Source organism: Seriola dumerili, unplaced genomic scaffold (assembly GCF_002260705.1).
Source record: "Seriola dumerili isolate Sdu_G_001 unplaced genomic scaffold, Sdu_1.0 BDQW01000149.1, whole genome shotgun sequence".
In the NCBI taxonomy this organism is placed as follows: domain Eukaryota; kingdom Metazoa; phylum Chordata; class Actinopteri; order Carangiformes; family Carangidae; genus Seriola; species Seriola dumerili.
Genome location: NW_019174404.1, coordinates 20097938 through 20241561, shown reverse-complemented (window position 1 = coordinate 20241561; position 143624 = coordinate 20097938). Strand labels below are relative to the sequence as shown.

General features: G+C 39.6%; 11 protein-coding genes across 16 annotated transcripts in view; 5 read left to right on the top strand and 6 right to left on the bottom strand.

Moving 5' to 3' along the window:
* LOC111225916 (interferon-inducible GTPase 5-like) overlaps positions 1 to 1847 on the bottom strand; it is a 2670-nt gene extending 823 nt beyond the window's left edge. Inside the window, exons 1-2 of one of the 2 annotated variants that reach the window (XM_022750963.1) lie at positions 1809 to 1847; positions 572 to 1134 (exon numbers count right to left, since the gene is read on the bottom strand). In XM_022750963.1, the coding sequence (XP_022606684.1) occupies positions 572 to 1127 (556 nt within the window). In that variant the 5' untranslated portion in view covers positions 1128 to 1134; positions 1809 to 1847. Of the gene's footprint in view, positions 1 to 571; positions 1334 to 1808 lie in introns of those variants that run through there. The other variant, XM_022750962.1, reaches the window with a different exon arrangement.
* A 4987-nt stretch (positions 1848 to 6834) lies between these two features.
* On the bottom strand, positions 6835 to 10783 carry LOC111226088 (interferon-inducible GTPase 5-like). Its single transcript, XM_022751180.1, is given in 4 exon segments — positions 6835 to 7447; positions 7640 to 7673; positions 8066 to 8640; positions 10711 to 10783. Coding segments are annotated over 3 exon segments (1215 nt in total). The 5' UTR covers positions 8634 to 8640; positions 10711 to 10783.
* Positions 10784 to 12907: 2124 nt separating this feature from the next.
* mocs1 (molybdenum cofactor synthesis 1) lies at positions 12908 to 28590 on the bottom strand. Of its 3 annotated transcripts, none has more exons than XM_022750684.1 (11): positions 28318 to 28587; positions 26938 to 27049; positions 25261 to 25428; positions 23444 to 23608; positions 21403 to 21464; positions 19300 to 19411; positions 18718 to 18830; positions 17362 to 17472; positions 17149 to 17269; positions 16408 to 16455; positions 12908 to 15517 (listed from the first exon to the last, which is right to left on the bottom strand). In XM_022750684.1, exons 1-11 carry the CDS (start codon positions 28513 to 28515, stop codon positions 14352 to 14354), a joined length of 2376 nt encoding a protein of 791 aa, XP_022606405.1. In that variant the 5' UTR covers positions 28516 to 28587; the 3' UTR covers positions 12908 to 14351. The 3 variants fall into 3 exon arrangements, with proteins under 3 accessions (XP_022606405.1, XP_022606406.1, XP_022606407.1); XM_022750685.1 differs by having other exon boundaries at positions 23444 to 23605; XM_022750686.1 differs by having other exon boundaries at positions 15428 to 15517; positions 16393 to 16455; positions 28318 to 28590.
* A 22812-nt stretch (positions 28591 to 51402) lies between these two features.
* On the bottom strand, positions 51403 to 52923 carry kcnf1 (potassium voltage-gated channel modifier subfamily F member 1). Its single transcript, XM_022750960.1, has one exon. It carries the CDS (start codon positions 52797 to 52799, stop codon positions 51480 to 51482), a length of 1320 nt encoding a protein of 439 aa, XP_022606681.1. The 5' UTR covers positions 52800 to 52923; the 3' UTR covers positions 51403 to 51479.
* Positions 52924 to 57493: 4570 nt separating this feature from the next.
* LOC111226086 (V-type proton ATPase subunit C 1-B-like) lies at positions 57494 to 66219 on the bottom strand. The gene is made up of 13 exons (XM_022751178.1): positions 66091 to 66219; positions 65526 to 65593; positions 64914 to 64999; positions 64462 to 64524; positions 64174 to 64268; positions 62756 to 62847; positions 62575 to 62670; positions 62407 to 62475; positions 59565 to 59657; positions 59387 to 59474; positions 59182 to 59279; positions 58946 to 59075; positions 57494 to 57583 (listed from the first exon to the last, which is right to left on the bottom strand). Exons 1-13 carry the CDS (start codon positions 66217 to 66219, stop codon positions 57494 to 57496), a joined length of 1197 nt encoding a protein of 398 aa, XP_022606899.1.
* A 966-nt stretch (positions 66220 to 67185) lies between these two features.
* Positions 67186 to 81039, top strand: nol10 (nucleolar protein 10). The gene is made up of 21 exons (XM_022750591.1): positions 67186 to 67330; positions 67714 to 67759; positions 67861 to 67959; positions 68105 to 68182; positions 68266 to 68303; positions 68813 to 68949; positions 69074 to 69139; positions 69288 to 69348; positions 69946 to 70031; positions 70328 to 70406; positions 71260 to 71409; positions 71593 to 71659; positions 72454 to 72506; positions 75773 to 75899; positions 77972 to 78051; positions 78214 to 78312; positions 78724 to 78816; positions 78921 to 79097; positions 79391 to 79704; positions 80015 to 80117; positions 80360 to 81039. Exons 1-21 carry the CDS (start codon positions 67265 to 67267, stop codon positions 80501 to 80503), a joined length of 2163 nt encoding a protein of 720 aa, XP_022606312.1. The 5' UTR covers positions 67186 to 67264; the 3' UTR covers positions 80504 to 81039.
* A 9991-nt stretch (positions 81040 to 91030) lies between these two features.
* odc1 (ornithine decarboxylase 1) lies at positions 91031 to 96539 on the top strand. Its single transcript, XM_022750707.1, has 11 exons — positions 91031 to 91147; positions 92131 to 92279; positions 92533 to 92667; positions 92976 to 93149; positions 93272 to 93444; positions 93545 to 93761; positions 93858 to 93941; positions 94141 to 94297; positions 94409 to 94524; positions 94634 to 94848; positions 94979 to 96539. Exons 3-11 carry the CDS (start codon positions 92569 to 92571, stop codon positions 95115 to 95117), a joined length of 1374 nt encoding a protein of 457 aa, XP_022606428.1. The 5' UTR covers positions 91031 to 91147; positions 92131 to 92279; positions 92533 to 92568; the 3' UTR covers positions 95118 to 96539.
* A 1844-nt stretch (positions 96540 to 98383) lies between these two features.
* On the bottom strand, positions 98384 to 103105 carry LOC111226082 (G-protein coupled receptor family C group 6 member A-like). Its single transcript, XM_022751175.1, has 6 exons — positions 102907 to 103105; positions 102496 to 102808; positions 101549 to 102361; positions 100638 to 100856; positions 100433 to 100550; positions 98384 to 99309 (listed from the first exon to the last, which is right to left on the bottom strand). Exons 1-6 carry the CDS (start codon positions 103074 to 103076, stop codon positions 98384 to 98386), a joined length of 2559 nt encoding a protein of 852 aa, XP_022606896.1. The 5' UTR covers positions 103077 to 103105.
* Positions 103106 to 104574: 1469 nt separating this feature from the next.
* On the top strand, positions 104575 to 122141 carry matn3 (matrilin 3). Its single transcript, XM_022750732.1, has 7 exons — positions 104575 to 104936; positions 107180 to 107801; positions 110132 to 110256; positions 117145 to 117264; positions 118179 to 118298; positions 120524 to 120625; positions 120920 to 122141. The coding sequence occupies exons 1-7, from the start codon at positions 104603 to 104605 to the stop codon at positions 120970 to 120972; spliced, it is 1476 nt and encodes a 491-aa protein (XP_022606453.1). The 5' UTR covers positions 104575 to 104602; the 3' UTR covers positions 120973 to 122141.
* Positions 122142 to 122573: 432 nt separating this feature from the next.
* wdr35 (WD repeat domain 35) lies at positions 122574 to 137647 on the top strand. 3 transcript variants are annotated; one of them, XM_022750345.1, is made up of 28 exons: positions 122574 to 123006; positions 123112 to 123229; positions 124102 to 124173; positions 124315 to 124407; positions 124487 to 124615; positions 124780 to 124913; positions 125530 to 125695; positions 125798 to 125943; positions 126280 to 126405; positions 127218 to 127403; positions 127617 to 127652; positions 127760 to 127820; positions 128851 to 128995; positions 129465 to 129534; positions 129758 to 129811; positions 129916 to 130025; positions 130160 to 130379; positions 130512 to 130592; positions 130734 to 130870; positions 131407 to 131610; positions 131803 to 131949; positions 132424 to 132556; positions 132719 to 132829; positions 133592 to 133756; positions 134104 to 134244; positions 134421 to 134577; positions 135788 to 136028; positions 136972 to 137647. In XM_022750345.1, the coding sequence occupies exons 1-28, from the start codon at positions 122983 to 122985 to the stop codon at positions 137120 to 137122; spliced, it is 3558 nt and encodes a 1185-aa protein (XP_022606066.1). In that variant the 5' UTR covers positions 122574 to 122982; the 3' UTR covers positions 137123 to 137647. The 3 variants fall into 3 exon arrangements, with proteins under 3 accessions (XP_022606066.1, XP_022606064.1, XP_022606065.1); XM_022750343.1 differs by lacking the exon at positions 127617 to 127652; XM_022750344.1 differs by lacking the exon at positions 127617 to 127652 and having other exon boundaries at positions 122973 to 123006; positions 123072 to 123229.
* A 2443-nt stretch (positions 137648 to 140090) lies between these two features.
* LOC111226080 (potassium voltage-gated channel subfamily S member 3-like) lies at positions 140091 to 141392 on the top strand. Its single transcript, XM_022751173.1, has one exon. It carries the CDS (start codon positions 140091 to 140093, stop codon positions 141390 to 141392), a length of 1302 nt encoding a protein of 433 aa, XP_022606894.1.
* The last annotated feature ends 2232 nt before the right edge of the window (positions 141393 to 143624 follow it).

Sequence of the window (143624 nt, the reverse complement as noted above, 5' to 3'; positions counted from 1 at the left end):
ATCAGGGAGTGAAATTTAAATAGAATTTCCTCATGTCAGGATATACTTCACAGTAAGGGTTACTGTCCAGGCAACACAAAGACAAGTGGATCATATGTACAGTAGACTAAATGGTTCAGATTGGAAAAGATGAGAGGTCACGCTTGCAGAGTGTCATTAGGAGGCTCAGTCAGTGCTCATATGACTTATTTTATTACCTGTTAACATTGTTAGCTCCTCCTCTCACCTTGGGCTGCCCAGTTCTTCCTCTAATCTCAGATTGTTTCAACTGATTAATTGTTAGAAGTGTGGGAGCATAAAACAAACCAGTCCTTCACAGGATAAAAAAATGTGATCCTAATCTAAAGAACCATTAGATCACGTTCTACCAGATTTATAACATAATTTCATATTTTGAATGTGGAATTGTATTTGAATGTAAGAGAGTACGATGTGTCAGGGTCAGATAGATACAGTCTGACTAAAGCTTCTATTCCTTAAGCGAATACACAAGATAGTGTTTAGTATCACAACAAGATTGGTTTGTTTTCAATAGCTGTAATCAGTAATCATTGTAAATGATTGTCCTTACCTTGAATGCAGTTTTCTCTGATTTGTGTCAGAGTTATTTCTGCGTTGAACTCCCTCTGACTTCTTTCTTCATTACGTAAGTCCTGGTCGATCTTTGAGCGAACAAAGTAGAACTTTTTCTCCATCCTCTGAATCTCCTGAGCGAGTTTCACATCATTTTCTCTGAAGCGATCAGCTGAGATGATGATGAAGAAGTCGAACCTCTCAAATCCAACATGCTGCAGGTACTTGTCAGCTGGAAAGCTGGTGGTTCCAATGCCAGGGAGATCCCACAACGTGACATTGGGATAGTTTGGATGGGGGTATGGTGTAACATCTGAGGTGGTTTCTACACAACCAGTAGGAGCGGCCTTCACATCTCTGTTGTCTATGCCTCTAAAGGCATTAACAAAGGTGGATTTACCAGAGCCAGACTCCCCTGTGATGCCAATATTTAATGGAATATTATTCTGCTGCTTCATATGCTCCTGGATCTTTGCAGCTGCTGAGGCAGGCCCGTAGGTTTGCAGCACAGCCCTAATTTCTTCTATTTGTTCATAATCAGGTGGGTCTACCATGGCACTCCTTGAAAAATAAAGAAACATAAAATCACTGTACTGTTTTCATTTTTGTACAGTAAATGCAGAATATATGTTAAGAGATTACAATTCAATACATGTTAAACGTGTGTATCTTTATAAAAGCTTGTGTAGTATATATGCTGTAAGCTACAGTGTGGCCTGCAATCAGTAAATGCTCCTCAGCCCTGGCAGCTGATGATTGGTTTGCAATACTCCTCTAATTTCCATTCTGGATATGAATCAGATGGCTCATCCATGCTGATTCTTTAAAAGAAGAAAAAGAAAAACATGCAATAATCATCGCATTGTTATTTTGGGGTTGAATATACAGTAGCAAATTATATGAACTTGCTTTGAAATGGTATTGTATGCTACAAAACCAGCAATCTTATATTCCATACAAGAAATCATGTGAGCTATAAAATCACTTCTAACAACAGATAAATAGTTTTGTTTCGACTGACACTGGTTAGTCCATCCTACTCATAGAACAGCCATGATCCTACTACATGTAGGATAATGCAAAGTGTGTTACCTACGACGAAACTACGGTATTAAGCACAGAAAAGTCGTAAACTGACGAGAAATTAAACCGATTTTACGTCGTTTTAATCTATATTGTAATATATAATTTTATAGTTTCAGCAGTCATAAACAATACATTGTAAGGCACATTACAGTTTTCTGTCTCGCTGTGCAGATCCGGAAATGTACAGAGTCCAAGCCGTTAGCCAGTGGCCAATAGAAACCTTCCGCTGTAAACGACAGAGATTCTAAACCAATCAGTGTCCGTCGTGTTGCCTCGTGCTCTGTGTCAGTAAAACAGCTGGTTTATAATACAACAACAAACGCGGAGAGGAGTATGATTGTTGAAAAGCTGCATATTTGACATCTTCACTTCTACATATTCACAGTGTCTGTTACCAGAACTCATGTCATGTAAATAGCATGTTTCGAAAGGCATGCCAACAAATTCCTTTGTTTTTGCCTCATAAAAGTGTTTATTTTAAAGAAATGGTTGGTGACATGTTCAAAGAATTCATATTTGTGACGAAGAAATCACTATATGCACACAAGTTGTATTTTTTTCAAAACTTACAAAGCCATTTTTCCTTTTAAAGGTGATCCAAGCATCAGGTTTATGATTTCTTTTCTATAGTGTAATTGATTAAACAATAGGATAAATGATGGATCAACATAATTGAAAAAAGTGGTTTATCTTCATTTTTTAGAGAAAAACCAATACAGTAACAAGAATGAACATTGGGTAACAGGAATTTGTGTCCACCTGTGTGTATGTGCATTTAGAGAAGGTAGTGAAGGATAGTGAAGGAGGTGGGGGGGGGGGATAGAAAGAGGGGATAGAGAGGTTGGCAGCCATCTCTCACTCCTTCCTCTGCAACATGCCATGGGTGGGTGTTTCTAGCTCCTGCTCAGTATGGATTCCCTCCATGTTCTTTTACAAAAGGTAAGAATAACAACACAGACAAGAAGCTGTAGATACTACATAAGTTCTCGGATCTCTGCATTGAGTACAAGTACCACAAATATATGTATAAATACTAGTGGATTAGCTCCCTGTAAGTATGGTATTCACATTGTAAAACTGATCTTAAATTTCAACAACTTTTTTCAACACAAATCTTAACTAAAACTTAAAAATCAAGCCAGTAGTATTTTTTGACCAATATACACACTTTTGGGCTCCCCATGGCCTTCAGAAGATCCACATGATACAACTTCCAAGTCAACATGTGACTTGCAGAATATTCCAAATTTTTCAAAGGGGGGGAACGTGTTACGGACTGAGTAACAAAATGGGGAAAGGACTAAAATGTGAATTTTAACTAATACACAGTGAAGCCTTTCAAAAAAAAAAAAAAACTGACAGTGGTTTCTTACATTCTGTAAATAGAGGTGGCAACAACGTTGGTAGTGGGCCCACTGAAGAAAGACGAGGTGCAGAACCTCACCTTGGATTTCAATGCAGAATACACATACTGTTTTGTAACAAATGTATCATGCAAACTACCAACATTAACTAACATGATTATTAATAATAGTATAGTGACACAGTGGTGATATGAATAATGATGATAAACATTACAGTTAATACCTGTGGTACCAGCGGAGGGCAGTCACTCATCATAATCGTCCACAGGTGCCAACAAAACACAGTGACACACTCACTAATCACTTTGTATTGAACACCTGTACACCTTCTTACTCATGCTATTGTCCAATCAGCCAATCATGTGGCAGCACGGCAGTGCATAACATCATGCAGATACAGGTCAGGAGCTTCAGTTAGATTCAGTTACATTTAATCACTGTTCAAGTGTATATTTCACTAAGGCTGTCATTTTAGTCATGATGTAAGAACAGCATATGTTCACTTGACAATCATCTGATGTCTGACACAGAGACTTGATATTTCATGTAATGAAATGACAAAAAAAGCCTTCATTTCAATCAGAAGAAAATAGATTATTCAGACAGTAACCATCACATCAACTGATTTAATCATTGTTTGGTTAAATGTGCAACTAGATTAGAAAACTATGATTTGTATACAGTGCTTGATAAATAATTACACTGCACTAAGAAAAAGGATTCAGAGGCTCACTGCACTGTACAGTAACAGCTTTAAATGTGTCATGTTTCCATTCATTTATATCACACTGAGGTATTTAAACCCAGGGCCCTTGTCAATACTTTCTGTGCATCCTCAGCAAGCATGTTGAGGGAACTACTGAGCATTCTGTAGGTGGAGGTAAAAGAGAGGACCATTGCTATTGGGATTCCAAGTATTGGAATGAATCTGGATCCTTCCTCTGCTTCCATTAATGCAGCTTCGCTTGCTGAGAATGATAATACCTTGATGACAAGCTCTCTAGTTATTTCTACTGCAGCCAGTGGTGATGTCATCACTGCTTTGAGATCAGCCAAAGGCACACGTGCAGTGTGAGCAAGATTCTGCAGTGACTCACTATGAAGACCAAAAGTAACTTGGTACCTTTTGATGGCTTTAAACAGAATGGTTTGATCAACAGCAACAGAGAGCCCAGGGACTGGTGCAGAACTTTATTTCTGACTGTAAAACCTCTTTCTTCTTGTTGATGATCCCACGGCTGATGTTGGGCAGGGCACACAGCAGAGCGTTCCTCTTGTGAGCAGGAAGCTGCCTTATGTTGTTGATTCTTTTTATAAAAACATCTAAAAACTCTCACACATCTCTTGGAGGCATCAGTAAAATGGCTAGGGGAGGGGGAGGTGATGGAATCTATAACTTTGAATATAATTCTAGGATTAGAATGTTTGCTAAAATTAGATCAGAAAAAAGGATGTTATTGCTTCTTTAACTGACTTCTGATAGTTCTCCATTGCATCTTTCCAGATTTCATAAAACACATGTAAACCTGTTTGTTTCCATTTTCCATTTGTTTTCAAGTCTCTCTTTAATTCTTGGGTGGATTCATTCAACCAGGGTTGAGGTTTTTATTTATAAACTGGTACTTTTACTGAAGTAAAGGATGTGAATACTTCCACCACTGTGAGTGACCCACTGAAATATATAAAACAGCTGTTAGTAGCTTCAGTGACAACAAGCAGGTGAACCTCACCTTTAACCTGCTGTTGGTTGAAAATTCTGTGTAAATCCCATCCAGACCTTCCTGTAACACATCCACACTGATATCCTCTCTCTGTGGATATTCTATAAAACACCAAAGATGACTGTGCAAAATATTAAAGGAACCCAGCAGGTTGTATTTCCTTGAAGCAGAGCTCAAGTTCTAAACTATATCCAAATTTAATACAGACCCAGAGTGTGCACTGTAGGTTGTACAACATAGAGAAGAAAGTCGAAATTATAATGAACAAAGTCAGTAACTTATAACCTGTGACTCAGTAAAGAAATCACAGAGGCTGTCTGTGATGCAGACGTCAGAGACAGTTTTTATTCTGAGAAGAACAGAACCATCAGAGGCACCAGTGTATATTTGGCCTAGAAACTTCCCTGCATCGCTGAGCTGTTTTCAGTTGCACTTGCTTTCCTTATTTTCTTCTTTCCCCACCCATGGACACACCTGTCCCAGTTTTATTTTAAGACCAGTCAACTACCATTTTCTCCAGCTCGTTGTCAGATTGTCTGTTTCCGTTCTTGCTTCCTGTTTTTGGATTATCTGGTTCTGGATTCCTGTGTTCCTGTTTCTGTTCCCCTGGTGTTTTTCATGTACCTGCTACCTGCATTTATTTCTGTGTTGTTTGTACCTGGTTACCTGCCCGCCACCTTGTCCACCCGTCTGAATATAAGCCTGCAAGCTACTTCATTAAACAAGCTTCCCTGTGTGTTTGAATTTGGGTCTCCTGACTGTGCTGTTATCAGTGATCCCGGACCTGTAGCAGTAGACTCTCTATTGATATTTCCATTCACTACAGTAAATGATGCCTGCATATATGGAGACTGTTAGATTCACCAACACAAGACTGATAAATTTGAGACAAGCCCTGTTTGGATGTTAAGGAGTATTAAACCACCAGAGGCTCTTTCAGCTGTAACAAATAGTGACTGCCAGATTTAAGTGTTGATTGAAGTTTGTATCAGGTTTTTTATGAGACTTTTTCTCATTTTTCTCTCTGAGATGTGACGACAGTCAACCCAGCCCAACCCACTATGGACGGTAAAATGAATTCATGAGAACAGTTATTCACTGGTTTAAAGTTTTTAAAGTTCACATTTATTTTCTAAATGTCATGATCATTTATCAACAGTATACAGTATCTTCTCTCAACAGTAACAAAGGAAGAGGAAATTCTGTGTGGTGTCTGACATAGTTGATCTTTAATGTAATGACAAAATAACAAATTTCAGCTCATTGCAATGAACAATTCATGTGATCATGTTGGAGGGCAGAAGTCCAGGTCTGGGCCAGAGTATGTGTCTGAACCTCTTCACCAACACTTAACTTACAACTAAAGTGCACACCTACTGGATTTCCAAAAAGTTCAAAGAATTCACTGGAGATGCTCAGAGTTCATGCAATAGAGTTTATTCTTTCACAAGAGATACACCCGAGCCAGCACCGGTAACCGTACTGAGAACAGCCTGCCTAAACATCATCTTATATAGTCAGTTACCCCTCCCTCTTAGATGGAGTCTCCACCTATTTCTCTGAAAAAGAACCAATCTTTATCCTAGAAACAATGGTGTCATGTTTTCCCTGGAGTTCTCCAAGCCAGTCATGTCAGGACATGGACTTCCAGATCATTTTTTATTTTTTTAAACTTTATGCTTTTCAGGTTACATCACTCTTTTCAGGTCAAATGTTTCAAACCTGCTCCAGCAAAGGCTGGCTCACATGCAGGTCTCTTCTTAGTTGTGGATATAGCTGATACATTGAGTTTTAACATTTATAATGCAGAGTATATTTTAATAATGCTGTGTTACATGTTAAATGAAAGTTTACTACAGCAATCATTCAAAACCCTTCATTTAAAGAAGATGAAAACACATTATTTAGACAGTAACCATCACATTATCTGACTTAATCATTGTTTGGTTAAATGTGCAACTAGATTAGAAAACTATGATTTGTATACAGAGCTTGATAAATAATTACACTGCACTCAGAAATAATTCAGAAGTTCACTGTATTGTACAATAACAGCTTTAAATGTGTCATGTTTCCCTTCATTTATGATATCACACTGTGGTATTTAAACCCAGGGCCCTTGTAAATACTTTCTGTGCATCCTCAGCAAGCATGTTGAGGGAAGTACTGAGCACTCTGTAGATGGAGGTAAAAGAGAGGCCCATTGCTATTGGGATTCCAATTATTGGAATGAATCTGGATCCTTCCTCTGCTGCCATAAATGCAGCTTCGCTTGCTGATAATAAAAATACCTTGATGACAAGATCTTGAGTTATTTCTACTGCAGCCAGTGGTGATGTCATCACTACTTTGAGATCAGCCAAAGGCACATCTGCACTAAAAGCAAGATTCTGCAGTGACTTGCTATCAAGACCAAAAGTAACTTGGTACCTTTTGATGGCTTTAATCAGAATGGTTAGATCAACAGCAACAGAGAGCCCAGGGACTAGTGCAAATGCTCCGAGTGCAGACAGAGAGGCGTAGTACTTTACAGTTGACTGTAAAATCTCTTTCTTCTTGTCGATGATCTCACGGCTGATATTGGTCATGGCGAGCAGCAGAGCGTTCCTCTTGTGAGCAGGAAGTTCTCTCTCTAGAGTCTCCTCTAACAGATGGAAATCATGCAGGTGGAGCTCAGAGCTGGACACCAGGAAGACTCAACACCTTGTTTCTGAAGACCTGTGTCACAAAGAGAATGGAGACGTTGATATCAGGGAGTGAAATTAAACTGAAATTACAAAAAACCTCTTGAGGTTCCACATGTCAGGATTTACTTCAGAGTGTCATTAGGAGGCTCAGTCAGTGCTCATATGACTTATTTTATTACCTGCTAACATTGTTAGCTCCTCCTCTCACCTTGGGCTGCCCAGTTCTTTTTGACTCTTCAGTACTTACAATGAAACAGTGTCTACTTGTGAACCTTGTTGAATGTAAGTTTTAGTCGTACGTGATTTTCCTCTCTAATCTCAGACTGTTTCATCTGACTAACTGTTAGTGACTTGGAATCATAAAACAAACCAGTGCTTCACAAGAAAAAAAATCTGATCCTAATCTTAAGAACCATTAGATCACGTTCTACCAGATTTATAACATAATTTCATATTTTGAATGTGGAATTGTATTTGAATGTAAGAGAGTACGATGTGTCAGGGTCAGATAGATACAGTCTGACTAAAGCTTCTATTCCTTAAGCGAATACACAAGATAGTGTTTAGTATCACAACAAGATTGGTTTGTTTTCAATAGCTGTAATCAGTAATCATTGTAAATGATTGTCCTTACCTTGAATGCAGTTTTCCCTGATCTGTGTCAGAGTCATTTCTGCATTGAAATCCCTCTTACTTCTTTCTGCATTACGTAAGTCCTGGTCGATCTTTGAGCGAACAAAGTAGAACTTTTTCTCCATCCTCTGAATCTCCTGAGCGAGTTTCACATCATTTTCTCTGAAGCGATCAGCTGAGATGATGATGAAGAAGTCGAACCTCTCAAATCCAACATGCTGCAGGTACTTGTCAGCTGGAAAGCTGGTGGTTCCAATGCCAGGGAGATCCCACAACGTGACATTGGGATAGTTTGGATGGGGGTATGGTGTAACATCTGAGGTGGTTTCTACACAACCAGTAGGAGCGGCCTTCACATCTCTGTTGTCTATGCCTCTAAAGGCATTAACAAAGGTGGATTTACCAGAGCCAGACTCCCCTGTGATGCCAATATTTAATGGAATATTATTCTGCTGCTTCATATGCTCCTGGATCTTTGCAGCTGCTGAGGTAGGCCTGTTGTTTTGCAGCTCTTCTCTAATTTCTTTCATTTCTTCCATTTCTGGATATGAATCAAATGGATCATCCATGCTGATCCTTGAAAAGAAGAGAAAAAACCACCGTATTGTTATTTTGGGGTTGAATGTACACTAGCAGAATATATGAACCTTCTTTGAAATGATATAATAATAATAATAATAATAATAATAATAATAATAATAATAATAATAATAATAATAATAATAATAATAACTTTGTTTACGTAGCAAAGGAAATAAAACCTGCTGGGTTCCTTTAATATTTTGCTCAGTCATCTTTGGTGTTTTATAGAATATCCACAGAGAGAGGATATCAGTGTGGATGTGTTACAGGAAGGTCTGGATGGGATTTACACAGAATTTTCAACCAACAGCAGGTTAAAGGTGAAGTTCACCTGCTTGTTGTCACTGAAGCTACTAACAGCTGTTTTATATATTTCAGTGGGTCACTCACAGTGGTGGAAGTATTCACATCCTTTACTTCAGTAAAAGTACCAGTTTATAAAAGTAAAAATACTTCACTACAAGTAAAAGTCATTCAAAATATTATTTGAGTGTTATCAATACGTTTTATCTGTTTTTTTATGCACGATGTTAATGTGAAAAGTAACCAGGGTAACTGTAGTTGTCAGATAAAAAGTCCCATATCTTCCTCTGATATGTAGTGGAGTAGAAGGATAAAGTAGCAGTAACTGGAAATTTGTAAGTAAAGTACAAGTACCTGAAAACTGTACTGAAGTAAAGTACAAGTACTTCTTTCCAACTCTGGTCCCTCACTGTGCAGTCTGTTTCAGCAGAGGAAAAGCATTTTGTGAGATTTAACTGAGGAGGGTGATAAACTTCCTCTGTTCACCTGGTTAGAATCAGTCCAATCAGCTTCTGTTGTTGAATCTGTTCATAAAAACATCTAAAAACTCTCACACATCTCTTGGAGACATCGGTAAGATGGCTAGGGGAGGGGGAGGTGACACAGTCTGTAACTTTGGATATAATTATTTGTTCTGTTATTCATCACATCTTTCCAGATTTCAGAAAACACATGTAAACCTGTTTGTTTCCATTTTCCATTTGTTTTCCAGTCTCTCTTTAATTCTTGGGTGGATTCATTTAACCAGGGTTGAGGTGTTGTGTTGTATTATATGCTACAAAACAAGGAATCTTATATTCTAGGGAAGAAATCATGTGTGTTATAAAATCACCTCTAACAATAGAGACACAGTGTATCAGATTCATTACAACATTGTAGAATAATCCTATTTTTCCTTCATGTTACGTTTCCACTGACACTGGTTATTCTCTTATTCCTCAGAGTGAACTGTCACAGATTAAACACTAAACTTTGCTGAATATTAGCAGCTGCTCACTCTTTTCTCCCTGATGTTGAAGTAGATGAAAGTGGAGGAGCAGATATAAACTATATAACTTTAAATGGAGACCAGGAGAAGAGACTGCAGATGTTTAAGTTGAATTCAATCCTTTCCACAGACCAGTCCAAACACCCTTTTGTGATGGAAACTCTAAAGCAAATAATGTTCTTTCTGTTTCCTCATGTGGAGGCCACAGTGATACCTGTAGGTGAGATGATTTTCATGTTTTAGTCTGTTTGTCTGTTGACTTTCCATTTCACAGTCTAACACAGCATTACCTGTGTGTTACTCATCAAAACATGAGCTCCAAGTACTGGAGGGAAATGGAGGGAGGTTTTTGCTGAGGATGTGTGGAAACTGATTCACAAGTTCACCATATTGTCTCAGTCATTAAGTTATCAAGTGTGATATTCTCTGGCCTGCAGTCTACTGCTACAGGTCCGGGATCGCTGATAACAGCACAGTCAGATGACCCAAATGCAAACACACAGGGAAGCCTGTTTAATGAAGTAGCTTGGAGGCTTATATTCAGACGGGTGGACAAGGTGGCGGGCAGGTATCCAGGTACAAACAACACAGAAATAAATGCAGGCAGCAGGTACATGAGAAACACAGAAACAAATCCAGGACCATGAGCAGAACAGTACAGGCAAACAGGAATCCAGAACCAGATAATGGCAATAACTGGAAATTCTGTGTAGTCTGGTTTAGCAGAACATATGTATTTGGTGCGATTTAGTTGTGGAGGATGATAAACTTACTCTGTTCTCCTGGTTAAAATCAGTCCAATCAGCAAGCGTCTTGTTCTGACCTGCAGCCTCCTCCTGAGATCTCCTTCAGCTCACTGATACACTCTGCTTCTCCTCACTAGTTGGGAAGGTTGAGGTCACTAAAACAGGGTCAGGTGGTGTTCCTGTCAAGCTGGTTCTTCCAGAATCAGATGCCAAACCTGGATGTGCAGAGTAATAGAAAACAATAGTCCATACTCTATAACCACAGGGCGAGGTCAATTTTAATGTACTTGTAGCTGTAGCAAAACGTCACTAATATTTCCAATCACAACCACAAATTATGCCTGGCTGTAAAATATTTCACAATCCATGTTTGTATCTCGTGGAGTATTTAAACACCAGAGTAACATGTTTCCATTCATTTATGATATCACACTGAGGTGTTTAAACACAGGGCCCTTGTAAATACTTTCTGTGCATCCTCAGCGAGCATGCTGAGGGAACTACTGAGCATTCTGTTGGGATTCCAAATAATGGTATGAGTCTGAATGCATCCTCTGCTTCTATTAATGCACCAGTGCTTGAGGGCAGGATGTTCATGACAAGCTCTTTAGTTATTTCTACTGCAGCCAGTGGTGATGTCATCACTCCTTTCGCATGTGGAGACGCCACACGTGCTGGACCAGTGGTCGCCACCACAGCCAGACAAACCTTTTTAGGGCTCAGACGACATCCCTGTGTATGGCTCTGCTGCATGAACTTTGTACTAATAAAGACTATTTCCTGTTATTGCTGGGTCTTTTCTTCATTTTAAATGATTTCCCTTACTGTACAGTCAGTGGCCAATAGAAACCTTCTGCTGTAAACAACAGAGATTCCTAACCAATCAGTGCCCATCATGTTGCCTCCTCTGTGTCAGTAAACCAGGTGGTTTACAAGAAACGCAGAGAGGAGGGGTATGATGATAATAAAATCACACACCTCCCCAAACATTTAGGAGAACAGAACCAGACAGTGGCTACACACGATGAAGAGCAGCACACTCTCCAGACTTAAACCCCATGGAGCTGGTTTGTGATGAAATGAACAGAAAGTGAAAGCAAAGCAACCTGCAAGTGCAACACAATCATGGGAACTTCTGAACATTAGATCCATTGTAGAAAGAAGCCACGAGTGTGTTCGGCTGCTGAACTTAACTTGCAACAATGATGTGACCTTTTGCATTTTTCACTTTTCATGGCATAGAAAACAGCAGCGCTTATTTCATTTCATTCCTTTTGTCCTCAGTGGTCAAGCGGTTGTCGTGGAGTTACTCCTCGGCAGGGATGTTGTCCTCAATGATGACTCTGCATGTTTCAAACTATAAAGTTCAGTTAATGAGACAGACTCAGACTACTTGACAGAGCAGGAAAGAAAATGATTAAGCCAGTTTCTTTTTAAAACTATATTTGTGACATCTGGTGCCTTTATTTAGCAAATTGTTTCTCCCAATTACAACTACATTTCCCATTAACCCTGTTTTATCTTGTATAAGAACAACACCCTACGTCCTTATTTGGCTGTGTTGTATTCCAGCAGATTTTCTAATGGTTAATAGACCAGAAACTAATATTCACATGTACTATATATATTACATATACACATTGGCAGAGAATGTTGTATGTAATCAATTTTCCTATTACCCAGGGACCTTTGCTTGCACTTCTTCACCACCCTTTATTCGTTTCTTCTTCTCCAGTCTCAGATTATCTTCATGCAGCCTGGGACATCATACAGGATGGAAGCATAACACTTGTCAGTCTTGTCATAGAAGTGAGTGTGTTGGTGTTCCCTTACAATGTGTTGCTGTGGGCTGAGGAGAGCATGGGCTCTTTGGTCGAAGGCAAACCTCTCTCCAAACCTGTGTGTACATTCTTGCTCCCATTAGAATAATGCCACTTGTTGCTTACAGGTCAGGGTGTGTGAACCTCTGCTGCATCTGAACAGCCCATCTGGTCTTTGATTAGTCCAAATTCCTTCAGAATGACTTCTGGGTCTGCACCATCTACTTGAGCTCAATCACACAGGCTCACCACGGAACATACTGCATGCTGTAACTGAGTGACACCACCTTGTGGAATCCCACTCAATACTCAACATTAAGTTGCAGTGTACAAGGTTAAACCATCACAGAGGAAAACTGTACAATATTTTGTTTTAAAATGGGAAAATAATTGCCAAACAAGCCTTCAGCGACTCACAGTTTGCATTTAATTCTTCCAAAAAAAAAGGGCAGTGCGATGAGGTGGATGCACATTGAACAACTGTTTGCAATAATACAAAAATAGCAATATTCCAGTTAGAACTGCTGGTCCACAGTGCAGACCAGAGAGGTTCATACTGACAGTTACACTGACAAAATGAATGTGACAAACAATACATGAACGCTGCATCAGCTGTCATTTCACCAGGCAGGTCAATCATATTAATTATTCATACAATTCATACAATTCATACAATTATACTCCACATTCTGAGCTAAGTTTAAATGAATGAACACAGTCAATTGAACAATCAAACAATCGAATTTGTCCCGGTGTGAGTGTTGAGTGAGGGGGCGGGGCTGTGGGGATAATATTTTATGATCTGTTGATTAAGTATCTCGATGACATCAGCTGGAAGGAATGCCAGGCTGCAGAATACAAAAATGAACTGGCATTATTATGTAAGAAACTGCCAATCAGATTTATTTATGCCATCTTATTCATTGGGGGCGTTGTTCCAGATCATTCCGACCCACTTTAACCTGTGCCAGCTCCATTTTAAATGGAATTCGTTGAGTTTATGGAGACTAAGATAAATACATTCAACAGTGTTGAGGCTGTCCTCAGTTTGTTCACTGAAAAACTTCCAGGGAGGCTTGAGAATGAAATACTTGAGTGCCCTCTAGAGACAAAAAGACACTACAACACTGCCTAAACCCTAAACGCTCCACTTGTTGCACCTATTGTATGTATTACAAGAAATAAACAATCTCGTGTGTGACACTGAGATTATTTGTGAAGCATTGCTAAATTAAAGCAAACATTAACACTGTTTGGATAACATGATTCATGTCTCCCTTGTCTCGCTCCCTGCCATAGCTAACATCTACAGAGCTTGGTGTGTCTTTCACCATCTTTTTGCCCTCCTGACATCTGGATGGAGGTCCCAGAGCATCCGTGTCAAGTCTGCCGGACTACGCAACATGTTCTTGCCCTAAGTCGTCAGGATCCTGAACGCTCAGGAAAAACGGAGGATCCCACAAACGCGAAACTAAACTATGGCTGACCATTGTTCATCTGCTTTAAGTGACTTTTAAAGTCTCATCTGTCGAATATGTTGCACTGTGGAGAACAATACATGTCAAGTGTGTACTATGGGAGTAACAATAAAGCACTTGAACTTGAACTCATATAGTGCAGGATAAGTGACACTCGAAGTAATTCAACTGGTAAAATGTCACTGGAGTTGGCAATCAAGCGAGCTGCAGGCAGAGGTTGGCAGGATGGGGGTAAAACCTATGTGTAGAATTTCTTATGAGACTACAACAACCTTCAAATGAACTGGATGGCATAAATTTTTGCTTGTAGAAAAATGTGACCATGCCAGTGAAAGTTGGGACAATCTTGATGCTTTCAGTGCATTCATTCTCAGTTTTCCTGTGTCGGATTCATTGGTAGGGGAGGTGGTGAAGGATGACGATGGAAGTCCCTCTTCCCTCCAGTCTTACTGATCAGTTTTACATCTGTGATGATGATGTCATGGCTCACTGCCTTGCACATGTCATAGACAGTCAGCGCTGCCACAGAAACGGCTGTCAAAGCCTCCATCTCAACTCCTGTCCTGCCCGTAGTGCTACAAGATGCTGTGATGAGGGCAGCGTTCTGCGGCTCATCCAAGTCAAAGGTGACAGAGATGCAGTCTAAGGGGAGCGGGTGGCAGAGAGGAATAAGGGTTGAGGTCTGCTTGGAAGCCATGATGCCGGACAACTGCGCCACCGCCAAGGCGTCACCCTTAGCCAGCTGGTTATCCCGAAGCAGCCGGAAAGCAGTGGGGCCCAAGACGACGGTGGCGCGGGCTGTGGCTGTTCGACGTGTGGGGACTTTACCCCCAACATCCACCATGGTGGCTCGGCCCTGGGCGTCTGTATGCGTCAGCTGGGCTTCGCTGGTTTCATCCAGGGGAGTGTTGGACACATTTGTGCCCGTCTTGGTCTGATCACTCACAGATGGTCTGAGTTTGATGCTGGGGTCTTCGCTGGAACTCTGATTGTGGCACAGTCTAACACTGTGGTGTTTCAGATTCATTTTGGCGTTCATTAGTGTGCAAAAAATAGGTGTTCCTGGGGTCCTGAGTAAGTGGCTCTTCAAGGCTTCAGGACCCCTGGCTTGTGCGTACCTGAGACAGTCTTCATTAATGTTGCTCATGTCATTTGTGCGTGTAGTAAAACTTGCAGTCTTAGTGTGACAACTGGTGAAAGTGAGACCACTACCAAATTCAGAGGAGTGAAGCGGTGCTACACTGTGGAGGTTGTCTGTCGCCTTAAGTTTTTCTTTGTTGATATGTGACCTAACATGGGCACCCCCACTCATTAAGGTTCTAGAGCAGCAAACATGGGCTGCCTGTGTTGAAGCAGTGCAATCTGGAAGGCACAATAACCCCTCTCTATGCAGGACCCTCCTGCTGCCTGAATGACACATGTGAGGAGCTGCTGTTGGAGAGAGGAATGTGTCGTCTGTAAGCTGGGAAACAATGGGGAAAGCCCTCTGGCTGTCTGGTGACACTGGCAGAGACGAAGGCCTCTGGGATGTGGTGCCTGTCGGAGGAAGAAGAAAATATCAGTCAAGGACATTGTTTAACAAAAACAAGAAACCTTCATATTTAGTTGAAGATGATTTCTTCACTGCTCAGGAAAAAAAAATAAAATTGTTGCTTCAAATGTGAATGCACCTTTAATCTGCATAATTAACCCATTATTCCCATTGGTCACAATGGTGAATGTCAAATTATTTTCAGTTATAAGGCTCTAAAAATGTCACTGAATGTTCTATCATTGCATTTCCAACAAATATTGAAATAATAAAGGGTCTCAATTAAATATGTGCAGTGTCACATGTTTAGCGTAAACTGTCACATGACCAGAGCTGTTTACTTCCTGGTTGCACCACGGGAAGAGGATGGCTGCGTCAAAGCTCCCACACAAAAGGTAAGTAAAGTTTGTTAACATACAGATGTTTGGTGCACATCATCTTTAAGGTGTCTAGTGTCAATGGAGGCATTTGCAATTACTCAACTATGTTCAGTGTGGTCATAGAATGAGTAAACATGTCGATGGCAACAATAGTAATAGTATAGTGCTCTTCCAGTCTTATCAACTACTCAAAGCACTTTACAATGAAAGCCACATTCAGCCAATGCTTTTTCCTCCACATATAGAGATTTTCTCACCCACCAGTCAAAACTGTGACCAACCATAAAACACACATTTTCACCTATTGTTCCATAAATATTTGAAGAGATAAAGACACATGGTATTTTCATATTTTGGAAAGATTTGGGAATAAATGGGTTAACTACAAATAGGCTGTGAATGTAGAAGAAATATGGTGCTACAGCCCATGATGATCAAACCATCATAATTAAATCACGACTGAGCAGTGAGAGAACTGAATGTGAGAGCTTTGTACGTACAGCCATGTCACCCACCAATGAGGATCATAGGCCTGTTCTTCATCTGGGAGATACTGAACATGCCTGAAGAAACAAAGAGAAAGAGATTACATTCCAGCAGAACATCAAACTCCTCAGTAATCTGCGGCCCTGTTCAGACCTGGTATTAACAACGGTCCCAGGTGATCTGATCACAGGTGGACAGCTCTGAGTACAAGTGTGAACGCACCCAAGACGCATTGAGGACGCATTTGAGATCCAGTCACTCAGACCACATTCAGAGGTGGTCTGGATCACATGTGGCCACATTCTTTTAGCAGTGTGAATACATGTGTGTCCTGGGCCACATTGAAGGACCAACTACTTTACTAGCCTCCACTGCCACAGTCTGATTAGCTCCGCCACAGTTTCATAATTAACCAAAAATATTTTACTACTTGAAATGGATAAAACCTTATTTCATTGTAGAGCTGTGTGCAGTGCATTGATGTGCTCAACCCCTTCATACCACACTCTCTTCCTCTGTCTCTCTCACACACACATACACACACACACGCACACGCACACTGACATGTTGGCCACAACGAATACCTGTTTATTTGCATATAAAGCGGGTGAGATCCAATCACTCGAGACGCATTTCAAAGTGACGAACTTAGAGCTGACCACTTATGATCGGATCAATGAAGACGCACGTTAACGCCAGGTCTGAACAGGGCCTGTGATTATACCCCACAAATGACGTTCTGTATATAAACTGACTTCACACAAATCTACCTGCATGTTGTTTCTTCTTCCTGCCCACGGCTGCTCCGATGATTTGCAGTAACTCTTCATCTGATGCCCCAGAGCGCAAGACATCTCTGAGGGACACTTCAGAGTTACCAAACAAACACACCTGAGAGAGGACAGAGAGGGATGAGTATAGATAAGACACTAAAAAGATGGTTACAAAAACAGACCTCATTAACCGCTCAACTGTAGCTTTACCTTGAGGCTGCCATCTGCAGTGATGCGTAAGCGGTTGCAGGAGCCACAGAAATGTTCAGACATGGAGGTGATGAAGCCCACCTGACCTTTGAAGCCTTGCACTTTAAATGTCTGTTACAAGAGAAGAGTGTCAAGCCATTATCCCTGTGAGCATTCAATGACAAAGAGTTTAACAAATAATTAAACCAATAATTCCATTGCTGCATGTGTGTGTCTGCTGATAGGATACCACAGTGTATTCTGAAAGCTGAGTTTGAATGACTTACATGTGATGAGAATGATTCTAAATAATGCAGACTAGCTTAACAAGAATGAGTGGTGCTAGCATCATCCTGATTTATTTTCCAGGAAAATTAGGAGTTCCAGCAGGAGAAAATGACTTGAGATGTATATACACAAATACAGGTCAGGAGCTTCACTAAACGGTCACATCTAACATCAGAATGGGGAAAAATATGATCTCAATGATTCTGACTGTGGCAAAACTGCTGATCTCCTGGGATTTTCACACACAAAAACAAAGAACATCCAGTGAGTGGTAGTTCTGCAGATGGAAACTCTTTGTGGATGAGAGAGGTGAGAGGAGAAGGGTCAGACTGGTTGGAACTGACAGAAAGGCTATGGTAACTCAGATAACCACTCTTTACAACTGTGGTGAGCAGAAAACCACCAGAATGAACAACAGGTCCAACCTTGAGGTGGAACAGCAGAAGATCACATTAGGTTCCACTTCCTGTCAAGAACAGATGTCTGAGGCTACAGTGGACACAGGCTCACAAACACTCAGTGGAAGACTGAATGCCTGGTCTGGTTAGAATTTGGTGTCAACAGCATGAATCCATGGACCAAACCTGCCTTGTGTCAACAGTCTACACCAGGGGTGGTGCTGGTGGAATGGTATAATGGTGTGGGGAATGTTTGTTGACTCACTTTGGACCCTTAATACCAATAAATCATGGTTGGAATGACACAGTCTGTCATTAATGTTGCTGCATCTCTTAATGGCTACAGTTCACCATCCTATAATGGCTACTTCCTGCATGATAATGCACCATGTCACAAAGATGAAGTCGCTGGTTTCATGAACGTGCGTTCAGTGAACTTCAGTGACCTCCCCAGTCACCAGATCTGACTCCAGTAGAACACGTTTGGGATGTGGTAGAACAGCATGACTGTGCTGCTGACAAATCAGAAATGATGTGATGCAGTCATGGCAACATGGAGCAGAGTCTCAAAGGAATGTTTCCAACACCTTGTGGACTCTATGCCACGAATTGTGGCTATTGTGAGAGCAAAGGGAGTCTCTACCCAGTATTAGCATGGTGTGGAGCGTATCGTGCAGTTGAGGACACTGACCTTAGCGGTGTCTGTGTGTCCAGTTTGAACCCTTTCCAGCTTGGGCCACTGCTGCCTGATACGGTCCAGCATCTCCTGGTAACTCACCATCTTCTTAAAGTTCCACTTGTTGCCTGCAGAGAGGAGAAGAGGCAGTGTGGGTCAGTGCATGGTGTAGCATGCCACAAGCCAACAAACTCACTTCTGCATCAGCAGCACATCAGTACTGTTTCTGCAAGCACAACTGAAGAGACCACATTGTCTTCACAGATGTGACCAAAGGACATATTAAAAGCATAACATTTGCATGAAACCAATACCATTTTATTGGTGTTACTAAATTCTTAAATAAGTTATCTGACCGCTGCATATTAAATATTCAAATGGATGATTTGAGTTTAAAATCTGTTGCAGCAGCAGTTGACATTGTAGACAGAATTACTCTACATATTTCATTGCAAAATTTCCATGTTTAAAATCCTTTGAATACCTAAACAATGAGTCAATAATGTGCTGTATGAAAATGGCCCAGTACTATAATCTGACTCTTTAGATACTTTTTCAGACATGTGTAATAAAAGACTGCAGGACGTGAGCACCTACCATCAAAGGGCATGTATTCGATGAAGCGCACCTCCAGTGGCTTCTTCTCTGTCAGCGCCACAAAATCTAGCAGCTCGTCCTCATTGAGGCCTCGCATGACCACACAGTTGACCTGCAGAGGGCAGCACACAACAATAAGCCACTAATTACAAAGCTGTACATCCATCTCCTCAGAAATCTGTTATATCTCAACTGTAAGGATTCAAGGCCAAATGCAAATGAAGCAGTTAGATGTTTTTGCATCTGGATGAAAAAAAATGACTTAAAGGAGACGCAGGTATCAATATTTAATTGTATAAAATAGTCTGAAGTAAAATGCACCTGATGGACTAATCCATTAGTAGTTGATGATGTCACATGGAGGAATAATGTTTCAGATTTTTTTTTAAAGTCTAAATGAAATCCCATGTTGTCTTAACTGACCTGGCTGAACTGACAGTTGTCATTAGAACAGGTTCTGGCAAATTAAAAAGCAGCCTATATCAGCAGTCTGAAGAGCTGTGTGCAATTTACTGCTGAGCCGTCGGTGACATCATGAGGGGGACCAAATTTCACTATTGGTTGTCGGTCAATCGTGCATTACCACCAAGTGGACGGGAGTCCCTATACACTCTTATTCATGAGCCCTCTCAGTCTCATTATGTTCCACTCAGGAGCGTCTGCTAAGTCAAGAGCGACACCTAGTGGTTTCAGTACACCGTTTCAGTCCAGTGTTTGGCTAAATATCAAACAGTATGAGTACTTTTACACTGATTACATTTAAATGATTTTACAAATTGGTTTTATTTTTTAACTTTTTACATTTAATCTCATGCAAGTCAGCATTAAGGTACTGAAAACTGCCTATTTAATGTTATCATATCATAAACTATGGTGCAAGACTTGTGTTCATGTTTGTAAGTTAGATATGAAGTAGACTTAGCAGGAAGCAGGCTGCTGTGTGGCCCAGTGTGATGTCTGCTCTGCCTACGACAGACTACGCATCTTTGAATTAATGCAAACCTAGGGAGCTCCATCATGAAACCAAGAAATATAAAATATAATATTCTCCTTTTCTATTCTCCTTTTCGGTTTTTCATTTTTTCTCAAAGGAGAAGTCGCAGAAGTGCAGTAACAGAAAAAAAAATGCAATTTACTTTGAGCTGGACTTTAAAAAGGGCCATGATGTGTAACTCCTTCAGGATGGTGCTGTGTTATCTTTGGGATTTGATAAAGAATGTGAAAGTTTAAAACAGCAGCAGACATCCTGCACTTGAGTTTTCTGCCACATGTGAACCGTCCCTGTATCAGTTTCTGTTATTTACGTTCTGTTGACACATTCGCTGCGCATACAGTTTAAAATGAGGGTCGCTCACTCAGATTAAACTTGACTCTGGACAAAAGGAGTAAGTACAGACGAGTACCGTTGAATTTATAACTGCAGCCAGTGGCATCAAGCTAACCAGCTTAACATCTTAGCAAACATGCTGTCATACCTTATCAGTAAGAAGAATTAGACCAACAAAATAGCTATGGTATGTTTCTTATCGTATCTTTGCATTCCAAAAGCAAGCAATCCAGCAGAAGAAACACATACAGGAATCACACACTTCTTATATTATTAAGTCTCAGGAGGGGAGTCTGGTTGTGTGAACCAGCTTAAATGTTAGTTTGTTCGTTAGTTTTTTTCCATGCACAGTGCAACAGAGCTGTGATAAGCAGTGAGTAATAACACACACTAAATCAGGAGGCAGCTTAGTGGCTCTTGTGTGTGGGCAAAGTCGGGACATGGATGAAATATATAGTTTACATTAAGAGGAAACCAATTCCTGTTTTTCCTCACTCTAATAATAAATACAAATATGATATTTAAGAAATGTCCAAGCAATAATTCATATTAAGAAGAGCTTCACTCTTGGCCGAGGCAATGGCCCTTACAACAATCATAAATACAGAGTGGGGGAAAATTTCACTGAAAACAGTTGTTGGGTCACATTTTTCAATTATGCTTCAGTTATCACAATACATTTGTTTTTCAGTACATAACTGATGATACTGTTGGGGAGGTTAACATATAGTAAACATTTCTGGGTAAAAGCAAAGCTGAAAAGATGAATGAAATACCTTCACAGGGTTGTAGCCCATTTCAATGGCCTTATCAATGCCCTCCATGACCTTGTGGAAACCTGGTAAAAAAAAAAAAAAAAAAGAAATGTTTAAGCCCCAAATGTAAGGTGGATATGGTGTGTGATTGGTGGAAAGTTTTAGTTGAACATGCACAGAGCCAGGGCAGTATGGTGGTTAGTACTGTTGCTTCACAGTAAAAGCCTTTCTGTGTGGAGTTTGCATGTTCTCCCTGTGCGTCCAGGCGCTCCAGTTTCCTCCCACAGTCTAAAGACGTGCAGGTCGGGTTGACTGGCGATTCTAAATTGCTCGTAGCTGTGAATGTCAGCGTGAATGTGGGTGAGTGTACCCCGCCTCTTGCCCAATGTCAGCTGGGATTGACTCCAGCCGCCCTGTGACCCTCAAGGGTGTAAGCAGGATAGCTAATGGATGGATGGATATATTGAGCCATATAACAGGCATACAACAATCTTGAGATAAGAGTAGGTTTCTGAAATGTGGGCTGTTTGAGCTTCACAGACCATCACAACATAAGCTCCGTTTTCTCTGTTCACTGCCTGCTCACATCTGAGTTAAGCCCAAACCACTGATATGTAAACAACTGCAACTAATCCCTCACTAGCAGCCAGAGCTTTTTTTTACAGCACACTGCCAATGTCAGACTCATCATTTGTTTTCATCTGCACAAAACCTACAAATCCAGGCAGACTCTCACTGGCTGGTAAGCTGCTCTGTGGGAGGTGAGGCTTATGTTTAGTCCTCAAGAATTCTTCTTAATAGCAATTAAATGCCACATATGTTGTACTTAAAATCATAAGCTTAGTGGAGGCAAAGAGACAAGATTTCATTCAGGCTATACCTACAGCAACTAATATCTGCTTAAGCTTTTACTGAAATCTTGTCTCTTGACACCTGACTGATCAGGTGTTGTGAAAGGGGCTGGCTCAGAAGTTGCCTTCTCTTTGTGCCAGTAACGCCATCACGCTTTTTTTTTTTTTTCCCTCCTTCATTTCCTAACCTCGGCCGGTCCATCTGTGCCTGCCTTCCACGAGCCAACCACCCAGCGCTCTGCCCTGCTGTTACCTCCAGACCAGTCCATGTGTGTTTAGAGCTTACAGGCTCCTTCTGTAACCTAATGGAACTGACCCATAATGGCCACATATACAGAGTGATTTAGGCTGTCAACACCGTGAGGTTTTGGACAGAGACAGAGAAACAGCAGAGCCAAACTAACACTTCTACACTATTTTCTAGAGATAAGAGCTATCAGGTGTAGCGAGCCCCGGTATAGAACGGGCCCTGGGGCTACATTAGTCAAGACCACGTTATCACCGACCTTAACGGTTCTGCTATCGGTACTGGAGCAGTTGCGTTTTTTTGGGTTTTTTTTTCTCCACTAAATAAACGTTATCTTGCACATTTATTTCACCAACTCCATCAAATATCCATCTATGTATGTATATTTTCGCTGTTCTCACAGAAGACGAGAGATGTGTCGCTCTCTCTCTCTCTCTCTCTCTGCCTGCTGTATGTGTGAGCGGAGGGCAGGGGGTGGGGCTGTTGTTCCAGTGACACACACACACACACACCAGACCCAAGCTCGTAGCCTACCTTTAGATAGATAACGATGTTGGAGAGAACCAAACGGTCCAAAGTGTGGCTCTACTTTACTAGAGTTGATGCAGACACAGTTTTTTTTTTCTTCCTCAAAAAGTATTGATAAGAGAACCGTTAAAGTACCAGATCGATAAGCAGTATCAGTAAGAGTAGTAGTACCTTTAAAATCTTAACGACACTCATCCCTAATCATGTGTCAAAGAAACTGCAGACTTAACACAAATTTTATAATTTCTGTACTACATTCAATATGAGCCACAGTAACAAACGATTGTCTTGTAGCAGAATTGTTTATCTCTGACACTTGTGTCCTTTTTTTAACCTCTGGGTTTTTTTAACATTACATCTACTGTTACATTGTAAGCATCAATCAACTTCTTTTATGTCTTGCAGCTAACATTATGGATCAGATACTTTTCCCTACCTTTTCGCCTGACAATAAACTCAAACTTGGCAGGAACCAGTGAATCCAGGCTGATGTTAATCAGGTCAAGGCCGGTATCTTTCAGCTTGGGCAGAAGCCTGGCCAAGTTCATGCCGTTGGTTGTTATCGCAATGGTTTTCAGGCCCTCCAACTTCCTCAGTTCTGCTGTAGAGGGAGAGCAAACATGGAAACAAGAAAGAAGAACCAGAGAGAGAGAAAGTAAAACACACAGAAAGAAAACTGTGGTTAAGATGTGTATAAAGCATTCCTGAGGAGCTGGTGGCACCAACTGTTCTTCAGTTCAAACTTAATCTAGTTACAGAGCTTAAAGCAAGGGAAATGTCCATGCCTGAAATTAGAGATACTTTGGTGGTATGAGATGCTAAAAACATAGCCTAGCAAGCCGTAAACTACAAGCCAAATGGATGACGGCTGTGGCAAATATCTGATGCCTGTTATATAATGTCCATGGCAGTTAAGGTATAGAGAGAGGGACAGTAAAAACGTAATGCATTTTTTCACAGCCCACTGCCGCACCAGTGCTGTGGGATTTCTCCCGGTGCTGATGGCCAGTCCGACTATGACAGACAGGTCCGTTGTCAACGTGCTGCCCACAGCTCTACAATGAAATAAGATTATATCAATTTGAAATAGTAAAAGAAATGAGATAAATCTATATGCGGCAAGTCAATATTGTGGCAGGCCACCGCGGAAAAATGTTACAGTGGAAACACTGGCTGATCAGACATTTGATCAAAATGTTGTTTCATACTGATATAAACGGGAAAGATTTTGAATTCCATCTCACAACAATAAAATATACAATACCTCAAAATCCAAAGCAGTACGCTGATAATGTCAGATTACATGACTTAACTTACTGAATACCACCAACTATGAAAGACATATATATATGTATACACATACAGATACATACCGTATACATGTATATATATGGATGGATATATATACAGATGGTTTCACCAAGAAAAGAAACGTATAAATGTATGTTTGTTGATATGTAAAAAACCTTTGTGAAACCAAACCATAACCTTTAACAAATGTCAGCCCATCTCTGAGACACATCATTAAATCAAAAATATATGTATGTTCTCCTCATTTATATACAAATGCAATACATCAAAATTTTGGACACTTGTTTCCACTTCAAATTATTTTCTTCTGTCAACTTCAGTGAGGGTCATGTGAGGTCGCAGGGATGGCCTGTCACATGACAGTGATAATTCATGATCTTTATGGGGTTGTTAGCAGCCTATGGTCCTCTTTCTACCAAAACATCACCCATTGGTCACACGACATTGCTTTGTTCATTCATGTCACGCTTTAATGTTGCTTCCTGAGGTATTGTCCTCAGAACGTGATCCTCAGTGGCCGAGGCTGCAACGGTTAACCTACAAATCAGGCTGTGAAATTAAAATGATATGATAATACGTCATAAGACTAAGCACAGAGCTGTGGTGTAAAAAAATGAGGGCATGCATGGAAAACTACCCCCCCCTTCTCTCCTCATGTCACTTAGAGAAGTTCCTGCTCCTGAATCATTCCTTTGAAAAGACTGTCACTACATCCACTTAGACATGTGATGACATGTGTTGAAACAACTCGACACAGAGTCAAAACAGCTTTCCATGTCCTCTGCAATCCTAAGGAGTAGTGTACACACCCAGTTTTCTTCAGAGGTGATTATGAACTAATATTAACTGTATAATTAATTCTGAACTAGCAGCGTACCAGACTCATTACAGCTTCACATACTTAATACTAGCTGAAATAACCAGCTTTTATATGTTTCTTACCAATGATATCCAGCACATCAGGTCTGATAAGGGGCTCTCCTCCAGTCAGGCGGATTTTGTCCACCCCCTCCTGCACGAAGAGGCGAGCCAGTTTGAGAACCTCAGAGGTGGACAGCAGCTGGCCCCGTGGCGTAAGCTTCACCCCCTCCTCTGGCATGCAGTATTGACCTGAAAATGGGAAGAGGAGTAAAATATTAACGAGGTATCAAAGATCTAATTTGCCACTCAACAGATGCCTTCATCACATATTGCCAAGATGGCACTTATTTTTCAGTGGGTGGGGTCCTGGTGGGAACTGAATTCTTAAAAAGGTGGATCAACATGATTTACCAGTAAAATGAGGAAAACTGTAAAATATTAAACCTGAGATGTAAACTTAAATGCCTCCTTTTGTAGTCACCATTTACCCTAATATTTTTTAATAATACAATTACCAAAAATAACACATCTCATTGGATCTCATTGAGTTATTTAACTTTATTTCATTTATATGTGAGCAGAACTGAAGAGATGGTTGTGCACTCTTGGTTTGTGGGGAATCATAGTCAAAAGGTTATACATGATGAACCAATCAATCCGGTCTGCTTCTACAAGTACCATGGCGTTCACTTCGGCAACACCTTTAGCTAGAAGGCTCATGTTGAAAGTTTGTGTTCTTATTTACAGCAATCTTGTTACAGCAGAGATTAAACCTCCTAAGCAGACAACAGGGTTTATGGGCTGGACCAGAGGATTTTGTGTTTAATTATACCAGGCTGTATTAAGGAGCATAGTCAGGTATGGCATGTCAGAATGGTGTGGCTCGTCCAGTACAGTGTGCCAAGACGGTTACACAAAGGACTGAACACCAGTCCCTCCAGTCAATATATGAGCAATCTATTCTCATGTAAGCACAGACAACATTGTCTGACTAATGTCATGAGCTCTTACCCTCTGGCAGACAATAAAGAGTACTCACTGGTTGCGCAATAAGTGTAATTTGTTGTCGTGATTTGCAACAGCGTGTGCTGCTCTCTTTATACATTGTTTGTTATTTAAGTGTTTGTTATATTTTTTATATCAATGTGGAGGTCACAAGTCCAAGACAAATTTCAAATCAAATCAGATCCTCTTTCTTTCCCATTGACATGTTATCAGGCATCATCAGTATGTGTTCCTTACTTTCAAGATGCTACTGCCATTAGTGATGAACCGGTTTATCTGACCCAGCACGAGTGGCTATATGGAGCCACCCCACACATTTTTGTGGACATTTTACTTTTCTTAAAATTCATGAAGAAAGTAAGCAAGTTTTTTTTTTTTTTTTAGTTAAACTAAATACTAATTAGCTTCTCCATGCAAATAACAAGCCTTGAGCAAAACACATAGAACTAAAAGCGGCCTTGACTTATCATTTTCAGGTAAAGACATTCAGTTTAGAAAACCTCTGCTCAAAACATCACTTTCCATATTCAGCTGCCTCCATCATGTCTTTCTACAGCTGACCCCGCCCTCTGCAAAGAAGGGAAAACTATGCCCCCATTATAATGAAATCTAACATTATCAGTAAGAGCTGTGGGGGTGATGGTTGTAGTCGCAGCAGCAGAAACATCATTACCAAATGTGGTGTCTTAAGGATTAGGGAGCATAAACTACAACAGCTAACAACACCTTTATTACGTCACAGTGGGAACTCACAGCGCAGGTTGCACTTCTCTGTCAGGGAGATGCGTAGGTAGCTGTGCCTCCGGCCAAAGTTGTCAGTCAAGAACGCTGAAAAGGGTAGTGTGTTGTCGTCTCTCAGCCTCTCCTGGGGATAAGCGCAACATGAAAATTACACTGTAGAACTGATCTGACAAATAGACATAGCTGAAAATGAGAGGACAGTAGCACTGCTGTGTCTAGTTTGGAATATGTTATTCATCAAACTCAAGATTTCCTCTGTTAACATACTGGCACATTTATTTTCTTATTCATGTCTTGCCAGAGAGTATTAGCACCTTAATCTCAGGCAGCAGGTTACAAAAACACTAGTGCTGTATTCTGGGTAAAAAGTATGAATCAGTCACACGGAGTGAGTTGTACATTACTTTGAACATGGCTCATGACCTTTGACTGTCAACAGTGGGCTGGATGTCAGATGTTATCAGCACAAAGGCAAGCACGTGACTCAGCGGTAGGTTCGACACATTAATGTTAATCACAGGAGCCAGCAGGACTCTTGAGTCATTATGCATCCTGCTTTTCATTTCTGTGTGTAAAACTAGAAACAGAATTGCAAGATGAATACTTTAAATCCATTGATCCTGTGTATAGGAATGAAAAAAAAAACACTTCAGCAACAGTCTTTACTTCTTAGAAAGGCCCTTAAAAATGCTTTAGAAGTATGTTCCTAGTTAATTCACCTTGTCAGTGATGATACCTGCCTGACTGACAAAGAACAATGATCTTCACATTGCAAAAGCTGTCTCTTATCGACCATGATGTAAGTTAATAACATCTTGAGGTGTAGTGGCGCTCAAATTATGCAAGAAAAGTGCCTTTGCATATAGTTTCAGAAAGAAATCAATAGATTAGTGTTTAATAAGGAAATCAAGTGAAGCTATAGACAAGTGAGTAATGAATCAAACACATGATAATATCTTTTCCTATGATTTAATCTCAGGAACCTCTCCATTTGCAAACTATTTACATAAGTAATGATTTAGGACTGAACCGGTGACAGTGGTGATAATAAAGATAATAAGGATTACAATTAAAACAGTAAATGTTTACATCCTATTAGGATCCTTCCTGAAGAATTAGCCAAATAAACTGGTGTGAATTTGAAATTTGCTGGTGCCCTCCTCCAAAACATACACCTACAGCACTGTTGTAATCATTTTCTTGTTGGTTTAATATAAAATCCCGAACAGAGTTTAACCTTTATTGGCCTGTAAACTGGACACGTTATACAACCTGTCACCTAACAGTCATTACAGTTAGCTGAGTCCTGTGTCTAGCCTGTGATTAGACATTCACAATGAAAACTTCACCACCATGTACAAGTTGTATGCAGTGTCATGGAGTCAGTATTACCTGTTTTGACCTGGACCTGGCAAAGTAGGGAGCAGCTAAAGTCGAGTCCCCAAGTTCAACTTCATTTTCCTTGTGCGTAGCACTGGACAACGGCCGCTGAACGTTCCCATTGACGCACAGTACGAAGAGTTTTCTGAAATTAATTAAACTGCTGTGTCTGTCAAACAAGCGGCAGAACGTGCCACCGACAGCAGCCATGATATTTTATTCTTCTGCCCCGAGGTCTTATCAAGTTTTCACCCTGCTTGGTGTGGACTCCTCTGCGGTAAACATGTCAGAATCCCAACGTATAGCGGAGTATCAGGGGCGGGGTTACGTCAGCCAATCGTGCCAACATACGTTAGTGCTGGTGCACGTCGGGTAGTGTAGTCCAGAGGATGGACACGCAGAAGAGTTGGGGGTTTTTACCCATATTTTTGACACAAAAACCCTTCATATGTGACTCCCTTTTCCTTTTATTTCAGTTGTACTTAAATGTTTTATATTCCTTATTAAATTGCTATAAATAATTCACACATACTGAATCCGTGGCTATCCATTGCCTCTGAAGTAATAGCCATGGGACAGCTGCCAGATTTGACTTTTCAGTATTCCAACCTTGCGCAGCACTGGAATTTCTAGTGTGCAGGTGAATGGCCCTTGCACACATGCAGTTGTTTGTGTCATCACGGTTTCTCCCCATCTCTCCAGAGCCAAAGTGTATCATCTTTTCAAGGACTTGGTGAAAGATCAGACTCTGGAGTCAGTAAATTGTCATGCTTTGGTTTGGTTGTTTTAGTTTTAGAGTGTATACCCCAGTAAGGCTCATACACACAGACTGTGCCATGAATTGTGGCTTCTTTGTGTTCCTCTGAATAATAAAAAGAATGTGCTTGTCCATTTAAAGAACAATGAAAGCAATAATAGAAATATATAAAAATATTGGTCCTATCTTCTTCCATACTGGCACTTCATCAACCCCAGTGGCTACACTTGGTGTGGGGCCCATCACACTACCAGGTAAAGGAAAGCCAAGTATTTCATTCATACATTTGGAGCAATATGACACATCACACAGTTTACACTGATCATTTCATCAAATTACAACACTGGTAAAGATGATGAAAAGCAGTTGAAAGTGGACCTAAAGATGTGGCTGAAAGGTGTGGAACATTTCCATTGTACCTTTTACTGAAAATATATCCAAGCTCAATAACAAACCTCCAAGCTCGATGTGATGACATGGTTTGAAATGACCTCATATGTGCATATACTGTTTTGTCAAACATACAGCAAAGATATATCTATCATTTTTTAAAGCATGTTTGACATATGGTAACTGACACAAATAAGAAAGTAACATCTCATGGTGGAGACAAGAAAGCTATTCCCGTACAGAAATTTAATATATGGCATATTGAGAGGGATGTTGCCATATATGTGATCTGTAAGGGGATATTTTATTATCACATATATACATCCTCTGGATGTCTACAATGCATATATATATACGTGTATATATACATATATATACCAAAAGCATGAGCCCTGTGAGAAATTAAACCAGCACATGCAGTACAGCAGTATGTATGTGTTCGTGCACACTGTCAAAATAATCTTAATCATCAGCTTAAAGCAGCTGTTTACGCAAACATCACATGTCTCCTAATTTGGTGTTTAATTTCTCATATTAAAACTAGTTCAAAACAAACAAACAAAATAAAACTGATACAAAGTCTGCTTTAGCTATAGGATACCTGTGTATATGCTCATTACCTCAATCGAGACAATTGTTGTGATGCTCACATGTACAGTGACGGGGAGGATACTGTTTGCATTGTGTGATGTATCCACTAGATGGCAGTACAATCTTGAATTTGTTTTTTGGAGTCTAAATCGAATAAAAAAAGGAAATTTTGTAATGGGAGTGATCTTCTGAAACAGCTCACAGCATATTCAACTTAATGTCTACGTAAAATGACTGAATGACACACTGTGGCTGCATGGAATCAACAACACAGTAGAAATGAGTTTCAAGGTGAATGTTCTAGATGTAAAATGCCTAAATGGCCTAAAGTATTTTCGGCAAACGCAACGGAGGCTCTGTCGTCTTTCACAGTTCCATGCTCCTATCCACCTACAGCCCAGGTCATATTTGTGAAAAGTAACAATTCTCTCCCAAAGCTATAAATAGGAAAACCAACTGTTTGATCTGCAGAGGGTTTCTGTTTCCTGATGAGGGGTATTGTATTCTAATCAACACGCCTCATTTAGACTAAAAAGCTGTTTATCTGTAGCATATATTTTTGCAGTGGCCCTGCTGAGTTCAGCCCTGCCAGTACATTTCTCTATTTCTACATTATGTACTCTTTATAAACCAACCTTATTTACATCTGAACCACAGTGTGACAATGTTGTGTTCAACACTCTGAGCTCCTAAAACCCAGTGCAGGAGTCTTCATGGTGTACCATGAAATAATAATCTGCCAAATAATTTGCACCACAAATAGATGCTCTGCAAAGTCCAGTTTTATTTCAATCATTCGCAGCGGGATGAGATAAGAAACAAAACTTGAGTATTCCGGCGTTCACACTGTCATGCCAATGATTTAGCTTTCTTTCAACAGTGAGGTGAACCGTGTTCTAACTGACTCAGTGCTCATGACAGTGAACCAATAGGTCATCAGAGGTGATTTTGTTCAGAAAACATTCAGGGGTTCTTGTCTTGATTCAGTGCACAGGACACAGAGGTCCAGCAGTGGGTGGCAGAAATCCCTCACAGGTCACAGGGCTCCACCTACGCTGAACAATGATCCAACAAGTAACCCGCATGCATCATCATCACATTATAACAGCTTTTTACATTTACAACACAAATTGATTTATTAACACGGCAAACATTTGCTGAGTTTGAATTCAGGTCAGCTCTTTGTCATTTCACAGTTGCAGCTAAAATAAGATGAGTGAGAGACGAGTTGAGATTGCCAAAATTGAGTCTATAGTTTACACTGAATTCCTTTTTGACAAACAGACAGAGCTGGGTAAATATATTCTCTTTGGGAGGTTAATCGCCCTTACTCTGAATGTTTGGGAAATTAAGTGAAGACCATGTTTATGTTGCTCAAACACACTGGGATTCCACCACCTCTAGGTGAAAACAGGCTCTCGCCACAGCTCCACTCTATCTACTAAGAGCCTTAATTCATTCTTTAATAAGACATATGGAATTGTAAATTATAAGAACATATTGAATTCTTGAACTTTTGCTGAAACATTATTTACATTTTTGCTTCACATTTCACATTGGTTGCAATGCTTTCTGAATTTGCCTCCTGTTGTAGCCTTACTTATCTACACAGGTGAGATTAGATCTGTGCTGTCCAACAACAGGAACTCTTTGTGCAGCAGGGCAAAAAAAAACTAAAAAGTGCTTATCCCACACAAACAATACAGAATACAAAAAAGGTTCCTAAGATAAAAGAGAAAAAACAGGATTAAGATATGGACAACAGGGAGAGGGACAGGGACAGGAAAGGATAAAGTGCTATGCTGTGAATGTCAGACAAAGAATGCTGTTGCTCTCCAAGGATTTTACTTTCCACCTTGACAGTGTCGCTCACTTGACTCCTGTTTTGCACATTCAAACTCCCCTGTGGTGGAAAGCAACTAAGTACATTTACTCAAGTACAATTTTTTGGTACTCAATATTTTTTTACTCTATTGCATTTATTTGACAGCTGTATTTCCTGGTTACTTTATATGACTTTTTTGGGGGGACTGGGTGGGTCATATGCTCTGACACAATTCTCCTCTGGGAGATTTGGGCGTTTACTGTAATACACCCCATTATTTCTTATGTTTTTATCGTGTATATTGTTGTTACCAACAATATAATAATGTCTTCGCCTGTCAGTATATAGATTTCAGCATACAGGCATTTGTTTTTAACATTGTTTAATAAAGTAGTTCCTAGTATTTAAACACTACTATCTTGTGTGTGTGGCAAACTCATATTTTTATTTCATTTGTGCAGGAGCTGGAGCTGGAGCGGGCAGTTTTATTTACATGGAGGCTCTGCAGTTTTATTTGTCATTGTCGAGGATATCTTACTGTATGTGGTTATAATCCATGTCCAATAATTCACCATGAGATCCTTTGTACAGTGGAGAGAAGCTATTTATCATCGTCAGAATGAATGGAGATCAACTCCAAAAAGATCTCGATTCAAGGCAGAAGCCCATCAGCTACATATATATTACTCGAAAGCTCTAATACGGTCTTTCATTAGCAGAGGAAATCAATTTAGAATTGCTTTGTTTCAATGTGGGCAAACTTGACATTGATTTTCATCGTCCACACTGCTTTGTAACTAACATTTTATCTTCTTTGTGTCGTTGCACAGGTCATTGATCGTAAAGGTTATTGACTACATAGTAATCGACCAGTTTTTGTTTCCCCGCTGCACAGCACAGCACAGCACATTCCGACAGCCCTCGCCATCAGTGATGGCTTATGCAAGTTTCTTTTGCCTTTCACCACTCTCCTTCTAGCACCTGAAATACATCCAGCTCCACGGACTGCTTCAGCTGGGCAGAAGAGCTTGAAATCGCAACCAGCCAAGACTCCTGTGAAACATGCTGATATTTTCAGCCAAAATTTACCTTGCTTTCACTTTTTTGTTTTTGCATGTTTTTTTTTTCATACCTCTTTCCTCATGAAAGTGGGCGCCCTGCATTCTTCAACTATATGTCTTATGGTCTCTGTATTTTTAGGAGTTGCCAGCCGTGCGAAAGCAGTGCTCAAGACAGCTGACGATATGAACTCATGCAATTGTCACCATGCCTTAGCAATCACATTTAAAATGCAGGTTTTACACACTGCATTTATAATGTGTGCATAAGTCTTTCTACAGAGCCCCTTGACAACTGCATCAGTGTATTTACTGGAGTCAACATATAATATAAAAGACTACAGTTGGATGTTTGAGGCTTAACTACAACCTGTTATTAACTTCATTTCACAATACGGCGACTATCACACAAAAGCTGTGAAATGTTAAAAGTCGTGTTATGATCTGAGAGCAATCATATCCAGCCTGGATTTGAACCTTGTCAAAACCATTAAACGTCTGACACATGGATGGTGTTGCTGTGTCTGTGAGGACGTGTGAGGATTACATTAGCACCAATGAACAAGTGTCACCCAAAGCTGGAACTGAAGAGCTTTGAAGTAGTACATCGCTCCCTCTTTTGATGTCCATATACGAACTAATCTTTAAATGCCACCTGTACACAAATGTTCATTTTATTCTACTATTATTTTGCTGCCAACCGGCCCCCACAAATTCCCTGCAGAGCCATGCCAACAGGCAAAAAGTGTTCAGTATATTCTGCAGGCCTGTTGAATGGTTGGAATGACAGTGGTAATTATCCCGTCATGACACAGCAATTAAACCGAGGTATTTAAAGCCAGCGCCGATTGGGTAAGAGATTCCTCAAATGATAGGCTCACATCCCACTCTTGTCCAGCAGTATTCTCTCCTCTTGTGTGTGGGCGTGATTTACTAGTGAAAAAGAAGGAACATGAATTAGCATACAGCTAACACCAAGTGTCATGCTGTAACAGCTAACCTCTGGAGTTGTTTTTCTGAGCACGGATTAAATATGTTCATCTCATTCTTCATTCTAAAACTTTTAATTCATTTTTTTGAATTGATTTTTTTCTGCTATCAACACGCCCACTTTTTAAAGATAATGTGTGTTATGTTTTGGCACTATACAAACAAAATTAAATCTATCCCTAACACCCCTCCCTTTCTCTCCACTCCCCATCCATTCCCCTATCTACCTATCTACCTCTACCCCCCCCCTCTTCCTCAATCCAATAAAAAAAAAAATCAATCACATCTCTGCATGTATCACCTATCTCTATCAATATACAGTATAAATACAACTATATGGCATGGTCTGTTATAAAGTAGAGGAACTGGTCCAGTATCATTGTTATCAAATATTGGTTTAATATTGATTATGATATTGATAATGATTGATTGTTTGAGTAATTTTTTGTGCAGAAATGCCCCAAAAAAATGTATTTGCATTTTACATATAAAACCAATAACTGAGAAAACAATTAAGGGATTTTGGATAATGACAAGGATCATTTTATGCAGCCTTCTTCACTTCTAAATAACTCATAATAGCTCATAATGAATGGAAATTACATTTACTGTGATTTGTGGAATGAAGGCATCACATGTTGTTGTGTGTTTATACTCTGAAGCTGTATCCATGCAGTGCAGAATTAAACTGCACTTTTAATGAGTAAATAAAATAAATCACTCAATCATGCGACAGAAAGTCACGTTTCAGTAGTTAACTGCAAAAATGTCAAAAGAAAAGTAATTTAGCTACATGAATAGCTTTGCACATATGGATGTACTTGAACTACCAACAAGTTACTGCAAAATGTAACAAAACTACTAGTTTAATTACCTGTTATTCACTGCTCTTCTACTAATAACTGAGTCACTTTGTTTCTTATCACAGATAAAGCTTCAACTTAGGGATTTGTTCTTTGGCAGCACTGCTCTGAAAATTCCCCATGACATTCATCCTCTACAGGTCAGGCTGATTTCCGCTGACTAGCAACAGGGTGCCGGTTAAAATCATTTCTGTGCGTCCTCAAGCAGGAACTCTTTGTGGTGTTGGCATCAATGAGCCTCACTCGGTAAGCAGGTGGTGCAGGTCTATGAGGCTATTTAGTCATTAGTCACCAGCATTTGTCACGCCATTTGGGATGCATGGAGCCTCCACGTATTTTTGCTAATATGGGGGAGGACGTTGGGCAATCTCCTGCTCCCTACTGACTGAAACCTTGCAGCTTTGTAGTTTCACTGCTTGTATCGCATATCAGTTATTTAACGGTGCAACAGCAGATAATAATGAATATTAATGATATTGCTGTCTAGCACTTTAAAAGACACAGTGTTACAGGGCAGTAGTTGTGTTAGAAGTAAAAAGCTCTTTCACTCAGTCAGGTTGAACTATTCTGCTCCAGCTGGACGTGAGGAGCAGCACAGCAGTTAGGTGCTTTTAGACTCTCAAGGTAAGCTCAGATCATGCTTTCATATTTTTTTCTCTTCGGGTCAAATGCTTGCAGATGGCACTATAAATGTATCCGTGTCTTGTTTCTTTTTCTTTGGCTTCACTTTCAGTGAACTTTAACCGAGGAATTCGTACAACCAAGACACATTAGGCAAATTCACTCACTGAAATAATCTCAATCGTTTTAATGAGAATTTTTTTTTGTGGTATGATTGTGGGAAGTTTAACCCTAACTTTGCAAATCTCTGGCATCTGTGGCAACAACTGGGACACAAAATATGGACTATTTGACTGAAATCTGAAAAAAAAAACACCTGCCAGTTTGCATAGGGTAAAAACGGGGAGAATGAAATCATTGCAGCTTCTTTCCTGTTTTATATTATCTGTCTTTTAAGCACAGAAAAAAAAGACTTGAAATGGGAACGAAGATGCTTGGACGGCATGTGACTGAGACTGTCATAATGGATGATGGATGGAGAGACCATCTGATATTTTTGAAATTATGGTGCTATTAGTCAGGCTGACTAATGGCAGCAGGGCTAACTCTGCACCCATTACATGTGCACAAAATGTCCTAAATTATCAGGTGTGGTGTTTTCTTTAACACTGGGAGCTATGACAATGGGCATTCACCTTTTGCCAGTAACACCAGGTAAAAAAGAGTTATGTGTTCTCATTTTGAAGAGACTAACATCCAACCTGCTTTACTTGTCTAACTATGTATGTGAGAGACAAGGAGGACTAAGAAAGGACGAAGGCAGAGTGTGCCATTATCTTAGAACAACGACACAGTGTACATGCCAAGGTCAATGGTACAGCAGCAGCTTCTGATATATGTAAGGAGAGATACTACAACCATAATCATGTGTGTAATTACATGATATCAATGCATGTTTAGATATTTGTTGCCTTGAAGGTGATTTTCATGTTTATGCATCTCAGTAGTGTCTCAGGAACGATGACTGCTCAGAGATAAAATCGTGTGTTGGTGTCTGCACTGCTACAGATTGGAAACCAGTCACACTCTATATATCTTAACCCTCAGTTTCTGTAAATTGAAAATCCACATATAGCTAACGGGCTATAATTAATGCCACATTAATGCCATATCATTGAGATGGTAATTACAAGCAACTGAATGGAAAACAGATCACATTAGCTTCCTACTTGTAATTCCAACTTTGAGATCATTTCTTTTGCTATAATATCTACCATTTGGTGGACAGACCTGTGGTATGACTGGTGGCAAAATGGATGCAAAGCCACCGTCATTGGCAGTTACACTGAAAAAAAAATCCAATATTAAATTCTTTTCTGTTAATTAAATAAGGGTTTGTTTGTACTGTTTTCACTTGTTAACAAACTGCTATAAATATGTAACACAATAAAAACCAACTTAGGTTATTTATATGGTGTGACTACAAGGTGGTTTTCCTTGTCTGCTGACCCTGTGTGTAGCAGCATTAAGGACATGCTACATAAAGTATGTCTAAAACTACTGTGCATTTCATCTTCCAAAGCACTATAGTGACGCATATTGTCTGCTCCCATTAAAATGCACTCTTTATTACCTGAAGAAAAGCAAAAGGTTATATGGTCAAACCAAGCAGCAACTGCTGGAACTGAAAAACTGCAATTCCTCAAATGAGCACTAACTCCAAAAGCGAGTTAATCCCCATGGACTCCCATGTTAAAATGTTCAACTTTACAGCAGAATAAACATGTTTACAGCCTCATGACAACTGAACAGAGGGTGAACTTTTATATAACTCTGTTTAAATTTTGTTAGGGCTTAAAGTCATGCATAATTGAGGGCGTGGCTGCTTTGAGTGACAGGTGGGTGCCGTCACAGTCTGCTAACTGTCTGCTCGGCGTCACCTCAGCTAATATGAGTCACTGAACGTGACCTCTCTGTGCTTGTGGCGTTGGTGCCTTTTGGAGGATTTATATGGAAATATCAGACTAATAATATGACTTACTGTGTGGCTAACAGAACAGAATGTGAGGAAGTCTGTGCTCCTGTTTTTCAAGGTGATTGAAATTCTAGTATTATTTTATTTATATGTTAGCACTAATTAGAAGGTGTCGGTGTCTGTGCTCATCATATCTGGCTTGTTAGCTTAGCCTGTTAACTAGCCAATTAGCCAGAAAATCTAATTAGCCTTGGGTTACCCTTCAAGCAAGAGGCCCAGCTGTGCTTGCTACAGTTATTAAACTGGCATGCACTGAAGTCTCGGCTCCACACACACCCCTTTAGATGGGTAAAACATAGAATAATAACAGTTGTAATAGTAAAAGAAGTCATAAAGAAGCTGCAGCAGATGACAAGAGACCATAATGTCTGGGTGCTGAAGTCCTGATGATTCTAGCAGCTAACTATTTCTGGCTTTTTGAGCTTCATGTGTTGCCAATTTGTCTAATGATAGTCTGTTTCTGCAGCTGATGCTTTTGACCTTTATGGTGGGCAAAATAAATCTTTCTTTAGGATTAATAGCTTCATGACTGCTGGCAGGATATTCATAGCTCTGCTAAACAGAATTAAAACAGGGATGTACACTAACCATAATCAATATCCTCCAGAGCTGGTTCTTTGACATCCAGTGTCACCTGGGGACAAGGCTTTGTCCTCTTTTGACTTCATGCTTTAGCTGAGGGATATGGGGACCCCCAGCACATGCGGTGCGTCTCTGAAGTTAATCCTCGAGCTGTTATCAATTCTCTGCCAGAGTGGGTGTTAGCCACGAGAGACAGCTCAGAAAACACTGGGACAAAAAGATGTTCAGAAACAAGAGGAGGGCAGCCACAAAATAACTTTGAACATCAAATGATAAAGAGGAACCTCTGTGGTTTGGGACAAAGGATTTTCCCCATGATGCAGTGCTGCAAATGCACATTGATTATATCCATTGATTCTATAATCACAGTAAATGGTTTCCCAGGCAGCGGAGAGGTTAATGTGTTCATGCCGAAGCACTGCGGTCATTAAACTTTAAGATTGTTTTCCTTGTCAAAGTAGATACGTTCTTTCAGCTTTTAAACACATTAACACTTATATCTTGAGTTTGAAAGCGCTGTAAGATCAAGGCAAACGCAGTCTCACAGTAAGAATTGCAAATTACATTTCCCAAGATGCACGACAGACAGAAAATATCTTGTAATACGTACCCATAAACTGATCCTAAACATATTTTTAATATATTTTTATGACTTTTATTACATAGCTGACTGTGGAGTGACGGTGCAGACAGTGGGCTGGATGATGTGTCAAGGCTGAAACCGATGATACACTTATTCCTTATGTGATTCCTTAAAGATCAAAGATTACATCTAGATTAGAGGCACAGGAAAAAAAGACCATAAAATGTTGTTTCAGCCACTACTATAGAATTTGATGTTTATATTCAGACCATTTAAACAACAGAGAGAAAAAGGAATCGACCACAACTGTTTTAATAGTGTAGTTTATTTGGTGAATTCATTGCCTTAAAACACAACAACATGCACAAAGATTGTATGGTGAAACACACCAGCATGTCCAGTATCTTAAGGTTAGGGGTGCACTGACTATTATTACTCTGAGCTTCAGCGGTTTTGCCTTCTTCCCTCTTTTACTTCTTTAAAGGAGCTATTATTAACTCCTGCAGAGGTGAAGCACTTTCTGGTTCTGAGAGATGAATGAAAAGGTAGTCAGCATATGAATAATTTAGGTTTGTCCTCTTCATTCATTGCTGAGCTCAACTTGGACAGATACCCACTTAACCCCACAGTTTCTTCTCCTTTGAGCTAAAATCTCTTCAGGAATTTGATTGTGAATTGTGAGATTATCATGACAAGTATCTTACAGAAACAGAGTGTTTGTTGCAGAATTATGAACATATTAATAAATTATAAGTAAAAACAGAAATCTGTAATAATACGAAGGGAATGAAAATGCTGTGGAAGACCTGAATTAGCCTCAGCAGTTCAGCATTGCAAACAGCTGTTGATGAAACCATCATTTGACATTTGCCTGCCGAATACCCTCTTCAAACTTTAACTTTCATAGAAATGCTTAGAATGCAATTATGGAAATTTTTAAGCAATTTCAGCTATTTCTTTAGCTTGAAATAGGGTTTTTTTTTTCTTTTTAAAACATGACTCAGGGCAATGGGTTCACTCTGCTGCAGTGCATTTAAAGTTAACTTTAGAAAAGCTTGTCAGAGTTTACAGAACAGTCATCTGTCAGTCATCCAGGGGCAATCCCTTAACAAAACATTAGGATTTGTACCTTGCAGCAAGAGAGTGAGACAGCACATCAAGATAAATAGTAGAAATAATTTATTTGTTCTATAGTATACACTGAACACTACCTAAAATTTCAAACCCACTGAAAATGAAGAGAAAACAAACCAAGAAAATATGCAATATAACTAAATCTAGTTTAGTCCCAAAAAAGGTGCTTAGACATCAGCCTAAGGAGTTTTCCCTCTGCAACCTGCTACTGCACTACTGTCTGCGTTAAGTTCATAACAGATTTAAAGGAGATTATTTTTGCTATTCCTACATAGCTAACATTAGCATTAACAGCTGTTTACTTGCAGTGTAGAAGAAATGTTGCAAGTTCAGCATCAAACTTTATTCCTTTATTCGCCAAGAGCTGTCTCCAGTGGTGGAAAGCAACACCAGTGTTAACTCTTCTACTGAAGTTAGCATGCTAATCAGCTAGCCCCAGCATCTCTTTCTGATAGCGACTCACTGTAGTGTCCAATCTGCCCTGACGAAGTAGCATTGCTCAGAGCACGTATCATAACCTCTTGTTTTGTAAACGCAATAATGGCAGATGCTTTTGTCGAGCGAGATTCACCACCACTGGCAAGAAACCACATTCATCGGCAGAGAAAACTTACAGATTGCCCTTTTCAGATAGTCAGTATTGGACTTACATTTGCCATGTAGCCTGAGAGATGACTCAGACAGGTAAACAGTGTTGGCAGACAGACACAAGTAGCCCTATATGGGAACTCAAACCCCAATCATCATAAAAGGAGCTTAGTTTTATATCACCAAAAAGTTTTTACACTTGGCTGAGAAGTGGGTGTTGATAAATAAACTAGAATCACCTCCCTGTGGTTGTCTGCCTCCTCCACTCAGACTGGTTTCAGATTACATCACTGTTTATCCAGAGTCATAACAAATATGAGCCATTTGTGTGAAATCATAATTTCTGTGTGAAGTGTTGAGTAATGGCTAAAAAGTGTTTTCTGAGATCACCGTGACCTTGACCTTTGACCTTTGACTTTTAGCCACCAAAGTCTAATCAGTTTGTCCTTGAGTCTAAGTGAATGTTTCTTCCGAATTAGAAGAAGTTCATTCAAATTGTTGTGGAGATATCACCTTCTCAAAGCCAAGAGTGTGTTTTGTGAGGTCACCACGCCCGTGACCTTTAAACCCAAAAATCTAATGAGTTCATCTTTGAGTCCAAGTGAATGTTTGTGCCAAATTTGAAGAAATTCCATCAAGGCGTTTCTGAAATATCGTGTCGACAAGAATGGGACATACATACGGACAGATGGAGAGACAGACAGCGTGAAAACAATATGCCTCCGGCTCTGGCTTCTGCTGGTGCGTACAATGTACAATGGAAGTACAATGGAAACATTGAGCCAAAGTCTCCATTAAAACTTCTGCTCCACTGAAGAGACTAATGGCAGCAGATGAAAACATCAGATCCGTGTGCAGTGATGAGGATTCTGTAACCAAATGAATACATGAAACAAACATTGTTTTCCATAATTCGAGGTTTGACTGGTGCTGTTTTAATTACATCATCTTGTGGTGCACCTCTCCTTCTGCGATGAATTAATGACGCATTAACTGGAAAATGAGTGCAAGCAGCTGTTCATCTCTGCAAACCATCTCCTGATATTCACATAATGGTTGTGGATAGAAACACGCGTTAATTAGCATTTTCTTTTGCCAGTTCTCTCAAAATTTGGCTAAAGATTGTGCTCCCATTTTGGATGGAAACCTACTTTGACTTGTCACAGCGGGAAAATCACAGGTGTTACTAATAATGTTAACGATGGCTCCATCCTGTTCAAATGTCTCAGGGAGTCGTGACATGCTGACAGCGAGCCATCACTCACATTACTGCCACTCTGAAACTGAAGCAACTAAATGGAATTCAGCCGTTACTAATTTTATTATTCACACCTGTGCTTCACCTGCTGTGAAATAGACCTATGTTGATTTGTGCCACACCAAGATAATCCAGCAAGGGTGAATTGTTTAATTTTATGGTTTTGGATTCTGTAATAATTTGGAAAACCATTTCCCTCTGTAAAATAATCTGAACTGCCTACATGGAGAGAAATGTGGGACAGCCTGAAAGCCAGAAGGCCTTGTATCCAAGAATGCCACATTGCATAGTGCAGCTGCAGCTATGGGTGAGTCAAACCTATTACCTCCCAGACCATGGAAACCCACTCAGGAGGGACAAACAGGAACATCATGTCAAATGTGCAATGTGCTCTAGAAGGCACATTAGGTGGAAGGTTTTCAAATTAGACTAATTTATGACCACATACCAATTAATTAAAGAAGATGATAATGAAAATATAAAAAAAATATACAGATAATTGTCATAATAAAATAGCATAATAATAAACGAAAGAACATTGATGTGACTTTCATCTTCATATGCTCTGTCTCTTACTATTTTGAGGATATGCACAGTAATGTTGGAGTCAGAATATGTTAATGAGAAATGTGAATATATAGCTGGTACATCTCAGTAAAAAAAAAAACTGCCTTCAAGCTAAGAACAAGCTTCCTTCCCAACCAGTTTTACTTTTAGTTGTTTGTCCCCAGGCGTTCAGAGCGCTGGAAACGCAGCTATATGGCCGAAAAGTACACCATGGACTATCCTATTCCCATCCTTCCCTTGGGCAAAGATTTCGCTTGCCTGCAGTGGCTCTGCAGCCGGTGACATTTTAAAGAGTAATTTGGAAAAAATGAATGTGAATAAGAAGCTAGCTCAACCATATGATTGACTTTCCCTCATGTCCTCAATGATATTTAGAAAGGCGTGCAGCCCAGAACAGTGGTACTATGAACACATTATCCTCAGCTGGGTTTTCTCAAGAATCACTAAGTTATGTTTTTGTTATAGCTGAAGGGGAACTAATTTCTTACATGATGATTAACAGGCTTGTTTGATTTGTTGAACTATGTTCAACAAAATGCAAAAAGTGATGAAAGCTCTCCAGCTTTCTGAGGATCATCAGTCAAAGCAATGATCACAATATGCAAACCAACAGGGAGGGGAAACATTTATCATGTTACATCTGCTGTATGGGAAGGACACAAATGATCGAGGATGTGTTACAGTATTAGAGCAGTCAAAGAATTCAGTTTTTAAAGCTTCACCAACATTGCAAAAACATATTCTTTCCTTTACCTCTAGATATATCTACTGTCATTTTATAATTTGTCCAGGCTTGGTCTCAAAAGTGGTAAGGACACAATAACCCCTCCATAATGAACAGGACTTTTTTTTGCCATCAACTGAATTATTTATTCATTTATTAACATATCTGTACATGAAAACTATAAAATCAGTATTTTTGCATCCAACATCAACATCTTTATATTCAATAGGCCTACCAGTGCTGCAGTTCCCCTTTTCCCCTTGATTTCACATTTCAAAATAGCTCCACCTTGACCAACTACAACAGTAAAATGCTGCTAATCCACTGATGCATCAGTATTAAAAATCTAGTAATGTAAGGCTGGTGACATAAGCTAACAGGTTTTCTTTTTAAATCAATGTAGCTGCTGGCTGGTTGCTTTACTACCCATTACTTATGTTCTGGCAGGAAGAGCAATATTTCCACAAGAAGTGAGCGTCCAGATAGCCCCCGCTTTTTCACCCAATCAAATGCTCAGCATGCCTCAATCGGTTGTCTTGGGGGACATAGCTTCTAGGAGGGTACATCAGAATGATCTAATATGACTTCACTCCAAACATAATGCAAACAAGTTCACTCAAATATTGGTAGGTAGAATTCTTTCCTCCAAAATGCTAGGGACATCTCCCTACAGCCCAGATGCAAACCTACGCCCTTGATTTGTCCAGATTTTGAGAAATTGGTTTGCCTCAACCCAACTATAATGAAGGTGGATGAAATTTAGTTTGTTGTCCATATAGTTGCTCTGGGAGAATAAGCAACAAACCAATTTGATTGTTATTGAATTATACATTTATATTGGTTCCTCAAACCTTGAATTGTTGCAATTTAATGCATCTGTTTTTTTTTTTTTTCTCCCCCACAGTGTTCAATAAATCAATAAGGTGTAAGGTCAGTATAATGTAAGGTATGAGGTCTTGTACAGTCTACCCTGTCTCACCTTCTGTTACAGTGTGTGTGCCAGATTAGAACATGCACATAGGTCAGTACATGTTCACACAACACACCAGACAGAACAACCTCTTCACCCCCTGCAAGCAGTGGCCTTTACAGAGAGAACATGCATTATTGACCAAGAGCCGCTTTGCAAAACTAAAATAGTGAGACCTAAAGAGTCTCCAGTGTTGCCATTTGAAAACACATTCTCTGAAAGAGGCGAGCTGCCCTAAAAACTGGGTGGAGTGACCAACTGTGAGCAAGTGGGGGCCTAGGAGAGGTACAAAGCAATCATTGAGCTGGCAGGGCTGAGTGCTCGCTATGCATCAGACCAGCAGACTGCAGAAAGAAATGTCTGAAAGGACACAGTCCTGCGGCTTTTACAGATAAATTTTCAAGATCAATAATTTAGCTAGTCAGAAGGACTGTTGAATGAACAGTAAAGACAGAAGTGGTTCTGTATTCCCAGTTAACTTGAGACCAAAACTTGACAACACTGATGTGAAGTTCACCCTGATACAAGCGCTTTTCAACTAACGCTGAGAGAGCTGAGCGGGCTGAGCGGGCTGACACTGATCAAAACGGTGCCATGGGCTTCACTTGAAAGTACGGGAAAGATGTCACAATAAAAGAGGTCCACTGTACCCGTATCAGACACTGAAAAATTAGACATTTCTGTGAAATTGTGCTTTCTGTGTCACAAGCCACAAAAGGCCCAACGGACACTAGCAGAAAAACATTAACAGCTTGAGTCACTTCACAAGTAATCCATCATTAGTGAGTCTCTGTTGCTTTGAATCACATCTAACATCTATAGCTGTCGTCCCCAGCGGCACCAGTGTGAAATGTTTTGGCACCGGATACAGAAGTTTGACTGACACAAATAAAAATCCAGGAGCTTGTAACATAGCAAATATCTTAAATCATACACCCTGAAAAAAAGTTCACCACGACAGCCATTTCCTCAAAATACTGACTTCTACAAATGGTTTTGACCATTAGTGGTTCTATGGAGCAACGGTTTAATGAGTGGGTGCCTGTTTTTATTATATATATATATATATATATTTATTGGGAAGGAAAGGGATTCAAGTTTAAACATATAGGCCTAACTTGTTTATTTACAAGAAAATTTATCAGGGTATTTTTAATTAATCAATTAAATTTTAAATTAAATAAATTTTTGTTTTAATTTGTATTAATCATTTCAAGAAATTGTTACTTTTTTCTTCAAGTTTTAAGGCTTATCAGAAGCCAAACACTGTGTGTTATATTTTACTCTGAGACAGAAATTTTTAAGTTTTTACAGTGATAATCATTTTACTCTTTTAGCAAAGATAAGGAAATAAAGAATTCATTCATTCATTCATTCATTCATTCTGGAAAAAAATTTCAAATGAATGAGAGGGCTACGTTTTTTAAACAGGGCTGAAGCACGCTTCCTTTAGCCCCTTTCAGATGGCAATTTTACATGGTCTAATGTCTGAATAAACTTCAGGTACTTTTACGATGGCATGATGTAAGGATGTCAGGATGGCAGTCATACTAGGTTGGATTTAGTAAGATTTCCATAACAGCTCCATCACAGCACAAGTCTTCATTAAATGCCTTCGGAGTGTTGAAGGGAATCTTCTAAGGTAAAATCAGTCTCCAAGAATGTTGACACACCCTCTGACTCTGAAAAAAAGTGACTCTTAAATGTACACGTGGCCAACATTTGGCATATCAGGCAAGAATTTAAATAAGACAATGTTGAACCTCCACTGAACACAGAGAAACCAAACTGATATCAACCTTCCATCTAACAGTAAGAGAGCAAACAAGCAGACCAACAAATGTCAAAGTAATCACATTACTGTAATGAGTTACAGAGTATTGAGTTACTGCACAAAACTGCTCTAAAAATTATTTCCATGTTGCAGTGTGATCAAGACAAAAGAGGGAAAAGAAACTTGAACAACCACAGTACGGTAACAGACCAGCTGCCTCCTTACTTTAAACTTTCATTCATATCAATTGCATAGAATAATAAATAAATGTCCAGCTAATGATTTACATATAGCATGTGCTGTAAAGCCTGAATGAAGCCACGAGGAACACTGATGTCAAGACATGTCTGACTGATAAAAATCCATCACATTAATAGATAGATACAGCCAGCAAATGTATTCCCTGTCTGAAATGAAGCAGATACAAGTATACATGCAAAGCAGGGGAGAAATCACTCACCACCACCCACCAGACATCCATAAACCATGTAAGCATTGCCTTTACAAGTGCACTTGTAAGTCACTTTGGATAAAAGCGTCTACAAAATGAGTAAATGTAAATGTAAAGGCAAATGTAAATGTAAAATGACTGATTTAGAAAGTAAAATTACTGACATGAATTTGAATGCAAATGTGAAATAGGTAATGCTCTCCGGTAGTAATCTATCTCGGTTCAATGCTGATATTTCACCAAGTGGATGGAATCTTATTACATATATGAACTTGATCTGATATCAATTCAACTCCCTTCTTATTTTCACTCAGCAACACCATAAAATATCTGTAATGACGTTGCTCTATTAAATCTACAATGAACTGCAGGGTGAATTCAATGTGGGAGTCCAGTCTGAAAGCAAAAGGATTTGTTGAGGCTGAATAATGAGAGTGAGACTGTTATTTAAAGACTGGAGCCATGACAACAGCAGACCACTGCTGGTTTGTGTTTTTTTAGACAGAATAAAAAGCGGAGGGGGATATGTTGGTGTAATGTTGTTGTGCATGACATCAAATAAAGATGTAAGGTTATGGTCTGCTTCCTGCACTGCTATTTGCTGCATTTTGAGTTACCAGACAATTCTGTCTGACAATGCTGTCTGGTAACTCAAAATGCACACGGCTAGATGTTCAAATCACATAACACTATATGGCACTAAGACTGCAGGCAGAAGGTCTGACATCTGGGAGTCTGCAAGTGGTCACATGCTTTTACTCATTTGAAAATCAAGAACTTTAGAACAACAAACTTTAATATTCTCTTTTTAACTGACTACTGACATTAGTTGTGATGAATTGCAAATGTGTGACAACAAAACAGGAGCATGTATTTTGCAGGTAGTAACTGGCCTATTACTTTGTTTAAACCTGCATCAACTGATCCTACTTGGGGGCAGCACAACACAACACTGACACATTAGCACTGTCTACAATCGTCATGGCTAATGTGTTAGCAAACAGTTGCCTATTTAAACATTCAGCAGATAAAGAACATTATTAATCATGTTTCTATCCATGTGATGAATGTAAGCCCAATATTCACTCCTCATTAATCTGCGATTTGATCTCCATAAACTCCAGGGGGAAATAACTGGTTGTGGAAACACTTGATTATGTTTCGTTACTAATGTCGTCTTTTGTTTGGAGCTGAACAGGTGAAGTAACTGCAGCACTGCAACTAAAAACAAGAAAGTAAAGTCAATGATGTAGGTTTGGGACAGATGGCTCAAAAAATATGGGCAATTATTCTTTGTGTCTCTTTTTCCATTCATATGCACAAGTGTGCACACATAGAGTCAAGTTTACTTGAACTGAATATGTGTTTGCTGACATAACCTGCCTGAAATTGGACTTGTATCATGGTGATTGTATCAATTTTAAACAGATATTTTACCATTTTTTAATTAATAGAAATCTTGATGTGATCATTTTTCAAGAAAATGTTACATGTATATAAATGTAGATGGTGTGATACTCTGCCTGTCGAACCAACTATCAGCTTTGAGCCATTTTTAAATCTCCGACGATAAAAGCCAGAGGTCAGCAGGTCTTCAGGTTAACATGAACTTAACCTTTAAAATGAGTCTTTATATTATATATGATTTGAAAACACCGCTCATATAAAAACTTACAGTCTTCAAAGTAAAATTTAAAGTTTATGATGAGGAAACTGTTTTTATCACAAGCAAAAACAGTTGGAACTGAGGAACAAATATATTCCATAAAATTTGGTTTCATCTGAGATCTCATAGTCATTGCCACTTGTTTGCTGCACACAACTAAAAAAAAAAGAAAGAAAAAGATGCAGAGTGTGTGAAACTTTACCTAAACCCTAACCTACCTATCCACACACCTACACTACTACATCACTATCACCAGTGGGAACTAATTAAAAATGACTAATCATCAGTTTCTAACCTTCCTTCAATCAAAAGCTATTTACTGTCAAATCCTCCTCCAGACACACATGTGCGCTCTGGGACTGTCAGGATCGTGGGAGACCTCTCCTGTGAAGCATCAAAGCACACAGAGGAAGCCAGGTATTGACATGGAGGCTCTTACGTCTTTGATGCATTTGTTTACAGGTTGCCATTGATCAAGCGTATCAGGAGAGAGCCACAGAAAGAAATGAATTCTTGTGTAGAGCATTAACATGTTCATACAACGACTGAGCTGAGATCAGTTTGACTGTTTCGCCTTTAAAGGTCATTACAGACTGTGGTCAGCAACATATAATTTCAAACTGTGTGTCCGTGCCATACAGTGAGAGTGAGACTGAGTCAACTGTAATGGTTGCTGATGCATAACATATGAAGTGCTATATTTGGTTGAAGTCAATGTCAGCTAATATCAGTCTCTCAACCCACCCCCCCCCCCCACACACACACACACACACACACACACTGACACACACACACAAATCTTTTATACTTCAATGTTGATAAACAATCATTTATTCCTTCTTCTTCTTTTTTTACCTTCAGAGTGCAGTAGTTTAACATTCAAAGTTTGAAGTGTAAAGTTGTACTTCACCACACACCCTCAAAATATGACAGCGCTAATACTTTACATATCACTGCTCCCTCAGCCAGTGAAGCTGACAGATCGTCATCTGAGACGGAGGATGAGGAGGTGGAGGCAGGACGAAGGAGTGAGAAGGAGACAGAGAGAAAACAGCGGGTGGGGTGGTGGCAGGGGAGGCAGTGTTTTTGAGTGTTCAGTGTGCGTGGGTGTGTATAACCTTACTTTGAAGTGTTTTCCCGCTGGGGCCGGCAGTTTCTCACAGAGCGCTGCCTTGGATCGTGTCACACATGATGCAAAAAACTTATACAGCGACATGCTGATGAAGATACACAGACTTATGATCCAAACACACACACACACACACACACACACACACATCTCACAGACTGAACAGTGCAATTCATTTAGATTGCAGAAAACACTGACCCAAGCCTGGACATTTCTCACCCAACAATTGCCTCAGTAGAATAAAATCTAGTTCTTCATTCTGACCAAAGGAGCATTTTCTATCGTCTTTGCTGTGTCGTTTCTATATAAAAAAAAAATGGCTGCAGTAAGAAAACATAAAACACTGAATCACTTTGGGAAGACAGCTCACTAACTCTTTTGGCATATTGTAACAAAAGATACGCAGCCTCTTGTGTCTTCAGCTTTGAATGATCCCAGCTCCCGAACTAAGAATCTTTGCAGATTTGAAAATACATTTTGTGAAAATGTGTCAGGACCTATAGAGGAGAAATGGCTGTATGGATATAAAAAAGACAGAGCTTCCTTGCGTTTTATTGAAATTTGCTCTACTTCATCATTGTTTGGCTAAAGACATGACTGCTGTGTGGAAAATGCAAAACCAACCATTTTTTTTCTTTCAATATATATTTTCTTTTCTTCTTATTATTAAAACTAAACTGGCCATTTGATAAAGAAATGAAAATAAGAAAATGCCCATTGTGGAAGCATAGCTATTAGCCAAACAAGAACTCAGTGAAATAGTTCATGTTTTATAAGTTGTAAGAGCTATGCATGTTTGCCATTGTCATTCATAGACAAAGACATGTACATATCTTTCTTATACTGTCAATGTTTTTTTTATGTTTGGAGTCAATTAGACCCCCAGAGAGTCGTAACTCCCTGTTAGATTACTTATGAAAAAGCTACAATTGCAGAAATCCAGATAGCTTATTGGGGATTTGGGAGGTACAATGTAAGACACATAGATACATATGGAGCAGAATGAAAATCCATCCAGGTTTAACAGCTTGACTCTCTGAAACCTTAAACAGAAGTAATGTGCAATTTTCTGTGACAGACTTCTAAAACATGTCATCGGTCCAAAAACATGTTGAAAAATAATAAATATGGGAAACATAAGGGAAAGCCATGAAGTATAATAAAACAATGATTAGTACATTTTCTTTACCTGTTATTGATGGACTGTGGTCTTCAGGAAGGCAAATGATCTCTCTCTCTCCCACACACACACACACACACACACCACACACACACACACACACACACCACACACACACACACACACACACAAACAGTTTAGTCTTGCTCACATGAATAACTTTTGTTGACCAAAACTATTGAAACAGAATATTTGTTCACATCACTGGAGGAGTGGAGGGAAATGAGGATACAGCTGCTGACACAGCTGTTCAGCAGCCACTCGTAGTTAAGGTCTGGCAGGGTTAGACGTCTCCAGGACTCAGGATGTATAGAGGAGCAGATTTTTAAAAATCATATCTTATCATAAAAGCAAAGCCCTGGCTTATTTTAAACCTTGATTTTTTTTTTAAATTTTTTTATAGTTCACGCCATCTCTCACTGTCGGCCCTGTGGTAATGAATAGTCATATCTAACCACTGTTGAGTGGGTCAGGCAGAAACACAGGGAACATCATTTTGATAGCTGTCGTCACACAAAATATTCCTCTACTCTGACGACTCTGATTAGACAGATGAATCTTTTAGTCACACACCTGTTTTGTGGGGGCTACATCTTCTGACTCAGTTTTAGTCATAATTTTAGCACAATTAAATTTCCCAATAACACACTATGATTCTATCATTCCACTTTGTATTTTTTATTACTCAAATCTGTCTTAAAACAACAGTCAAGTGGCCATATGAGCACTGAAACAGGTCCTGCTTGCTGCAGTCATTCCCTCTGCTCATACTGGCCATTAAAAGATTCCTTCCTTATCTTAAGAAGGCTAAATGATGGGAACTAAATTTACAGTTTCCGTTCCCTGGAGCAAACATGAGACTTCCACAGAGTTAATTAAATCAAGTGGTTATCTTTCAAAGTCTTTTCCGAGCAAAATTCCCTCTTTGTGTTCCTCTCCTTCCGCCACAGCTCAACAAGGAAACAGTGTCTGTGGAATCGCACAGAGAAAGTGTTGTGCTGAAAAGACAGCAGCTTTTGAAAAATGGTGAATCTATCTTTTAAATGAAATTGAATTTGTTTTGTAAATAAACGTCAGTTTCGATTTGTCTTCACTATCATTGATACATGGAACAATTCTCTAAGCACGTGGACAGGGTTTTATTTTTCATGCACATGTTTTAATTCTATAATAGCCTTCACAATGACGAGATAACTGGAGCAGAGGCAAAAGCAACACAGCACATATTCCCCAGTGAAGCAGCTGCAGAGTGAAGACAACAACTCTATTATGGCGCTATGTACAGGTGGAGCTCTCCCAGGGTGTTTGCAGGTCCAGCAGTCTTGAATTGAAGTCTTTAATAAATTACAATTTACTATTTTACAACTCAGCTTTAACTTTACAACTAAAAGTTTAATTATGGACAATTTACTTTTTTTGTCTCATTTACTTTCGATATGAAGTTGCTTTTATAATTCAGTCTGACCACGATAACAAGTTTTAGAAAGACAGTCTCCTCTTAATTCCTACTTTTCCTGCGCGCCTCCCTGCCAGACTTCAGCTCCATCAGCTCCACTTCGTGCTTTGCTGCAGTCTCCAGCACTTTCTGTTTGTTGTAGAACACAACAAAGTTGTTAATGATGGGGTGGATGGGCAAGGCGATGGCTATCACCCCGCACAGAAAGCTCACAGCTGCGTTACACTTGCCGAGCGTGGTTTTGGGGTAGATGTCTCCATAGCCCACCGTCGTCATGGTGATGATCGCCCACCAAAAAGACTGAGGGATGCTCCTGAAAAGGGTCTCTGGGTGGCTTTGCTCCATGGTGTAGGCCAGCGCTGAGAACACGAAGATCCCCACGCTCATGTACATGAGGAGCAGCCCCAGCTCTTTGAGGCTCCTCTTCAGCGCGTAGGTCAGGGTCTGCAGTCCGGAGGAGTGGCGCGCCAGCTTGAAAATACGCGCGATACGCATGATGCGGAGCGCCTGGACAGCCTGCTGGACGTTAGCCAGCTCCATCATGGATGTGGTACCGAGGTAGGTGAGGGACAGGACCACGTAGAAAGGCATGATGGCCATAAAGTCGATGACGTTCATGATGGAGAGCGCAAAGTGCAGCTTGTTCGGAGAGGAGGCGAGACGCAGCAGGTACTCCGTCGTGAACCACATCATACACGCGGTCTCGATGGCTTCTAAGGTCGGGTGCTCCACGAGTTTCCCCTCGGGGTCTGTCACCTGGAGCTCCGGGATGGTCCCAACGCACATCACCACCGCCGAGACCAGGATGGAGAGGAATGATGCGATGGCGATGATGCGCGCCGGCAGGGAGGAACCCGGCTTCTCCATCAGCCTCCACAGGAACCTCTGGCATCGCTGGGTGCGCGTGATGCACTGGTCCTCCCTCTGATCCTCCAAAATCACTTTCACTTTGTTTGCAATCTCTTCCAGCTCATCCTCTTTCTCACTTAAGTAACTTTTACAACATTCATCTAAAACACTTTGGTCTATTTTCCAGAACTCCATCTCCTTGATGAAACAAATGGGACAAATGCCGCGTTTGATGTGGATTTCATCAAAGTAGTAAACGTCGATGATGCACTTGAAGGCATCAGGGTCTCGGTCAAAGTAAAACTCTTTCCTGCCCGGATCAAAGTCGTCACAAAGCGACGAGATGACTTCATAATTCTGAGTTGAACAGTTCACCAACTCCGCCAGTCTGCTCTCCGGGTAGCGGTTCAAAACATCCCCGAAGAGCACCACTCGGACCCCGCCGATGTTCACAGCAATCTCCCCCTCGGCGCAGAAACCACTCCTGTATTTTGGCTTGGGAATTGTCCACATTTTACCAAATGTTTTTCTGAATCAGTATCAATCCGACAATGTAAAAGTAAAGCGCACTAACCACAATTATTGGCCATAATTTCGGCGCGTAAAATGTTTCCTCTTCGGACGATTTCAAGCACTGAATTGCACAGCTTGAGCGACCAGCTTTCCCTAACACTTCCCACCCCTCTCTCTCTCTCTCTCTGTCTCTCTCTCACCAGACATACACAGACAGACAGAGAGAGAGAGAGAGAGAGAGACTGCAACATACACTCTTTAATTACCTGAGTTTTGTATTTTACTGGAGTGTTGTTAAGATCCAAAGGAAATCTTCCAACGTTAAATATAACGGCAGTAAAAAATGTGAGACTGGTTGTTGTACAGGACTGAGATAGTGCACTCTCTGGGGATCACGTGACGCACAGCATTCAGTGATACAAAGACTTTACTGAAGTACAATTTTGAGGTACTTGTACTTTACTTGGGCATTTCTCTTTTCTGTTACTTTATGCTTCTTCTCCAATACATTTATCTGACAGCTGAAGTTACTGTTCAGTTTTCAGAGTAAGATTTTATACAATTTCACTCTTATTATGGGCTTGTGACCCATATATAAAAAGGCCAGGTTGGGAGCCATTGGAATAAACTTCTTACATTAAAAGAGGTTTGAGTTTTGCCCCAGTCTTTACATATTAGGTAAGCCTAAACCCATGGCCCATATTGTAAAACCCTTATCCAATTGGACTCAGACAAGTATAATGGTTGGTAAACAGATGATAATGAGAAAATGGAAAGATGCACAGGGTCCGGTATTTCAAGACTGGCTTACAGAGCTAGGCAAAGTAGCTGCTTTTGAAAGGATATCCAGTATAACAAATGATATGGATAAATATAATGGGAAATGGGGAATGTTTTTAAGACAATATTCTTTACAGGGTAGCTGAAATGTACCTGCACATACTGATCATTAGGGGCTGTTTTTGGGGGACTGGCATGGAAATGAAGGTGGAGGTAGACTGGGTGCAATACAGGGATCTGTTTCCTGGAAGATTACTTGTGGATAGTGAATTTTACATGGGACAATGAATAGACATGCAGCAGTGTTGTGGTTGTGATTAACATATCAAGCATGGACTAATTTTACCTGTCATGGACCGTTTGTGTATTTATTTTATTTTATTTTATTTTATTGTATTTTATTTTATTGTTTTTACTTTTATCTGTTATTGTCACAAAGAGATTGTGTATCTTATTTTTGCTTTATTCTCTGTTGGTCTTCAGTTTGATGCTGTAAAAAATTCAAAACTCAATAAAAGTTGAATCATAAAANATTGGCCATAATTTCGGCGCGTAAAATGTTTCCTCTTCGGACGATTTCAAGCACTGAATTGCACAGCTTGAGCGACCAGCTTTCCCTAACACTTCCCACCCCTCTCTCTCTCTCTCTCTCTCTCTCTCTGTCTCTCTCTCACCAGACATACACAGACAGACAGAGAGAGAGAGAGAGAGAGAGACTGCAACATACACTCTTTAATTACCTGAGTTTTGTATTTTACTGGAGTGTTGTTAAGATCCAAAGGAAATCTTCCAACGTTAAATATAACGGCAGTAAAAAATGTGAGACTGGTTGTTGTACAGGACTGAGATAGTGCACTCTCTGGGGATCACGTGACGCACAGCATTCAGTGATACAAAGACTTTACTGAAGTACAATTTTGAGGTACTTGTACTTTACTTGGGCATTTCTCTTTTCTGTTACTTTATGCTTCTTCTCCAATACATTTATCTGACAGCTGAAGTTACTGTTCAGTTTTCAGAGTAAGATTTTATACAATTTCACTCTTATTATGGGCTTGTGACCCATATATAAAAAGGCCAGGTTGGGAGCCATTGGAATAAACTTCTTACATTAAAAGAGGTTTGAGTTTTGCCCCAGTCTTTACATATTAGGTAAGCCTAAACCCATGGCCCATATTGTAAAACCCTTATCCAATTGAACTCAGACAAGTATAATGGTTGGTAAACAGATGATAATGAGAAAATGGAAAGATGCACAGGGTCCGGTATTTCAAGACTGGCTTACAGAGCTAGGCAAAGTAGCTTTTGAAAGGATATCCAGTATAACAAATGATATGGATAAATATAATGGGAAATGGGGAATGTTTTTAAGACAATATTCTTTACAGGGTAGCTGAAATGTACCTGCACATACTGATCATTAGGGGCTGTTTTTGGGGGACTGGCATGGAAATGAAGGTGGAGGTAGACTGGGTGCAATACAGGGATCTGTTTCCTGGAAGATTACTTGTGGATAGTGAATTTTACATGGGACAATGAATAGACATGCAGCAGTGTTGTGGTTGTGATTAACATATCAAGCATGGACTAATTTTACCTGTCATGGACCGTTTGTGTATTTATTTTATTTTATTTTATTTTATTGTATTTTATTTTATTGTTTTTACTTTTATCTGTTATTGTCACAAAGAGATTGTGTATCTTATTTTTGCTTTATTCTCTGTTGGTCTTCAGTTTGATGCTGTAAAAAATTCAAAACTCAATAAAAGTTGAATCATAAAAAAAAAAAAAAAAAAAAAAAAAAGAGGAGCTCAGATAGCATAATTAATCCAGCCCATTGGCCACATGCAAAATTTCTGTTAGTGCAGTATACACCCAGTTCCACAGCCCAAATCTGGCCTATATACAGCATGAGTGTCAGATGCTACTTCCACATCTGGACGAGTTGTGGTGCACACACAGAAAATCTTCAAGCTGTCAGTCAATACCAGACGATAACAGCTGGAATCTGCCCACATGTGGAAGTATGAGCAAGACTCGGGCTGAGGACCAAGGTATATGTTGGACCAGAAGCATCATTTTGCTACTGATTAAGCATTGCACTCCTTTAACATTGTTGCACTTCCTTGTCAGAACTTATATTACCCAAAATGCAACTCCACTCCTAAAAGTTTGATTTGAGTCTCAGGTGTGTTATAGTAGTTTGAGCTTGTAATATAACCTCAAGCTGCTTGCCTCAAGTACAGACAAGAAGCGGTAAAAACATTTTTCTAACAACTTTCTAACTACACACCGTTTTTTCATTTTCAAACTCTAACCCAGCCAACACTGACTCAAGTGACATCACTTAAGGACATCTTTCAGATTTTACACTCGTGCTGAAGCCACAAAAGGCTTTATAATACTATTCAACAGTTTTTCACTTTAACTTTGATGTGTAAAATTGATTGAGTTCCCCTTTAAAACTAGTTCCACCTTGACCAGCTAGACTGGGCCAGGCCAGCTATTGACAATAGCAATGTGATTTATGCATTAAAGCATCAGTATCAACAATTTAATAATGTAATATATAATTATGTATCAGTCCGATAAGGGCATTTTTCAGCATGACTACTTTAACTTTAAGTACATTTTGCTGATAATAGCAACTTCTACTTGAAGTTATAATCCTTAAATTTTCAGTACTGGCTGATTTGGTGATGCCTGTGGTCACTGGGGGTAATAGCGAGTACAGGAGTCAGAACCCACTAACAATGAAAAACCACAGATATAGACTGAATGTTACATTGAATGGCTGTTTTCCTCCAGACGATATTATCAAAAATTCTCTGTGATCTGGTGAAAATCTTAAGGATTATAACTGAGTAGGATTTTGATTGCAGTATTATTTTCATTTAAAGGAGCAATTTGTAAGTTTTGCTATTGCTACCTACCCAATGTTAGCATTAACAGATGTTTATTTACTTGCCAGGAGCTTCAGCCGTCATTACATTTACAATACAAGAGGTTATAATACCTCCTATTTCTTCAGTGCTGACGGACGCTTCATTGACTCGGTATTGGAAAGTGACGAGACAGGCTGACAGGGCCGGAGTTAGCCGGTTAGCATGCTAACATCAGTACAAGAAAAGAAGTAATAGAAGCAAAACAAGAGGGTTGATTTCTATTGCTGGAAACAACTCTTGGTGAGTAAATGAATAAGGTTTGATGCTGAACATGCAACGTTTCTTCTAGACTGGTTAGTAAACAGCTAATGCTAATGTTGGCTATGTAGCAATAGCAAAACTTACAAATAGCTCCTTTAAGTCAAAGAGTAGGCTGCTGCTGATACCATCACATTTAAAAACATTTTGATCAAATAAGTTAAAAGTGTTGTGTAGGGAATTGCTATATTTACATAGGCCCTACAGAATATACTGGTAATGTGGTGAAAAATGCACTTCGCTGTTTGGCTGAATAATGTACAACTGTGCACGGAGAAATCCACTTTTTTATTCTGTAATGGCTTTAGATTTCTAGGAAGAACGTGCTCACTTAAAATGCTTGAAGCTGTACACTGACATCAACATTTACTGTACACATTCGCTCAAAAGAAAACATTGAACAACATTTTTTGATGTTAAACATATTTAAATGATTCAACAATTCCAGAAAGTGTAGTCCATGAGAACCCAAACCCAGCCACTGGTAACCTGACAGGATTATTTACACCCCCGTCTGAAGCAGCCAGTTCCGTCTGTCTCATGAGAAATTTTTAAAAGGCAGTCAAGGATATATTCTTCACTAGATTTGCTTTATTTTAGTGCTGAGGGTCTTTATGCTCCTGGCTCTCAGTGACTGCTTTGCAAGCTATAGCATGAAGTGACAGGGCCCTCATTGCTTGGCCATTGTGTGGCTCCTCTCCCTGCTGACTGCTAGCTGATCTCCAGCACGTTGGTGTTGATGTGGAAGCAGATATAGGAGAAGTATTCCTGCTGACAAAGTCCTGGGATGTCACAGCTGACCTGCTTGGCAGAGGGACACACAGAAAACAGCATCACACTTTCCTTGGACCAGTTAAAACCCATCATTGTGCTGCAGGAGTGTCCGTGCACCATGCAAATTCAGTTCATTTCACAGGCATTTCTGTGTTGTATGTTATGCACCATAATTGTCGTGCCCTTATTTGCATGCAGTGAATGTGCGTGCAGCACAGAAGCCCACAGTTTCACTTTTTCTCACTGCAGTCTGGCGATGCCGTGGATAAATTTGCATGAGACAGATGTCATTTCAAGTAGGCTGGACAACAGATGGTTGACAGTGCTCGTGTCCTCTCTACCACCAACATGAAATCTGGACGAACACTTAACTTTCTGCTGTCATTGGTCTTATGAAAATGGAAAAGCAGCGTCAAATTAAATGATTCACCACAATCAGTTTCTGAATAAATTGAATCTCAGTTGTTTCTTGCCTGGGTATCAAATGTGAGCAATATGTTAATGAAAAAAAGCTTTAATGAACTGGCTAATAGCAGCGGTGGGAGATGTATTCATACCCTTTAATCAAATTTTTTTTATATTAACAATAGATCAAACTACTGTGTATGGGAAAGGGGTTGCTTGTAGTGATAAACCCACAGATTATTATCACTGTGTTGTGTGTCTATTTCTGCAGTTTTTCCTCTGCACAAAAAATCAGTTAATTTAGGTTTAAATAAAAGTAATAATTACAAAATTAAAAAATGGTCCATTACATGTAAAAGTCATAAACTATATATTTTTTAAAAATTACTTAAATCTAAATTACAAGATTTTGTGATGACTTGGGAAAAGCAGAAACAAGCTGTAAACTGAAATAGCACAAAATGCCATAATAAGTAAAGTACAAGCACTTTAAAATTGCACTTAAAGGTCGCATATTTTACACTTTTCCTGTGTTTTATTTGAGATATTGATCCATAACACCATCTCAATGTACTTTTACATACAAGGATACCCTACAAGGATAAGCGGTACAGATGATGGATGGATGGATGTTTTCATTCTGTCATTATGGATTATAAAGTGTAGCTTGATTGCCAAAAATGGCATTTTTATCCATTGGCTGAATACTTTCTGAAGCCCTTTCTGTAGGTCACATACACCAGTTTCAGACTTTAAGATATGGACGAAAGCTACAGATATACAAGTAAGTAGACCTTAAGTTGAAACTGTTTTATCACACGTACTGATCCCAAGGTCAAGAGTAAACATCCATGCTCAAGTATTTGTATGTTTGTGTCTTTCTGCCTTTTTGTCTGTGGCTGTGCTTTCGATGAAATATGAATGTAAGAATGGCATAATTACGAGCAACAATGGAAGCAGTGAAGGTTGAGTGAGGCCTTTTACATCTGTCTTGCTGGCAGTGGCAGTGGGGTCCAGATGCATGAACAGTGAGTCGAGTTCTTCTCTGACTTTCTTTGAGCGCTTTCTGTCAGTTTCCAGCAGAAGAGCCTGATAGTTCACAGGTAATCCATACCTGGCAGGGGATATCATCATGAGTCCACTTACACATGAATCACATGCCATTTTTCATTAACGTTAAGAGTAAATGAGAGAAAATCATTAACGTTATCAGCACTGACCTGAGAACTGATTCCACAAACACCCTCAACGCTTTCAAGTGAATCCAGGCAATAAACACCTCACTGAAATGAACCTTCAGCCAACACACAAAGATCCCCTGTGGAGGAGGCATGCACATTTATAATATAATACACTACAACACACACACACAAACACACACACGCACAAAAAAAACTCCATAGAGACTATGCATGTTTGACGCACATATTGTTCCTTCTTGTGAACACTGAGCTGCTTCATCTCCTGCTGCTTCTTCTCCTCCAGATCAAAGCCGTACTCACGCACAGTGAACCTGTGTGGATCATAGGCTACACTGGTAACTGACACGGACAACACAACTTTCACTTGATGGGAGTATTTTCAGGCAATCCATCCTGCTTACTTGCTCTCCTGGGCTTTGGCTTTGAATTCACACACAGCTCTTTTGAAAAGCGTGACTGAGAAAACTCCAGCCTCTCCATCCTCATACAGCTTCCTGATGGTCACACGAAATAATGACAGAAAATTACAGCAAAGCAAGGCAACATGCAACAGCAGGTCAAACTGGAAGACAACATAAGAAAATTAAGTGAACGATTGTGCCAATGCAAGCTAGGTGATGTTGATGTACTGTAAAAGTGAAGCCTGTCATGCATTGTGAACTTGAATGATTTTCTGTTGTATATAATAAAGTGAAGGATCATCATATTGACATTAGTAATTCATGTTTTTGTTGCTTCTGTTTTTAGCTATGCTCGTTAGCTGACATTTATGTCCACCTCAGGATTAACTGTAATAACTTTGGTGATCCACAGATTTTTACCTCTAGTACCATCATCAGATCAATTTAATTTTTGTATTACAACTGAATGATCATCAATCATTGTAGACATGAGTTTTCCATTCGACATTAAAATCAAATCAGAAGTTATTGCGTTTCCATATTGTCCAGTAGAGGGCAGCATACACCTGCCAATGTTAAATGCAAAGCATTGTTTTCAATAGTTCAATAGTTTTTATGAGGAGGTGCTAGGCATCTTTTACTTTTGTTGAGATGGAGACACATCATCAATGTCAAAATGAAAAACAATAAACTGTCCATCATAACTTGGGGGCGTGGCTTATCATCACTGACACAAGCTACAAGCCACAAGCTAACACGAGTTTACTTTACAGCTTCCTGTGGGCTAGTCTGTCCTCTGCTGGACAACACTGACATGCAATACACGTTGTAATTTTATTGATTTTAGTTTTAATGTTGCATGGAATATTCACAATGACAAACAGTTAATTCAGTTATTAAAGACAAAGCTCAATAATTGTCCTTTATTAATTATAACACTGTAAATGCATACATAAAAGCGAAATATATATGAATTGTAGTTTACCTCATTTATTTGTTTGAATTTGTTTTAATTTAGTTTTTTTTTTTATTTTTAAATCTTATATATTTAAAGGTGCTACACACCTGTACAGGTGCAAACAGTTATGTTGAACTTAATGGAGCTGGAAATAACACAAAGTCACCAAACTTAGTGTAAGAATCCTAGGGTGCAGTCCAAAAGTCAAAAACATCTCCTTACCTAACCACTTTTCCTTGATCTCGATGGAAAACGTCATGAGGTCAAGGAAAGATGTGAAGGAGAATTCATAAGGACTTAGGACAAGACAACAGCGGTGTGGAGAGAATCTGACTGCACTTACTCTGGGCTGTTTTTTCCCCGCTTTATTTATAAGACATGGAAGATAAATACTGTGACGAACTCAATGCGTATAATTCAAGTGTCCAAATCAGAGTCATACCTACTAAGAAAGGATGCTTTCAATTTATAAATCAGGTGCATTTAACCACCAATTACTCATAGGAGGTAACAACCAAATAGAGCCTTTTTTATACATTTGTTAAGTAAAGGAAATTAACTTTTAGTGCACTCTCAATGTGGGGGATTTAGTGAAATGACATTTACGTACAGCATATAGCATTTGTTAAGATGATGATATTGTTAACTAGAAATTCAATATGCTTGTTCTTCATGATGACTCCAAACTGGACAGATTTGAGAGAGAGGAAATTTATATTTATGGATTTGGAGCTCAGCCCATCAAACCATGATTCCCATCAGTTCTGGATCATGTCAGAAGCTTAAAACAGGTGCTCTGTAGTTTCTACATGTTTATGTAGGTCTGCCGTGGTGAAACTATAATGGCTCATCATTTTAAATATTGCTGCTGCAAGGAACTGTGGGACCCCATTAGCAACTTTCCTATTGTAAAGGGAACTCCAGTGTTTCCTATGCTAAAGAAGATAAGATAGGAAGCATTGACGCTGCTTCCCTTATCATTCAGAGAATTCGACCAGCTCTCATCATGGCTGCCACTTACATACTTCCGGATCATTTCACTTAGGAACCCTCCAAAGAAAAGAGAGTTTCCGAGCACAGCCCTAATTGTAAGTGATCTAACTTTAACAGGTGAGAGAAGGAGATCAATCAAGCACTATCTGCACATGCTCACACAGTCCTGAGAGGAGGTCTAATCAGAAAACCACTGTCAGAATTTAATATTTAACTTTTATGGCTATAGTCTAAGGATGAATGAAATTTTACAGAAACCATGATGGCATTACATTTTTCAATCAATCAATCAATAGTTGAATGATTTTGTCTCTAAAAGTAACTTAGATTTCTGTGAAACAACATAGATTGAAACATCCTTTAAGCTGCAGTTAGTAACTGTCAACAGTTCCTCTAACGGTTTATTGATGACCTGTCCACACTAGCATTTTGCATGTTGGCTTTTTTTTAAATGCTGTGAATACAAATGATTAATACTTGAGTTAGCTCTACACTGATAGGATATTCTGTATGACCATTGTTTAATTTAATTTAATTAGTCTTGGCACATTCATACACGTACTTTAAAGGCCATGTACACCCACACTGGTGTTCTCAATTACCCTGCCTAATTTGTCCTCTAGTCATGGGGAAAATGGGTGTAGTTAGGATTTGTGTGATGTCATTTACTGATGTCTTTTTCATCATGGAAGACATTTTGACATTTCATAGTAGGAAAAGCACGGGTGTAAGTAATAAGACTCGCCACACAGACTCTTACTTTCTGCTGGTAATGCAACACCTGTGGTTACTTAGCCTGAGAACAGGTACTCAGAGCTTTGCCAGTGCACTTGTACCTGGATCAAGTGGAATGGCTTGTCTCATGAGTAAGAGTGTATAAAGACGGCTCACCTGCTTGACCGCGGAACCACAAACTCTGACAAAGATTCATAGGTCCTCTCCCACTGCAGGTAGCTCCCTCTGTCACCAAAAACATGAGCACACATGAAGACTATCACAGGAATACTGTGTAGATACTGTATACACACACACAAGCTCATGTTACTGAGTGCCACTGACCTGGTCACCACTACCAGTAGAGTGGTGAGGTACTCTGAGACCACCAGGTCTTCTTTTCTCACAATGTCATTCAGACTGCGAGTTTGCATATTCCCACTGGAAAGACAGACAGTGCAGTTTATCATTTACATAGTTAATATAATGATGTATTTTGACTTAATATGCAACTGATGTTACTCACTCTAGTTTGTGCTCAAGGCTTTGCAAGCTAGTTTTTACACTGTTGTACGCTGCAGCTCGAGATTTCAATTCTGTCTCCACCTGGGAAACTTCCTGACACACATGCAGGGAACAGCACATGTAAGAATCAGGACTATGTGAGAACCAGAAAACTAGTATGAGAACTTGGACTGAAGAACTCATACACTGAATAACCAACAGTGAGTAATCATGTGTAATGCTGCTTGCATACACCTATAAATATTTCTAGCAAAACTATTTCAATTTCACACTGATTCAATTTCCTCATATTTAAGCTGGTTGGGTATTAAAGGGGCATTCTACTGATTTTACATGTAAAAGTTTAATAGTCCTGGTTAGTCCTACTCTGCCTGTGATAACAGTTCTCCATAGTCAACTACTACATGATGACATCATCAGGGTTACTCTCAGCTTGGGCCTGGAGACTACAAATTTGTAGTAGAAATCCAATGTTACAAACTAGCGGTATAAAGTTAGAAAGATGTGGGTGTTGCATTATGGGACATGTGGAAACCAATGTTTTTGGACTAAAACTAAGATTAGTATCCCTGTGTTCATTTTTAATTCATCTCTTGTTATATGCGGTGCCGAGTGTAAAGTTTTGCATACTGAAATGAACAACAACATTTCACCACATTTAGCTCCAAATAATGTTAAAGTTTAAATCTAAATCTAAATGTTAAATGTTAAATATTAAATCTAGATTCAAATCCTAATGTTAAATGTAAAGTGGCAGATGTCAGTCACTTATAACAACAATTTGAACCTGATTTAACATTTAGATTTAACATTACATCATTTTTTATGACAAAGTTCACAAATATTGTTGTAAATTTGGTAAAAAATAATTAAAAAAAAAACTAAAAACAACCCATTTTGTTATATGCTAAATATGTGAAATATGTGAACATACCTCGCACCGAAATGTGATTTGGGATGTTAATGCTGTCTATGACTGTTAGCTGGTGGGAAGCTGGCAGAGCAATACATTTGGAGATGAATTTGGATTTCAGTGGCCAAAAACGTACTTTTACATTTCTAAACAATGTGATTAAGGTCTAATTTGTCCATTTAACCCTTATCCTCCTCCTCCTCCTGATTTAACAACGTGGGTGAGGGAGGTCGAGGTAGAAGTGCAAAGTCCTTCTGCTCCGTATCTCTCTACAGCTCCATATCAGGTGGCATTTGCTAAGCTATGCCAACTTTTAAGAGGTCCAATCACATTTGAAGAATTTTATTTAAATCTTTGTGGTAACTAAACCATTTCACTAACTAATATGTCACATTACTGAGGCTAAATACACTATGATTTTCACTGTTTCTCTTGTGTCTCCGACCCTTGTGAAAGACCATATCTACATGTCACTTATTATTATCCCCATTTTCATTAGTTTATACCTTGTTGATGATATCTGCCAGGCTAGAGAGAGGCAGAGCTGTGGGATACTTGGCTTTGTCCCATTGAAACTTTGTCACATAGCTCATCAGGTCCACTGAGAAACACACACAGTCGTAAGTCATAACCTAACTAGAAACCATAAATTGCACAGTTATAAAACCACACCACCACACAGTGGAACAGGAGTGTCATTCAGAAAACAAGAGAGTAAAAGTGCACACTTTGTATAAGGAGTCACACGTCAACACACTCCAGCTCAAAGAGCAAATTGCCAGCAGATAAAATACCCCTCAGAGACTTGAGGTAAGCTGTCAGGGGCGACAGGGCGGCTCTCTGATTCATGCCGTGGTCTGATGAGGGAAAGTGATCAGAGGCAGCGGTTAGCCTGGTTTGTGTTGGGCAGCTGTTGTCCTGTCCTACTGTCTCTAAGCAGGAGGCTATTACAAGGTAAATGAGTGAGTGTAGGCCGTGTTCTCTGTGTGTGTGTGTATGTGTGTGTGTTCTCTGTGTGTGTGTGTGTGTGTAAGTGGATGTTTGTGTGTGTAAGTGGATGTTTGTGTGTATGCATATGGAGCCTGGTTTAAGTAGCTCTTAGTCTCATTTGCAATGTGCATGTACCCTGAGGCTTCTATGCACTTACTTAATGAGTTTCTATACAATGTAATTAACACCCTCAGCATGTGTGTGTGTGTGTGTGTGTGTGTGTGTGTGTGTGTGTGTGTGTGTGTGTGTGACTCACCTCCATTGGCTAAGGTGTTTTCCAGCACTTTGTCAGTAGACTGCTCCATCACCTCCCTCATACACTGATATGTTTTCTTGATCACACTGACCAGGCAACAGGAAAAATACCACTATTACAAAGTACTTATGTTTTTTATACAATTTTAATATTTTACAGCTTTCATTTCTGGAAATCTCTTTCCCCCAAATTCTGAGATACAAAATAAACTATTAATGTAGAAAACTTAAACAAGAAAACTTAAGATAGGAAACAATAACTCAAACTAATTCAAGCTATTTGGACTAAATTGAAAGAAATCTGGTTTGATCTCCCTAGGCCACATTGTGGTGTTGTAAATAGGCTGTAACATCCCCACTTACAGGATAACAGCTAAGATGCACCAACAATGAATTTAAAATTCGGGGGGAAAACTAACCGTCAGCTGCCCCTGACCATCAATTAATCATGGAGCAGACTGCACACAAGCTCAGAATTACTAGTCCTTATTAAGGACAAAGATGTACATTAAGGTACAAACATGCAATGACCACTGAGACAAAATGTTCCAAGTGCATTAACACAGCACAGGCAACATGCTCAGTTTGGGTCATCCTTCTTGCACCTTTTTACCTTTCAGTGAGTGTGTCGAGCTTGGAGAGATCATCTGACATACTAAGCAGACTGTCCAGTATTCCCACCTGAGGTCAGAGCATAGACAACACAGTTAGTGCTCCGCATGTATAACCGCTTGTGAGCTTACTGGCTTTTAAGATTCAGCCTGAAGGTGTCCACATATCACATTCAATATAAGGGTTTTCAAGTTTGAAGTCTTGGTAGAGTTGAAAAACAGCTCTTAAAATGCGATTTCTGGGAGTCAAGGTCAACATTGATCACGCTGAGTGAAATGGGTCAGATGGAAATTTTGCCTCAAACTGTAGAGAGCAACCTGAGCCTTTATCCCTTCAACAGAGAAGGACACCAAACACCATCATCCTCCTCAGCTACACTCTACTCTACTGGTATAAATAAACACAGAACAGAACTAAAATACACTGATCAGAGCTACAACAAGAAAAAATTATTATTATTATTATTATCTTGCTCTTTGTCATAGTATATCATATCAGATCCTTATTTAGGCTACTCTGTATAACCTATTTGGCTCGTCACTGGGACAGATGATAAACAGCCTCACCTTGAGATCTGGAATGGAGAACTTGCAGCAGGAGGCCAGGTTGGTTTTAGAAAGGGTGCGCTTGAGTTTCTCTACACTGTTTGAACTGGTCTTATCCAGCGGGACAGAAATCAGCCACAAGTCTGTCATGACTCCCAGTGTTTCACATAGAGACCTCCAGTCAAAACCCTCCCCACAACAACAGGCTTTGGCACCTAATAGACTGAGACCCAAACAAACATACACTAAGATTAACTTATCAAGGGCATGTGTAGTCTTTCATGTTAAGATGACTAAAATTACATTTCATAATTTTACACCTGTTTGTTATCTTATTTCTATTTCCACGAAGTTATTGAGTGTGCTGTGATGATATTAACATTTTCAGGGGTTGTGGCTACATACAGTTTAGTAAAAGTAACTATAAAAAGTGAAAACGAATAACCAAAGCAGGGATTCTTACCGTCAGGTCATCCTCATGTCGGTCCTGTGTCGGTCTCACTGTGAGAGTTGGAGGCTGAGCGGCAGCTTCACCTGAGACTGACTGACAGCCCACTGCCCTCCGGGATCACAACAAGCCGTTACATCACTCCAGGTGATTTGAGCAAGTACAGGTGCTCGAAAAATGATTGAATTTCTCTCTGCCTGGTTTACATTTTTCTATATTTTTGAACACGTATCCGTTAATACATGTGAAAAAAATGAAAACCTTAGCAGCTGTAGCCCACATACAACAGTGATCTTACAATTTAATTTAACAAAAAATTTATGTTATCGGCTTTATGCACGTGCGAATAAATTGATATTTTGTTTGAAATTCATAACAACGACAGAAACATGTCTAGCAGGCTATAGTTAACGTTACTTTTAATTTGTTAATTTAGCGGTAGCCAGCTAACTCACTTGACCCAACATTAAAGGTAAAAGCTATGATATTTATGTGTAACATGAAAATACGTTTTTGTAACGTTTCATTAATTTTATCAAGTTAATTATTTGTTTAATTGTTTAAACTCTAAGAACTTCGTAGAGGAAGGGCACTGTGTTCACTCAGTGTGGTTTCTAGTCGGACCTATTTCGGAAAACTTACCCTCACTTCCTGTTTTTGCTCCGAGGCAACAACGTGGATTCCGTGTGGTTCACCAGTGTGTAATATTAGTGTTATGTGTGACCGGTGTCTTGTTCACTTTCTACAATGCAGATATCTAGTGTGAATGATGTGAAGATTTACAATTTAAGCCATGGAAAGTCTCTTCCAGAGGTAAGAAGCGGGACTCGCTCCTAACGCTAAGTTATATTCCTTTAGCCATGAAGTTACTGCTTACCTCGAATTTACCAAGCTAGCTAGCTAACACAACGAACATGTCAACAGACGACTGACAAGAGCAGTCCTCACATTGTGTATTTAGAAAATGTCAGTGCTTAATTGTGCTTAACTTTATTTCATGTAATTAAAGGAACACGTCTTTACAGTAGAACATCATCCTCAGTGTAGTCTTCATCCCCCGTTAAGCCCCACGCATTTCAGTGGATGCTGTACCACTAATATAAATTGACCTAAACTAAAATAAAGCACACACCTCTAAGATATGGCAGCACTTACCTATATAGCAAATCCTAATCACCTCTACTTCATTAATGCAGTGGCTGTCAGATCGGAAGAAAAGACAGCTTCAAAAGAAAGATGCTGGTGAGTTTACAGCTGCAGATTCAGCATTACAGCCTGATTATTTTCCTCCAAAATGCTGCAAATCTGTATTTTGACTTCTGTTTGTCATTATTCTTTTCTAGACATCCAGCGTAGGATTGAGCTCATTCAGGACTTTGAGATGCCCACAGTGTGCACCTCCATCAAAGTGTCGAGAGATGGGCAGTTCATCCTGGCAGCAGGTAAGATGAACTGTGTATATTGTGTCAGCAAACCCTCCTTATGAGTGAGACTGACTTCAGTTGTCAGAACACAACAGGCCTCCAAGATTATTGAGTTGGTCGTTTCATTTCATTAATTTTTGACTTTTCAATAAATTAATTTAAGGCACATACAAGCCCAGGATTCGCTGTTACGACACCTATCAGCTGTCCCTGAAGTTTGAGCGCTGCCTGGATTCAGATGGTAAGTCAGTAGACACACCCACATGTACCTTTGCCTCCACGTCATAGAATGAATTTGACAAGTTTCTTTTTTCTCTCTCAAAGTTGTGGCCTTTGACATCCTGTCTGAAGACTACTCTAAGGTGAGACATTGGGGGACTGTTGCCCCAACATTTTACTAATGCTGTTGCTGTGTTGTTACGTATGTAACCACCTCTTAATATAGCAATTGTTATGTACATCATTAACTATGACCTCAGTGCTAAAACATATGTAAAATCATAATTGTAGGCATAGTAAAAATAGACTTCATGGCATCACAGACTCTACAGATGTACTAATAAAGTGTATATTGATCTTGGTAGGTTCCCAGCCCCAATCATATTCACTCCCACAGGGAAAGCAGCCACTACTTGGTTCAAACTGTATCACTAATGTACCGCAGCAGATGTCAACAAGTATTGTTTAGACAAAACCACCAGATTTGTCCACATATCTTTCAAAATTATTATTATTACTCTCTCTTTAATTTACTTATTATTCCCATAATGATAATGTAATTCAGTGTGTGTGTCTGTGAAACCCAACTCCATGAAATGATTGATGTTATTCAGCATTTTTGACTAAACCATGTGTTTGTCTGTGTGTGCAGTTGGTGTTTCTGCACTGTGACCGCTATGTAGAGTTCCACTCTCAGCATGGACACTACTACAAGACACGTATTCCAAAGTTTGGACGAGACTTTTCTTACCACTACCCCTCCTGTGATCTCTATTTTGTGGGAACAAGGTGAGAGTATGATTGAATGATAGATGTTAATGTATTCTGTCACTCTGTCACTGTTTTGGATTTGTCTGTGCGTGTCTCATGGTCAAGCTGCTTGAGTGACACTGCAGTTGTTTTTTGTTTTCAGTTCAGAGGTGTTCAGACTGAATCTGGAACAAGGGCGCTTCCTCAGCTCACTCCAGACTGATGCTGTGTAAGTATCACAGTGGTTAACTCTAAATTCAGCCAGGTGAAAATATTAAAATTGTTGTACCACTGAAGTCTATGATGCAGACATTAGCGGGCTCTCATTTCTCTCAGCTGATGTTCATGATGCCTCTTTTTCTTAACTTCTCAACCAGGGAGAACAATGTGTGTGACATCAACCCCGTCCATCATTTGTTTGCCACAGGAACCTCTGAGGTAACTGCCATAGCAGGCTGTGTGTGAAATGAGGCAGCAGTTATTAGCAGACTCAAGTGAAACAGTGACTTTGTTTAGCTGTTTGTTACTAATTGAATTTTAGAATATACCGAGACTAAAAAAGTCAATATATTTATCAGAACAAACGTCTGTAATAAGGACAGAAATGTACTTGGTGAAAATGTTAGAAGTTATTTTTGCATCGTGCAGTATCAGGTTTCTTTGTGTTACATGTGCTTAAAGCAATTTCACAGTTTTATACATTATACAGCATTTTTCATTTTTGGATTCCTCTGATGGGTTTCTCTCCCTCCTCTATCATCTCCTTGAAATTGTTTGGTATAAAGCATCACACACCAGCTGGGCTGATAAAAATAAGTGTGTTACATTATTTCTGGGTGTAATAGTCCAAGTTTTTCAAACGGTTACCTCTCACTTACATTAGGAGCTGCCAACATGAGAACCCACTGCAGATTTTAACTGGTCATAAATTCAGTCCCAATTAGTTTTAGAAAGTCTTGAGTTGCCTTTGTAAAAGCCACAAAAGCCTTCCTGTATTTAACCGACTGACCGGCATTTCCTCCATTCGGTCACCAGGGGAGGGTGGAATGCTGGGACCCTCGTGTCCGGAACAGAGTGGGCATGCTGGACTGCGCCCTGAGCAGCCTCCCTGAAGGAACAGAGTAAGTACCAAGCTGTCACACCGATGTCAAATGATTTCAGTTGATCTCAGCCTAATGATGCGTACACAGCCACATGGCACTTTTCTCCTCTGCTGCATAGAAAACATCATACCAACCATCATTATGGTACAATGTAGAAATATGCAGCTTTATTTGATCACAGTGAGTTTATTCTCCTGTCACAACAGCGCTACAGTGTGTCTGTCATCATTACTTATTTTTGCCATGTGTCTCACTTTGCCTTTTACCCCCTATGAATAATTCTGTTGATATTCTTCATGTGTTTTTGTCGACAGAGTTCAAGGTTTGCCCTCAGTCAGTGCGCTGAAATTTAATGGCTCCCTCACCATGGCAGTAGGCACCAGCACAGGACAGGTGAGGTTTCAGACCCTTGTGTAAGTAGCAAATACACATGCGTCCATCGGAGCACCCATGGGTGTGTTGGTCTTAAAATGAGGTGTGGTCAGACGCATCAGGCTCAGCCCTTCTTTGCCCCTCAGTGCACACAGAGCTGCTACCTGTGTCAGGACTGCAGTCACTGGTCAGTAACAATATGTGTTCAACTGCCTGCAAATAGAGTCTAACCCTGTGTGAAACAGTGTGCCATTGACATTGCAATACGCCCGGGTGCAAGCGCGCCTGGCTCTTAAAGGGAATGGGAATGGCACTGTTACGCCCAAAACTCTCCCATGAATAATTAAGAGATTAAGTACAACCCTTTGGAACCATGTGCCTGATGCAGCGATTTTAAAATAGCAAAACTGACATGGACACACCCTAAATGCATTTTCACCATGCGCTGTAGAACATGCGCCTTGGGTTGTTCAAATAGAGCCCACAATATTTTCATGATGGCTGTCTGCTGCAGCTGGACATCAGTCCTGTTTGCATCAAACTGTGGTTAGAAACTCTGTAACATTAGTCTATGGCTACATGTTTTACTTCATCCCTGTTTGTTGTTGTTGTTGTTGTTGTAAACTCTCTGCTGCCCTTATGGTGTGAAATTACACATCCTCTTCCTGTGATTAGTCAACTCACAATGACTTGGCCGATGTCCGGCAGGCTCTTCTAGAAAGTTACGCTCTTCTCAAAAAGAGCTCAGTTTTGTTTTTGTTGATTTATATTTATATTTTATTTATTTTCATTCCTTTGGTGGAAGCTAGTGTTCCAGATTTGAATAGATTTCTAAATTTCAGTGGTGTTATCCACCCTTTGCTTTGTGTTGAAGGTGCTGCTGTATGACCTGCGCTCCAGCCAGCCACTCCTGGTTAAGGACCACTTCTACAACCTGCCAATCAAGTCACTCAACTTCCACGATCAGCTGGACCTGGTTGTGTCTGCTGACTCCAAGATTATAAAAATCTGGAACAAAGACAGCGTAAGACCTGACTAACCTGACCTGTGCTGCATGTGATCGATGAAGTATTAAGTGTTGTAGAGTGGTAACTTGTCCGAGACCTGTGCTTCTTCATTGTGTGGACGTTAAAACATTTTTTGTGTAAATATATGACAGGACTGGACTAGCCATTGATCTCTTATCTATTCTGTGTATTCCCCACAGGGCAAAGTGTTTTCCTCCATACAGCCTCAGACCAACATTAATGATGTGTGCATCTACCCTCATTCAGGTGAGACTGACTTCTCCAACAAACCTACAAAATAAGATAGATAAGATAGAGAAATCCCAGTGTCACAGAAGGTCAAGAACAGACGCTTAGAAAAGTAACTTAAAAACACTTTTAATAAAACTAAAATACTATGTAAAGAATGAACCTCTATTATTTACAAATGAAGAACGGAAAACCAAAAACTACATACCAACACCAATAGCAACTATAAAGTGGGATTTTGTACAAAACTTGGTCACATATTAGATCAAAAATTCACCATTGCTACAACCTGTATCATTCGTGCAGCTCTCTTCCACCTCCAGGTGGCGCCATCTTACTGTAGACTTTGTTTGACTTTGCAGTTTGATCTTGTCTGTCATTTCATGCCTGTCAGTTTACACAAGATGCAAAACTAAAGGTGCCATTGGAGTCATTGTTGAAATAATTATTTAGTTTTGGATGTATCAGTTTTTTTTTTTTTTTTGCTTTTAAGTTTGTTTTAATGAGGTTTCATCCTTGTAGATGTCATAGAGTAATGAATTAAAGACCCACCCCCATTTTTTATTTCCTTTACTACCTTTCAGCATTTAAACAGTTTTCTAAATCCCTTCTCATTTTTAGGGCAGAAATGAATTCTTCCTCTTCCAAATTCAAATCTTATCCAGCAGTTTTCACTGTTTTATATATGTATTTCATTTTTCAAGTGTAGTAGGACCTTCAAATATACATGACTGGAATTAAACTCGGTGTTTACACGGCAGATGGCCTCAGTTGATATCCGCCCTTTTTCCCCACCACAAACTTTTTGACAGGTATGCTCTTCACTGCCAATGAAGATCCCAAGATGAACACATTCTACATACCGGTGAGTACACAGCTGTTAACATTCCTTAACTGTGTGTAAACCGTGACAGGTCACACTCACAGCCTCGATGACTCAAGTGGTTGTTTAAGGACACTTGTAGGAGTAACAAAAGCAGCAGTGTGTGTGGGGCATTTATTTTCTCTGTCTTTAATCTGATGACTAAAGCTTGTTGTCATCAGCAACTTGTCCTGTGACTCTATTATGATTTTTACAAAGTGTGTTATTCCAGAGAATGTGTGTGTGTTTGTACAGTAAACTAGACTTTGATTTGAGTAAATGGGTAAATTCCAGACATGGTGGACATGGATGTGCTAAACTTTGGCCCCTCTGTCCTGCATTGGAGATAAGGATTAGATAAATGCATCACTTACACTTACACTTACATGTTGGACCCACAGCTGAAACGACAGTTTTGATCATCGAGTTAATTACATGAGTCATTTTCAAGCAAAAGTGCAGAACATTCACCAGTTCCAGCCTCTCAATTATGAGGCTCCGCTGATTTTCTTTATCTCAAGTGAGCATTAATTCAATATCTTGATATTGATGTCAAGATGATTTTGATGATATCAAGATTGATATCTAGATTTTGGACTGTTGGTCAGGCATAGCAAAAATTTTGAAGACGTTGCCCTGGCGTTTAGGAAATTGTGAACATTGACATTTAATTGACAACACAGTGAAGCGAGGAATTGAGAAAATGATTGGCAGATTAATCAGTAATGAAGATGAAAATGAATTGTTAATGACAATAATCGTTAGTTGCAGTTCTACCTGGATTGGTGGATTAGAGCCATTGTGTTACTGGCAAACTCGGGTTCATTACTTTCCAAAGCGTGCGTAAACATGTTGCTTTATTTTAATGAAATTTACGGCCTTGAGGTCTAAACTCTATTTAATGGTTTTCCATGAAATACTGAGGTAATAATAGTTGTGTGTTGAACTGATAATCAGTACTGACATGAAACTAAACAATGACAAGGTGCTGGATACTGCTGACTTTGGGCTCAGTGTGTGACGCCATGTGACATCATCATCTGTGTGGACATAGTACAGATTCCACAGAACAGACAGAAATGCTGAGTTTAAATCCATAAGACTTCCATTCATCCAATAGAGTGAAAGGTCATGGTGTATGAGTGGATCTTTGATCTGCCCTACTTTGAACTAGTTAACCCCGACTTAGCTTTGTGTTTTCTATATCCACATATGGGCGGGGTAAAGACAAACAAGATTTGAAGATAATAGATAACGACATAAAAGAAAATTTGACAAACATTACACTGACGAAGAATATGTGATTATAGTGAAAACTGATGTAAATAATCATTTCTGCCAGATTTCTTTCCATTTCCTCAACACCAGCAGACAAGGTGTGAAGAAATAATTCTTGAAATTGAATTTTTACTCATTCTGAGACGTTGTGACTACACTTCATCTCCAGATGATTCAAATGTAAAAGATGGGAGATAAAATACCGTGTTTGTTCTGGTCAACAATGTAGTCTTTAGTTCAGTCAAAACTAATATGAGGCTTCAACAGTCTGAGTTTGACTAATCAGGTGCCTTTCTTTCAAAGTCTTTGTAGTTTGTCCTTCTGGACAGTGTTTCCTCGTTGAGACATGAAAGACGGATAGTTGTTGATGCATCTACGTTTGCTGCTGGGATAAAACATTCTCTCAATCAGTAAAACATGCAAACAACTGCCAGGATGAAGAAAACCGTTCAATGTGTCCGACTTTGACGACTGAAGCCTCATAACAGCTGAACGTTAGAACATATTTTTGCACAGGGATAGTGGATTTTGTCTCAGTAGAGAAGCTGGAATTGGGGACTGTTTTGAATTTAGCTTAAACCAGAGGTGACAAAGTCCACAGCTCCATTACTTGAGTCATCGATAGATACTCCTGGTTAAATATTACTCCAATATAAGTGAAAGTTGTTCAGTCTAAATTTTACTTGAGTACTGCAGTACTTGATTTTGATAATACTTCTGTTATTCAAAAATACATATTTTATGTCAACACATTGTTGTATAGTTCTCCATTTACAGAACTTAATGACTCTGAAGCAACCTACTGACTGACTGTAGACCTTGTAGAATAAAAAGCTTGTAAAATATGCTACAAAGCTGATAGAAATAGCCATTAAAAACATAATTGAATCAAAAAAAGCACAGCAGTGCTCGGCTTCAGAATTTTTTTTTTTTTTAAGATATATTTGTGGTTTAAGAACCAAAACCAAAAGCCATCTTGATGTAGCTTTGCATCTCCTCTCTCAGAGTTTTTCACAGTATTACCAAAGAACCTAGACCTGCTTCGACATGGAAATCTCACTTTATACAACAGGGGACCTTTAACACGCCCCACCCCTCACAAAACAGCAGTGATGAAGTTTGGTCGTGGTAAACACAGCAAACATTTAAGACGATACACATACATACATAGCCGTCGTCAGGACACTGCCGGGTTCTGATCAAAAATGCATCAGCGCAACATGACTGTCACTGTATAGGAGCTGGCTATGATTGTTTTTCTCCTGTGATGAACACACCGTATGGCCTATCACATTTTCAAAATAAAATAAAATTCATTCAGCAAGAGTACTTCATAGAAATGTAGTGAAGTCTAAAGTACAGCATTTGTCTTTTAGATGTAGTGGAGTAAAAGCCATACATTTCCAAAAGAAATAATACTCAAGTAAAGTACAGATATTTGAAAATATACTTAAGTGCAGTACTCAAAGTGCAGTAAATGTCATTTGTTACTGTCCACCCCTAAAAGATTAATCAATTCTCCAAATGCTATATTGTTTAATTTTCTGTTGATCACTCCAAATGAGACAGTGAAAGGGACAGAACTGAGATTCCTGGTTTAGTGATATTATATGACCTTGTTAAACACAGGCAAGTGTCAAAATGAGAGTTTGGAGCACACAGCAGTGACGGTGTCAGGAGAGTGGAATGAAACTGCTTCTTATCGCTGTGAGAACATTAAATGTGTCTTCTCAGTCAAAAGTGAACACCTTACTCATGTTACGAAGCAGTGGTACTTTGCTGCTGATGCTTTTGTATTATTAGCATTGGGTGAACTGTCAGCACAATTCAACAAAGAAGAGCTCAGTAATTTCTGACTGTAAGTGAAACATAACCTTGGACAGTTGGTTTATTTTTGTTTCAACAAATGCATGTTAGGTTTCATACTTACTCAGAGATCTAAATCTGAACTAGGTATGTGTGCGTGTGCATGTGGGTGTCTGTGTGTTTAGGCTCTGGGCCCTGCACCTCGTTGGTGCTCCTTCCTTGACAACCTGACAGAGGAGCTGGAGGAGAGCCCAGAGAGCACAGTGTACGATGACTACAAGTTTGTCACCCGGAAGGACCTGGAAAACCTGGGTGAGACTTCACTGCCTTCATTTTCTCAAGTCTAACTGCGTATGCAAAAAAAAAAGAGTTGCACAAGCAATTATACAGTATTGTTTTTTTCCTTTTTCAAAAGCAATGCATGCAGTTCAAAAGCACAGAGGGCTGAAGAGATCACTGTAGAAAGAGGAAGTTTAATCCCAGCGCTGCAAGTTAAACAAAAGTGTGAATCAGTCTGAGCACTTTGCCGTCTTGGGGGTTAGTGCAGCAGGCTAGACTGAGATCTAAGTAGAGACCCAGGGAATGATTGAGAGGTTTAGGTAAGAACAGTAGTGTGTGGGGGTGGGAGGAAGGAGGGTCGGGGGAGTGGACACTGGAAGGGTTGAATGAACATTGGAATGCAGGCTCAGCAGTAAAGAGATCAAATGACAAGAAGCAGAAAGGTGGTTGGCTAATGTGGAATAAATGGAGAGGAGGGGGCAGGCAGAGGAACAGCGGTGTTGATTTACAGGAGCCGTGTAGTGTGGCCCCGTTATGTAACCTTGGGGCGGCCTGAGCAGAGTGATGGCAGATCCTGGGAAGAGCAACGTACTCCACATCTACATGCACTGACATGCTCACAGGCTTCGACACAAGAAATAGTTACCAATGATCACTGCAACCCCTTCATGCTGCTGTTCCAGTTCACACGTGGGAGGGAGGAGATTCTCAGGAAAGAGAGTTTAGTCAGAATGGACTGCTCATGTGGCGCATTTTCTCTGAATTACTTTTCATTGACTATAATCCTGGTCCGTTACACAAATTCATTAAGACATGGAGTCATGAAACAGTTTTTTCACTTCCATTTTGGGAGAGTTGATTGCATGACAACACACAGGGAAAAACAAAATGTCTGCAGTTCATTCATTAATGTCAGAATTGAATGAGAAAAATCTTCATTTGTTAACTCTAATCTACACACTAACCGTCAGAGGTTTTACAACACCCCCATTTTTCTGAAATTTTTTTGAAATTACAGCAGCTCAAGTCCAGTGAATAACCTTAAATGTTAGAGGTAAACTGGACAAGATTTTTTTACTGTTTTTTTAATTAAAGGTTTAGGTCACTAAAAACAGAAAAAATCGTGGGCAGTTAATAGAAAACGGGCCTTTTTCATAGATTAAATAACTGGTTAACGTCCAGATTTCCTGCAGTAATGGAAGTAAATGAAGCCTTGAAAGTTAATACAAACAGTTCCTACAGCTGCCCCGACTTTAGTTGATGACTTACAAACGGAGCAAATCCTCCAATGCATTATTAGGACAGCACTGTACTGCAGGAAGTATTGCTGTATACTGCTGTCAGAAGGGTGAGAAAAGGGCAGAAGAAAGACTGGGTGGTCAGAGGTTCATCCTACAGCAACATGATGACATGATAGAAGAGCAGCACAATCTCCAGACTTAAACCACATGGAGCTGGTTTGTGATGAACTGAAGAAGTTGAGAGCAAAGGAAACTACAAGTGCAACAGATGCATGGAAATGTCTGCAGCAGTGCTGGGACCAACTTTCCAAATAATGTTTCATTTCCATTGTAGAAAGAACGCCTCAAGTGTGTTCAGCTGTTAGTTGCAGCTGTTTTGAGCTAAATGCTAATATTAGCATATTAAATGCTCACAAGAACAATGCTAACATACTGATGTTTAGTAGGTATAAGATTTAACATGTTTATCATCAAACTTTAAGTGTATTGACATGCTGAAATTCACCAAAGTATCACCAAAGTTACAAAAATTCATACTTGAAGGAGACATGAATTCATGTACCAAATGTCATCAAATAGTTATTGAGAAATTTCACTCAGAACCACAAATGCCAATATGGTGGCATTAGAGAAAACGTCATAGAGGAAAAGAGTATCACCAAAGTCATAGGATTCATTCCTCTGGGAACAATGAATTTCTGTACCAAAATGAGTCTGGACCAAAGTGGTGGACGATGGAGCCCCCATAGAGCCACACAGCTAAAAATCTCTGTATATTTCTGCCTATAATTTGAAATACACAATTTCACCATTTGTTTATTTTTGTAAAATCCTGACTTTCTTTGTTTTCCATGTTTGTGTCAGGTTTGTCTCACCTGGTGGGATCATCTCTGCTGAAAGCCTACATGCACGGCTATTTCATGGACATAAGGCTTTATCACAAGGTAGTGTTGATTTCTGTTTCAACTTTTTGTTTACATATCTTGAATATTAAGCCGACTTGTTCAATCCAGTCTGATTATGTTAGAACAACAACTACTGTAAACATGTTGTTGTGAAAGAGGAATGTTTTGATTTGACAGCTGTGCTGTTTGGTGTGGCCACAGGTCAAAAGCATGGCTAATCCCTTCGCATACGAGGAATACCGCAAAGATAAGATCCGCCAGAAGATTGAGGAGTCCAGGACTCAGAGGGTGCAGGTTAAGGTGAGAGGTCCGGTCTTTCCAAAAGTGCTTGAAGGCTCACCCAGTTTGTAGAGCTTGTTCAGATCTCTCCCTGTTAATATGAGGGAGAAAATCATGACTTATCTTGCTCAGTCCAGAAACACATACCATTATCTTCCTTATGCATTTCTAACAAACTCTCATGTTGTTGCACATTCCTGATTTTGACACGTATCAGTTTCATTAACCAGAAGTAAAATGTACCTTTCTTCACATCCTGTCACACTCGTTTCAAACGTGAAAAACAAATGACTGATAACAACTGGAAGGCCTTTGTTGATGTCAGTAAAAATGTGTGTGTGTTGCTTCACAAATCAAAGTGATTTGATCATTTTGCCCACTTCCTGTGTGTGTGTGTGTAATCAAATGTACAAATTGTTCTGGCTGAAACAGAAGTTGCCCAAGGTGAACAAGGACCTGGCTCTCAAGCTGATGGAGGAGGGTGATGATGAAGCAGAGCTGGCCTCGAGGAAAAAGAGGGGCAAGGTAGGAAAACAAGATGTGTATGTCAATGTTGCATTTTCAGAAGTACGCTCTATCAAACCATCAAGCCTAATCATCTCCACCATCTCAACTTTTCAAACCTGCAGGCTCTCCCCACCATCCTGGGCGACGACCGTTTCAAGATGATGTTCGAAAACCCCGACTACCAGGTAGACGAGCAGAGCGAGGAGTTCCGCCTGCTCAACCCCATCGTCTCCAAGGTCGGACAGAAGAGGAAGAAGAAGCTGCGTCTACTGGCTCAGCAGGCTGCGGCTGCCCAGCAGGTAACGCTTCACTTACACATTTTCTGCCCAGGTATGGCATCTCATGTTTGACTCCAGGCCTTTAGAAAGGCAAGTGTGAATTAGGAACACCAGACTTAGTCTTACGAATGATTTTAATTGGTTTGAGCCAGAGGGGAGTAGCATCCACTATCAGTTCTTGTATTGGAGGTAGTGTGATATCAGCTTGCAGTCCCTCCAAACAGGTTATCTGTCTCTCTCTTGTTCACAGGCCAGAGCCCAGAAAGAATATCACACCAATAATTTTTTCAAAACTTTGTAATATCTCTGTCCAGGCGGCTGAGGACGAAGAGGAGCCCGAGGGGCGAGCCAGCTCTGAGGAGGAGAGCTCGGACGACGACAAGAGCTGGGTGGAGGAGGTGAGGGAGCAGCGGAGGTTGCTGCGGCAGGAGGACAGAGACCGCCGGCGGCAGAAGAGGAAGGACGCAGACCGCAACACTGTCCTGCTGGAGAAGGAGCGGAACGGAGGAGAGAAAACCTCAAACATGGCTGAGAGCAAGAAGACAAGTCAGCCTCATTTTTATCAGATCAAAGCCGGGGAGGAGTTCAGAAGTTTTAATGACATGGCCCGCAAGCAGAAACTACAGAAGTAAGTCTTTGGAAATGTATTAAATGCAACTCTTAGATAAGTGCTGTTTTAATGTGTGGGACACTCAGATTATTATTCAGATTACTTTAGGTTTTACATCAGGGATATTTCTATGGCGATACAAGAAACTTTCTGTGGTACATGCTTTATCTAAATGTATAAATTTACAAACTATAGACACAACCATGCTTAAAGCTAAAGGTCAGCACAATACAGAGCCAAAATATTGACAAAAAAGTACCAATACTTTCTGACTGCTCGATGTACATTGTGTGGTGTATGACATCTGAGCAATGTGCGTTTTTTCCAGGGCTTCTCTGGAGGACCGTCTGAAGTTGGAGGAGCACTCTGGAACTAGCAACATGGCCGACACTGCAGTGGGCAGCAAACAACTAACTTTCACTCTCAAAAAGGTAAACTGCTCATATGATGTATTTTTTTTAAATCAATGCAGTAAAAAACAAACAGAAACAGAATCCATCTGTAAAAATACCTTCACAAATCTTAAAGCAGTTTAGTATGATCTGAAAACACATAATATCTATAGAAAACATTCATTTTCATAATGATAATAAATAATAATCCTGTAAACTTTAGCAAGACAATATAAGAACAACGTATTTATCATAAATAATAATTCTGCCCTTGTTTGCAGTCGGAGCAGCAGAGGAAGCAGCAGCAGGCAGAGCGGGAGCACCACGAGGAGAGGAAGAAGCTGAGGCGCTCGGCCGGACACCTGAGTAGTGGCCGTGGAAGAGGCTGGGGCAGAGGAAGAGGAAGAGGAAGAAGCCTGCACTGAGGAGGGAAGCCCAGTCCGCTCTGGGGCCTCCGTCCTGGATGGACAACAGAGGCATTTCCTGGCAAACTCCTCATCTAAAAGAATCAAAGTTTAGTCGTTTCTTCCGTTAACTCAAGGCTGACAGAGTCTTCAAGTGCTGAAGACTGCTGCTTTTAAACTCTAGGGACATTCTAGGGAGACACAAGGCAGAGACTGACACTGATGAGCAGACGAGCCTGACCTGCTCCTGGGTGGTCTGAGCAATGTGTTTAGCTGCTCTCAGCAAATCAAAAAAGATTACTTATGTTGCTGCCTGCGTGCATATAATGCTCATGCCATTATCGAAAAGTACCTTGACTGTATACTTGTGTTTGGAGGGGTGGCCCCAGAAGGAATTAGAGATATGAAGAGCTGAAAGGACTTGACATGACCTGCCTTGTCTCAGACGTCTAGTTTCTTATTGTTGCTCCTCACTGGAGCCTATTTCATTTAATGGATTGCAGAAAAGATGTGTGTAAAATGATCGTTTTCTTTTTATTGTATATTGTTAAACCAACACTGGATTAACAACCCTTGTGCTTTGTTTTTATTGCAAAATACACCATTTTCTACTGAGCACCAGAATGAATTTAAAATGTGTAGCTACTCAGTCAAACCAGAGCGTGCTTCCTTTGCAGCAGATTACTATCCACTTGCGTCAGAAGAAAGAGGAGGGGAGGAAAAAGGTTTTTTTTTTCCTTTACCCCACCAACAACTGCAGTTCTTGGAAATAGAAGGACTGCTTGGGTGTCCTCCCCATCCCCCAGTGTAGTGTGCTGATGGTGTGAACTCCCTCTGCTCCTGCATTGGCCCGTTTCAAATGGGAGGGAGGTGCGTCTCAGCCCTCAGCATGCCAAACTGTCCCCCAGGCTCATTTGAACTAATTTGGTGTCACCATGCTTTTTCACCAAGAGCCATCTGGCAGGGTTTGTGCAGTGGTGGATGAGGTATTCAGGCCCTTAACTTTAGTAAAAGTACCAGTGCAGCAATGTATAAATACTTCATTACAAGTAAAAGTCCTGTATGTAAAATCAAAATAGTAAAAGTAGACATTTTTTTTGTATTTTAAGTATTAAGTAAGTAGTTATTTTGCAGAGTCGGACGATTGACTCATACAACTCTCATATCTTTACGTTAAATATGAAGTCATAGAGCTGGCCAGTTTGCTTAGCTTAGCATTAAGACTGGAAATGGGGAAACAGCTATTCTGACTCAGTCCATATATCTCATTTGTTCAATACATACAAAAAACAAAATTAATGTAAAAAATGACAGGGGTCTATGTGCCGGGTCTATGGAATATTTCTTGTCTGAGAGAAATAGAGCCGCATATAACCCCACCATAAAACAGCTAATTGTATGGATTACATTCATTTTACATAATTTGTTAATTAATACGCTTTACAGGTGTTAGTAGGTGGAACTGTTACCTTTGGACAGAGCTGGTTTCCTGTCTTTATGCTAAGCTAAGCTAACCAGTTATATTCATCTCCTCATCTAATAAACAGCCACAAAGCAACTAAATGTATTTCCCCAAACAAACTATTTCTTTAATCTTGTACGTTAACTGGCATGATGACATCCTAACCCTGACACTTAACATACTTTCAAAACGAAATTCATTGCTTATGATTTCGTTCAGGTGTACACAACAAAGGGGAGACACACCATGGATTATAGTTAATAAAGAATATTTTTAGTGGACCAAATCAAATAATCACATGGGTTGTGCTAATTAGTAATGTGAACGATGTGTGGTGTACGTGATTGAAGGATGTGGGTGTTTGTAAGGTGCAAAACAAAAATAAGGATAAACTAAGATAACATAACCAAAGCTAAGACGCAGGGTTAATGTCCAGAGAGTTAGTCTGCAGCCAAGGGTAATGTCAGCACGCCACATAAAACAAAAATGAGTACTATGAGGAGATTAACAAACATGTCATTTTCTAGACTCAAGGACTGGTAAAGAGATGCTTTGAGCGAGCCAATCTGCAGTGTCTAAATCTTTGATATTTTAAATGTCCAACCCTGGGGCTGGAGGAACATGGCTGGCCTCAGAATGCAGGAAAGTGAGGCCTATGGTCAATATGATATGAAATATGACCGTTGAACCAAAGCACACATCAGGATGTGTTGGCCAAAATGGGCAACAAAGCTCATCACAAGTGTCCAAAGCAAAGTCAACGCCCTACCCACACAAAACTCCAGCTACCACTGGAATTAACATGTAGCATGACACCAAAGTTGTACACCCACAGGTTCTTCTAAACAAAAGGCTCACTAGCAAACCAAATTGCCCCAAGGCACGAAAACAGAGGGAACCCAGCTTCAACTATGCTCACACGAAACAAAGCATGAGCTGCCGTGCTTAAAAAACAATACCACGTTGAAACATGCAACAACAGATGAGGTAGACTGCTTCCTCACTGCACTGATTCTTGTGCCTCACTTACCTAACCAAATTGTGCTATAATGCCTAGACATCCTGAGGCGTACCAGGATCAAGTTCACATATTATCAGACAACAGGTATAGATTTACAATACCAGCCATTGAATGTTTAAAATCATAAACCTATAGACAAAGTTTGGGTCCAGGCTCTCCAACCCTATCTCACTGATTCCACTTTCTATTCAACTAGTTTCAGTCCTAGTCTAACCCTAACCCTTCCACTAGAGCTAAAAGGCAACCAGAAACTGGCAACCCGCTACAAACCTAGGGAAATGCTCCCAAGACATCGTCTTCACCCACATTCTCCACCACACTGAAGTGACAACGACAAACTGGTTGGTCTCCTGTTGAGAGTGACCACTTCAGCCTGCAAAGGGGAAGCTCGGCTTCTACAAAACCAAGGGTGTGCATGATAAAACAAACCAAAACTAGTTTAGAGACAAATGCTGCTCCCTTACAACATCCACCAAAAGATAACGTAACCAAACCCAGGATGTGGAGAGGAGCAGAGGGAGTGGTTCATCTGCAGCCAAAAGTTATGCAAACCTGAAAACACTGGGCACCTCAGGTGTTCCAGATACACCAATAAACTACCTGCAGAACAATCCAAACCCCAGGAGGAGCTCATCTGTCATCACACTAGGATGAACATGAAGCTTTTAACCCAAGTATTTGTTTAGAGATTTCTATCAGTAGAAAGTGTGTTACTGAGGCTAGATGACAAAGCTCCATCCTAGTTTACTCCTTCCTGTTGGGAAACCAGTGACACTGCCCCAGTGTAGAAGAAAACATCATTTAGCTGTGTCATCTGGTGTAGTTCTTTAGTCTGGGTTCCAGGCAAATCGCCCCTTTTTTCTCTCACAATGCTTTGACTTCACCATGACAACTGGCAATCAGGCCACAGGAAGTGGGTCAACCAAAGCTGTCACAAAGAATAAAGAAACATACTGAATATCCACAGAAAATCCAGAGATGCGCTATAATATTCTGTAAGCCTCGTAACCCAAACCATTACGTAGACCCACAGATTTCTGTCTTGCAGAATTTCTCAAGCAGCAGTCATGTTTTTACTTGAAATGATCAAACAGCTTGGTCGCAGTAGGACATTAGGATAGAGCGCAATACAGAATCAGTGTGTTTCAGATTGAATTGTAAACACAGAAGAAGTGAAAACCAAGCATCCTTTAATGTGACTGAATCAAAGCATGCAGTATCTGATGAAGGTTTGTGGTTCCATCATAGAGTCACTCCCTGTTTCCTCAGATCAAAATTTGTGAGCAAGTGTGTCGATTACTCTGGATAATCCACAGTAGGCACTGTCAACAGGTTTTGTAGGGACTAATAACATAAACTATCATAATTATAAGTAACTGGAGAGAAAACTTAACATCATAAACCCTTTAAATATAAAAACAACTTGTACTTTTTACCCAGAAAAACAGCAGCTCCTCCATTTACTCGGATTTATTATTACATTATTAAATTGGCTGCGACATTGACAGCCAACATGTCTGCTATGTATATGCTTTTGGACTCCACTGTATGTACATGACTTGTCTTTTTTCCTTCATTCACATATTCACACATTTGAGCCTCACTTGAATATGCAAATATGAAGAAACAATAATGTGTATTTAAACCTCATATACATATTGTAAAAGTTTGAAGATAGATAGCCTGCAGAAGTGTCTCTTGTAAACTTATGAGTGTATATTGACATGAGAATCCTTGAAAACACAAACCTTATTTGAGCTCAAATGTACAGTGTTTGCTCAAAGGATAGAAGGATACCTTTTCAAACTGACTTGGCTGACTGAGCTTGACTCACTTGTACACTCAATTTGACTCACTTATGTAAGTATCGGCATAGCCCTTGATCTCCATGTATCTGCATAGTGTAAATAATGTAGATGTAGATAATGTAACTTCCTTTTAAAAGTCGTTGCCACCTTAAATAAGGTATAAAATATGTTGCTAGTCATGTAAGATACATACCATGCTACCACAATGTCATGGTTTGACTTAGGAGTTTTGCAGTATATCATTCCCTTATAAAGGCAAAAATGGCACAGAGTTAAGATCACACAACAGCATGTCAGTGGGGATAATGATACCACAGTGCTACACTACATACCATAAGTTTCTGGAAAAATTCTCAAATAAACTTCTGTCCAATTCTTTGTGATACTTTACAACCAAATACCTGCAGCTGTACTCTGTGTATGTGCTAATAAGTAAATGTTAACACGCTAAACTAAGATGGTGAACTTTAGCATGTTAGCATCGCCATTGCCAGCTTGTTAATATGCCGGCATTAGCATTTAACTTGCTAGCCGTGCTAAATACAGCCTTAAGAGCACAGCTGTACTAGTGCTAGCATGGCTGTAAAATCTTGTTTTAAATGTAGCTTTAAATGCTGTGAGCAACAGAAGTAAAATTCCATTCACCTCCATTGTATTGGGTTGGCAGCAGAAATCTCTCAAATTTTAAAATCTGGATCATTAAAGCCAAAACTGTCTACATGGCTAGAGGAAAGTGAGAAAACACATTTTAGCCCATAGTCGCTTTGATATGCAAGTATGAAGAAACAACAGTGTGTATTTGAACCTCATATACATATTGTGGAAGTTTGAAGATACATAGCCTGCAGAGATGTCTCTTGTAAACTTATTTGTGAGTATTGACGTAAGAGTCCGTAAAAATACAAAAATCTTATTTGAGCTCAAACATGCAGCGTTCGCCTAAAAGAGACTGCAGTGTGAAATCTGAATGGGCTTGGTGGTCAAACTTGTTCAGTTCTTGACTGGGCCCTCAGGGTGCAACGTCTTTAACTAGTCTATTTGATTAGTTCTGTTACCTGATCTTTAACTTCATTTTGTGTTATTATTATTTTCAAAATTAAACTGTTTAACTCACAAGCTTGACTCACTCAGTGTGTGCATCTGCACAGTCTTTAATTTTCATGTATCTGCGTAGTGTAAAGTAGTAGTAGTAGTCTGTTCCTGCCTGTTTTGCCTACTTTAAAAGATAAAGGCAAAGATGACATGGAGTTAAGCTCATACTACAGCATGTCAGTGGAGATAATGATGCCATGGTGCTACACCATTAGTTAGGTTTATTTTGGATCTTTATAGGAATATCAATTAACTCCACTCTGTTCCTTGCTCTCTGAGTGTCTGAGCTGGAGCCACTCTGCCACATCGCTTGTCCATCTTCCCCCATTAAGACGGAGGCTTCACAGTATCAAATGCACAGCGTCTCAGCTGCGAAATATATATCCCTCAGTGATCATCAAGCACTTGAACTTTGATTAGGTCAACCATTGCCAACTTTGCCGTGACTTTGCATGTGTCCATAGGAGGTCTAAGATATATGCAATGGTTTGCTCTTTTGCCTCTCCTCCTTTCATCTTAAATTTAGTAGAGCAAATAATACTGTGTTAATGGTACAACCATGACACCTAAAATGTGAAGCACTGAGCCTTGTCTTCATCCTTTCTTCTTCAAAAGGATCAAAGCAGTGAAATGTGCTGATGCAGCCTGTCCTGCTTCAAGCCAATCCAGGAGAGCACAAAAGATGTTCAGTGAAAATATGATCACCCTTTTTTTTTTGCCTTTTTTTTCTTTTTCTTTTTTTTTTTTTTTTTTGCCTTGGTCTCCACACTCCCAAGCGGACTAACTCTGGGCAACTCAACCTTGAAAGAAGAAGAAATGATGAGTCAGCAGAGAGCCAGATTAAACAAACTCTCCTCTCATATCACTCCAGGGACTGAGCTGACAAGTGGGGCAGCTACACGCTGCAAGTGCTAATTTCATTATAATGACCTTTTGATAACATTTAGACTGTAATTAGGCTTAATTGAAATAATTTATTTTAATAATATATAGTATTTACATGCAAATTTCATAATATTTGAGCATTTTTCTTATATTCAGGAATATAATTCATAATGGGTAAATGTTCCTCTGTTGCCATCTGTTTTTATTCATTTTTAAATGTAAAGCTGCATGTTTTGTATGAAAGGTACTATACAGATAAAGTGTATTATTATTATTATTATTATTATTATAACTATCATTATTTATTTGTTTGTTTGTTTATTTATTTTTATTATGTGTATTTAACTTCCTAGCAACAATATGCAAGTTGTCATATTATGCAGCTGCTGCAGGTTGTTTGCCTGGGCTTGGGGCTGTTTGGTTATATTGTGTACTGACTACAGAGACACAGTCAGCAGGGACAGAGCCTCCAAGGCTTTGAACAATTTGTAATAAGCCCCCTATAAAATTTATTGGTTGTTGCATCACCTTGTTTTGTTTTCAGACTGTGCTGTATAATGAGAAATTAGCTTAAAATAACTAGAATATAAACCTTGGAATCTGTTTTTAGTGTTCAGGGGTCTTAGTATTTTTTCTTAGTGAAAGCTAAGAAAACTAATTCTGTTGTGGTATATTGTATTACACCACAGTAGAACTGTACTACAAATTCAACATAGTTAACTTTGTTTCCACTGGGGACAATAGGTTTTTAAAGAGGACATAACACATTCTTCCTCATCCAAATTGAGAGTTAATAAATAATTAATAAATGATCATTATCCTATAATTGCCACTTGCAGCACAGTTGCTGCTGTTCAACAATGACTAACTTTAAAAAAAGACAGAAGGAAAGGAAGAGTGTTGACTTTATTGGTGGTGGTGAGCCATTTATACATTCCAGCACTGTGCAGTAAAAAAGGGGAAAGTTCAAAGAGTGCCCTTTAAAAATAAATGCAATTTCTGTATGTGTGTGGTACAGAGGGTGAGGACATGCATCTAAAAATAGATTACCCAGACAAGATGTCAAGAAGGCAGGATTAGAGTGGCATCAGTCCTGTGAATGAATGGACGAGTCCCGTCAACAGAGACCCACAAGACCTAACGTTCAATTAACTTTTTTTTTTTTAAGGTATTGTGGTAACATGTCAGACACTGCAGCGGGACCAAAATTACAAGCCACCCATTGTCTGTGTAATTTGATGAAAATACTGATCTTGACATTTCCTCTTTCCTTGGCTTTTCTGTCACAGTAAGTAGTCTCTCTTGTTTGATGTGTTGCATCTCCCTCTCCTTTCATGCCAACCTGCACTGACGTAATGAAACCGACATCAGGTTTGTACCTAAATTCGGGGCTTGAAATACAATTCACAACAATCCACTTGCCTTTAGTGGTTCAGTGGCTGTGCAGTACCATGGTTTTAATTCTACCCAGCTGTCTGTGTGGAGTCTGTGGCGTCGTCAGAGTTTTAAGTTGATTAAGCTATCTGTGTGTCAACATGCTGCTGGTTGGGTGGGTGGGGGTTTCCCCCGTCAAAGTCACCCTGTCTAATATGAAATGATAAGAGAATTATAGTCAAAAGAGTGAAGAAACACCTCAGGTGCCATCTGCTCAAGACCATGCAAAGAAATACTAGGATTTCCGGTCTCATAAATAGCTGTCTGGGCCAGTCAAAAATGCTGAGGCATATTGAGGTCAAGCCTTAACCTCTTATGAAGACTAAACACTTGCAATCCTCCACTGCTGACCCCTCAGACGCATGGCTGTTTGAATAAATGAGTCGGTGGAAATGAGTGAATGAATCAGCAGCTGTTGTTGACAACAGGTTTATGCAGACTAATTTCATGTGTAACTGTGTGTCGGTTATTATGTAACAACTTGGCACCTTTTACAGGCAGTATTTCCTGTCATGTGATTAAGTGCAAATGAAACACTAGTCATAGCTCAGTAAATGGAACCATTCAAAACACGATGTCTCACCAAAACACTGCATGATGCAGAGTAAATGCAGAGTAAATGTGTGTAGAAGAATTTCACTTGAGTGATTTTATTTGTTCCAAACATCAACTTTCTTCTTCTTGGTACAAATAAAGAAGCCTACAGTCTACACCACTCTCTTGGTTTTCTACATTTGCTTATTATCACAAGATATGTTATGCAAACTGAGCTGGATAGTTACTGTGGCATTTCATTGTGCAAATGTGAGTTAACAAAGAAGTGAAGGGAAATACAAACACACAGTCACCAAGTCCCATACACTGCACTGTATGTTGTGGGTGGCCACTAACAATCATCATCCTTTGTGAACCCTTGTAGATGTGGGGGTGAGGCCACAATGGTCCACAGTAATGATAACAGAAGTCAACACAGAACAAGAGATAGACATTACAAGAGGAGGACAAGGAGAGGGGTGAAGGAGATGGTAGGAACGCAGACATTTAGAGACAAAAACAGAAACAGAAGGAAATGACTGGAGTGAAGAGAAACAGTCTATTTGGTTTGCTAATACATTTTAAGGGTTTTGTGATCTTGTGATGTTGAACTTTGAAAACGAATTAGTCCCCCAAGTGTGAGCCCACATCCTGCCTGAGAGGCATGGGGTTTGCATAAGGAGGGGAGGCCTGCTCAAGTTCAGATTCAGGGCAGGAAAAAAGTAATGTATAAAAACGATTGCAGATTGTGTCATCATACAAGCTTGCCACTTAACCCCATTTTAACTTTTTGATCAATTCAGAAAGGGCGGTGCTTTTTTTGTTTTTGATAATTAAACTGCTTGGAAAACATGACTTCATTCACCAACTCTGCAAAAGATCTGAATGGAAACCCTGTTGTGCACCGAGTAGAATGCCATGTTGATTGTGGCCTCAAGACCTGGAAAAGATATTAAGTTAAGCCCACAGATATGTGGTCCTCATGAAGCCCTAAAGTTTCCTGTTAGTATCCTGGAACTGATGGCTGTGCAACATTTCCACATGTACTATTGGGTCACATTGACCAAATTCTTCATTTTCCTCCATTCGGTAATGTCTGCTTGCAAACCAAATGTCTATGAAAGCAACATTTGGGCTGATTAGACTGTGCAGTAAAGAAAGAAAGCATTTTACTGTTTAGAAGTACTAGCACCATGAGAGACAACTTTTAAATCCTGCACACTATATTCACCATTTGGAGAAATATAGATCTAAAAAATGTGCCCCTTGAGAAATCATCATGAGTGCATTCATTGTATATCTACATCTACAGAACTGGGCATTGCAGAGCTGTTGCGACATATGTGCCTGTGTTGATACCTTGCCATTTTGACTCATCTTGTGATCTCCTTTAATCCCATCAGGCAGGTCAAGAACTCAGAGTGAGACTGAGAAGGCTGCTGTCGAGCCAGGTCACACCACTGAGCCAGTGCAGGGAGCAGCAGACTGGTGCAGTCTGCCAGTGTGAGTGAGCATCCCTGGGATTAACACACATGCAGTGCAGGTTTCTTCTATCACAGCTGGCCATGCTAATCCTGCACCTGCAATCATCGTCATCATCATGAAGTCACATATAAGCATGAAATATGCTTGTGAGGGCTGCCAGTATAATGATTTGTTCTATTTTCTTGATTGATCACTTTTGTCTATAAAATTAAAATGTCCATTTTAACTTCTCAGAGCACAATGTGATTTTTTCAGACTGATTGTTTAATCTGAACAGTGCAAAACCAAGAAAAAGAAGATATATTCAATTCACTTTGAAATGTGACAAAGAAAAGCATCAAATCCTCAGATTTGATAACCAGGTAATTGTTAGGAATCTGGTTGCAGTCAAACATATAGTCAAAGATACTGCCTTTTTTAACATAAAAAAAAAAGAAATACCTGAAAAACCTGGTGAAACAAACAATGCAGGTCAAGTTTTTTTTTTTTTACATAAAAAGCTGAAAACTGTGCCAAGAAAAATCCAGTGAGTACTTATGGGCCCTGTCTGACTTGAGTTTACCACAGTGTCCTTAAGCTTAACGTTTACATTGATAGAAGGCCTGTTTCAATTCACAGTTACCTTTAGTAATCTAGTGTGTGGTAGTTGTCTTGTGGTCCCTGTCTGTCTGTCTGTCTGTCTTTCCCACCATGTGGATGAGGTGACAAGCTTAAACCGGTTCATACGTGGATGAGAGGCCGGTTTCAGCTGGCTGCGTTGCCTTAGTAACGAGCTCTCTATAAATACTGAGGGGACTCATCACTAGCCTCCACTCCAGTTTCAGAACTGCTCGAGAAGCTACACCTCCTGCAGCGGGCTTCTTTGTGAAGGGGAACTGCTGTATTCTTTTTTTCATCCCAGCTTTCGGGTCTCATGGACAAACTCTTTGTAAATGCTTTTTAAGGTATGTGCGGACTTTTCGATGTCATTGTACCAAGAACGTCACATTTGAGCTTAAATGCTTTTCAGTTTTACATTAGCATACGTTAGCTGGCAGGTTGGTTCAGTTATGGCGGTTTGAAAAGAACAATGAAAAGCATTTGTTGGGGCAGAGTATTCGTGATATTTCACAGTAACCGTAACGTCAATATATTGAAAAATTGAATCGAGTGTTACCTAACATTAGGACGTGGCCGGTGTGGCAGACGGCTGGTTAACAGTTATCTTATCTGTGTTAGCTAACCTTGGTAGCTAACCGGCATAACGTAAGCCTGATATGGCAGCTTTTTAAGCCAAATGACTTCGATGTGTTGACGTTACGCTGAACACATTTTTGATTTGCTTCTGTTAACTTGTATAAACCACATTAGCGGTAACTTTCAATGCTAAACCACCTCATGGCATGAAGAAGCGGAACCGGCATATTAACGTCAGCGTAATTTGTTAGCCACTGATTGGTCCATCTTCGTGCTCGTTTTTTTTAACTTGAAGGCGGATCTTTTGCTAATTGGATTAAATCTTGAGTGGGCGGGGCTTAAGCATTTGGTTTTTTTCAATTACTTTTTTTTTTTTTTTTTTTTTTTTTTTTTTTTTTTTTTTGCATATGGTGTCAAGTTGTCATGAGACAGTTATAAAATGGAGCGCAGTTAAAGACTGGAGAACTACGGGTTTATTGATCACTAACGTGTATGTCTTGGCACGCCTGAAGTCTCGTCGATTATTATGGGTTTTAATTGAATAATCCGTAACTTTGTTTTAAATTTATAAATATAAAATCCTGAAATAGACTAAATGCATATTGGAATTTGTACTGTTTAATCATGATCCTTAAACTCACTAAAGTAGGGTCCTTAAATAGTTATGTGACTACTTTCCTGATCCTGCTTTTTTCCCCCCCAAAGGAAATTCAGTTTTTATGTTAATTCTGTCAACTCCTTTTGTTAACAGAATCATAACTCTAGGAAATCGCACACTGGCTACTCAGCAGGCCCTGGCCTTGAGTCTTATTTGAAGGGGTTTAACTTCACTGGTGAACCACCTTGGCTTCTCTGCACCTGAGTAACAGCAACACTAAATTCCATCTCTTTTGTATCCAGGTAAGTGTATCAATGTCTTTTGTTTGCAGCTTGATTCAATATTGCATTGACATCTTACACTCCTGATATTGTCAAAATTTTTTATTTATTCAAGGACAGTGTTTGAAAATGACTCACTTTTGGAGTGATTGAGACTTTTCCATGAGTGGCGAATAAAATAGACTTTAGTAATTAAGGACACAAAATACAGTGTTCTCAAAGCTGAATGTAATCTCAATATCACACCCTCGCCTTTCCCTCCCCTGTCTTACAGTTTACTAGTGACTAATCAAAAGGACTCCTTGTGACCATGAACACTGCCACTCCCACCGAGTTTGAATTCTCTTTCCTGGAGGAGGGTTTCTCTGCCCGGGATATTGTTGAGCAGAAGATCAACGAGTCTATGACGGCAAGTGTCCTCTGTTGGCATTGTTTAGGGGGGGGACACTGATGGCCCCATTTGTTAGTTGACGAATGTCAACAGGTTGCAACTCAAAGATTTCACTGAAATTGTATTTGTACTGTCTGATTTTTTTATTTTAGATGTTTTAATTCTTTATTAACTCTTAAATCAAATGATGCAAATGATTGCTGCTATTCTAATATTAAAAACATAATGTAGTTTAAGTCTATGATCTATTGGTTTATTGAAATATTATGTTTGTTACAGGACTGCTCTCATTTAATGCATTTGTCATTTCATCTCCTCCATTACAGGATGACAGGGATGCCTTCTACGTCTGTGACTTGGGAGATGTGGTTAAGAAACATCTGCGATGGATGAGGGCCCTGCCTCGTGTGACTCCTTTCTATGCTGTCAAATGCAATGACAGCCGGGCCATAGTTATGACACTGGCATCTCTTGGAAGCGGTTTTGACTGCGCGAGCAAGGTGTGTGTTGGGAAAAACTCCAAAGCACTTCATGTTGTCAGAATACAAACCTCTCTTGATGGCTATCTGAAATTGCTTTGGTAGCCTGTGTTTTTAAATTGGTACTTATTGTCCCCTCCTAGACGGAGATTCAGCTGGTTCAGTCTCTGGGAGTGGATCCAAGCAGAATCATCTATGCAAACCCCTGCAAGCAAGTTTCTCAGATCAAGTATGCGTCTGCCCATGGGATCCAGATGATGACCTTTGATAGTGAGGTGGAACTCATGAAAGTGGCCCGCTGTCATGCCAATGCCAAGTAAGACTCTTAATCAATCATTATATAAAGGCTTAGGTGGTGTCTTATCAATCTGCCGCCTTTTGTCTTTTCACTAACTTTGTTTCTGTTTTGTGCCCAGACTAGTTCTGCGTATTGCCACGGATGACTCAAAAGCGATGTGTCGCCTGAGTGTGAAGTTTGGAGCCCCACTCAAAGCTTGTCGAGGTCTTCTGGAGCGGGCTAAAGAACTGGGGCTGGATGTGATTGGCGTCAGCTTCCATGTTGGCAGTGGCTGCACTGATGCCAACACCTATGCACAGGCTATCGCTGATGCCCGCTGTGTTTTTCATATGGGGGTGAGTGTGGCTGAAATATGTATAAACAACTGATTTATGAAGGTATTTATCCAGCAAAGTAAACAAAGACTCAAGACTTAATTTTGTGTCCTCTAGGATGAGCTTGGCTTCAACATGGATCTCTTGGACATTGGTGGTGGTTTCCCTGGTTCAGACAATACTGAACTCAAATTTGAAGAGGTAAGATACTGCTTCCTTTTTGTTTTTCATTATAAATTTAGATGGTGTATCACAGACTAAACACTTTATTCATGTGTTTGGACTCTTAGTTAAATAAAACAAGGCAGTACAGCCATCATGCAGCAGAGCATCACTAATACTAGAACAAGACAAGTGCTTTCACAGTCTGATTTACATGTGGTCACTTTCTGTCCTCTAGATCACAGCTGTACTCAACCCAGCCCTGGACAAGTATTTCCCTGCTGACTCTGGTGTTAAGATCATTGCTGAGCCAGGACGTTTTTACGTGGCTTCTGCTTTCACACTGGTTGTCAACATCATTGCCAAGAAGGTCATCATGGATGAGGACTCTGACGGTAACAGCCTTGATATAGAAAAATGATCATGGTTTACTAAGAGTTTATTCTGAAAGCAGATTTGTAACTTTTCTCAGCAGTAAAATTAATTCTGTATGCTTTTCTTCACAGAGGAAGATGAAGGGACCACTGACAGGACTCTGATGTACTACGTCAATGATGGAGTGTATGGATCTTTCAACTGTATACTCTTTGACCATGCTCACTGCTTGCCAATACTGCATAAGGTAATTGAAAATAAAGGATTGAAATGTCAACAAAAGTTCTTCATCATACATATGAAAGGTTGTGCTGTGGTAAACATCTTTTCTCTTTTTCTCCTTTTATTACTAATAGAAACCAAAGCCAGATGAGGCCATGTACCCCTGCAGTATCTGGGGCCCAACTTGTGATGGCCTCGATCGCATTGTTGAGCAGTGTAACCTGCCCGACCTGCAGGTGGGCGACTGGCTGGTCTTTGAGAACATGGGTGCCTACACTATGGCTGCCTCCTCCACCTTCAATGGCTTCCAAAGACCTGACCTTCACTATGTCATGTCCCGCCCTGCTTGGTAAGTGATGTCACAGGAGCTGAAAGTGGTAGCTAATACTGGTTGTTGTCTCACAAGCAACATTTTGCAGGTTTAAGTGTATCTTGTGTTCCTAGAGAATCTAAACTTATCTGCATTCTTTCTCTTCTAGGCAACAAGTGCAGCAGATTCGTTCCCAGGGCATGCCAGCTCCTGCAGAGGAGTCTGGCCCATTCGAGGTGTCTGCCTGCTGTGGCCAAGAGAGCAGCTTGGAGATGCCCACCAAGCCTTGCCAGACCCGTGTGGTTTAAACACAGCAATGTTCTCCAGATCTATCATCCTTCTTTATTAAATTTTGGCGAAGGTTTCTTTTTGGATTTTTTTTTTTTTCTCCTTTCCCCTTCTCCTCAAATGTACGTGAATTTTCCCAGGCCAGTTACTTGACAGGGGAATGAGAGGGACATGTTGTTGCACAATTTCTGTTCTGTATGGAAGCTGGGGATCAACCCACAATGAAATGAGGCTGAATCACACTCTGAGTGTCTCTATGGGTTCTGGGCAGAGTGTTACAGGGCAACTCTGTACTTGAATTTGTTTGTGCAGTCTTCTTGCCCTACCCTGGGGCAATGACTGCAAGAACTGGAGTACTGTAGTTCATGAAGAACCTATTTGCTTAGTTGGAATAGTGTAGGGGAAATGAACAGTTGCTTTTCACAATAAATTGCAAAACTACTTTGCTGAAGGTTTCCCTTCACCACAGGACTCACAACACTTGAAACTGTAGCAGTAGTCTGGGAGGTGAAGGGTTACTCATGCTATTAATTTAATAATATAAAAAAAGAATAATAGCAGATTGCTTACAGCTTAGGCAGTAACCAGTGCTGTTTGACATGTAAAATGTAAGGGGGGTTGGTGATTTAACTGCTGACCCTTCAAAGCCCTGTTAACAGCTGAAGTCACATCCCTAGCTAGTAACTCGCAAAGAGGTGGTTGGAGGGGTGATTTAATTCCTCAAAAAAGGCTGCTATGTTAATATTTATCTTTTCCATGATCTCCACTTCTGTACAGAACCCCTCAAGTGTTAATCCTAAAGATGTTAACATATCAAGGAATGCTATATTTATTCTTTTGTTTTTTTTTTTTCATTTTTTTCATATGATAGCTATTCGGTGTGTTATGTTCTGTAAATGCTTCTCTGCTGCTTATGGCCAGAGCTACTTTTTCCCCATGCAAAATCTGAATATGTATACTCAAAGGAAATACCATAAGCATTACTCTGTATGCCAAAACACTATAAAGTGTGACTGTGTGCCGATATGGCTGCAGCAGTTGAAACAACTTTTTTGAAAGCAATGTCCATGCATTTACTAAACAGACATTTCAGCTACCAGCCATATAATCTTCACATTTGTCCATGTCACCAGACACTGCAGGTGCCACCAAAAACAAATCTTCAAGATTAACACTTAGAACACAGGGACTCAAAAAGCAGACTGCACCCCTTCTCTTCTCCTCCTTATCTTGTTGTCTTTCTATGTTTTTTTTGTTTTTTTTTAACTTGTATAAGGCAAGAAATCTGTTCATGGTATTAATTAGAAGCAGTGTATAACCATACCATTTGAAATTGACTCGAAAGAGATGGGATTGCTAATTCATAATGCTTTCCTATGGAAACTTTTTGAAGTTTTGTATTTTTTTAATAAATTAAACTTTAGGTGCAGAGCCGAAATATGGATGTTGTGTGTTTTGTACAAATGGGCCATATGCATATTAACAATCACTGTAGCGCTTACACAGGAGCTATGGATGATTCACAGGATGTTTCAAGAGCTCCATCTAGTGGTGAAAGCAGGGAATGACATTCTCAACTTTGCATATCCACAGTTGAGTAGACTCCAAGATCAACAGCTGTGACATTAATGAATGTTCCTGCTTTTCACTGTCATCTACCTCCCACTCACAACTGTGCTTCAGACACACACGAAGCAATTGATTTTGCATGTCCTTGTAGAATCAAGACAAAAAAGGTTTTACAAATGCTTGTATGTTCCTGGAATATAATATGCTATACTTCAATTCAATTCCTACCTTTTATAGATATTACACGAAGCAACAACTGGATTGTAAAGCATGTCTAATCTTAAAGATAACCTATCAGCTTTGTTCCAGAGAGTCACTTCATCTACAGAAAAGTTGTCAGAACAATTTCGCAACCAAGTTTCAATGAAATCTGTTGCCTGTTCACCATAAGGATAAAGGGGATATATTTTGTGTGTTTGGGATTTGGGTAATATTGACTATTTTTAAAGGGGAGTTGGTTACCCTGTAGTGAAAATATGATGTATTTATTGTATTGATTATCTATAATCGGTAATATTACATCTATATTGGTAGTATTAGCACAGTGGAGAGGAACTGTTCCTTTCCACTGTGCTAATACTACCGATATGGATGTAATATTACCGATGAAATTATTGACTCTTGTTTTGTATTTTAATGCACAACTTTGTATGACTTCATATTTCTTTCCACTACTTGTTATATAGTTTGAGTTAATTCAGTCAGCAATTATGTTTGTTCTTTGACTGTATTATTACAAATGACAACCTATAAGTCAAACTGGTATTTTGTTATTGTGATTTATTATGTTGAAACACACAAGAATCCATTTTAAGGATACATCTTAGTAATCACAGCTCTGCATGAGATCACACAGAGGTCGCCTGGACTGTTCTACAATAAATACGTTTATAAACCCTGAAAAAGTGTACCAGGTTAGATAGACATTTCGCTGCTGGAGACAGCTCTTTGTGTTTGTGCATTGTCCATACAGTGAACAAAGAGAGTTAAAGTTAAACTTATTCACAGTATACAGCCAGTCATAATGGAGCATTTCTCCAAAAAAATGTCTTTATTGACAAAAACATAACCTAAGTCTAATTTAAAAAAAAAAATCACAATACTAAATATAAGTAGTGAAATCCACCGCGGCAGAAGCCACAAGCCCAACCTAACCAAACAATTGATTTTTTTAAAATGATACGTAAAGATACAGCTGATTATCATGTTTATATGTTTAAACTATGTCTTGGTAACATCGTTAAAACAATGTTAAAAACTATCTAAAAAATATATACACAAAAAGGACAACATAAATTATTTAGGTGGGTAAAAAGTTCAAGCGAACCACATAACTTCCCAAAACACCTACAGCATATTTACCTTGCAAACACACTACAGTTTATTTTTAATCTTTTTTTTTTTTTCATTTAGCAGCAGTGGTAGTAACAGCAGTGAAGAAGGAGTAGTGAAAAACCTACAACAAGGACTTCAGGATATATGAAGCACAAATACATGAAGTACATAGAGTGTAGTGATACTCTAGTTATTCAAATGTGTGAACCGAATAAGGATGGTTGCTGCCCAGGTCTAACCCAGCTTCTCGTGGGCACAAACACATGTTAAAGTAGTCAGAGAGAGAGACACTGGCTATGATTTCAACCACGGAAAGACATATTTCTCTGCAGATAATAGTTACCCAGCACCTGCGAAGATTTTTTTGCATGTGCGTGTGAGATCAGGATTTGACCACAGCCATGTCTCTCTGCTCATAATGCTTCCTGATGTATTCAGTGATGGCGTTCTCATTATTAATCTCTTTCCTGAACAGCATTATGTAACATTTAGGGGCCAAGTGACAGCCCAGGATGCTGTAACTAGAGATGAGTATGGCTGCACTTTCTATAGCTCGTTTGTACTTCCCCACCAAATTGAGATAAATGGGGATGAAGAGGATCCAAATGATTAAAAACAGCAGCATACTGATGGTGATTAAATTCGCATTTTTATACAAATCTGGAAGCTGTTTACCTTTGAATGCAAACATGAAACAAATAAGGGCCAAGAAAGCGTTATAGCCCAACATGGCTATGAAGAACTTAGTGGAGCCTTTATCACACTGCAGCAGAATGGTCATGCTCAATATCTCTTGGTCTAGAAATGGGGGTTTATAGTACAGCCATGGCACACACAGGGCAAGCTGGATCCCAGACACGATGGTCACCACAGCCAATGGTTTATTGAGCTTCTTCAGCCAGGATCCTTTATTCAATTCAAAGCTGAAGCCCACTAAGATTTGGAGCAGGTTTGCCAGAATGCAGGAGATGCAGAGGGAAAAAGCAATGCCGAAGAGGGGCAGGCCCACCATGCAGGAGACCTTAGTGGGCCTTCCTGTGAAGGTAAATGTAAGGCTGAAGCAGGCGAGCAGGGAAAAAAGCTCCAAGAAGCACAAATAGCCTCCAACTGCCTTCACAATGGGAGTGTTACGATAGACTGTAAACAGGATTGTAAACACAATGGTCACAATAATCCCGAATACTTCTAACAAACTCAAAATGATAATAAAGGGATCTGTCCAGTACAGGAATTCAAGAGTTTTGTTCAAACACTCATCCCTCTGCTGAGTCGAATACTTCTCTAGACCACAGCTCTGACACTCCTCACCTACAGGTGGAAACAAAGAAATGGAAAACAAGAATATTTTTGCTTATTCAGCACAAATCATAGATTTCTTTCAATTCCTGAAATGTAGAATATTTTGTTTCACATAAATGAGGAAGTACCCAAACACAGCATCGGGTCACACTCACGATACGGTCATGTGTAAAGTTATCCAACATTTGCAAATTCATGTAAAACTGTCCTTACACATTTGGCAGGCAACAATTAGAATAAAACCTTAACATCAAAGTCAATATGCCTCTCACACATGAGATGAAAGTTTGAAATGTTTTAGCAGATTTTGTTTATTGTAACCTGTTGCCTCAAGTTCCATTTGCTCTCATCTTAAAACATGGTGTAAATAACACTTTCAGTTTGGTTTATGACTTCAGTAGTAGAGGAGAAGAGGTACGGTCAAAACACATGCCGACACACACAGTTCCTTATTTAGGAACTGTACAAAAATTATTGAGTGGAGGTGGAGTCAGAAAAGAGAGAGGATTGTGTTTTGCTGTTGTTATTGCTTTTCGTTTGTGAACTGAAAAAAGGTGAAAAAGATGCATCAAATACTTAAATCACCCATTGAGCATAAAGGTATATTTTGCCATGATGCAGAAGACTATTAGCTAATATGTCAGTGGTAAGAGTGAAAAGAACAGTACATGTGGATCTTAGGTTGGTTGGTTAAAAAATAGAGCGTCTTGAAAACGAGATGCAACATTTGTTATGTTTACCATAATTTTGGTAAATGCTAATTCCACTCAAAATGTGTGATTGGGGATGTAAAATTTGTTATATTAACATTTCAAGTGTAACATTATACATTGTTAGAGCAAAACAGGTTTTCAAATGGTTAATAATGCATAAATGAAGATAAATCCTTATTCAAATATTCTTTTTAATACAATTTCCTTCTTAACTATTGTTACAATTTTGTACGCTCTTAGCTACAGATCATAAAAACACATACCTCCCAACTCTCCCCTATGAAGTAAATGTGATATTCTTAGTAATATTTCCATGATAGGATTCCTCTTAGAAGACAGTACTTTATATATGAGAATGGGACTGTTCACTCGTCCATAGAAATGATTTTATTTCTTGAGATTTGTGATAAAACACTTACCATTTCCTCGGGAAAACTCTCCGTCTGCACATGGAACACAATCCTTGCAGCACTGTTTACTTTGCTGTTTCAGCTCTTGCCCAGGGCTACACGTTTTAGAGCAATTGTAAACAGTTACCTTTGAAGGACAAAACAAAATCAGTGCAATGTTATATTTATAAATTATTCTGGGAAATAATAAAATATGATGAAACGTTGACCTTACATTCATATTGGCCATATATTGAACAATATATGGCCAATCTGCGAATTTTATTCTTTCATTTGGCCAGTATTCTCCAATGGTTTTTATGTGTATGCGCCGTGTGGATATGTCCATGTGCCAATATACAATATCATATCCTAAATTGGGGTCTCCGTTGGTGTTAAAGAATATATGTGTGGAGTTCACAGTAAAGTTGACTTTCTGGATTTCCTTGAGAAGCTGTGGAAACAAACAAAACACAACAACATGAACCAACAACAACAAAATCAAAAACATTTTCTATAATTACTTCTATTACTTGTGAAACAACAACTCATAAAACAGAAAACGTGTCATATAAGGGATAAAGTATACAAGAATGTTGTTAACTTTGTGGTATAAGTAGAATATTAGAGGTATACTTTATCAATAACAAAAAAAACATTTTTTAGTTTTAGTTCATTTTAAATAATAGTTTCAAATATTTTGCAGCATTTCACATGAAAAGATCAATATCTACAACCCCCACTTAATATGTTATGACTTACTTATTAATCCATACAAAAACCAAAGAGTAAAGACATGTTGTCTCAAAAAATGCAAACTGTCATTTTTACACTTTGGATTTTGTATGGATTCTGCAAATGACACAACATGTTAATTGGTGATCTCTACAGTTGCTGGTAGCAGGGGTTTCTTCCTGTTGGACAGAGCCAAGCTAACTGTTTCTCCCTTGGTTTCCAGTGTTAATGCTAGGCTAAGCTATCCAGCTGCTGGGTATAGCTTCATATTTACTTGACAGCCATGAGAAAGGTATCGATCTTCTCATCTAACCACAAGAAAGCGAATAAGTGGGATTCCAAAACTGTTGAGCTATTGACATACTGTATAGGAGCAATGTAAAATATCTCAGCAAGATATTATTACTGTACCTCCGAGGCTGTAAATTTGGTGTTACGTTTACAATGTTGGTTGTCACACTTCAGCAAACGTCTGAGACCCTCAGCAATGACTTGAACGGCTAAGTATATGTTGTATGATTCATCATGGTCAATGTAATTGGCCAAGCACCTTGGGTGCAAACAGTGCTTGGACCGCTCTTGGTCGTCTGGTACTGTGCAGTCATTTTCTCTGCTCTCTTCTGACCAATTGGAACAAAGTGGAAATTGAACCAGGTAATCCTCAAGAATGTCATTGATCGTGCTGTTGAACATTGAGATGATGTAGTCTTTAAAACCGGGCACCTCATTCCTCTTAGAGATGAATCCGAAAACCTGCCCGGCCAACTCGACGCCTGGCAGTGCAGAGACCTTTGGAGAGGTGGACCACGAGTCACTTGCAATCCAAGTTCTGTTGAGTCTTAATTTAATAGCTGCTTCCATGATGATCTCAATATTGCTGCCCTTGGTGAACGTGATGATGGCCTCAGCAGTGGATTTATTGATTTTGCTCACCAGAGTAGCCAGCCGTGCGTGTGTTCTGGAATCGTTCTGGAAAAAGTAACTAGGCAGAATGTCAGTAAATTCAACGCAGATGTCCATTCTTCTGAATGTGTCCCCAAGGCGGTCGCTGCCGTACTTCCCGTACTCATCATTACTTCCTACAATGGCTACTGTTTTCCAGTTAAACCGATTCACCAGTTCAGCAATGGCCTTTGTCTGATATTCATCGCTGGATATTGTTCGCAGAAAAGTGGGGAACTTCAACTTCTGGCTGAGCACCTCGCTCGTTGATCCATAGCTAATCTGTAGCAAACAGGAATTAAGTCATGTTGAAATTGTTCTGCATGCAGATCGCAACAGTGAGGCATTTAAGTTTAAAAACATAATAATTATAGCTTTGTGTGTATTTCTAGTCGTAATTATCAGAGAGAACAAACCTGGGCAACTGATGACAGAGCAAGAACTCGTGATACAGCTATCGATACTTCTGAATACCTCTCACCAATCACCACCTTTGTTTGGGGGTCAGGTAAAGCAGAATGAATGTTTGCAGGTAGTAAACATCTCTGAGGGTCCGACTGGTTCTTCAGCAGCTGAAGTGTTGCTCTGAGGGCCAGGCCAACATCTCCACAAGTGTCATAGATGTCGTATCCTATGGTGAAGTTGGGTAGAATCCTCACTGTGTGCTGGTTTATTTCTCTGATGGCGTATATCATAACTTGAGTGCGTAAGAACATCTGGAAGTCATAGCTGCAAAAAATTGACAAAGGACAGATGAAATTTCTGAATGAATTCATTCTTGTGATGGGTCATGCTAAACAGACTAATCTCAGTGAAGCCATACTTACACGCTACAGGAGATTGGTCCGTTTGCTGTGGTTCTGTTGGTTTTTAAGTGAATAGGGAAAAGTCCTCCAATGATGATGTCCCCAGGAGAGTATGCACGCAGTAGACCATGCTCCCCCGAACAAGAGTGAAATACACTCATAACACTGACAAATAACCATGACAAGAACATTGTGGATACACAGAGACAAGATAGTAGTATCTGATCATTTATTTCCTCTCGCTACAGTATGAGCAGGTTCCTGGACAACAGCTCTCATGTAACTTCCCCCTGTGGGAAGTCACACAAGATCATTTGCATTGTCAGACAGAATCTGTAACTTTATGCAAAATCCTTACTCTTACTAACACATCCTCAAAACAATAAATTGGCACGAGAACCACAGGGTGATTTGAATGGCTCACAGAAGATGATTCATTCATGGTAATGTATGATTCATTATCAGTTTTTACAATCTCCCATCTTCAGTTGTATTTTGAATCATCCCATGTCTCTATTATTCAGGTCAATGACCCAGAAAACAGTTTGCACAGTTTGCACTGCAGGCCATGAGAGGGCAGCATACTACATATAAACTGCACTCACTTAGTATAATGTGCTTTACAAATGTTTGTGTTTTAGTTAAATGAAGTATATGTCATTTGTTCAATCTCCATACCTAGAGGCAATAACGCTGTAGATAAATATATATAAATAGTTATTTATTGGACAAAAAGTCCTGCAAGTTCCCAGAATAGAAGAAAATTTTAACATCTACATGAGATCTGAGCAAACTCCATCTGCTGATGAAAATGTTGGAGGCTGCTGTTTTACAAAGTCATGAATGAACTGTCAAGAAATTTGGAAAACTGTAAAGGTTCTGAATGCATGAAACATTAACATCTTCTCAGGAAAAATGATTATAGCCAGTGATAGAAGAAGTATTGATGATCTTTAACTTTAACTAAAAGTCACATTACACTTTAAAAAGACTCCATTGAAAGTAAAATCCCTGCATTCATAATTTGATTAGATTGTTTTTTTTATGTTTAATGGTTGAGGTGGAGCAAGTTTTTATCTACATTATATAATGCTGGTAGATTCATTTATAACAATGCATCATGTTATATTCTATATTTTGCTACTGCTGCGGCTGATGATGAAAATTTTGATCTTACAAGTATCTTAACTAAATGTACAGAAGTAACAGGCAAAATATTTGCTTCTGAAATGTAGTGGAGTTTAAGTATAAAACTGTAATATAGTAGAGTACTTGAGTAAATGTACTTAGTTACATTCCACCTGTATAGGCCTACCTATAGCCCTCCAGTGCATTGCTGATTTAAGTCTACTATAACAGTCTAACATGTAAATGCACACCATATATTGTTAATATTGTTGTTTCATAATTAATAAATGATCAAATAATATATGTATAATAAAAAACAATGTCTGTGAATGTAAGGTGAATATGAAGTCCTGCAAATCAAATGAATTAAGTGTCAGTGCAGAATTACAGAAACGTTAACAGCTGCTCTGAAACCAGCCTCACTTGAGGAACTCCTTCCTGCACTCACGCCAACTGTCTCTGGATTGGGCCTCTGGTTCCCCACGCCTTGTGGGCCGTGGACCAGATCGTATAAGTAGGCTACATTCAGCTGAAGTGTCGGACACCCAGAGGCCACCCAGAGAGGGACAGGGAGCTGCGTGCAGGCAACATGACTTCATTAACGTGGGGACTGCTCTGCTTCATTGGCATTCTGGCATCGGGAACTCTGGGAATTTTCCCACAGCCTCGCTCCCAGCACCGACAGAGTCACTCAGTTCGTCCTTTGAACTCACGAGTGTCCCCGCAAGTCCCGTCAAGGGTCCGTCAGCACTTTGAGATCAAATCGACTGAGCAAACATCTGACGAAGTAGCAAGTGCTGAGAGTTTTCAGGAGGTCCAGCTGGGAGATTACTCTAACCGAGGCTTCCAGCAGCAGCAGCAGAGTGTCCGGCCAGGTGCCAACAACTACCTGACGCAGGAGAGCCGGACCACAATCATCGGAGGTTGGTACATGTAGGGATTGCTACCTCCTCCCCCGCATCTGATATCCATGTGTTTGTCATGCCTTACACAAATTTGCTATGGATCTAACACTTATTAGTTTTTTTTTCTTATTTAAATAAACCATATTATAATGCATAATAGGAGGATCGGTATGATTTAGTATTAGACTACGTGTACTGTAATGTGTGTCCAGTGTACATCCAGTTTCTACCTCACATGCATCACCATCACATTCCTGTCACAGAGCTAAGCCTCTGTTTTTGTAATTGTCTCAAATATATGTAATATTCCCTTAGTTGGAAATAACATCTTGCTCATTTTGTATCAAGAAAATACAAAGATGTTATGTGATTAAAATATAAACTAGTACAATGTAGTATAAATATAATGTAACTTAATGGTAAAACTGAGAACAGACATATGACATTTGGAGCCATATATAGGTTAAGAAATGTAGTGGCACAATTAAATGTTTTTCTTTCTTATTGTGCCATTAAATGTAAAGATCAGACTATATAAGATGTCTTCAACAACAGCCCTAAAACCTTGTAGTGCATTCTGTTTTCCCTCCAGTGACTTTCACATGGAAAGTGTTATCAAGCTAATTATCTTTCATTCGCCTGCCATGCAGCATCTTAGCTTACTTGCCTTTAACCCAAGTAACAACTGCTATAATGCTTTTCCCTCTGCCTTTTCCTTTCCCTTGGCAAAGCTGGTGGCAGTAATTCCAGGTTTTATCGCTATCAGCCTGCCCATCGCCCACTGCCAAAGAAAAGCAAGCTTTCTCCACAGCTGCATCACAGTGCTGCACCATTTGCATCCTGGCAGCCTGCTAAAGACTCAAGTGGCTCTCCTGCATCCATCAGAACTGGTGCAGGTAGCCATAACTAACACTTTCTCAACTGACTCCAAAAAAGACAGCTGCAGAGTTGTGGAGTGACTTTTCTGGCACATAAATCTCATATATAATTGAAATTAAAAGTAACCATAGCCCCCAAACACACTGTATTTTTCTCCTACAAAGTTTGTTTCTCATTTATTAGGCCACATACAGTGCAATATTTAAACGCATAACATGTCATTTTGTATAACAATAACATAAGACGGAGTTTGGTGACGTCAAAGTAGCGTGGGATCATGAGAGTTGTTGTCTTCACCACCATTGCCATCATTGCAGTTAGCTTCTCTAGGATTCCTTCAGTGTCAGTAGTTCAGGATATTATCCGTAGAGGTCTCATCCTCTCCAAAACAAACGAACCCCGTGATTACATCTGGTAAAAACACTGAATAGAATAGCTTCACGTTAACTATCAGTGTTCTCCGATGCTGTGCAACAGACACAAGACCTATCAGAGGGGCTGTTAGCCTAGCTGCTGCTAACATTTGCTCAGCTTGTTTCTCTGATAACTTCTGATCCAGACATTCAGGAGCTGAATTATCTGCAGAGGTTTCCTCCTCTCCAAAACAAAGTGACCCAGCGGTGAAATTTGGTTAGAAAAAAACCCCAAAAAAACACTAATTAAAGCAGTTTAATGTTAAAAATCACCGACTCAGAGGGGCTGGGAGTCAAGCTGATGCTAATGTTTGCTTAGCTTATTACTCTGATAATTGAAGATCCAAACATCCAATGACTGAAATCCTTCATCCAGTTCAAATATATAGTTAAAAACAAAGAAATCTAAAAAGTGTATTTGTAAAACTGTGGTATAAAACTGGATGAAATGTCAATTTTACCGCATTTTATAGTTCAGTGTCAAATTGCACAGCAACACTTAAAGGGAGGTTTCATACATGATCAGGCCCTATCATCATTTCATCATAAAACCTCCAGAAACTGTGTTTTCATTGTTTTGGTGGTCTGCCTCATTTCATTACTCATAATGGAACTATTCAGCACAGACAGGTATTTTTCACATTGTCTCATGTTGTATTTACTCTGAACAATCTCCACCAGCATCAGAAACTTGTGGGAGAAAACACAACCAACTTATGCCAACCAATCACAGTTCTTGCAGTCCACATCTAGTATCTCTATAGCCGCCATTTTTGAGGCACACTCCAGCTATGGTCTAGCTTTAGAGCTAGCTGCATGTAGCAGTTGTAATAACAACTTAACTGTGTGAATGCAGGCTTTAGGAAAAGACCAGCACTAATAACAGTTTTACTAATGTTGCTACAATCCCAAAACCTTGTAAAATACATTTTTGAATCCATCTGTTTTAAACGATTATTTCTTTTACAGCAACAAGATCCAACTGCAGAAATCGGCCTATAGACCTGGTCTTCATCATAGACAGCTCCCGCAGTGTACGTCCTGCTGAGTTTGAGAAGGCCAAGGAGTTCCTGCAAGACATGGTGGACAGCTTGGAGATCGGGTCCGATGCCACGCGAGTCGGCCTCGTCAATTACGCCAGCACAGTACAGATTGAGTTTCTACTGAAGACGTATTTTGACAAGTCTTCCCTGAAGCAGGCACTGGCCCGTGTTGAGCCCCTCGCTTCAGGCACCATGACAGGCATGGCCATTAAGACTGCTATGGAGAAAGCATTCACTGCAGAGGCAGGGGCCCGAGCTAGTTCTGTGAACATTGCCAAAGTGGCCATCATAGTGACGGATGGGAGGCCCCAGGACAAAGTGGAGGAGGTGTCAGCAGCGGCTCGTGCGTCTGGGATTGAGATCTACGCGGTGGGAGTAGACAGAGCTGATATGATGTCCCTCCGCCTCATGGCCAGTCCCCCACATGATGACCATGTCTTCTATGTGGAGACCTATGGTGTTATAGAGAAGCTCACTTCCAAGTTTAGGGAAACCTTGTGTGGTAAGGATGATGATAATGGGAGTGCGGATATGCCAATAAATGGTGGAATTGATGATTATGGACTAGGCCTAGATGGCAGGAAAGACGGTAATGGAATAAATAATGAAAATGACGATAAAGGAAACAACGGTATGTCAGATCCATCTTTTTAAATTCACCTGTGAGTATATGGGCAGCACCATCGAGGGAATCTCCATTCTAAAGTAAACGGTCCTCTTCTTTAGTCTTTAAGAAAAAAGGCAAAGTAAGTGATTTACTGCCACTTGCTGTGCTTGCATTTCCTACAAAATAATGTTTACTAACTGTTGCCATGGAGATGGTGAAAAAAATAGTTTAGTATCAACGCAGTCAAAAATGTACAATACAATGTACAATAAGTCATGTACTAACCAACTTAAAGAAGAAGACAAGCCTCTGATCACTGGTTGATCTGCTGACTCAGAGCAAAGTCTCTGTACTTGAATACTCAGAAATGGTTGAAACCTAAAATGATGCTGCCTATACTCTTCACAGGGAGCGCGCTGCTGTTTGCACTCTGCGCTTTATCTTGTGCCTCCTTCCGCGTGCCCTGCTCAGTTACCTGAAGATGTGCTTAGCTGCCCAGGTCCACGATTTTGGCTTCTGCCAACATTTAACGGCCACTGCGAGGCACAAACTAACTTAGCTTGGCGCTAAATATGACTAAAGTATTGTTGAGTGGAAAAGTTTATGTTCTTCAGGAAATTTCACTTGCTTAAATCGCTTAGTTGCTTAAATTAGCTTCTGAATGATTGCATAAACATTATTATCTTTAGATATTCCTGAAAGAAAAAGACAATGGAAAGTTTATTCACTTTCTAGCAGGAAAGTTAGGTAAGATACCATCGATACCATTCTGGTGTTTATCCGTTCATTAAGAAGCCAGCAGCAAGTTAGCTTAGCTTAGCACAAAGTCTGGAAACAGGAGGAAACAGCTAGCCTGGCTTTGTCCGAAGGTAACAAAATCTGCCTACCAGCACATTCAAAGCTTAATAGTTAACACGTTATATCTAATCTAAAAGTGTAAAAACAACAACTTCTACAGAGATTATGTGCAAGATCATTTCTTGGCTTGGTGCAGTGACTTCCTGGTGTCTCTGGCGACCTCACAGTGACAACATGAAGTCCAGCTGTTCCTTTAAACAAAGCACTAGTGACGGACATATGATGATATTTCCTGCTAAATGTACATTTATTTGTACTTAATGCTTCTAGGCTACAGGCCAACCGCTAATTGCCATGATAAAACTTCTATAGCAGAGTTGGAAATATAAGAAGGAGGAATATTTCAAAATAAAATTGTAATTATCAAATTATTTTGTACAGAGCCCCCAAAAGTCACATTTTACTCAGAACTACTTTTGCATTCTCTCACAATACATTTTGCATTCTCTCACAAAAACTTTTCTGTTCCCTCACAATTCATCTGCAGTCCTGCACAATATATTGTGTTACTTTGCAATATATTTTGCATCCACTCTGATCCAATAGAGGAAGGTTGGCTGAGCTTTGAACTGGTGTGTATTGGTGACACACCTGTTATATTTGAAGCATGAGTATCTGGCATCACGATTCCTTCTTAGCTAATGTAAATACATCAGGAGGTAACTGAAGCACAGCTGCAGCTATTGTCTGAGCAATAACCATATCCCCAGCCACAGCTCAACCCACTGACAAGCATGCGGCAACAGCTTGGCCTTTTTCTATAGATCAGGGGGAATGCAAGTTATTGAGAGGGAATATTTCAGAGGAACACCATGACCTTTTTGGGGCTCCGTACTTTTGAGTAATTTTACTCAAGTAAAGGATGGATTTTTAAAATGTCTATATTTACACTTCTCCTCTTTCATGTAACACTCTCCCTGGTGTCTAAATTGTCAAAAATCAAGACTAGTTTCTAGTTCCTCCAATTCAAAACCATGCTCTTGACAGCTTGAACCTGAGGGGTGAGTTCAACCAACCTCTGTGCTTCACTGAGACCGCCTTTGTCGTCTAGAAGAGTGACGTCACAACTACATACATAGTTATTATGAAGTGTTGCCTGCGTTCTACTTTGTGTTTGCATGGTCTGTTCTGCATGGAATTTTCTGTTGGAAAATTAAGATGGAAAGTTTTTCAGGTGACTTAAATTCAAAAGCCAGTTTAACATTTCAAAGTGATTAATTACTAAATGTCTTCCATTACTAACAATGCAGGAATTGAAACAACTAAAATAAAATCACAATAACAACACGAATGATAAAATAAAAATGTGCACGATTAATCAGTGTATACTTACAACTTACCAATATCCATATAACAAAAAAAAAGATCAATTTAACTGTAGTCCTAAGCCAATCAGACACTGGGATGTTTCTTTTCAGGTTTGGATGCATGTGCTCAGGGACACAGTTGCCAGCACATTTGTGTCAACAGTGACAACTCATACTACTGCAAGTGTCGCTCGGGCTACGTCTTGAACCCGGACAAGAAAACATGCTCACGTAAGAATCTTTATCTCTGTTGTGATGTTGATGTTGTGATGATTCACCATTTGAAAACTACTGTCGAAAAAGTTGAACATGGCTAAAAGTTATATTTTGACCGTATTTTCCTTAAACTGTGATTTGGGATTAGATGGGGAAAGCTTCATTAGAGGTGGAAATGTTGAACTTATAAAATATTAAAGTAAGAATTTAGATGGAGCCTTGGAATTCCAAGTTCCTAAGCTTTTGAAGATCCTTTTGAATGTCAGTTAGTGAAGCATTTCATACTGTGCTGCCACACTGCATACCATCTCTTGTTACCAATGTTTTGGGTTGCCCTAAATAGATTAGGGCAAACTATTCAGTACAAATTAATAAGCAGGGCATGATGAAGGCCTGGATTGATGAGAGACACAAACGTGACATGTGACAGGTTGGAATAAATGAACTCATGCAAGCAAAAGTCTAAACCCTGAAGTTAGATATTTTGTCCCAAGATTGAGTTGAGAATACACCGTCATAAGATGTTGTTGAAACTCCAGATCTTGAATAAGTGTCAAGGCAGACTGGAAGTCATGTGACAGATTTGTCCATTGTATCTATTTTCTTGAATGAAGTCAAACAGACTTTCACACTAATTCAATCCATACTCTAAATGTAAATATATGAGTATCTTAATTACTTAGACATCAGAATTTATGTGGTGCAAAAATATATTAGGGCAGGTAATATTGCTTGAATGATCATAAAACTTGAAAGACTGGGATGGATGCCAAGAATGAAACTGAGCATATAGTTATGGCCATCATTTATGATAAAAGGAAAAGCAACCCATCTCTTTGACAGTGATACAGTGATGGTGCACTTTGACTCTGGCAGGACTTAACCAGCTGTCACAAGAGCATGACAGCTTGAGCCCTGACATGTAACTAGTGGCTCTGTCCCTGGTAGAGGCCAGATCTCCACCCTCTACCAGAGTAAAGAGATGATAGGTAGTTGGCGTGATAGTATCAGAACCTCTGTCAATCAAATGACCACAGAGAGACACAAAACATTTACAAAGACATACAAAACAACCAGGAACTGATACAAAATGACAGCACAGCAGCTACTTACTGATGTTATTTTATCTTAAGTTGTTTATTTGGCATTCATTTATTACACTGACTAAACAAAATAACCATCAAACCGTTTATTATGACCAAGACCAGTGCTCTAAATTTGAATCTTAAAACATTTTTTATTAATTTCCAGATTGTGCCTGCCTTCTCTGAACCTGTGCCCCAGTCTTGTTCACCCATTCAAAAGTTTCTAAACCCTCCACTGGGCCCAGGCTGCTACTCTTGCCTAAGCAGGAGGTGAAAGGACAAGTGGATCCTTTCTCCAGATCACAGGCTTGACTGACTGTCACTGTTCAGTGAGTTAGCTAGAGTTATTGCTTCACGCCAAATGCCCTTGCTAAGTTGAGAAGGATGACAGTCAGCCTAGGCAAAACAAGGCCCTGTGCACTGCAGTGTAAGAGCAACAACCCGTCAACCAAAGGTCACCATCAATAGCTCTCTCACCCACCAATCTTACTGAGCTCAGTACAAGATCATAACCATAATTCCAACCATAATTATCCATGGAAATACATGGATAAAACTGTTTTTATTTACCAATTTACTCTTGGCTTCTTTGACTTGTTTAATTAGACTGAGTTGGTAAGTTGTGGGAGTGTCTCTTTTCAGGTTCTGATCCATGTGCCCATGGACATGACTGTCAGCACATATGCATGAACAGTGATGACTCATACATCTGCAAGTGTCGAGTGGGATATGTGTTGAATGCAGACCAGAAAACATGCTCACGTAAGAACAAAAATACTGATAAAATTTGCTGTTTGGTTCCACATGTATGTGTTATGTATGAATGAATATTTCTAAATATATTTATGGCCTCAAAATTAATTCATGTTTTTTCCAAGTATAGCTGTAACCTTCATGTACAAAGCAAGAGCTGGTTGGTCATCTTATGCTGTGTGTCTCGTTTTGCTTGACTAAACAGGAGATACTTTACATTATATTAACTGGAACATTAACAATTGGCAATCAAAAGCTCCATAATGACTTCCACAATAAGAGCTTCATGTCAGTGAAGATTTTCTTGTCAGGTTTGGTTACATGTTCTTAGGGATGATTTGTGTCAGCACTAATGTTTCATACATCCTCAAATGTAGAATAGGATATGTTTTTAATTCAAACCAGATAACATGCTCACATAAGAACCTGGACCTTACTAGTAGACTCGATATTTGTATGATGACACAAATTTTCTACAAATTACATTTGTTATATTTTCTGATGTACTGAAACAAAATCTGTAGAAATACCTTGACTTGGGAATTGATGAAATCATTTTGTACCAATAGAAAACTTGGCATTCTCACAGTTTTTTTGATGTTGTTGAAGCTTTCTTGGAGCCATCATGGAAGCCATTACAGTAACTTACCATAAGGCATTTCCACACTGGCATCAGTTTCATTGTGGTGGTTGCTGCTTGGATTTAGTTTATTTTGAAGTTGAAGTGAATCCTTAGTTCATCTTGAATTAGTAGCGGGTCATTTTTATGATGTTGTCCTGAGGAGTGTTCCACAGCTTGTTGTTGACCTCAGCGATTATCAGTCACATGTAGGTGTATCTCTTTCCAGATTTGGATACATGTGTCCAGGGACATGACTGCCAGCACATTTGTGTCAAAAATGGCGATTCTTACCTGTGTATGTGTCACGAGGGATATGTGTTGAATGCAGACAAGAAAACATGCTCACGTAAGAACCCTTACAGTTGGTTTCATGTCATTTCTTGCTGCAGTGTCTCAGGTTTCTGAACCCAGCCTTCAGAGCACTGAAGAATCCCCACAGTTTTGTTTGCCAAAACAGCTTTAAGACTTTATTTTTATCTCAGTGTGCAGAAATGAATATTTAATTTATTCGAAAAACTATAAAATGGGAAACTGGGATTGATGCACGATCATGAGTATGAGTTTGAGAAAATAGACAGTAATTTCAAAAGAATTGATTGCACACCAAAGGGGCTATTTGTAAGTTTTACTATTGCTACATAGCTAACGTTAGCATTAACAGCTGTTTACTTACCAGTCTAGAAGAAGTGTTGCAAGTTCAGCATCAAACTTCATTCCTTTACTCACCAAGAGCTGTCTCCAACAGTGGAAAGCAACGTCAATGTTAACTCTTGTCTCTATCACGTCTTTTCTTATACTAATGTTAGCATGCTAACCAGCTAGCCCTAGTCCATCTCGTCACTTTCCGATAGCAGCTCACTGTAGCCTCCAATCTGCCCTGAAGATGTAGCGCTGCTCAGAGGGCGTATTATAACATCTTGTCTTGTAAACACAACAATGGGTGAAGCAAATAGTATACAAATAGCCCCTTTAAAGTCTTGGCTATAATGTGCTTGACTGATGTAATTAGATTGAGTGTGTTACATGTGGGAGTGTCTGTTTTCAGGTTCAACTACATGTGCCCAGGGCCATGACTGTCAGCATTTTTGTGTAAACACTGATGATTCTTACATCTGCAAATGTCGTTTGGGATACGTATTGAACGCTGACGAGAAAACATGCTCACGTAAGCACCTTTATCTTTTCATTGGAGCGTATGGTCAAATTACATACAGACCACAATGCATGCTGCATGAGATTTGATATGCATGTGTACTTTTGTAGTTAATTGAATACAGAAATGACAAGATCTTGCTTTTGAATTGAACTGAACATTTTCATGTGGACTGGACTGGGTTTTTCTGAATAAGAAAATACTACAATTGTGAATGATGAAGAGTTGAAAGTTATTTTGGACAGAAACACTCTCTTCCTGCCTCTTTTCACTTATAATACGGTTTGTTCTGAGCACTTTTCAATTGTTTTTAGGTCAGCCTGAATAACTTAGAGACTTGGGAGACTGATGTACTCAAAGTTAACGTCAGTAGTTAAAGGAACAGTGGCCAGACAGAGGCTCCAACATTTCAAACTCACCTTAACTGATGTCATGAGATGTCAGTTACATGTGGACCTGTCTCTTTTCAGGTTCTGATGCATGTGCCCATGGACATGATTGCCAGCACATTTGTGAAAACAGTGAGGACTCTTATATCTGCAAGTGTCAAGTGGGATATATGTTAAATGCAGATCTAAAAACATGCTCACGTAAGAACTTGCACATTATGATATGCATGTCTCAGTGTCACTAGTTTTCAAAACTGAAAAAAATGTACATGCCTGGATAGAGGTAGAAAAGGACTTGGGCCATGGGCATCATATTTTATAATGGTCGGCCCTGATGGTGGAATGTTAGCTGTGGAGGTGTCTCATTTCAGGTTCGGATACATGTGACCAGATACATGACTGCCAGCATTTTTGTGTCACAAATGGTGATTCCTACATTTGCAAGTGTCATGAGGGATATGTGTTGAATGCAGACCAGAAAACGTGCTCACGTAAGACCCTGAATTTTACCTATATATTTTATATGCATGTCAGGGTTGACAGGTGTCCCACCAAATTCCAATATTTGAGGTAGTTGACTAAATGCTACAAAAGAAATTATGTGGTTGATATTTTATTATCTGGACCAATATGCATGTCTTAGTGCAGTGTCTGTGCATGATTGCAAAAATGCATATTTGTGTCAAAAATTTTGATTCTTACCTTTGCAAGTGCCATGAAGTATAGATGTTGGATGCAGAAGACATGCTCATGTATGAACCAGGATTTTCTTACCTCTGCAATTTATGCGGTTGACAAAATACTACAGAAACCATTACTTGGAGGATTGAAAAATCTCTGTAGGATTATTGTTTGCCAGAAACATCTAACAAAAAGTTTATCTGGACAACTGGAGCTGGTGAAGCACTGTGCTCTGTACATTGGGCATATTAGCTTATGTAGATTGTTCTAAATAGTTAAGAGAAGTTGGTTGTGAATTCATTTTGAATAACGACTGGGACTGATGCACATAGCAATGACTAACATAACTTGTAAGTTGGAAGGTGACCCATTAAAAGCTCCAAAAGCGTTTAGGTTATCCATGATAGATGTAACTGGACTAAGTCACTTAGAGTAGTGAGTGTATCTTTTCATGTTTGAATGTATATTTGCGTCAACAATGTTAGTTCTTACCTTTGCATGTGTCATGAAGGGTATGTGTTGAATGCAGACCAGAACACATGCTCTAGTGAGACTCAACTTTTAACTTTGTGTCGGGATTCCTATCAAATTCCATTACTCTATGTGCTTGACTACATTTAAAGTCTTCCTCTGGAGGATTAAAAAAATGCTAGTAGTAATAATATTATAGCCCCCAAAATGTTACTTTTGATAACAAGAGTTAATAGAGCACATACCAGCTCTTGTTCATTGTCCTCAATAGTTTGGGTCTGTCAGTAGTGACTTTATGTTAAATAGTCTGATAGAACCAGAGGTATGGTTTAGATAGCCATGATTTAAATATATTGTAAAGAGATTGATGCCACATTATAAGCTCCACAAGTGCCCCTTGATACTTTGTGGAGTGTCTCTTTTCAAAATTGGACACCTGGCTAATGAACACACCTGCAGCAATTTGGTGTTAGGATGAATAAGTTGGATGCTTGGGAGACAGACAGCATCGATTGTAAAAGGACTTACAGCCAGACAGAAGCTGCATCAGTGCAATCCCTGCTTGTATGTTGTAATGAGTTGTCATAACACGTGGACATTTGATGTCCAGGTCTCTTTTCAGGTTCTGATCTATGTGCCAATGGACATGATTGCCAGCAGATTTGTGTAAACAATGATGACTCGTACATCTGCAAGTGTCAAGTGGGATATGTGTTGAATCCAGATATGAAAACATGCTCACGTAAGAACTTAGAGCTTACTTTTGGATGTGCTCAAGTGTCTAGGGTTTGCTTCAAAAGTGCTTGACCACAATTCCCATCACAGGTTCTATTACTTACTAAGGATTCTTTGATTGTTGTAGTTAGCTGTGGGAGTGTTTCTTTTCAGGTTCAGATACGTGTGTCCAGGGACATGACTGCCAACATATTTGTGTCAGCATTGATGGCTTGTACATCTGCAAATGTCGAGAGGGATATGTGTTGAATGCAGACCAGAAAACGTGCTCACGTAAGAACTTGGACCTTTCTAACAGATGTTCTCAGGATTTCACTGTTATTTTCTAGACTGAAAGTGTAAAGTAAGTATTGGCTGAATTTGTTGATTGAATTTGTTTGGGAAGTTTAGCTCAGTCCTTGAATCCTATCTCAGACATTGAGAGAAATGGAGCAAATGGCAATAGTCATAGGGTTCACAATAGATAAAGGGGTCCTTGAGTGATAGACTAAGTCAGTCAGATGTGGAAGTGTTTCTTTTCAGATTCAGATGCATGTGCCCATGGACATGACTGCCAGCACATTTGTGTCAACAGTGATGACTCGTATATCTGCAAGTGTCAAGTGGGATACGTGTTGAATGCAGACCAGAAAACATGCTCACGTAAGCACCTGAATTGTATCAATATGCATATTTGGTGTCAGTGGTGTCATCCAGCATCTCAGATAGCACCACTTTTCAAAGTATCTCAACGGGACTGGTTCATCAAAAATTTTAAAGACTCCATCTGGACAGTAGGGGCTGATGAGGCAATCTGTCTTGTGGACACACCATACTTTATATCATCCATCATTCTCATCTGTGTGAATGAGATATGCGAGACTGAGTATATTGAAATATATGGGTTGACATCATTGTGGGATCCACTTCTTTTAAAGGGAACTGTGACCAAAGGCTCTGCAAAAAGGCCAAGTGATTGTTTTGAATGTCCCAAAACAAAGTCACTGAAGTGTGAGCTTTTCTTTTCAGGATCAGGACTGGATGCATGTGCCCAGGGACATGACTGCCAGCACATATGTATCAACAATGGGAACTCATACATCTGCAAGTGTCGAGTGGGATATGCTCTGAACATGGATAGGAAAACATGCTCACGTAAGAAAATGATTCCTTTCAACATTTTTACAATATCTCAAGATGTTTTGTTGTATTACGCTCTACACATGCATGTCATGGTTTGGCAGAGGATTCCATGAATATTATGGGAATGATAGCCAAGGGTTTGTCGAGCTATCAAGTCAGTTTTTGGAGTGTCTTGTTTCAGGCTCGGAAGCATGTGTTCATGGACATAACTGCCAGCATATTTGAATCAACCATGGTGATTCTTACAACTGAGAAGAATGGAGAAAATGGCAATAGGCATGGGGTTCACAGTGGATAAAGCGGTCCTTGACTGACTGTATGTTCAGACTGATAGTGGTGAGAGCGAAAAAAAAGTGCTCTGACTCCACAGTCAAGGACGCTGTTGAAGTTTGTGGGTGTGCTAACGTAGATGACGTAGAAGTAATAGACAGCTAACAAGTTTGTTCAAGCAAACAGACATGCCAACCATATCTTCGTGCCAACTGACCACAAGTAGGGTATAAGTTAACCTCATGAAATGATTTAAATGAGCGATGTTCGCGTTACTGACTGAATCGCATCAAGTTGTCAAGCAACAATGTTTTGCATGCTATGGTGCTAGTTAACATGCAATTCCCTTCTATTTTCACTAAATATATTATAGTCTACACTTCACCAACTCTCCTGGAACACCTGCAGTGTCAGACACCTTTGTCCAGTCATGTCCTGTAAGCGGACAGATACATGTCGTAAAGGATGGGGTTGTGTTCTCTAGTGTTCTCCACACTCCACTTTCTGGTTTCAACACATGCTGACAACGGGCGTGCCGCTGCTTTCCGCCAAGAGATGCTGAATGACTTCTGGTCACTTTGATGTTCTCGCCGCCTTTCGGTCTGAACGTACAGTGATAGACTAAGTCAGTCAGATGTGGAAATGTTTCTTTTCAGGTTCAGATGCATGTGCCCATGGACATGACTGCCAGCACATTTGTGTCAACAGTGATGACTCGTTTATCTGCCAGTGTCGAGTGGGATATGTGTTGAATGCAGACCAGAAAACATGCTCACGTAAGAACTTTTTCATATATACACGATGGTGTCTGTGTATTCAATCCTAGCTTGTCTGTGTTGCACATGTTCTCGTAGCCCAGCATTTCTCACCAAACCCTGAGCTTCAAAGCATTATCATCTATTGCAACAAGTATTGAGCTCAGCCAGACTGATGTGCCAGCCTGACTCTAACCTAACAAGAACTGTTGCACACATGGATATGGTTTCTATGTATCTTCCAAACAACTGTATCAGCCAAGGTTTCAACAGCTGGCCAGGGGCTCCTTGAATGCTCTTTCCTTATGGTACTTGAAGAGGCTTTAACAAAGATGGGTTGGTCCATGTGCTTGACTTGACAAAAGCCATTCTCAAATCATCCTAAACTATGCAAGATGATGTAAGGTGAGATGCCAGTTTTCCTCATGTTAATGCATTTTGGCTTATTAATAATCCACAGCCCGATATAGATATATTTGCCCTTTAAACAGGTCTATAGGCTTGATCATTTACTACACAGAGTAGTACTGAAATTTGCATGATGAGTCTAATTTTTTGTATGAAAGCTGATTTGTCCATACACAAAGCTACTGCGACTCTGACACTGCATTTACAAACACAAATCTAGACCTAGAGGTGAAGAGTACCAGTCAAACCTAACCTCATCTCTGCTTGCTGACTCCATACAGTGGTATGTCCAGACTGCCTAGAGAGAACAGATCATTCTAGACAGTAGACTATGCTTACTATATATTGCCTGGCACAAGGAATTCAGCTCATGTCTTGTAAAGCTAGATAGGTAAAAGTTCATTTTGCCACTGTCTGCATCAAGCAGGTTTGGCGCAACATGACAGCCCTCTAGCAGAGGAACTGAAAAGCTGTCTTTCCTCTGAAGGCTATGCAGTGGATTATGGTCTGTTTATCTACAGAGAACCTCAAGACCCCCAGAGGTCAAAGTCTCAGAGTGTGCCATGATTCACACAATTCTCTTGACTCAATACCTAACCAGGTTAAGGTTTGTGTGTGACAGGAAGAGTTTCCATGCACTTTGTGTTCACATTTGTATAAATGTGCAAATCATGCACATTTGTTGGTCTGGGTACTCTAAAGGGCTCTAAGGTATGTTTTCTTGTTGAGATGTCCCATTGGATTCCTTGTAGACACCTACAGTGTAGGAACAGATTTATAGTTCAGCACAGGATTTAAAGGAGCTACTTGTAAGTTTTGCCACCCCCCCACCCCCCACCCCCACACACACACCTTAAGTCTGTAACCCCATCACCCTACACAAATTACTCATATTTTGTGAATGTAGTCTGAGTCACAGCAAAAACTGCCAACTTCCACAGAAAAGAAAAAGAACTTCCTCACCATCTGTGTCCACACGTAAATTTCAGTGCAGTGCTCCAGGTAGGAGCATGGTCAAGTCTATAACACTGATGGGGTGTTTTGCCTACAATGTGTTAATTTAATTCTAACAGTTACCACACCTTTTATGTCTTTCTTTTTGCATTCTTCAGTTGTGGAAAAGTCTGTAATTGACAGCAACCAAAGCTACTGTGTCCAGCGGCAAGCAATACTGCACTTCTACTGGTCCAGCCATTTACAGCACAGTTTACAGATCATAAAAGTGTGCTGTGCTGATGTAAGGAATGAGGGACTGCTAAGGCACTGGAGGTTGTGATGTGAGCTAGCTGTGGAGTTTGGTCTCAGTAAAGGACCAAAAAAAAAATGGTTCTATTGATTTGTTTTTTGTCTGTTTTTTGTATGTTTTCAGTGATTTGGTATATTACATGTATGTGAGTATATTGCTTAAATAATTAACATGTCTTAAAATCCTACTTAAAGCTAACCACACTGGATCTTCTGACTTTATGATTAACTAGTTGAAGTGACTGAAACATTTTGATTATATTTTCTAATTTCACTCACAAAAGAGAAATCATAATTGTACATAATCTCGGGTGTATTATTGATTCAATATCCATTGTGATAATGTGTAAAGCAACACCTAAAATTTATATGATTTTGTCACCTTGATGATGTTTGGAAAGGCAAAGGCTCATATTGAACATCAACTCTGACTCGAAGTGGGTGTCAAAAAGTGTTACTTTCTGCTACTTTCGACCTGCAAAGAGAAACATTTGAAGAGCTGTGTCGCTCTTTCTACCAAGCAGCCAAATGTGGTGTTACTAAACATGGTGAAACACCACTCACTTTCTCCATATTTCTTCTCATTCTTTCAGAGGAAATGAGAAGTGAAATAACCCAAGACGCCTGCATGTGTGAAGCTCAGATTGTGTTCCAGAAAAAAGTACAGTCAACCATTCACGAGCTGAGCAGAAAACATATCCTTTTGCATCTCACAAGATCCACACATTGAGTTTGATTTTAAGACTTTGATTGTGTGACAGAAATATTTGCTTTACATTTTGTGTCTATAAAAATAGCTGACATAGGCACTAGTTTGGACAGTTGCAATGATATTTATATTCCTATTAGTGCTTTGGATTACAATAATTTGAATCTGAATCTAAACCTTGAGTCTGCGGTATAGTTGCATATTTTTATGGTGTCATCATGAAGTGGTAAACATCGCAACATAAAAAAAAAAAAATCAATTTCCTTGACTTTCTGTTCACTTGATGAACTTTCAGACAAAGTGAATCTGATTGAAGGTCAGCAGCAGTATTAAGAACAGCGTTGCCGTCAGAAGACATGTTAAGGACTGGCGATGTATCCACTTTTCTTGACCACCGGAAGTCATCTGTAAAACCCTCAAAATCTCTTAATGTCTCATGTCTATGATGTGTCCAAGATTTGATAGAGGTCTGCGTGGTAATGATTTCTTATGCGGTATACTGGTAGCATTATGGTTTTATATTATAAACCTGCATTTTTGCATTCACAACATGGTCTGTTGTTACTTCTTACAGTAAAGTTGGATATAACTGGTGTAAATGTTTACATATACCTGTGTATTTGTAAGAAAAGCAACATTTCTTCCTAACAGTGTAAACCATTGAGTTCAGATTCATGCACTGTAAGATAATTAGTGAATTTATAGAAACAGTAGTTGCGTTAGCTTCTTTAAAATAGTGTGTTGTACCACATCCTTGTTGTGTATTCACTGCTCTGAGAGCATTTCTTGGTCAGTGTTGTTGTGTAGTGTTCTTGGTAGAACACAAAGACTCCATCCACAATCATAACACAACAACTAATCTCTTATGCAACAAGAGCATTGTTGCTATCCCTCTGATTGCAGCATTACGCAGAGAAAAGACCAAAATAAAACCTGATCCAATTGGCCCCTGGCTGTGCTAAATCACAGAATTACTATAATCCTTTTCTTTGAATTGAAACATTTCAACAACCTAATTGCACAACATGCATTGGTAATTATTGTTTTGGTTGTAACAGACAGGTACAGTTGTTTTGGGGGGGATAGGGGAAAAAACAGTTTAGGGAGCTCTGACCGCTTCAGTAGGCTACTTTGCATACTTGGCAAGTCATGGACCAAAGTTTCTGGCAGCAGTCCTGGCCATTACAGACTATTGTCAATGCAAGTTTTGAAAGCGGGAGATTTATAGCTAAGATCACATCAGTTTTGTAACCAGTTAAAGTAATAGTTCTTCATACACTATATTCATGTACTATATTTTCTACTCATGTCTGTGGAACACAAATGAAAAAAGTGAACAGTATTTGTGGTGAAGGCCTCTATGGGTAAACTGACAGTCACATGCATTACATGTTTTGGTGCTTTTCTGTATATTTTATATCGGGATTAAAGCTGGACATGGAAAATAAACATTCTGAAACAATGGATCCAAATCACTATTGTATATTTTATACTGTGTTACCAAGCCGCATGCTACAAGATTAAAACTATGATATGAACTTTCAGCAACAGTCTTGAGACTCACTATGATTCCTTCACTGGACTAATGTTTTTTGATATTTTGATAATGCTGTGCATTGGCCAATATAATTGAATGCCACACTGTATTAAAATACTTTTATGTATTTGTTTAGTGTTAGTATAGGCCTACTAGGAATATTTTCATTGCGGTCCATTATTTAGTGGGTAGAGTAGGTGCAAGACAGCTCTGTAAAGCTAAATAAAATGTTTGCTTTTCCCAAGTAAAAGCCAAGTGAACGGCTCCATTTAGTGGTGAGGAAAGGAAAGGGACAGCTCTTCAAAAAGATGCCAATCACAAGAAAAACTACAACTACCAGTGTCACCCTAATCTCACTTCTTCCGGTTTACGGTTACCACGGGAGACCGAGGGAAGCGACAACCTCTGAGTACTGGAGTCTGCCAACACAAACAACGAAAAGTCGAATTTCAACTGTTCTTTTTCCGATACTTTCGCTAACATTATTCACTATAATCGTAGTCAACCCTCGACTTTGTCAGGTTACTCTTAACGTTAACAGTCCTTAGCAGTAGGTAACTGCATCGCGTTAACTGCTAGCTAACTGCTAGCTAACTAGTAAAGCTAACGATGAAGGCTAACGTCACATTCTGCAAATTCAGGCTGCATGATGTAAACTAGGCTGAAAATGTTAGCTGGTTAGCTCACTATAGCTGTCTAGTGCTAGCTGACGTTTGGTCAGTGTCTTTTTATGATAACTAGTCTAACTCCGCATCAAGCAACTCCGTGATAGAGTGATAGTGGTCTGTAACGTTATCACCACCACCATGTTTATATACCTCAGCAAGAAGGTGAGAGTCTCCTGGGCTCAGCCATCTACCCAGCCATCTATCAATTCGTTAGTTAAGACGTATAGTATTGGTTAACGTGTGGCTGCATTTTCCCATGATTTATAGATTGCCATCCCCAACAATATCCATCTAAAATGTGTCTCCTGGAACAAAGACCAAGGCTTCATTGCCTGTGGAGGGGACGACGGTCTCCTGAGAGTACTCAAGCTTGAAACTCAGACAGGTAAGGTCAAGGTATGGAGCAAACAACCTGCACGGCTCCTGTAGACAAAGTCGTGATTTCCAGGCTATCTCTTGCTACACCTGACCTTAGTCATAAATACAATCTACATAACTTTTAAAAACATGCAGGGTAACTTTTCACAAACACGTACACAAGTCCCTCTAATTTCCTATAATAAGTTTTGATGACATTGTTATAATACTTGTATACTTACATTACATAAATGCAGTCTATCCCAGGGTTATAATGACAGCATGCAAAATTTGTTATGAAATGGACCATTATTGGTTACCCACATACTGGTGTTGGCTGGCCCTGGTTTTAGTTGTTTTGCATCAGTTACACTGTGTGTCCTTGTTCACGTTTCAATATTCTGCATATATTTATTTATGTTTGCTGTTAGCTTTAGTGTAGAATAAAAGTGATCGGTTAGATTACCCTGCATAAACTTACATTTTTTGTTTGTGATGTATAATGTCCTGTTCATCCAGCTCTGTGTTAAAGTTTATTTGTCCAAGCTGTTATCTAATACCCATGTGATTGAGATTTGAGGGATATTGACAATGGCTCTTACAGTGTGTAAATAATCTTTTGTAAGCCTTTTGGCTCTGTTATTGTACCTAAGGTTTCAGACACTGTAAGTAGAAATGGTAATACCTTGCCCACTCCGTCTGTTGGACAGACCTAATGTTATTATGTTAAAAAATGTAAAAAACCACCAACCAAAAAGAAATAATAAGAACTCTGTGATGATATTCATCACCATACTACTGTTCGTGTGTCTGACTTATAAAAAGTTTTTTAACAGTTTGCTTCCTGAAAATTACTTGTTAATTATCTGCTGTTCTACTTTGACTGTGGTTTCTCAACAGATGATGCCAAACTTAAAGGTCTTGCTGCACCCAGTAATCTGTCAATGAACCAGACCCTAGAGGGACACAGTGGTAAGTTGTATTCAGATGCTGCCAAATCTGTCACTATTATAGTATGTGATATACAGCCAGTGTCCACAAAAGGAAATATGCCACACCTTATGTAATGCCATAGACAAATTGTCTGACACTTCACAATTGTTACATTTGCAGGTGCAGTGCAAGTAGTCACGTGGAATGAACAGTATGAAAAGCTGACAACCAGTGACCAGAATGGACTCATCATTGTCTGGATGCTCTACAAAGGTGATTACTGCTGCAAACAAAAAATCTAAGTTGTAATAAATTTGGCTTTTATAGTTCATAGTCTTTTTCCCTTCCTAAGGTGCGTGGTACGAGGAGATGATCAACAACAGGAACAAGTCTGTGGTGCGGAGCATGAGCTGGAACGCGGATGGTCAGAAGATCTGCATTGTGTATGAAGATGGAGCTGTCATTGTTGGCTCTGTAGATGGTAAAAAGCTTTACAGTGTGATTGCTAGAAATCTGATAAATGGTGATCAGTCACAATAGTTTTTCAAACCAATTTAGATTAAAATCACTAATGCTCCCTTGACAAGGAATGCTTTGTTTACATACTGTGCAAATGAGTAGCTCATATTGGCCTTGTTTTTGTAGGTAACCGGATTTGGGGAAAGGAGCTAAAGGGAAATCAGCTTGCTCATGTGGCTTGGTCTCCAGACAGCAAGATCCTCCTCTTTGGCATGGCCAATGGTGAAGTACAAATCTATGACAACCAAGGAAACTTCATAGTAAGTGCATAAGTTTAAGTAAAATAGAAATGTCAGTTCATCTTAGTATGTACCCATTTAGCATTACATGGCCTTCTGACTCACAGGGTGCTAATTTTACAAATAAAAATGCAAGTGGAATGCAGAGTCAAGTGTGCAGAGGGAATGGCAATGCACACCTTGCAGGCTTTCAGTGCTCATGTAAACAGCAGGTTTAGAAAGAATCTGTTATCATACATTATCAGAGGTTATACTGTGGGGCAAAACATTGGCTTCTTTAAAGCTTTCAGTGCAGGGACATTCTCTTGTTCATGATCCAGAAATAAATGTGGATGCTGTAAAAGCCCCTTAATGTAGGACTTGAAAATTTGAAATTTGACTTCAAAATAGACACCGTGGCAACTTTTAGCAAGAATGTCCATTACTTGCTAAAAGCTACACTTTGCATCATGTACTCACATGAAATTGATAGAAAATATTAATCACTTGATTGACTTAGTAAGATAACTATCCTGAAAACAGATTAGTGGCTTCATAAGCATGAAAGCAGCTTTGTTTCAAGCAGATCCTATCATCTGCTTGATTGTACTGACTACATATTAGCATATGTTGACTTTTGATGTGTGTTTTGTTTCAGATGAAAATGACCATAAGCTGCCTCACTAATGCGACTGGAGCTGTCAGTATAGCAGGTATCCACTGGTATGCAGGAACTGGGGGTTACGTTGAGCCAGACTGTCCGTGTCTTGCTATCTGTTTCGACAATGGAAGATGTCAGGTCATGCGCTACGAGAATGATGAAAGTAAGGAAAAAAGCCTTCAAAGACTGCAGTATGCGCTCCAGGTTACACTTCGATGAAATGTTTACCAGTAATGATGAGCTATGCCGCTGCCTTGTTCTGCAGACCCAGTGTGTATTGACACTCTGATGAATGTGGTCAGTATCCAGTGGAATCACTGTGGCAGTGTTCTGGCGGTGGCTGGTTCTCTCAGAGCCTCAAATCTGGATAAAGAATTCAATGTCGTGCAGTTCTACACACCGTTTGGAGAGGTGAGGGTCAAGATTCTGTTCCCTTACTTAGACAGAGTTTTACACATGAACATAGGCGTGTGCAGCACTGTACCATGTAATGTTCCTGTCATTATTATATGTGGGACCAAACAGAAGAACTGACATAAAATGGACTGAGCTGATAAAGAATACTGTATATTTTGTGTTTTATATATCTGTTTAATTTTGTTTTGTGTTTTTTTAATTTATGAATGACATACCTTGCAACAACAGATTCTCTGTTGCACCATTCCTACATTGTCTAGTAGGTAGGGAAATAGAAATGCCATGAGACAATAAAATGTTTTCATTTAATGCTATTTGGTGTTTAAACAGCATCTGAGGACTCTCAAAGTTCCTGGGAAGCAGATGACAGGAGTCGCCTGGGAGGGAGGAGGGCTACGTATTGGCCTGGCTGTGGACTCCTACATCTACTTTGCAAACATAAGACCAGATTACAAGGTAAATGCCAACATCTTTGGTTTTGCTTTAATTAAAGTTCTTTGAAAGAAGCAATTCTTCAAGATCTTCTTACACAGAAAACCTCCAATTAATCTGTGTATAGATGCTGGCCAGTTGCAAACTGAGGCTATAGGGCAGAGTTTAAAAAAAAAAACAGATTAAGTAAAACTTATTTTCATATTGAGACCAAAATCCAAATAAACAGTAAATCAGTACATTGTTTGGATTATATTGGCACAGTGTTTTCATGTTTCAGTTGTGTTTGTAGGTTATTTTGGTATTTTTATGATGTTTATGAAGCTTCACTCTTTAAAGACACCTGACTTGCAGAATCTGCCCAAAAAATGTTGGCTCATATGTTCCAAAGTGTACATATCAAATATTCTTTACACACATTGAAACTGACCTGTGATCTATTTTAAATGAAGATGGTGAAGTTAGTCATAGTAATAAGATGTGGTCAGCTGGCTTATAAAGTAGTATGAAGATTATTCTCTACCCTATATACTGTTACATCTAAGTAGTTTAAAAAAATTCCCATGAATCTACAGGAAAAATTGCTACTTGAGGGCAGTGGCTTCATCACTACACCACCCAATAAATACCTTCCAACAAAGGGCTTTGAAGGAGTGTGTATTTTATTTCATGGTTTATTTATATGGTGGAAAAGAACAGAGAGACATAGATCAGAGAAGATACCAAAGAAAAACCTGTCTAAATCTACCAAACTATCTCTTGTCACACACTCCCCAGGGTTTAGAAACCTCGCACAGAAGGCGAATCTCACCAGCTCTTTAATGTTTTTTTTACAGTGGGGCTACTGTTGCAGCACAGTGGTGTATGCATACACAAAGCCAGAGCGGCAGGAGTACTGTGTGGTATTCTGGGACACCAAAAACAATGAGAAGTTTGTCAAATATGTCAAGAGCCTGATGTCCATCACAACCTCCGGGGACTTCTGCATCCTGGCCAGCAAGGCAGATGACACGCAGCCTCAGGTACAAACACAGGCTTACAAGGTAACAAGTAAGAGGGAAGCAAAAAAAAACTATACTAATACTCAATATAATACTCTATACTAATACTTACTCTACTGAGTAGACCTAGAGAAATGCAATAGGGAAGATCTACAGTAGATACAGAGTGAGCTAAGGATCACAAATGTTTCTCTACTGTTTTGCCCCCCGTTTTTCTAATTCAATGCCACACAGGAGGATGCTGAGTTAGAGTCTGGGAGTCATGCAAGGGTAATGTACAAATTAAAACCCACACTCCCAAAATGAGGACTAATTGCTTTGTTATAGAATCTTAGATTGATCCATAGAGTAATGTTGCTCTGCTGTGTGTTTTTCAGTATGTCCTGATTCTGTGCAACTCCATTGGGACTCCACTGGACTCAAAATACATTGACATTGGTGAGCGTTTACAATAAACAGAGATTACATTCACAAGTCAACACATCTTTAAAAACATGCTATCCATTCAACTAGCTGTGTGCCCTGCTAGCTTGCATACATTGAGCTCACAGAAGTGAACTGGGTAACAAACTTCTTGTGGCAAAACTGTGGGTTGATATAAGTCGTATTTTACCGTAAAGTTGGTGCATTTTTTCAAGACAATGTGAGAGATCACACCCTATGTATAGTTAGATGTGAAAAGATGGTTGGCATTCTGCCACCTGCTGCCCACAGCTACAGCTTTCATGGTCCCACAGTATCCTATAGCAAACAGACAGAGAGCACAGGGCGTCTTTATATCTCACAAATATTCAGACATGGCCAAATGTTTGCTGAGGAGCTCACGCCAAGATACTTCAAAGTCTGCAGATTTGAAAGACTCAGTGGTCTGAATGGGTTTGAGATATCCCACCTTGGTAAATAACCAGAGGATGACTTCAAGTGTGCACCTTTTGGTGCAAAAGGTTCTCCTCCTGGGGCCACATGCTTTTCTCAATAGACTAGTCAAAGTGTATCTGTTTGAGAACACACTGTATTATCCTCTCAGCACTTGCCTGTTGGAATTTATCCACACAGAAACAGAATTTCATAGTTCAAAGTTAGACAAAATATTTACAGTGATTTACAAATATTTATTTGCCAGATTTTACAATGTATTGTGGTGAAGTATACTTAAAGTGAATAAAATGTGTTTTATGTCATTTTTCACCAATCAATAAAATGTGAACACCTACTTACTGTTTATGGATATGTTCTGAGACTTAACAACAAATAGAAAGCTCTGAAAGCCTCTTGATTGGTGGCATTCATAGCATAGTCCACTGCATTTGAAATCTGAGGCCAAAAGCGGAGCACACACATGATCCACCAAATGACACATATTAAATAGTTGATAGAAATAAATTTGCTCCCAAACTACAAACGTTATACAAACTCTACATTGATCTTCATCTTTATAATTAAGTGTGTTACTTGTTCACTTGGTCAGATCCACTATTTGTCACCATGACCAAGACACATGTGATTGCTGCATCCAAAGAGGCTTTCTACCTATGGCAGTACAGAGTGGCAAAGAAGTTAACTGCCCTGGAGATCAACCAAGTGACCAGAACTAAGAAGGAGGGAAGAGAGAGGTGGGTTTTTTTTTCAGAAAATGGCATAACATTTACTTTACAATGGACATTGGACAGTGTCATGAAGACATTAGGTTTGTAGTTAAAAAAGCCAGGTACAGGTGGATGGGGACAAAATAGAAGGACCATATCAGAACTTAACAGTACATATCAAGCAGATGATGGAAAGTTACAGGGAGGCAAGATAACCACAAGGCTAGATTCTGTGAGTCAGTGGATGAAACCTTTGGATTACTGGCTCACTGTTACAGTGTAGAGTGTTGGTACTGACAGCACCATGAAAAGGATTCATTCATCTGAATAAAATGCCACTGAGGTTCCAGACAGGCTGGGCATGACCTAATGTTCTGCCAAGACTATCCTAGTATCAAAATCACAAGTCACCGCAGTGGAAAGGGCAACTGTTTGTCTGTCTGTCTGGCTGCCTCTCAGGCTCTTCCTCATTTGTTTTCACTTCCTGTCATTGTAGGGTCTATCACATTGACAGCAATCCATCTGGAGCCAATGAAAGTGGTCCAGATTTTGCAAAAGCCTTCACAGTAAGTAGCAAAAACATTTCTGAGGTATTTTAGTGCAAATTAAAGCGATTTCTTTTTTAAATATTCAATCTATATTCAATTTAAATGAGTAAATTAAGAAATATATAAAGTAACTGTAATAAACTGACATTCTTTATTAGCTCACAGAGGAATCCATTTAAAGGGACAAAAAGTATTTTTTCTCACTAAGAAAATAATTTGTCATGGTTCATGTTTGTTTCAGGCAACTCGAGATCCCATCTGCTGTATCACAGCAACAGATAAGACCCTGATTGTGGTACATACATTTCAGTTTTTATTATACAATTTTGAGCAGTGCATTAAAATTCAAAGTAAAATTAAACTAAAACACTGAGTGTTTGGGTGTATGTGTGCTTTTAGGGCCGTGAGTCTGGCACCATCCATAGATACAGCCTCCCAAACGTTGTTCTCATCCAGAAATACACTTTGAACAACAGAGCCTACTACCTGTCCATGAACTGCAACTCCAGGTAAGCATCAATTTATTTTTTTAGTGTTAATAAATGACAGTGTACAGATATCCATTGTTAGCTCTGAACGGTTTGTTAAATTTGATATTGTATGTAGGGCAGCGTCGTCATATATAATCATTTTGTTGCTCTAGTCGTCTGGCGATAATTGACATCGCAGGCGTGTTGACTTTGTTGGACCTGGAAGTTCGTGCTTCCACGGACGACAGCACTGGGAACCAGGCGTCTGCAGGAGATCCATCCAAGTTTGAGCGCAAAGATGTTTGGGACATGAAATGGGCAAATGACAACCCTGATCTTTTTGCCATGATGGAGAAGACCAGGATGTATGTCTTCAGGAACCTAGACCCAGAGGTGAGTGCTTGGTCTTTGTGTGATGGTCAAATAACACCTCCGTTAAAGCTGTAACCTCAAATGCATCGTTGCACTGTTACTAAATAAACATTCAGCAACTGTTATAATTATCTGTCATATCTTAAAAAACAGGAGCCCATCCAAACATCTGGATACATTTGCAACTTTGAGGACCTGGAAATCAAATCTGTCTTGCTTGATGAAATCATGAAGGTAAACCCTCTGAACAAGTGGTACATGGTATGAAGAGAGACTCTTCATATAACTAGAACTTTGTTGCAACTGAAAAGGTGAAGTTTGTATGTGTTTATGGAATAAAAAAAAAAACTCAGTTATGTGATGATTGTCTTACAGGATCCAGAGAGGCCGAACAAAGACAACCTCATGAACTTTGAGATCCGCTCCCTGAGAGACAGTCGTGCACTGATTGAAAAAGTCGGAATTGAAGATGCCTCACAGTTTATTGAAGACAATCCTCACCCAAGGCTCTGGTAAATGCAAAATGATGACCTTTACTTTTGATTTGACATGGAACAGGGTTATAAGTGTAAATGTGATTTTCAATTTATAAATTTAAAGTAATTTTTTAATGGATGAGGTTTTGGTTTTGGCAGTGTCTTCAGTGACACACCTAGCATCTAACTAAGACTAATGCACTTATGTTGACAGGTGTTCCCATTATTTTGTCCATCCAATTCAAATCAATAAGCTTAGGCTAAATAACAGACACACGTCTTTGTATAATGTAATACAATTCAGCAGTACCACAATTGCAGCCTCCAAAATGATCATACAGTTGAGTCACAACCTCTGTAACACAATTTCAATAAAAACTCAACAATGTAACTTTGGTGTCACTAATAAACCTTCACCATTGGTTATTCGTATACTCTATTAATACCTCTATCCAGTTTATATCTAGATGAACTGTAGAGTGGGTATAATGACTTATGCATAAACATCATGCCATGCAATCCTACTGGTAATAATAACTAACCACCCCCTTCCTCTGTTATCAACCTGTCAGGCGTCTGCTAGCTGAGGCAGCTCTGCAGAAGCTGGATCTGAAGACAGCTGAGCAGGCCTTCGTCCGCTGCAAAGACTACCAAGGCATTGAGTTTGTCAAGCGCCTGGGCAACCTGCAGAGTGAACCCATGAAACAGGCGGAGGTGGCAGCTTACTTCAGCAGGTTTGAGGAAGCTGAGCGGATGTATCTGGATATGGATCGCAGGTATATTTAGCCAAAACTGTCTGGGCACATTTGATGGTGATGTTGAAACTTACCCTTATACGTCTGGATTCAGGTCTTGTTCATTTGTTGCTCAAATCGCATTATAATTAAAGTCAACTTTACCTTAAGGGTTGCCACCACTTGTTCAGGCATGATGGTAACAGTGTACAATGGACATGTCTTTCTCTGTAGGGACCTTGCCATCAGCCTCAGGATCAAGCTGGGAGATTGGTTCAGGGTGCTTCAGCTACTCAAAACTGGCTCTGGGGACTGTGATGATACTCTGTTGGAACAGGCGTACAATGCAATCGGAGACTACTTTGCTGACAGACAGAAGTGGTACTGAGATTTTGTTTTATTGTGTCAGTTATTCATTATCTGTTTATACAGCCGTTATAGATGCTTCACACTAAGACACAGTCATTGACAAATAACAGTCATAAACACAAAAAAATGCCCTTTCCTACCTACAACTACATTATAGTATGCTATAGAGTGTGATACCATTTATCATTTGTTTACATGGTGCTTATAAATCCCAAATAGGGGAGTTAAAGTGAAGTGATAGTGTTTTATTTTTTTAATGCAGGAGATATGCATTATTAGAGTTCCAAAGAGCAACAACTATACACACTCACACCATTTAATATTTTATAATATATAATCATTTGTTCTATTCAGTTATTTTATATATTCCCAGTACCTATCAAATGTCTCTATATATCAGGTATGATGTTATAATTGTTGACAAAAAGATTCCATCATCATGACCAAATGAAAAACTGTCATATTTGTCCATTTTTTTGTTTCCAGGGTTAATGCAGTGCAGTATTACCTTCAGGGCCGTAACCAGGAGAGGCTGGCAGAATGCTACTACATGTTAGAGGACTATGACGGCCTGGAGAGACTGACCACTGTTCTGCCAGAGAATCATAAACTTTTACCAGTGAGCGAAATGTTTAATGTTGACCAAACATAATAACACTTTGATGTTCTCTTCAAGCTGTATGTGGAAGTTATAGATCATAGTGACTCTAAAGCTGTACCCTTAAATAAAACTCACTCTACACTATTTCATCCGTGGCCATTCTCCATCTCTATGTTGTAGGAGATTGGACAGATGTTTGCCACTGTGGGCATGTGTGAACAAGCTGTGAATGCCTACCTTAAGTGCAACCAGCCCAAAGCTGCTGTTGACACATGTGTCCATCTGAACCAGGTGAGAGACAGACCAAAAACTTCTGGCGCCACAGTTTTCTAGTGACACTCTGCGCACATTCCCCCCAGTGATCTTCAGCTGTGGACCAGAGCAGTCACTGTGGCAACTGCTGTCCTCCCACTCCCGTCCTCATCCTGAGTGATATTTAGCTCAGGAGTGTGAATGCTGCTCTCAGACTTTTCCACTATAAATTTTCACATTTGGCTCAAGAAAAAAAAAGACTCAGGGTGGACATTACACAAGAGAGGAACTTTTAGCATTATGTGTTATGTGACAAGAGTATAGCCTCTATACAAACTCCGACTGTTTGTCTTTGTAAAAACTGTTTAGCCACAGCTGGCTTTACTTTGAAAGACATTAAATTCGTGCTGTAATTGACCCTCTGTTCATCCAAAAGGAGAAGTCATTAGCAGTTCCAACTTCCTCTCTTGCAGCCAGTTTCTCCTGCTGCGGTAATGCTATGTTACTGACAATGAAATGAACGGGCTGTCACTTCAGTTGTTTCCGCCTAACTTTGCTTTTGCCACAGATTGAAAAAATGGAAAAATACAGTGACTTCAAGTGTTATCTAAGTGTTGTGCTCCTAATGTAAGTTTGATATGCAACTTCAGGTTTTACTACAGTTAATTACAGGGTTTTACTGACATTTCGTTTCAAGTAAATTTATAACAGGCACTTTGTTCAATACTATGTTCAAAAATCTACAGGCAAAAGTAATGGTGCTGTGATTGTTTTTGAATGAATGTTGTAACTTTCCTTTAGTGGAACAAAGCAGTGGAACTTGCCAGGACCCACAACATGAAGGAGATTAAATCTCTTCTTTCCAAATATGCCTCACATCTTCTTGAGAAGAATAAAACTCTGGAGGCGGTGGAACTGTATCGAAAAGCCCACCATTTTCTGGATGCAGCCAAACTCATGTTTAAGGTAGGCTTGTGTTTTATGCTGATCACTTTTGAGTAGCTTAATGAAATGAATGAATGAATGTGGCTTCTACATTCAAATGTAGAGGTCACTTGCAAAATAACAAAACCAACATTTGAGCATAGCAGGGTCATTATTTATCACATATTTTCAGCTTCCATCAACACTTTTAAAGCCGTATGTTTAACAACAGGCTTAATAATCTGAATAAAGGTGAATCACACCTGGGAATGTGTCTCTTCATGGAGTAACTAAGTTTTTCAAAAATATATTTGGCACTTTGATAACTGAGAGAATAATTCTTTACCAAATGGGCCCTGTACAGTGGAATGTGTGGCTACTGTTTGCAGATAGCAGATGAGGAAGCAAAGAAAAAGACCCGACCACTGCGGGTAAAGAAGCTCTATGTGCTGGCAGCACGTCTTGTTGAAAACTACCATGAGCAGGTGAAAACAGCACAGCAGAGCAAAGCCAAAGGGAAGAAGTCTGAGGTACCCAATATATACAATATACTTTATTTAGCTTTTGAATAGTGTTTAAGACCCATGAAACTGTATAGTCAAGACTATATTTTAAGTTACAGAAATGCATCATATACTCCAATAATTGTATTGTACTGATGCTGAAATACATACATACATAATTTTCCTTCATTTGTTATAATAAGGCAACATTTGCACTCGCCGGGCTGCTCGAGGAAGATGCAACCTCTTCAGACAATCGTATTGTGGACAACGCCTGGCGAGGAGCGGAGGCTTATCACTTCTTCCTGCTCGCTCAGAGGCAGCTATATGAAGGCTATATGGAGAACGCCATGCGCACAGGTATCCTCTAGGGCTGAAACCAGAAGTCAGTTAATTGATTAGTTAAATGAAGAGGTAACCATCATGGAATAATCTTTTAAGTCATTGCTTCAAGAAAAAAAACATTCACTGTTTCTCAAAATGTAACACTATGAATACTATAACTTGACTGGACTGTTGGTCAAAAAAATACAACATTTGATGTCAATTGGGCTCTGAGAAACTGTGATAAGCATTTTCCAACATTTTTATAGACTAAATGATAAATAATAATAATAAACAATCATTTACAAATTAATCAGTGATAAGAAGTTCTCTTTAGTTTCAGCCCAAGTATTTTCCTGACCTACTCAAAGATACGATTTATGTACATGAGCTGTTATTTACTCATACTACGTTAATTCTATGTTCCAAATCATATATCATATTTTATTATTGTCTCTTAAAGTACATTTGTCTTTTTCATTTATTATTGATCCAGGTCGTGAATATTATTGTCCACACACCGAGGTAGACACTTACACGTGTAGCATCTGTAAAAAAAAAAAAAAATCATTATACCACATTAAGTTAGGTACATTTTAGGATCAATTTTAAAATTCCTTCATAACTAATGGGGTTTAAAAAAAGACTACAGACTAGACTACATTGTTTAACCTTTAAAATCATATCACCCTCCTCAGTGTCTGTGGTCTCCTAACTGTCCCACAAACTAAACTAAAATCTAAAGGGACTGAGCCTTTGCTGCTCACTACATCATTTTAGAATGTTTAGTTGTGTTAATCATTAACAGCTCACTCATATACGTGTACACGTCTGTATTTATCACCTTCTTTATCTATTTGCCCTTGTGTTTCCTCAGCCCTTAGGAGGGAATTAGATGTTGCCTGCGGTGGTTAAAACTAAAAATGTAATTTTTTTCTAAAATCAACTCAATTTGTGAGACACTGAAGTCATGTTCCTTTATACTGTGAGCAGATGCATACATAATGAGTGCAAAAAGTGGCCTATGCAAAACTGGGTTTGTCCTGCATTTGAGGCCAGTGGACGTGTTTACATCTGACAACTCTCAAACAAAGGCAAACATGGAGGAGAATTATCACAGCAAGCAGTCATATGCTATCAGACAAGTTGTTGTGATTTTATTTTTACTTTTTACTAGTTTGACAAGACTTTACAAAGTCAAGTTAAGTCTAGTCTCACTCTTCACTTTTTATCTCCATTTTTAAAGCCTTACACCTGCGTGAGTATGAGGACATCATCCCAGCAGTGGAGATCTACTCTCTACTTGCCATTTGCTCCACAGCCAACCGGGCGTTCGGAACATGCTCACAGGCCTTTATCAAACTGGAATCCCTGGATAGTCTGTTGCCTGAACAACGGCAGCTTTATGAGGATCTGGCCCTGGAGATCTTCACCAAGTACACCCCAAAGGACACCCACATGGTGGAGCGGGAAAGATCAGCAGAGGGGTGAGGGCACCAATGAGTTCATGTCAAACCTTTGCCCCAAACACAGATGGGAGGACCAGTTCCCCGAACTGTTTGGCTGTAAAATCACTTTATGTGTTATTCTAATGCCTTTGAAGAAGAGAAAGTTTGCTATTTTTTCCTATTGGATTCATTTGAATCGAGGCTGATGGTCCACCATGAGATTAGCTTTGCTCTAGTGATGAATGTCCTCCTCTCAAATGAAAGCTAAAGTTAATTTATGTTCCACATTCACTGACCAAACCAAACTATAGCTTCACTAAACCATTAGGAAGCTATTGTGAAGTTATTTATTAGAGCATGACCCAATAATCTGAGTGACCAGAGCAGTTCACAATGAACAACATCCAACTTCCTATATTTCAGTTTTCAAAACAGAGATGTTTTTACTTCTGACTTCAAACAGATGGTTTTACACAATCACACAATAGTTTGGTTAATTTTTGAGGATGAAGTCTGTCACAGAGCCAGTACATGTGGGGGATATAAGTAACACTGGGCCATGAATTACTGTCACTCTCCAAAATTCACAGATAATTCAAAAATAGTGAAATTGCTAAGAAAAAAAAAAAAAGATAAATAAATAAAAGAGAATAAAATAAATTATATTAGACAAAAAAAGGTTGTTAGTCTTACTGCTCCATACTAACACTAACATACTGTATGTTATATCAAATTTTAGCAGGTTCCATGAAGCTGACACTATCTTGAGTAAACAAGGCAAATACTTATTATTATGTAGTATAATAAACAGCATAGAGCACCAGAGCCAGGGACATATTTGGTGTAAATTGCACAGTTGAACTGGTCACTCTTGGAAGCTCCTTGTTTTCCTTTTAACCCTTTTACTCTTTTTCTGCTGCCATACCATATGTCAAAGTAAAATCCCTGAAATTACTAATTAATTCTATTTTTCTTCTTTTAGGGGTGAAGGAAAGTTACCCACATGCATCGTGACCGGGCTGCTGATCCAGGAGTACCAGTTCTGGATGTGCAGTGTGTGTAAACACTGTGCACTAGAGCAGGAGATCAGCAAGTATAACTGCTGCCCACTGTGCCACAGCCCTGTGGCCTGAAGCCTAATACCTTAAGTTTCATAAAAACTTTTTTACAGACAGAAAACTGCATTTCAAAGCTTTGTAATGTTGTTTTGGTTACATTTGTTTCTTTGTAAAAAATTTTTGTGGTAAATTCTTGAGTAGGCAGCTATGAAAGTGCAAACATAACAAGCACCTAAACTGATGTTGTCAGCAGTCAAAACAGAAAAATATCTTCAGTTTGTCTCTCTTTATTAACTGTTAAATATTTTTCTTTTACCATAAATATTGTAAAACACTTGAATTAATATAATTGTTTGTTGGCTATTTTTGTATTCAAGTCACATACAACAATTTATGTATAAAAATTTATTTTTATCGGAAATATTTAGCAATCCATTTTCACTGACTTGAAAACTAGAAATCCCACTTCATCCAGCAAATAACAAGTGTCTGTGCAGACCATTTGTAAGGAGCTCTCAAGTATCTTCAACCAGATGAACAACCTCTTTCAGTGATGTATGCCCCCTGCCCCTCAGAGGTCAGTTTGGTGGACATTAAACACATGGATCGATGGGAAACACTGTTTGATTGTGGGTTTAATTCTTGGTACATGAAAGAGTTGGATGGAAATAAACCAGTGTGCACATTTCTGAACTCGAGACAAAAACATTTGCCTGAACGTAAAAAAAACTTGACCGTAGACATTAATCACATGATAAATAATTTACACAACACTAATGGTTGCAGAATATAACTTTAATGAAGTAGGTGTAAAACCATATCCTACTGGCGCCACTGCTAAAGTCTGGACTGAACTGAATCTTGCTGGTCTGAACCCACACATGCTGATCTGTCTCTGATAGTCTCCTTCTGCCATCTGCTGTCAGTAAATGGCATCAGTTAGACCACACAGCATAAAACAGCCACTGTATCAAGGCTGTTTCTACACACACACACACACACATATATATATATATATATATAGTATTCTGTTTTGCATATTTTAAGGTCATTTTCCATAATTTGCTGTATAATGTGCGTGGTGATGATACTGCTAATGTTCATTACACTAAAGACTCTGGTTGTGCCAGTGCAGCTTGATTTGTCAGAACTTAATCAATATTGAAATTGATGAATGTTCACTTTACTTTATCTTTGCTGGGCTTTTGTGATCTTTAATTGAGAATTGAATGAGTAGTTGCAGTGTCTCATCATATTTTAAGTAATCCTGCATCACACTGGGGTTCTTCAGATCCTTTGACTCATTCACTTAAAAAGACGCACTTTTTAGGACTGCCCTCTCCTGTTTGCGGTTAGGTTTTTGTAATGTTTTTTTTTAACATGCAATCCCCAATAGGCAAGAATGTTTTAATTATTATTAAGTGATTTAACTTTCAGCTCTGACTGAAAGCACAACCCGCAAGTTTTTATGCTACTTCAAGGAACGCTGGCGGCCTTATCCACGTTGCACACCTTTACTCCTCTCCTATCAAACATTGCATCAATATTGAATGTATTGTCAAACACTATCCACGATGCAGATATGCTACACAATAGGCCTGCTGCTATATTTAATCTATTTTTATTTTTATTTCCTTTGCAACATATTGTTTATTTAGTTATTTTATACTTTATATCCCCTCTGCTGTATTGTGGTAGTTTTTGCCATTTATTTTTCCGAAGTTTAATCTCATTTGATATAAAACGTCCACGGGAAATATCCACAGCACACAAAGATGCAAACCAATTAACAACAAGAATAATGTGAACACTTTAGCCTAAAGGAACATCAAATATTTACAGTGATAAGTTTGGCTGGTAACGCCATGACACATCAGAGTGTAAATGTATTCTACATCGCAGTTAGTAGGGGGGGGGGGGTTGTGTGTGTGTGTGTGTGTGATGGACCAGCCGTGTGATCAGCTGTCCTGTCAGAAAGCTGCGTCCCGCCCTGCGCTGGACTCAGAGACACCACCTCACCGGGCCGCGCGCTGAGCGGAGCGGAGCAGAGCAGCGACAGGACATCAGCGGGACGACACATGGCCAGGTGAGCTGCTGTTACCGTTCCCTCCCGCTTTTGCGTCTATGACGAGACGTTTGAACAGGGAATATAAGTATTCTCCTGCTGAGCGTTTGTTTTAGAGAGTTTGCCGCAGCCACTTTGGAAAAAGCGCAAAAGTCTGCTTTGTTTTTTCACTGTTAACTGTCTGTAGTCATCGATTCCTCCCGTTGAGTCTGCAACAACTTTTGCGGCTGTAGCAACGTCTCAAAATCTGACCTTGGCTCGACATCCGCTGCAATTTGAAACACTATATTACAGCGTAACACAATACAAGTGAGACGGTGCTGCTCGGTTAAGAGCTGCAAGCAGGACAGATAGCAGGTATTGATGACTGCTGTCCAATAATCAACTCACTGTTTGCTGTTTGCATGTAAGGAATATTGGATAGTAAACATAGCTTTATTCGAAATACACAGATGGTGCATCCACTGAATTTTAAATTAGTTGTAGTTTTATGATCTGAACCACTTACTGAGCCTGTTGTCCATGTGTTAAGTTTAATTTCTGATGCATTTTTATATCTAGCTAATATCTAACTAATCTTAAAAGTTTAATAGTGTTCATTAATTGCAAGTAAATGAAATGTCTGCATGCATTCAGCATGCATGCAGACAAACTGTAGAGTGCTGTCATGATGTGTAACATGTAATTTGCCACACAAATAGAAACTACCTAACTGTATTTTTAACATCTGATGGAAACATTTTATCTCCAGATTGTAAATAAAAAAAAAACGCACAGCAAGTGATTCTGTCATTTAATCATGGGGCGTCACAGAAACACAGATGCTACTTGATACTGGTTGGCCCTGATGTAAAGGCTCTCAAATGACAAACAAGAAAGTGTGAGGTGTGCTAATTTCACTGGGTTTCTGTGCAGGCAACAACGCCTCTGAGATTTTCACCGGGAGTCAGTGAACAGCTTCTAAGCAGCTGCTGCACCATGGTGTACGGTCAGATCTTCCATCAGCACAGCTCTGACGACTGCTTCATCAATGTCAACGTTGGAGGTTTCAAACAGAGGATGGAGCACACCGTGCTGAGAAAATTCCCACAGACACGCCTCGGACGTCTCCTGTGTTGCAGCTCCACAGAGGCGATCCTGGAGCTCTGCGACGACTTTAGTCCCTCTGAGATGGAGTACTATTTCGATCGCAACCCTCGATTCTTCTGTTACGTCCTCAACTTTTACCTCACAGGTAAAATCCACCTGGTTGACGGACTGTGTGTAGTCTCATTTTGTCAAGAGATTGAGTATTGGGGCATAAAGGAGCGTCACCTGGACTTCTGCTGCAGCAACAAATTCTATGAGCTGAGGGAGCTCTCTGAGGACAAGTGCTGGGATCAGAGGAGCGACGACCTGCAGCCCCACAGCTCAGACTCCTCCAGTGAGGAGCTGTCGGCTGTGGAGGAGAACATAGAAATGTTTGAAGGCTCCTGGTGTGCAGATGTCCGCAGGAATATCTGGATTCGACTTGAGAATCCAGGTTACTCCACTTCAGCCAAAGCGATGGCCGTGGCCTCCCTAAGCATGGTTATCGTCTCCATTGTGGCCATGTGCGTTCACAGCATGCCGGACTTCCATCAGGTGGACGCCAATGAAAAAGAGATCGAGAACCCAGTGCTGTCGTTCTTTGAGAACCTCTGTGTGCTCTTCTTCTCTGCAGAGTTTATTCTTCGTTTGGTGGTTGCTCCATCAGCCAGGAAGTTCTTGTGCAGCCCTCTCAATATTATTGACTTAATGTCAGTTATACCCTTCTATGTGACTATAGCCTGTGACATAATGGATGAAGGTGAAAGCACAGAATTGGAGAACGTTGGCAAGGTGGTGCAGATCTTGAGGTTGATGCGAGTGTTTCGCATCCTAAAGCTGGCTCGCCATTCGGCTGGCCTCCGCTCTCTCGGCGCCACGCTGCGGCACAGCTCCCGCGAGGTTGGGCTGCTGGTGCTTTTCCTGTCTGTGGGCATCTCCATGTTCTCGGCTCTCATTTACTTTGTAGAGAAGGAATCTCAAGAGTCAGAGCTGCAGACTATCCCCATTGGCTGGTGGTGGGCCACCATTAGCATGACCACAGTGGGCTACGGTGACACCTTCCCCGTTACGCTTGCTGGGAAACTGATAGGAACCCTGTGCATCATCTGTGGACTGCTGATTGTAGCTCTGCCCATTACTAACATCTTCAACAAGTTCTCCAAGTTCTACCAGAAGCAAAAACACATAGATCTCAGACAAAGCAATCACTGAACCCTCTCAAGCAAGTGCTGCACGGAGCAAATTAGTAACTCTTCATCACTCACAACTCAGGAGAAGGTGTAGTAGCAGACGCATACGTGTCAGGTAGCTGTTCAAATCAGGATTATGTTTGGTTCATCATTTTCTATGCGAAAGGAGAACAAAAAAAAGACTGTATGAAAGTGATATAAATAAATGGGGATCAAGCAAATCGTTTTCTCTTCTAAAAACGGTCTCAAAACATTTCTAAAACCAAGTAAACATCTCCATCTTGTTTTGTCTAACCCATTGGTTTTCAGTATTTTTCACTTCAAGGACCCGACACAAATTAGACCAAGGTCCCAGATACCAGATACGATTTTTGCTTTTAGATGTTTTATTACAGAAAGTGTTTAAACCCATGACCCAAACAGTCACACGATCTGTCATTGTGTTACTTATGGATGGAATTATAGTGAAAATCAATTATTCCCCTTTTTGTTGGGAACCCCATCAAGGACCCCTGGGGGTCCCTGGACCCCACTTTGAGAACCACTGGTCTAAACAACCATTCGAATCCCAAAGAAGTTCTTTACATTTTACCTGAGGACTATTTATCAGTGAGACTGATAACAGCGAATATGACACAATAACATAGAGCAACAGTCACACACTGACCTGTCTCAGTAAAGCCAATAATATTAATTTGAAATAAGATCATAGCAGAGGAACTGCAGTGTGCACTGAATTCTCCTCTGGTGCTTCTGAATTCAGCTTTTCATGTGAATGTGTTTTTTCTTCTAAAACTTCCACAGCATCGTAAAAATGGCACAAGAATTCATTTACTGAGGTGTTTTTTTGTCAGTTGATCAGTTCGTGAACTGATGAATCTTTTAGCTTCCACGTCCATTATGTAAGTTCGACAGTAAAACAGTCGGACACATTCATTCCTGCATTTACAGCTTTAGTTTTAAAAACCTCTGAGCTGTGACGCAGCATTCTGAACGTCCTCTGCCCGAGCCGGTCTCCTCTCCTGTCGACCGCGCTGTCGCAGTCCTCATCTGCTATTGATCCATGAGTCCTGTGTTGTCATGTCTCTGCTGTATTTTGTTTCACAAGGCTTTTAATTGAGCCGTCCGGCGAGTGGCCTCCTGCTGTTTGCTGGGTCATCGTCGTAATGAGTTCTTAATCAATCCGCCTGTGTCAACAACAGTTAAAGTCAATAAAAAAAAGGTACTGAATTCACCATTCATCCTATGATGAGGATTGCCAGTCTATAAAGAGAAGAATAAACCTGACAGTGAGGTTATTGTGTCTGTTTTCTTAATTAGCAGGATTTATGGTTATGACAGGGCTGTGAACAGGTTATATTTCACATCTCTGTTTATTCTGTATGTGGCAAAACATTCAGTCATGCTGAGGTTTGATGCTCTTTCTCTTGCCGCAGTCACCTTCATTAACAGTATCTTTGTGTTTATCTGTGTTATCTCCTTCACGGACAGGATCAGTGAAAACAGACCAAATATCCCAGCTGCCGTCCACAGGATGCGAATACTTTAGACCACAGCAACTTTTATCTTAACTCAGTTCATTTAATATAAACCACTATAAAGTGTCTCTGTGCTGAGATGGTGATCTTGAGTCGGATTATTCTTACCGGCAGCTGGTTATCACAACATTCAGAGTATTTTGCAGTCATCAGCTGTCAGGGAATTACTAAGTACAGTAGCTCGTGGCTTCAGCCCTTAAATAAATGTCTACATCAGCACCCGGGGGCGCGGTCACCTTTCCCTCTTTTAAGCTCAAAGTCACACAGTACAGCACAGCGCTCTGATTTAGTTCATTGCTTTTGTCTTTATAAGTGAAAGTCACCGTCAGCAATATCTGTGGTCATCTCAGTGCTGAAGGACAGCCAGGTGGTTCATGCACAGGAGCAAAGAGATTGTATCTGCGCTGTTGGGTTTATTCTGATCATTAAAAGAACAAAAGTAAAAGCCCCAACTTGCCCCCCCCATGACTAACATGTAGACAGGATGACAGGCAGGAAAAAGACTGTTGGAAACACTGTCCTCCTGTCACTTCTTACCATGCTTGTTAAAGGCAGTTTCAGCATTTTATGACGGCATGCTATGGATTACAGATATTTATTCAGACTTCCCCTTCACTTTTTGCACTTTTTGTCATGTTGCAGCCTTATGCTAAAAAAACAAAACAAAAAAAAGCTCAGCGATAGGATTGTGTCGAGGCTCAGATCTGGGGAAGGCT

Coding starts and splice junctions, on each gene's coding strand:
- mocs1 (XM_022750684.1), bottom strand. CDS start 28,515: ATGGCTGCTGTCGGTGGCACGTTCTGCCGCTTGTTTGACAGACACAGC. Junction 18,831..19,299: donor CGAATACATGCCCTTTGATG/GTAGGTGCTCAC, acceptor TCCTCTCTGCAG/GCAACAAGTGGAACTTTAAG. Junction 16,456..17,148: donor GAAGAAGAAACAACATGCAG/GTAGATTTGTGT, acceptor TTGTTTCTTCAG/GCATGTTCAGTATCTCCCAG.
- kcnf1 (XM_022750960.1), bottom strand. CDS start 52,799: ATGTGGACAATTCCCAAGCCAAAATACAGGAGTGGTTTCTGCGCCGAG.
- LOC111226086 (XM_022751178.1), bottom strand. CDS start 66,219: ATGACAGACTTGTGGCTGATTTCTGTCCCGCTGGATAAGACCAGTTCA. Junction 62,848..64,173: donor TGGCAGATATCATCAACAAG/GTATAAACTAAT, acceptor CATGTGTGTCAG/GAAGTTTCCCAGGTGGAGAC. Junction 57,584..58,945: donor CCACTGCCAGCAAGACAGAT/GTAAAAGGCCTC, acceptor TCTGCCAAGCAG/GTCAGCTGTGACATCCCAGG.
- nol10 (XM_022750591.1), top strand. CDS start 67,265: ATGCAGATATCTAGTGTGAATGATGTGAAGATTTACAATTTAAGCCAT. Junction 67,331..67,713: donor ATGGAAAGTCTCTTCCAGAG/GTAAGAAGCGGG, acceptor TCATTAATGCAG/TGGCTGTCAGATCGGAAGAA. Junction 67,960..68,104: donor GCAGTTCATCCTGGCAGCAG/GTAAGATGAACT, acceptor AATTAATTTAAG/GCACATACAAGCCCAGGATT.
- odc1 (XM_022750707.1), top strand. CDS start 92,569: ATGAACACTGCCACTCCCACCGAGTTTGAATTCTCTTTCCTGGAGGAG. Junction 93,150..93,271: donor GTTTTGACTGCGCGAGCAAG/GTGTGTGTTGGG, acceptor GTCCCCTCCTAG/ACGGAGATTCAGCTGGTTCA. Junction 94,298..94,408: donor CATGGATGAGGACTCTGACG/GTAACAGCCTTG, acceptor TTTTCTTCACAG/AGGAAGATGAAGGGACCACT.
- LOC111226082 (XM_022751175.1), bottom strand. CDS start 103,076: ATGTTCTTGTCATGGTTATTTGTCAGTGTTATGAGTGTATTTCACTCT. Junction 102,809..102,906: donor GGACCAATCTCCTGTAGCGT/GTAAGTATGGCT, acceptor AATTTTTTGCAG/CTATGACTTCCAGATGTTCT. Junction 102,362..102,495: donor CTCTGTCATCAGTTGCCCAG/GTTTGTTCTCTC, acceptor TGTTTGCTACAG/ATTAGCTATGGATCAACGAG.
- matn3 (XM_022750732.1), top strand. CDS start 104,603: ATGACTTCATTAACGTGGGGACTGCTCTGCTTCATTGGCATTCTGGCA. Junction 104,937..107,179: donor CCGGACCACAATCATCGGAG/GTTGGTACATGT, acceptor TTTCTTTTACAG/CAACAAGATCCAACTGCAGA. Junction 110,257..117,144: donor GGACAAGAAAACATGCTCAC/GTAAGAATCTTT, acceptor TTTCAGGATCAG/GACTGGATGCATGTGCCCAG.
- wdr35 (XM_022750345.1), top strand. CDS start 122,983: ATGTTTATATACCTCAGCAAGAAG. Junction 123,230..124,101: donor CAAGCTTGAAACTCAGACAG/GTAAGGTCAAGG, acceptor GTTTCTCAACAG/ATGATGCCAAACTTAAAGGT. Junction 124,174..124,314: donor GACCCTAGAGGGACACAGTG/GTAAGTTGTATT, acceptor TTACATTTGCAG/GTGCAGTGCAAGTAGTCACG.
- LOC111226080 (XM_022751173.1), top strand. CDS start 140,091: ATGGTGTACGGTCAGATCTTCCATCAGCACAGCTCTGACGACTGCTTC.